The sequence below is a fragment of the Bufo gargarizans genome, chromosome 4 (assembly GCF_014858855.1).
Source record: "Bufo gargarizans isolate SCDJY-AF-19 chromosome 4, ASM1485885v1, whole genome shotgun sequence".
NCBI classification, from domain to species: Eukaryota; Metazoa; Chordata; class Amphibia; order Anura; family Bufonidae; genus Bufo; species Bufo gargarizans.
Genome location: NC_058083.1, coordinates 259,862,911 through 260,007,089, shown reverse-complemented (window position 1 = coordinate 260,007,089; position 144,179 = coordinate 259,862,911).

The window sequence follows — 144,179 nt, the reverse complement described above, 5'->3', positions numbered from 1 at the left end:
TGAATATACACGAATACAGACACACAGAAAGAGGCTGCAGCCTACATTATGGGACATGTGGGCCCTGGGCAGAAGATAGGTGAGTTATGGCGCGCTCATGCCCGCCCCAGAGAGCGGGATGGCAACAGGCACAGAGTGTCACCATGGCAAACATAAGTACTGTAGATAGAAACAAAGATTAATAGAAAGATAAATAGATAGATAGGTAGATGGATTTAGATAATTTTGTGGGGGTAGATCGTCCTCACAGCCGCTCAATCCAATCAATCCGAAAAAATATATAATTTGATGTGGGGGAAGAAGGCAACATAGAAAACAAGAAGACCAGGGGCAAGAAACAGCCACAGAAAAGAAAGAATGTACAGACATGAACATTGTGGTAAATATTTAATCACATATTTTATCGGACATACAGTTGAAATTGTTAGCCAAGGGTTTGAGCTTTGTCCGAACATGAGTATGGACTGGTTACAATTGGAGATCAATTTGTACCAGTTTTTCCGTAGATTAAAGCTCAAAACCTGGTTTACTTCACATTAATTTCAACAAAAAGAAATTATGATGACCACTGAATTAAGGTTATCTGATTTTGATATGTGGAATAAGAATGACTTTACTTCACCTGTATCGTCACCTGCAATTAATATATTTATGGATACTGTATTGAAAGAGGTTTATGATTTGAAATCCAAAACGGAGAGGTTGTTTCGCCACCCTAACATGAACCAGTTGGAATGGCGAGCATTGAATTAGTTAGTCCATGACCACAGTCTTACTATCAAGCGCGCTGATAAAGGGGGGTGTGATTGTGGTCATGGACACACAACAGTACATTAATGAGGCACATAGCCAACTCCAGGTTGGGATATTGAGAGAAAAATACAAGTCTTGTTACAGGAGGCTTTGCAGGCTGGGTTTATTGACATCAAATTAAAGGATTACCTTATAGTTGCACATCCTATGAAAGCTATTCTTTATTTATTACCCAAAATACACAAACAATAAAAAAAATCCACCAGGGAGACCCATTGTTTCAGGGAGAGAGTCAATACTGTCTAATGTCTCAATATTTCTAGATAAGATCTTGCGCCATTATGCTATTACATCAAATCTTATATTCAGGATACAACCAATTTTTTAAGCAAGTTGGCGGATACAGTACTTCCACCAAATATAATTTTGGCTTCCTTGGATATTACCAGTTTATACACATCTATCAGACATACATTTGGTATTGAGGTGGTAAAATAGGCCCTAACACATTCAGTGCTGTCTGTGGGATGCCAGGACTTCATCCTGAGCCTCCTACACACAGTGCTGGCTTGTAATAATTTTTTATTTGGGGATTATTTTTACATGCAGCAGTGGGGGACCGCAATAGGATATAATGTGACCCCAACTTACGCAAACATGGCTGTCGCCTTCTTGGAGGAGACGTTCATCTATGCATCGCACCACTTCGGACATGTTCTGAGGTGGTGGCGGTACATAGATAACGTCTTCTTAATCTGGATGGGTACTGAACCACAACTTTATTTTTTTCAGTTTCTTAATACTATTGATCCAGACATTAAATTTACATTGGAATATTCAAAGAAGGAAATTAATTTTATATATATATATATATATATATATATACACTGCCCAAAAAAATAAAGGGAACACTTAAACAACACAATGTAACTCCAAGTCAATCACACTTATGTGAAATCAAACTGTCCACTTAGGAAGCAACACTGAGTGACAATCAATTTCACATGCTGATGTGCAAATGGGATAGACAACAGGTGGAAATTATAGGCAATTAGCAAGACACCCCCAATAAAGGAGTGGTTCTGCAGGTGGTGACCACAGACCACTTCTCAGTTCCTATGCTTCCTGGCTGATGTTTTGGTCACTTTTGAATGCTGGCGGTGCTTTCACTCTAGTGGTAGCATGATACGGAGTCTAGAACCCACACAAGTGGCTCAGGTAGTGCAGCTTATCCAGGATGGCACATCAATGCGAGCTGTGGCAAGAAGGTTTGCTGTGTCTGTCAGTGTAGTGTCCAAAACATGGAGGCGCTACCAGGAGACAAGCCAGTACATCAGGAGACGTGGAGGAGGCCGTAGGAGGGCAACAACCCAGCATCAGGACCGCTACCTCCGCCTTTGTGCAAGGAGGAACAGGAGGAGCACTGCCAGAGCCCTGCAAAATGACCTCCAGCAGGCCACAAATGTGCATGTGTCTGCTCAAACGGTCAGAAACAGACTCCATGAGGGTGATATGAGGGCCTGACGTCCACAGGTGGGGGTTGTGCTTACAGTCCAACACCGTGCAGGACGTTTGGCATTTGCCACAGAACACCAAGATTGGCAAATTCGCCACTGGCGCCCTGTGCTCTTCACAGATGAAAGCAGGTTCACACTGAGCACATGACAGACGTGACAGAGTCTGGAGACGGCGTGGAGAACGTTCTGCTGCCTGCAACATTCTCCAGCATGACCGGTTTGGCATTGGGTCAGTAATGGTGTGGGGTGGCATTTCTTTGGAGGGCCGCACAGCCCTTCATGTGCTCGCCAGAGGTAGCCTGACTGCCATTAGGTACCGAGATGAGATCCTCAGACCCCTTGTGAAACCATATGCTGGTGCGGTTGGCCCTGGGTTCCTCCTAATGCAAGACAATGCTAGACCTCATGTGGCTGGAGTGTGTCAGCAGTTGCTGCAAGATGAAGGCATTGATGCTATGGACTGGCCCGCCCGTTCCCCAGACCTGAATCCAATTGAGCACATCTGGGACATCATGTCTCGCTCTATCCACCAACGTCACGTTGCACCACAGACTGTCCAGGAGTTGGCAGATGCTTTAGTCCAGGTCTGGGAGGAGATCCCTCAGGAGACCGTCCGCCACCTCATCAGGAGCATGCACAGGCGTAGCAGGGAGGTCATACAGGCACGTGGAGGCCACACACACTACTGAGCCTCATTTTGACTTGTTTTAAGGACATTACATTAAAGTTGGATCAGCCTGTAGTGTGTTTTTCCACTTTAATTTTGAGTGGGACTCCAAATCCAGACCTCCATGGGTTGAAAAATTTAATTTCCATATTTTTTTTTTGTGTGATTTTGTTGTCAGCACATTCAACTATGTAAAGAACAAAGTATTTCAGAAGAATATTTAATTAATTCAGATCTAGGATGTGTTATTTTTGTGTTCCCTTAATGTTTTGGAGCAGTGTATATACAGTACAGACCAAAAGTTTGGATACACCTTCTCATTCAAAGAGTTTTCTTTATTTTCATGACTATGAAAATTGTAGATTCACACTGAAGGCACCAAAACTATGAATTAACACATGTAGAATTATATATATAACAAAAAAGCGTGAAACAACTGAAAATATGTCATATTCTAGGTTCTTCAAAGTAGCCACCTTTTGCTTTGATTACTGCTTTGCACACTCTTGGCATTCTCTTGATGAGCTTCAAGAGGTAGTCACCTGAAATGGTCTTCCAACAGTCTTGAAGGAGTTCCCAGAGAGGCTTAGCACTTGTTGGCCCTTTTGCCTTCACTCTGCGGTCCAGCTCACCCCAAACCATCTCGATTGGGTTCAGGTCCAGTGACTGCACCCCATCACTCTCCTTCATGGTCAAAAAGCCCTTACACAGCCTGGAGGTGTGTTTGGGGTCATTGTCCTGTTGAAAAATAAATGATGGTACAAATAAACGCAAACCGGATGGAATAGCATGCTGCTGCAAGATGCTGTGGTAGCCATGCTGGTTCAATATGCCTTCAATTTTAAATAAATCCCCAACAGTGTCACCAGCAAAGCACCCCCACACCATCACACCTCCTCCTCCATGCTTCACGGTGGGAACCAGGCATGTAGAGTCTATCTGTTCACCTTTTCTGCGTCGCACAAAGACACGGTGGTTGGAACCAAAGATCTCAAATTTGGACTCATCAGACCAAAGCACAGATTTCCACTGGTCTAATGTCCATTCCCTGTGTTCTTTAGCCCAAACAAGTCTCTTCTGCTTGTTGCCTGTCCTTAGCAGTGGTTTCCTAGCAGATATTCTACCATGAAGGCCTAATTCACACAGTCTCCTCTTAACAGTTGTTCTAGAGATGTGTCTGCTGCTAGATTTCTGAGACTGGTGACTCGGATGAACTTATCCTCCGCAGCAGAGGTGACTCTTGGTCTTCCTTTCCTGGGGCGGCCCACATGTGAGCCAGTTTCTTTGTAGCGCTTGATGGTTTTTGTGACTGCACTTGGGGACACTTTCAAAGTTTTCCCAATTTTTCGGACTGACTGACCTTAATTTCTTAAAGTAATAAAATCCCACTTATTAAACCTGACAGGGCACACCTGTGCAGTGAAAACCATTTCAGATGACTACCTCATGAAGCTCATCAAGAGAATGCCAAGAGTGTGCAAAGCAGTAATCAAAGCAAAAGGTGGCTACTTTGAAGAACCTAGAATTAGAGTTGAGCGAATACCTGGATGTTCGGGTTCGAGAAGTTCGGCCGAACTTCCGGGAAATGTTCCACCAGAAGTCAATGGGGACCCAAACTTTTCGGCACTAAAAAGGCTGTAAAACAGCCCAGGAAAGAGCTAGAAGGCTGCAAAAGGCAGCAACAATGCAAACAAATGTGGATAGGGAAATGAATAAAAATAAAAATAAAATAAATAAAAATTAACCAATATCAATTGGAGAGAGGTCCCATAGCAGAGAATCTGGCTTCACGTCACCCACCACTGTAACAGTCCATTGTCATATATTTAAGGGGGGGGGGGGAGGAGAGAATCTGGCTTCATGTCAGCAGAGAATCAGTCTGCATGTCATAGCAGAGAATCAGGCTTCTCGTCACTCACCACTGTAACAGTCCATTGTCATATATTTAGGCCCAGGCACCCAGGCAGAGGAGAGAGGTCCCGTAACAGAGAATCTGGCTTCATGTCAGCAGAGAATCAGTCTGCATGTCATAGCAGAGAATCAGGCTTCTCGTCACCCACCACTGTAACAGTCCATTGTCATATATTTAGGCCCAGGCACCCAGGCAGAGAAGAGAGGTCCCGTAACAGAGAATCTGGCTTCATGTCAGCAGAGAATCAGTCTGCATGTCATAGCAGAGAATCAGGCTTCACGTCAGCCACCACTGTAACAGTCCATTGTCATATATTTAGGCCCACGCACCCAGGCAGAGGAGAGAGGTCCCGTAACAGAGAATCTGGCTTCATGTCAGCAGAGAATCAGTCTGCATGTCATAGCAGAGAATCAGGCTTCACGTCAGCCACCACTGTAACAGTCCATTGTCAGATATTTAGGCCCAGGCACCCAGGCAGAGGAGAGAGGTCCCGTAACAGAGAATCTGGCTTCATGTCAGCAGAGAATCAGTCTGCATGTCATAGCAGAGAATCAGGCTTCTCGTCACCCACCACTGTAACAGTCCATTGTCATATATTTAAGCCCAGGCACCCAGGCAGAGGAGAGAGGTCCCGTAACAGAGAATCTGGCTTCATGTCAGCAGAGAATCAGTCTGCATGTCATAGCAGAGAATCAGATTTCACGTCAGCCACCACTGTAACAGTCCATTGTCATATATTTAGGCCCAGTCACCCAGGCAGAGGAGAGAGGTCCCGTAACAGAGAATCTGGCTTCATGTCAGCAGAGAATCAGTCTGCATGTCATAGCAGAGAATCAGGCTTAACGTCAGCCACCACTGTAACAGTCCATTGTCATATATTTAGGCCCACGCACCCAGGCAGAGGAGAGAGGTCCCGTAACAGAGAATCTGGCTTCATGTCAGCAGAGAATCAGTCTGCATGTCATAGCAGAGAATCAGGCTTCACGTCAGCCACCACTGTAACAGTCCATTGTCATATATTTAGGCCCAGGCACCCAGGCAGAGGAGGGAGGTCTCGTAACAGAGAATCTGGCTTCATGTCAGCAGAGAATCAGTCTGCATGTCATAGCAGAGAATCAGGCTTCACGTCAGCCACCACTGTAACAGTCCATTGTCATATATTTAGTCCCAGGCACCCAGGCAGAGGAGAGATGTCCCGTAACAGAGAATCTGGCTTCATGTCAGCAGAGAATCAGTCTGCATGTCATAGCAGAGAATCAGGCTTCACGTCAGCCACCACTGTAACAGTCCATTGTCATATATTTAGGCCCAGGCACCCAGGCAGAGGAGGGAGGTCTCGTAACAGAGAATCTGGCTTCATGTCAGCAGAGAATCAGTCTGCATGTCATAGCAGAGAATCAGGCTTCTCGTCAGCCACCACTGTAACAGTCCATTGTCATATATTTAGGTCCAGGCACCCAGGCAGAGGAGAGAAGTCCCGTAACAGAGAATCTGGCTTCATGTCAGCAGAGAATCAGTCTGCATGTCATAGCAGAGAATCAGGCTTCACGTCACCCAACATTGGAACAGTCCATTGGCATATATTTAGGCCCCAGCACCCAGACAGATGAGAGGTTCATTCAACTTTGGGTTGCCTCACAATATAATGGTAAAATGAAAATAAAAATAGGATTGAATGAGGAAGTGCCCTGGAGTACAATAATATATGGTTAAGGGGAGGTAGTTAATGTCTAATTTGCACAAGGGATGGACAGGTCCTGTGGGATCCCTGCCTGGTTCATTTTTATGAACGTCAGCTTGTCCACATTGGCTGTAGACAGGCGGCTGCGTTTGTCTGTAATGGCGCCCCCTGCCGTGCTGAATACACGTTCAGACAAAACGCTGGCCGCCGGGCAGGCCAGCACCTCCAAGGCATAAAAGGCTAGCTCTGGCCACGTGGACAATTTAGAGACCTAGAAGATGAATGGGGCCGAACCATCAGTCAGTACGTGGAGGGGTGTGCACACGTACTGTTCCACCATGTTAGTGAAATGTTGCCTCCTACTAACACATTGCGTATCAGGTGGTGGTGCAGTTAGCTGTGGCGTGTTGACGAATCTTTTCCACATCTCTGCCTTGCTAACCCTGCCCTCAGAGGAGCTGGCCGTGACACAGCTGCCTTGGCGACCTCTTGCTCCTCCTCTGCCTTGGCCTTGGGCTTCCACTTGTTCCCCGGTGACATTTGGGAATGCTCTCAGTAGCGCGTCTACCAACGTGCGCTTGTACTCGCGCATCTTCCTATCACGCTCCAGTGCAGGAAGTAAGGTGGGCACATTGTCTTTGTACCGTGGATCCAGCAGGGTGGCAACCCAGTAGTCCGCACACGTTAAAATGTGGGCAACTCTGCTGTCGTTGCGCAGGCACTGCAGCATGTAGTCGCTCATGTGTGCCAGGCTGCCCAGGGGTAAGGACAAGCTGTCCTCTGTGGGAGGCGTATCGTCATCGTCCTGCGTTTCCCCCCAGCCACGCACCAGTGATGGGTCCGAGCTGCGTTGGATGCCACCCCGCTGTGACCATGCTTCATCCTCATCCTCCTCCACCTCCTCCTCATCCTCGTCCTCCTCGTCCTCCAGTAGTGGGCCCTGTCTGGCCACATTTGTACCTGGCCTCTGCTGTTGCAAAAAACCTCCCTCTGAGTCACTTCGAAGAGACTGGCCTGAAAGTGCTAAAAATTACCCCTCTTCCTCCTCCTCCTGGGCCACCTCCTCTTCCATCATCGCCCTAAGTGTTTTCTCAAGGAGACATAGAAGTGGTATTGTAACGCTGATAACGGCGTCATCGCCACTGGCCATGTTGGTGGAGTACTCGAAACAGCGCAACAGGGCACACAGGTCTCGCATGGAGGCCCAGTCATTGGTGTTGAAGTGGTGCTGTTCTGCAGTGCGACTGACCCGTGCGTGCTGCAGCTGAAACTCCACTATGGCCTGCTGCTGCTCGCACTGTCTGTCCAGCATGTGCAAGGTGGAGTTCCACCTGGCGGGCACGTCGCATATGAGGCGGTGAGCGGGAAGGCCGAAGTTACGCTGTAGCGCAGACAGGCGAGCAGCGGCAGGATGTGAACGCCGGAAGCGCGAACAGACGGCCCGCACTTTATGCAGCAGCTCTGACATGTCGGGGTAGTTGTGAATGAACTTCTGCACCACCAAATTCAGCACATGCGCCAAGCAAGGGATGTGCGTCAAACCGGCTAGTCCCAGAGCTGCAACGAAATTTTGCCCATTATCGCACACCACCAGGCCGGGCTTGAGGCTCACCGGCAGCAACCACTCGTCGGTCTGTTGTTCTATACCACGCCACAACTCCTGTGCGGTGTGGGGCCTCTCCCCCAAACATATGAGTTTCAGAATGGCCTGCTGATATTTACCCCGGGCTGTGCTGAAGTTGGTGGTGAAGGTGTGTGGCTGACTGGATGAGCAGGTGGGAGAAGAGGAGGAGGAAGCTGAGTAGGAGGAGGTGGCAACAGGAAGCAAAGAATGTTGCCCTGCGATCCTTGGCGGCGGAAGGACGTGCGCCAAACAGCTCTCCGCCTGGGGCCCAGCTGCCACTACATTTACCCAGTGTGCAGTTAGGGAGATATAGCGTCCCTGGCCGTGCTTACTGGTCCACGTATCTGTGGTTAGGTGGACCTTGCCACAGATGGCGTTGCGCAGTGCACACTTGATTTTATCGGATACTTGGTTGTGCAGGGAAGGCGCAGCTCTCTTGGAGAAGTAGTGCCGGCTGGGAACAACATACTGTGGGACAGCAAGCGACATGAGCTGTTTGAAGCTGTCTGTGTCCACCAGCCTAAATGACAGCATTTCATAGGCCAGTAGTTTAGAAATGCTGGCATTCAGAGCCAGGGATCGAGGGTGGCTAGGTGGGAATTTACGCTTTCTCTCAAATGTTTGTGAGATGGAGAGCTGAACGCTGCCGTGTGACATGGTTGAGATGCTTGGTGACGGAGGTGGTGGTGTTGGTGGTACATCCCCTGTTTGCTGGGCGGCAGGTGCCAACGTTCCTCCAGAGGCGGAGGAAGAGGCCGAGGCGGCAGCAGCAGAAGAGGCCAGGTGCCTGGTCATGCAGGTTGTGCTAAGGTTCAGAACGTTAATGCCTCGCTTCAGGCTCTGATGGCACAGCGTTCAAACCACTTGGGTCTTGTCGTCAGCACATTGTTTGAAGAAGTGCCATGCCAGGGAACTCCTTGAAGCTGCCTTTGGGGTGCTCGGTCCGAAATGGCGGCGGTCAGTAGCAGGCGGAGTCTCTTGGCGGCGGGTGTTCTGCTTTTGCCCACCGCTGCCTCTTTTGCTACGCTGTTGGCTCGGTCTCACCACTGCCTCTTCCTCCGAACTGTGAAAGTCAGTGGCACGACCTTCATTCCATGTGGGGTCTAGGACCTCATCGTCTCCTGCATCGTCTTCCACCCAGTCTTGATCCCTGACCGCCTGTTCAGTCTGCACACTGCAGAAAGACGCAGCAGTTGGCACCTGTGTTTCGTCATCATCAGAGACGTGCTGAGGTGGTATTCCCATGTCCTCATCATCAGGAAACATAAGTGGTTGTGCATCAGTGCATTCTATGTCTTCCACCGCTGGGAAGGGCTGGGTGGATGCCCTTGGGAAACCCTGCCAGCAGAGTCTTCAAACAGCATAAGAGACTGCTGCATAACTTGAGGCTCAGACAGTTTCCCTGGTATGCATGGGGGTGATGTGACAGACTGATGGGCTTAGTTTTCAGGCGCCATCTGTGCGCTTTCTGCAGAAGACTGGGTGGGAGATAATGTGAACGTGCTGGATCCACTGTCGGCCACCCAATTGACTAATGCCTGTACCTGCTCAGGCCTTACCATCCTTAGAACGGCATTGGGCCCCACCAAATATCGCTGTAAATTATGGCGGCTACTGGGACCTGAGGTAGTTGGTACACTAGGACGTGTGGCTGTGGCAGAACGGCCACGTCCTCTCCCAGCACCAGAGGGTCCACTAACACCTCCACGACCATGTCCGCGTCCGCGTCCCTTACTAGATGTTTTCCTCAGTGTTACTGTTCACCACAATAAGAAAAATATTATTTGGCCCAATGTATTGAATTCAAATTCAGGCCTTTTTTTACAGACACCTAACACTATCTGGCTATCTATTTAGGTACCGTATTACACTAATACAGGCACAGCAGTAACAACAGATTTAGCTGAATATAAATTTGATGCCTAGTATTTAGGCGATGGGTGACAGGTATAGGTTTACTGACAGAATTAGACTTGGAAATGCACAGTAGCGTGTGTGTGAAGTTATTCAGAATGTCCCTATGTGCACCTTGAATCTTATCTACCCTTTTAGGGATAGATTTAAAGTAGCTCTGATACAGCAGAAACCACTAAATTAGGAAATTGCTAAATTGGGAATTGTATTTCAACCCAGAACAAAAACTGTGCTTTGACGGACACTAAATAACTTGACCAGCCACAGCAATAACCACAGATTTAGCTGACTATAAATTTGCGGCCTATTATTTAGGCGCTGGGTGACAGGTATACGTTTACTGACAGAATTAGACTGGGAAATGGTCAAAAAATAACCACACTATTGATGGTTAAATGCACTTGGTGTGACAGCTTGACCAACCACACTATTGAGGGTTAAATGCACTTGGTGACAGGCTCAGCTTGCCCCTGATGTAGTATATGGCCAAAAAATAACCACACTATTGATGGTTAAATGCACTTGGTGTGACAGCTTGACCCTGATGTAGGATATAGCCAAAAAAACAACCACACCATTGAGGGTTAAATGCACTTGGTGACAGCTTGCCCCTGATGTAGTATATGGCCAAAAAATAACCACACTATTAATGGTTAAATGCACTTTGTGTGACAGGTTGACCCTGATGTAGGATTTAGCCAAAAAACAACCACACTATTGAGGGTTAAATGCACTTGGTGACAGCTTGCCCCTGATGTAGTATATGGCCATAAAATAACCACACTATTGATGGTTAAATGCACTTGGTGTGACAGCTTGACCCTGATGTAGGATTTAGCCAAAAAACAACCACACCATTGAGGGTTAAATGCACTTGGTGACAGCTTGCCCCTGATGTAGTATATGGCCAAAAAATAACCAGACTATTGATGGTTAAATGCACTTGGTGTAACAGCTTGACCCTGATGTAGCATTTAGCCAAAAAACAACCACACTATTGAGGGTTAAATGCACTTGGTGGCAGCTTGTGCTGGCGCACCACAAGACACAAAATGGCCGCCGATCACCCCAGAAAAAAGTGACTGAAAAACGCTCTGGGCAGCCTAAAAACAGTGAGCAATTCAATAGCAGCAGTTCAATCATCCACAGCTGCAGATCGATCTCTGAATGAAGTCTTTTGGAGGAGTTAATCACTGCCTAATCTTGCCCTAACGTCGCAGCTGCAACCTCTCCCTATACTGATCAGAGCAAAGTGACGGGCGGCGCTATGTGACTCCAGCTTAAATAGAGGTTGGGTAACATGCTGCATTGGCCAATCACAGCCATGCCAATAGTAGGCATGGCTGTGACGGCCTCTTGGGGCAAGTAGTATGACGCTTGTTGATTGGCTGCTTTGCAGCCTTTCAAAAAGCGCCAAGAAAGCGACGAACACCGAACCTGAAACCGGACTTTTACGAAAATGTCCGGGATCGGGTCCGTGTCACGGACACCCCAAAATTCGGTACGAACCCGAACTATACAGTTCAGGTTCGCTCATCCCTACCTAGAATATGACATATTTTAAGTTGTTTCATGCTTTTTTGTTATGTATATAATTCCACATGTGTTAATTCATAGTTTTGATGCCTTCAGTGTGAATCTACAATTTTCATAGTCATGCAAATAAAGAAAACTCTTTGAATGAGAAAGTGTGTCCAAACTTTTGGTCTGTACTGTATATATATAACTATTATAGACAATACTATAACTACAGACGTTTATGTAAAGCCAACAGATAGAAAAACGCTATTATGTTATAGTAGTGCACATCCGCGGGCCATGGTCAAATCATTACCATTAAGTCAATATTTGCATGCAAAATACATTGTAAGTAATGACCAACTATTGGAAGTAACAATTAATAAGATGACACAAGCTTTTCAGGACAAAGGTTTCCCTCCATCTTTGTTGAAGGAACATCTGAATACAGTAAATAAAAAATCTCGCAATTGACCTTTTAAATAACAAAAAATCTGACAAAAGAAAATTGAGGAGAATTCCTCTGGTAATAACATATACTGAAGACAGTCCACATATCAAGCAGATTATCACTAAATATTGGCCCATTATAAAAAGTGGTAATGCTGACATTGAACTTTAAGTCCCTCTCATTAATGTCATATAGGAGAGCTAAGAACTAAAGAGACAAATTGGTGTATGTGGATATAGGCCCACAGAGAACACGTGGCCAAAGTTTTTGCGTAACCCAAAAATATGATGTTTTCCTTGCTTAAATTGCTTGAATTGTCGCTATTTACAAAAAGGTGACTTTTTCTTGCATCCCAACACAAAGAAAAAATATTTTGTGAAACATTTTCTTACTTGTGAGTCGACCTTCGTTGTCTATGTTTTATGGTGTCCGTGTAATTTACTTTATGTAGAGGAGACTTCCCTCGTCTTTAAAACCCGTATCAATCAACACAGATACATTATAAGGAAAAAACACATGGACCTTCCAGTGTCAAAACACTTTACAGATTTTGAACACAAGGAAGGAGACTTAAGATGTATAATTATTGATCACATTCCTGTTCCCAGAAAAGGTGGCAACAGGAATCTCTTGTTAAAAAAACAAGAGATCCAGTGGATCTCTACGTTATATACGCTGAGACCTCATGGATTAAATGTGGACTTTAAACCTTGGCTAGTTACCTAAAGTGTGCATTCTTGAAGTCTTTCTGCTATTCCTCCTGTGTGTAAATTAGTGCTTCTTTTAAATTATGTAAATAATTGATACTGTCTTATCTCTTTCAGAAATGGGAAACAGATAAAACTACACATGGAATATCGGAATGGATTAGTGGTTCCCATTGGAATTTTTCAACAACAAAGATTTATTATTTTTTCCTCAGAATTTAAAAAAATTGTTTTGTTTATGTGCCGTGTCTCATGGGGAATGTTGGAACATATATTTATAGACTAGTGTAGTCTATTTTTTATTGCAGGTAGGGGTCTTTCGTGGATCCGACCATAAAAAAAAATATATGTAGACCTATGAGAATAATTTCTCAATTAGAACATCAAAGGGCTTTTTTCCAGATAATATCAGGATGACCTTATGGAGTTGAATGGGATGCCTAGGAATAGAGATCCAACAATGACAGCAGATTTCAAATATGCAGTCATGTGGTAAGACCATGTAATTAGAGTTGAGCGGACACCTGGATGTTCGGGTTCTACGGGTTTGGCCGAACTTTACAAAAAAGTTCAGGACCCAAACTTGACCTGAACTTGACCCCGAACCCCATTGAAGTCAATGGGGACCCGAACTTTTGAGCACTAAAATGGCTGTAAAAAAGTCATGGAAAGGGCTAGAGGGTTGCAAATAGCAGCGAAATGTGGTTAAGAGCATAACAAGTGCTCTTCAAACAAAAGTGGATAGGGAAATGACTTAAAATAACATAAAATACGTAAAAATTAAAAAATATAATATTGATCTAGGAGGATGAGATCCATATGGAGTAGGAGGTTGAGGAGGCAGTGGATATGGTGGTGTAGGGGAAAGCGGCGGTGGAGGATGAGGAGGTAGCCTACACTGCTTTTTGGTTTTATTTTTTATTTTTTTATTTTTTAAATTAGGGTACACCCCAAAACATTGGTAAATATAACCTGTGATAACCCCCTCCTGCCGTGCTAAACAAACATTCAGATAATACACTGGTAGCAGGGCAGGCCAGCATCTCCAAGGCGTTAAGGGCCAGCTCAGGCCATATGCCCAATTTGCTGACCAAGAAGTTGAAAGGGGCAGACCCATCAGTCAGTACGTGTAGGCATATGCACACATACTGCTCCACCATGTCACACGTCCCCGTGATGTCCAAGATCCAATTGGACATCTGCTCTATTAACTTCTGCTGTTATTTTCTGCTCCTACCAGGTGAATCAGGGTTACAGGGGAGGTCAATGGCTGCAATGTGATCAAGCGGAAATAAATGTGGGACAAGTTATTAAAGCAGAAGGATCGAATGAAAGGGCCAATTAAAGAATAATTTTCGAAATTTAAGCAGAGTAGGGGTTTTTGATTGTCAGAAATGGGTAAATATCACCCACCAATAGAACAGATGATTTTTTTAAATTTCGGTCCCTGTCACCTATGCAGAGCAGGGGTTTATTCACAGCAAATATTGTAAAATGTCACCCAACTATGTAACAGAAAAATTTGTGAAATGTATCAATCTATCTACTAGGTAGAGCAAGGGTATTTCACAGCCAAAAATTGGTGAATGTCACCCAACTAGGTAACAGAAAAATTTGTGAAATTTATTAACCTGTCTACAAGGTAGAGCAGGGGTATATCGCAGCCAAAAATTTGTGAATTTCACCCAACTATGTAAAAAAATAATTAGTGAAATGCATTAACCCATCAACTATGTAGAGCAGGGGTATATGACAGCCAAAAATTTATGAATGTCATCTAACTATGCAACATAAGAAATAGTGAATAATGTTGAGCGCGAATATTCAAATTGCGAATATTTTTCTCATATATCGCGATTCCGAGATTTCGCGAATATTTAGAATATAGTGCGAAACTATTCGCGAAATTGAATATTATTTATTTTTTAATTTTTTTAATGCTATAGTCAGTGCTCGTTGCCGCTTCTGCCGACTTCCGTGCTCATCGGAGCGCCCCCATCACCATGGGAACGTCTCCATATACTAGAATGTACTGTCGGATTTGAGAATTACGTTGAAATCGCAAATCGTTTTAGCTACCTGTTCATCAACTTCGCGAATTCTAGCAATCATATAGGAAAGTTGACTATAGAGACAGCTAAGTTTAATTCGCTATGCGATTATATTAGCTTTTTTTTTTTAATAAATAGAATAATTATAATACCTGATAATTATTATAATTATTCTATTTATAAAAAAAATGCTAAGTAATATAATCGCATAGCGAATTAAACTTAGCTGTCTCTATAGTAAACTTTCTTATATGATTGCTAGAATTCGCGAAGTTGATGAATAGGTAGCTAAAACGAAGATGGAGAATATCTTTATTTTGTGGAATAGACGAATACATTCGTTATCTTCGTTTTGTGGAATATGACGAATACATTCGTCATATTCGCAAATTCTACCAAGCCATTGAAGCCAACCATAGTAAACCAGGTCCAAGTTGAAATCGCAATGAGATTAATATAACTCAAAATAATCGCATGGCAATTTCAACTTAGCACTGCTATATTCCATATTAGGCTAGAATTAACGAATATGGAATATAGCAGTGTTAAGTTGAAATCGCAATTCGATTATTATAACTTGAATTAATCGAATTGCGATTTCAACTTGGACCTGGTTTAGTTAAGACCCACAGCAGCATCAAGTTGAAATCGCAATGCGAGTAATATAACTCAAAGTAATCGCATGGCGATTTCAACTTAGTACTGCTATATTCCATATTCGTTAATTCTAGCCTAATATGGAATATAGCAGTGCTAAGTTGAAATCGCAATTAGATTATTAAAACTTGAATTAATCGAATTGCGATTTCAACTTTTTACGTATATTCTTAATATTGCTCTAACTTCGTCTTTTAGAATATTCGTAATATTTTAAAAGACGAAGTTATAGCAATATAACGAATATTCTAAAAGATGAAGTTAGAGCAATATTACGAATAGTCTAAAAGACGAAGTTAGAGCAATATTACGAAATTTCGTAAAATACACATAGATTGTAATTTAGCTAATATACTGCTATAGTAATTTTTTTAATAGTGTACATCTTTAACAAAACTTAAGTTCAGAAGAGGCAAAAAAAAATTTGAGAAAAAAAAAAAGATTATAGCACTATATTAGCTAAATTACAATCTATATGTGTATTTTATGAAATTTCGTAATTTGCTCTAACTTCGTCTTTTAGAATATTCGTAATATTCTAAAAGACGAAGTTAGAGCAATATTACGAAATTTCGTAAAATACACATATTAGCCTAGCCACAGTCAATTAGTCATAGGGACGTTGCCTTATACTATTAAAAGAAAAATCGCAATACGCGATTAATTAAATCGCATATTATTCGCGATAATTGGAAAAATTACAAATATTTGATTTTGACGAATATATCAGGAATATTCAATCGAATATTCGCGAAATATCGCAAAATCGAATATGGCACCTCCCGCTCATCACTATTAGTGAAATGTATTAACCTGTCTAATATGTAGAGCAGGGGTATATCAAAGCCAAAAATTGGGGAATTTAATCCAACTATGTAACAGAAAAAGTTGTGAAATGTATTAACCTATCAACTAGGTAGAGCAGGGGTATATCATAGCCAAAAATTGGAAAATGTCACCCGACAATGTAACAGAAAACTTAGTGAAATTTGTTTACCTGTCTACTAGGTAGAGCAGGGGTATATTACAGCCAAAAATTGGTGAATGTAAGCCAGAAATGTAACAGATAAATTAGTGAAATGACATAAAATAAAATACATACAAATTAAAAAAGTAATCTTCATATACGAGGTGGAGGTCTATATGGAGTAGGAGGTTGAGGAGGCGGTGGATATAACGGTGTAAGTGGAAGCGGCAGTGGAGGAGGACGAGGTAGCCAACACATTTTTTTTTTTTAATCAGGGTACACCAAAAAAGAATGGGAAATATCAAAAATACAACAATGAGCAATTGCGCTGTAATATAACAATGGCTGGGTAAGCCCGGTATACATGTCTATTCTGCACAAGGTATGGACATGTCCTGATGGATACATGCCTGGTTCATTTTAATGAACGTGAGCTTGTCCACATTGGCTGTGGACAGGCGGATGCACAGGCCAGCACCTCCAAGGCACAATGGGCAAGCTCAGGTCATGTGCCCAATTTGGAGACCCAGAAGTTGAAGGGGGAAGACCCGTCATTCAGTGCGTGTAGGCGTGTGCACATACTGCTCTACCATGTTGCTGAAATGCTGCCTCCTGCTAAGACGTTCCATATCAGCTGGTGGTGCTGGTCACATTTTGGCCATGCTAACCCTGCCTTCTGAGATGCTGGTGGTGCCCCAGCTGCATTGGCGACCTCTTCCCCCTCTTCTGCCTTCGCCTTGTGCTTCCACTGTGCCCCCGCTGTCAGGTGGGAATGCCACCAGCAGCTGTCTACCAGCATCTGCTTGTATTCGCGCATTTTCCGACCACACTCCAGTGACAAAATTTAGGATGGTATGTTGTCCTTGTAACGGGCATCCATCAGTGTTGCCACCCAGTAATCAGCACAAGTTAGAATTTGGGCAATTAAGTGGTCATTGCGGAGACACTACAGCATGTAATCACTAATTTGTGCCTGGCTACCAAGAGGCAATGACAAGCTGTCCTCTGTGGGAGACATCATCTGTATCCCCCTAGCCACGAACCAGTGATGGCCATATGCTGGTCTGGGTGCCACCCTGCAGTGAACACGGTTCCTCCTCCTCCATCTACTCCTCCTCATCCTCCACCTCATCATCCTCCAGAACTGTGCCCTGGCTGGACAATAGTGTACCTGCCATTTGTGGGTGCAGGAACCCACCCTCTGTGCCACTTGTGAATGACTGGCTGGAAACCCTACAAAATGATCCCTCTTCCTCCCCCTCCTGTGAGACATCCTCTTCCATTATCGCCAGAAGCGTTTTTACAAGGAGGCATAGAAGTGGGATAGTAACACTGAGAACAGCATTATTGGCACTGGCCATGTTGGTGGAGTACTCGGAACAGCGCAACAAGAAACACAGGTCTCGCATGGAGGCCCACTCATTGGTGGTGAAGTGGTGCTGTTCTGGAGAGCGACTCACCAATGCATGTGCTGCAGCTGAAACTCCACTATCGTCTGCTGCTGCTCTCACAGTCTGGCCAGCATGTGCAAGGTGGAGTTCCACCTTGTGGGCACTTCGCATATGAGGCGGTGAGCTGGGAGGCCGAAGTTATGCTGCAGCGCTGACAGGCGAGCAGCCGAAAGCTCGCATAGACGGCCCGCACTTTCTGCAGCAGCTCTGACATATTGGGGTATTTTTTTATGAACCTCTGCACCATCAAATTCAGGACATGCGCCAGGTAAGGGATGTGCGTCAAACCGGCTAATACCAGAGCTGCTACGACATTTAGGCTCACTGGCACCAATCACTCATTGGTCTGTTGTTCCATGCCCTTCCACAGCTCCTGTGTGGTGCGTGGTTTGTCCCCCAAACAGATACGCTTTAAAACTGCCTGCTGTTGTTTACCCCTAGCTGTGCTGAAGTTAGTGGTGAAGGTGTTACGGTGACCGGAGGAGGAGTCGGTAGAGGAGGAGGAAGCAGAGTAGGAGGAGGAAGCAACTGGAGGCAAACTGAAGCGCCCTGCAATCCCTGGTGGTGGAAGGACATGCACCAAACTGCTATCCGCCTCAAGGCCCAGCCGCCACTGCATTTATTCAGTGTGCTGTTAGGGAGATATAATGTCCCTGACCGTGCTTATTGGTCCATGTATCCGTAGTTAGGTGGACCTTGCCACAGATGGCGTTGCACAGTGTACACCTGATTTTGTCCCCCAATTGGTTGTGCAGGGAAGGGATGGCTTGTATGGAAAAGTACTGGCGGCTGGGCACGATGTACTGTGGGACAGCCACTGCCATAAGGCTTTTAAAACTCTCCATCTCCACCAGACAGAATTACAAAATTTCAAAGGCCAGGCATTCAGGGTGCAGGGATCGTGGGTAGGTATGGGGGTACTTCCTCTTTCGCTCCAGTGTTTGGGAAATGGAGAGCTGAAAGCTTCCATGGGACATTGTGGAGATGCTTGGTGACCCAGGTGGTGCTGTTGCTGGCACATCCTCTTTTTGCGGGGTGGCAGGTGCCACTGTCACTCCAGAGGTGGATGAAGAGGCTGAGACTGCAGCAGAAGAGGAAGCAGGAGGAACCAGAGACCTTTCTTGTTTTTTGAGGTGTCTACTCCAGTGCAGCTCGTGCTTTGCACTTAGATGCCTGGTCATGCAGGTTGTGCTCAGGTTGAGAACGTTTATGCCTTCCTTTAGGCTCTGATTGCACAGCGTGCAAACCACTCGTGTCTTGTCATCATCACATTGTCTGAAGAACTGCCATGATAGGGAAATCCTTGGAGCTGGCTTTGGTGTGCTCGGTCCCTTGCTGCGTTGGGCAGTAGCCGGCGTACTGTCTAGGGGACGGCTGCTCCGCTTTTGCACTCTGCTCCGTCTTCTGCTGTGTTGGTGTCTCTGTGCGACCACCGCCTCTTCCTCCGAACTACACAGGTCACTCACAAGACCTTGATTCCATGCCTTCACCCCTGCCCTCCTTGTTGCTCTGCACACTGCAGAAAGTAACAGCAGTTGGCACCTGTGTTTCTTCATCATCCGAGACATGCTACGATGGTCCTCCCATGTACTCATCTTGAAAGATAAGTGGTTGGGCATCAGTGTACTTAATCTCTTCCACTTCTGGGGCAGGGCTATGTGGATGGCCCTTTGAAACCCTGCTAACAGAGTCATCAAAAAGCAGAAGTGACTGCTGCATGAATTGGGGCTCAGGCTGCTTGGCTGATTTGCAAGGGGGTGAGGTGAAAGACTGATGTACATCAGCTGCAGGTGCTAACTCTGATCTTTCAGCAGGAGACTGGGTTGGAGACAATGTGAAGGAACTGGAGGCACTGTCAGCAACCCAATCTACTATTGCCCGTACTTGTTCTGGCCTCACTATTTGTAGAGCCACATTAGACCTGACCAAATAACACTGAAGGTTCTGTCGCCTACTCGCACCTGAGGAAGGTATTTCACTTGTGCGTGTAGCTGGCACAGATCGAACACATCCTCTGCCTGCAACAGGAGCTCCACCAATAGCACCACGACCGGGGCCACGTCCCTTTTTCGACGCTCTCCTCATTCTCGGCAAATTTAGGATCTTGCCCAAAATGGGGCAACGCGTATCTAACGCGTGTATTTCACACTTACAGATGCAGCAAATGCTGCAAATTTAGTATTTTGCCCAAAATGGGTGCTTTTTTAATAACAGAAGATAACAGCAGTATTTAACGTGTGTATTTCACACTGACAGATGCACTAAAGGCTTCAAATTTAGTATTTTGCCTAAAATGTTTGTTTTTTTAATAACAGAATATAACAGCAGTATCTAACGCTTGTATTTCAAACTCACAGATACAGCAAGGGCTGTAAAATTTTATATTTTGCCCAAAAAGGGTATTTTTTAAAACCCAGAAAATTATTGCAGTATTTCAAGCTTAAGTTTCACACTGACAAATGCTGCATAGGCCCCAGATGTAGGGTATTGCCAAAAATGGGTTCTTTTTTAAACCCAGAAAATTATTGCAGTATTTCAAGCTTCTATTTGACTTTCACAAATGCACATGCTGTGCTGGTGCAATGAACTTGCATAAAATGGCTGCCACCGCCCACCTGACTGACAGATGGATAAAAGTTATTTTTCTGTGTCACTGGGCTCAGGGCAGGTTAAAAAAAATTGTGCAATGCACCCACAAAACAAAATCTATGTAGAACGCTGAGTTAACAAGCACTTCTGATTAAAGATTCTTTCCTATTCTCTCCCTCACAGCAGCAGCATCCTATCCCTACACTAATCAGAGCAGAGTGACGTGCAGCGCTACGTGACCCCAGCTATATAGAGTCTGGGTCACATGCTGCACTTGCCAACCACAGTCATGCCATTAGTAAGCATGGCTGTGATGGCTTCTAAGGGCACACAAGTTAAACGCTTGTTGATTGGCTGCTCTGCAGCCTTTCAAAAAGCGCCATTAAATCGACGAACACCAAACCCGAACCCAAACTTTTACTGAAAAGTTCAGGTTTGGGTCCAGGGTCCAAAAATCCTAAAGTTCAGTACGAACCCGAACTTTTCGGGTTCACTCATCACTGCATATAATGCATTTTTGGAGTCCTCAATAATAGAATGAATTATATAGTCTTGGATTACTACCTGTTGGAGATATATGGTGCATCCATAAAGGGATGCATGTCGTCACCAGCAGGTCCTAGACATATTGTCACACGGCGACATCCGTCTGACAGGTATAGGGTTACGAGGAATAAATAGTGGATTGGCTCTCTGATCTACTCTCAATAAACCAGAGTCCAGGTCCGTGCTTCAAAGGAGATGTAGTTTGGAAACACCTTGTAGAAGGAAAGCGCAGTTAAATCATATCCCACGTTGAAACTTCCCCACAGGCACACGCCACACTGCCGACCGAAATTTCACAGGACAGCGGTGACCCTTCAAAAGATCAGCAACATAGTGCAGTGCCCGTGAATATGTCAAAGATAAAGGCTTTATTATACTCACAACAGCACCACTAGAAATCAGCGTATAAAGTCATCTGAAATATCACTGCCCGACCCGGGTTTCGCCTGGAGGCTTCGTCAGGGGCTCTACAAAGGTAAGTGCTGGTGTCTATTTATTCACCTAAGCAGGTGCTTCTGTGTCAGGAATTAACTCTATCATGTCCAGCACACCACCTTTTCAGGTCATTAACATAGGCAATGATCCCATATTATATCACAGTATCCCACATAGCAATGAAAGTACATACATATATAAAACAGAAAAATTCTTAAATACATTCATACTAATGCATCACTTCTATAAAAAAAACATTCATAAAAATACAACACTTCTATAATAACCTTAAGCTATAAAATTCCATATCCAAAATAAAAGTAGTATAATAATCATACAAAGACATGCTCATGGTAATTGATAAAAATTGCAAACATAAAAAATCACAAGCACAAGATAAAAACCAGGATGTCTACTATATAAACAATCGGAAAAAAAAATAATAATTTTCTTTCCTTCCCCTTTCCCTTCTCCCCTTTCCCTTCTTTTTTCTTTCCTTCCTTCCTTCTTTCTCTTCTCTTTTCCATAATGAGGAGCCACATAAAATCCCTAAAATACTATCGTAGAAAAGGCTACATCGCTGCCCTAATGTCCCACTCTATATTGAGCCCCTTGGGCTGGAGGCAATCAATGTAAGAAATCCATTGTGCCTCTTCTGATATACTCCCCTGCTTTAATAGCAATTTTTTGTCTTCATTCTCCTTTTACACATATATATCTTACATTTCGTTAGAACAATTCAAATATACAATATTTAAGGTAAGCTATGGACAGAGCCGCGGTTACCATGGATGGCTTGCGGTGCAGACCTTGTTGTCGCTCCGATGCAGTCATGTGATTGGAATTGCGATCACATGACCAGACTTGTGATCATGTGACTGGTGTAACCGGAAGCGTGATGGGCAATTTGTTTTGGTTGAGACATGCGCATTGAGGAATGCCAAACGCCAATTCCATGTGGACCAGATCCTTTCCGACCATGTGGTTCTCTCCCCTAATGTTTTTATTAATGACACCTGCTCAAAGGTATAATTTTAGGTTTTGCAGATAAGTTTTAAATACAGAGTAAGGTACTATTTATGAATTTGGTAGGATTATATTATGTGTGGAATTAAATATCAACTTATGATATGTTGGTAAGGCTGATTAGTCAGCCTGCATTTGTGGGAGGGGCGGAGGCTCTTCATATACGAGCCACACCCTCACTCACAGGTGTGTGTTTTTAGGTGCCCCACCCTCCCTCCCTTATCTTCTCATTTCCACAGGGTATGCCCACTTATAGGCCTACCCACGATCATGGCTTAGGGCACACAACAAGCCATTTAGTCAGGTCAGCTAAAACACGCCTAGCTGGGTTAGGTTGTTCCTGTTGTTTTCTCCCTAGGGTTCTTCGGATACCTCTTGGCCGTAGCCATGACCACAAATGTATATATGTGTATGTTCCGCGATCACTCAAAAAAAAAATTGCATTGCATTCCCTCACTCATGGGAGGGCATAGACAGAATCTTGTATATTATGGCTTCATAGCTTCTTGCCCCACTAACCTCCGACTCCCTACAACCACGGTGAATCGGATTTTGGACAAGGTCCAGCATTTTCTCACGGTAGAAGATTCAGATAGTAGGTCGGTCTTCACGTCTCAAGCGTTAAAACAATTCTCAGGGGCGCACAGTAGAACAAAGCGCGGATAGCTGTTGTCTGGGTAACTATTCAAGGATTCTCTTCCTATCTACATGGTTCTTTTTGGCCCTCATTCCTGCATAGTCTAGGCAGTTAGGCTTTGGTCCCACGATCTCCTGACGCTAGGGCATTGCCAGTACTCGCACTAGAACCTAACTTTACAAGTTTCAGTTGGTTTTATGATCCATTTCACAACGTATTCTCGGTCCTCCATTCCGCTTCGGTGCAGTATCCGCAATATTGAGCATCATGTCTCTGGCCTTGTCATCCACAAGATGGGTTGTAGGTTTCCTACTGGTCTTGCCTCACATACCCTGAATGTTCGCTCTAGATCCCGGATGCCTTGCAGTTGGCTTGGGGATTAGTTTGTACATGCCATTCAAATTCCTTTTCTATCCTACTTGGCTTGGTTTTTGCCCACTTATAGGCCTACCCACGATCATGGCTTAGGGCACACAACAAGCCATTTAGTCAGGTCAGCTAAAACACGCCTAGCTGGGTTAGGTTGTTCCTGTTGTTTTCTCCCTAGGGTTCTTCGGATACCTCTTGGCCGTAGCCATGACCACAAGTTGGTAAGGCTGATTAGTCAGCCTGCATTTGTGGGAGGGGCGGAGGCTCTGCATATACGAGCCACACCCTCACTCACAGGTGTGTGTTTTCAGGTGCCCCACCCTCCCTCCCTTATCTTCTCATTTCCACAGGGTATGCCCACTTATAGGCCTACCCACGATCATGGCTTAGGGCACACAACAAGCCATTTAGTCAGGTCAGCTAAAACACGCCTAGCTGGGTTAGGTTGTTCCTGTTGTTTTCTCCCTAGGGTTCTTCGGATACCTCTTGGCCGTAGCCATGACCACAAATATATATATATATATATATAAAAATAAATAAATAAATAAATATATATATATATATATATATATATATATCTAGTGTCACTGAATTATGCACTAGCACTTTCATATAGAATTTTAGAGAAAAAGTTTTGTTATTGGAATAAAGATGTATTTGAGATGGTTAATTATACAATTGGATTGTTAATGATGTTAACCTGCATAAATAAGCACAATGCACTATTGCACTTTGTCACTGCTTGAGAAAGGTCCCAGCAAGTGGACCGAAACATTGCTGTCTGGTGAATAATGCATCTACTTGGATTTTACGCCTTGGATGTGCTGTGGAATCCTTTCTTTATTTGTATAATTTTTTGAAGTTGGATTGTCCTCACAGCTGCTGGCACTCTATATATACCTGTACAAGCGATACTGCGGTGCTGCCCAGTCTTTATTTTTTGCTAGATAGATAGGTACAGATAGATAAAGACAGATAAATACCACTTGTTACAATGAGAATGCTGGGTGCAATCCCTCCAAAATCCAAGAACCAGGATTCAGTAGACATACACAATAAATCCAGAGAAAGAGGCAGCACTCCAAGAAAAGGGTGGTGGACCCACATTAGTCAAACATGCAACGTTTCAGCCTTACATAAGGAGACCTATTTTTCTGTATTTATTGAAGTTAGAGAGATAGATAGATAGATAGATAGATAGATAGATAGATAGATAGATAGATAGTAAATAACAGTAATTCCAGTCCATTAGCTTCACTGAAATGTGAAACGAGTCTCCAAAGTGATGTGGGTTCAATTCACACAGAGTATATGTAGATTAGTGAGACCGCGCATATTTCAGTTCTCCCAATCACAGGTATGACCACTCCTACTGCGGCAAAGAAGAGTCAGGTCCCACAGACGTCCTCTATTTTAGAACATTCTGTGGAGCATCAAAATGCGGCAATAGTGAAGCACAGCTATTTAGATCTCAACTAAAACTGTGCTAATATACTCACAAGTGCACACAGGTAACAGGCACATCAAGTGAATTCAAGGTTACATTTTATCCAATGTTACATCCTCTCCCATCCCCCTCAAAGGTAAATGCATTAATAAAAACCTTTAAAATTAAACTATCATTAGTCCACCATATATAAAGTGTATTAATAAGACTAAATTACCGCTGTATTTTTTACAACCACGAACCTACGTCTAGTAGTTTGAACTGATCACCTGACCTCCACCCCTTTATTCTTAAAATTAGCTAGACCTACCTCCAAAGTTTTTTCACCCAACCCGTCATTTATTTTATTTAGGTCTTTAAACCTCCTATTCTTTCAGGCACGCTTTTAGGTCGAACTCAACATTCAGACCTCCTGGTTGCAAGGTGTTCATTTCATAAATTGACCTCACTTTACACTTATCGATTTTAGCAAGTGGATCTCCTCCTCTCCAGTTTCCTCTAACTTGCTTAACACGAGCAAACTTTAACACCTTGGGGTTCTTCTTATGGGCATTTTTGAAGTGCAACGAGACTCCATTGGTTTCAAGTCCCTTTTTTATATTCCTGATATGTTCTTGCAGCAGAAAATTTACCCAGCAAATTTTTATGTCAGCCTGGGAGAAGGAGTTCATCACCCCTAAGATAGGAGAAATGCAGGAACTGGGTAAAATACTTACCTATAAACGGTATATTGATGATTGTATCCTGATCTGGGAAGGAAAGAAGGAAGGTCTTGAAATGTTCATAGAAAGTTTAAATAAGAAGAAGTGGAATTTGAAGTTCACTAGCAGTGTCAGTAATGTTTCAGTGAATTTTCTCATCTGTCTATGTGGAAGACTGCCTGTTGAAAACTAAAACTTATTTTAAACCAACCAATGTCAATGGTTATATTGACACCAATAGTTGCCATTATGCCCCCAGGCTATCTAACATCACAAAGGGGCAGATCAGGAGAATTCACTGAAACTGTTCAGACGCTGCAGTATTTAAGGAGCAAACTAAAATAATAGAAAGTAGGTTTGTGGATAAGGGATATTCAAAAGAGAAGTTGGAAAAATATAGAAGGGATGTTGAAGAGACAGCGAAGACAGAGGAGGGCAGTAAGAGTAAAAACAAAAATAATATGGATTTTCGATTTGCCTTTATGACACAGTACACAGTGCATTCCGTATTGATAAAAAATGCAATTAGAAAAAACTGGACTACCCTTAAATATGATCCGGTACTTGGGAAGGAACTCCCAGATTTCCCTAAAATGATTTTCAAAAAGGCACCTAGTATCCACAACTATTTAGTACATAGTGCGATCCATGAAAAAATAGAGAAAAACAAAAGACATCAATTCACATGGTGCGGCTTCTGTGCGGCTTCTGTGCGGCATGTAAGAATAGAGATCAAAAAGACAGAAAACAAAAAATTACTTCCATGCATTCCAATAGGAGGGATAAAGAACTAAAGATAAAAGGGGAAATCTCCTGAGAAAGCGCTGGATCAGTATATATGCTGGAGTGCCCTTGTGGCCTCCAGTATATAGGTCGCACCATGAGGAAATTAAAAATTCTGCTGCAAGAACATATCAGGAATATAAAAAATGGACTTCAAACCAATGGAGTCTTGCTGCACTTCAAAAATCCCCATAAGAAGAACCCAAGGATGTTAAAGTTTGCTGGTGTTGAGCAAGTTAGAGGAAACTGGAGAGGAGGAGATCCGCTTGCTAAAATCGATAAGTGTGAAGTGAGGTGGATTTATGAAATGAACACCTTGCAACCATGAGGTCTAAATGTTAAGTTTGACCTGAAAGCGTGCCTGAAGCAATAGGTGGTTTAAAGAATAAGATAAGATAAATTTTGATGTATACAAATGTGCAGCACTCCACGTTTTTGTATCCTGCAGAGTCAAGTAAAAAATGCATACGTTAACGTATATGTTTTTTTACAATGGAACTGTATGGTGAACGGACACCATTGTACGGCATCTGTATCTTTTCTCGCTCGTGCCAGGTCTAAAAAAAGTGGTGTGAGCAGGGAAGGAGATACAGTTATGGCCATGCAGTTATTGGATACCACCGCCATATAGTGATAAAACCACCATACAGTGACCGGATAAAAGGGTATAAGAGGGCACAGTACAGGGAATGACTATGGGCACTGCACAGGGTGTGGTAAGAAGGCACAATGCTGGGTATAAAGGGGCACAGTATGGGTGGGGGGCACAGTACAGGGTGGGGGGCACAGTCACATGACCCTGTGACATTAGAAGGTCCTTATGGTGAATGCGGTTCAGATGCCACCATAATGAGAGGCAGAGGAGTGAGACGGCCTGGGGCCTTGGATGGACAGGAGGGGTGGACACAGCAAGTAGGTGGAAGGGGCTCTGAGGGGGATTCATACAAGTAGCGGGAGGAGGTCTGTGCAGGGCAGCAATAGGAGATAGGAGGGTGGGATAGGAGCTCTGGATACATGAGGGAGGAAAGGAGACAGCAGGGGCTCCATGAGGATGAGATAGGACAGGATATGGGGGGGGGCAGGTGTCATGGAGACAAACTGCTTAATCAAACAGTAAAACAACTAAATAGAATGAAGCAGCCGCAGATCAAAGAGTCCCCCCTCCCCTTCTGTCCCACAGAAAAGAAACAGTCACAGTGCAGACTTACTCACAGACTGTCTTCACACTTCTCTGCTCCAACCCTGCGGTCTCTCTCCTCAGGCAGCATGTCCTGTGTAGAAGGGGCATGTTCTGAGTTTCTGCAGCAGCCGGACCCATGTGACTCAGAGTGCCCACCAAAGGGGTACTGCGTAAGTGAAATGACAGCAGTGAGAGCTTCCATCTGTATTGATGGAAGTGCTCATAGTAGCTCAGTGCCCCCCCCCCCCTCCCCAGGAGCATTGGGCCCCGGCACATGCCCGGGGATGCCGGGTTATGACGCCGGCCCTGTATATGGTGGACTAATGATAGTTTTATTTTAAAGGTTTTTATTAATGCATTTTTTTAGGGGGATAGGAGAGGGTGTAACCTTGGATAAAAGGTTCAAGGGGAGGGTTTTGGAAGTAAGCCCCAGAAGAAGCTAATGGAGCGAAACCCGGGTCGGGCTGTATTAGGACGCGGGATTTGTGTTTTATACACTTTATTTTAAAGACGCTTGTGAGTACATTAAACCCTTTTGTATACGGTGATTGATGGTACTTCACTATGGAAGGAACTTTATTCCTAGGATCATAATACCATAGGAGATAATTATTAAAGAGAAAAGCAGACTTGAATTCACTTGATGTGACTGTTACCTGTGTGCACTTGTGAGTATATTAGCGCAGTTTTAGTTGAGAGCTAAATAGCTGTGCTTCACTATTGCCGCTTTTTGATGCTCCACAGGATGTTCTAAAGTAGAGGACGTCTGTGGGACCTGACTTCTCTTTGCCGCAGTAGGAGTAGTTATACCTGGGATAGATAGATAGACAAAGAGACACATAGGTTTGATGGAACAGACACATCTTATTTTGGAGAAAAACTTTTCTAGGTAATTGGGCAAATTTCGATTTGAGTTTAATTTATTTGGACCCAAATCAAATCATGTGGCCATTTCAGCTGAATCAGACCCAAATCGAATTTTAAAAAATTGGTCCACTCCTAGGCACCTACCTAACTGATTGGTTTATTACAGTCTGCATAAAGTATGCATTTAGACATGTATATATAAAGATGTATCATGACTGGTATATGCAAACTTTAGGCACCTTAAGAATGTTTTAGAAAGTGCCAGAATCCTGTATAGTCAAAGTGGACAACACCATTCAAATAGTTAATGATTTCAAAATGATGAAAAGTTTCCCAGTAATAATATATCAGTACATTTTAAATTTAAAAATTAATCTCAGATAACTCCCTTAGCACGTTAAATATACAGTGCAATTAACGCATTTAAGGAGTCTTCCAGTACAAAAGTACAAAAGATTTTTTCAGCATGGTCCTTCGCACTGCTTCCGCTCTCTCTGTCTTCAGGTCCCGGCACTGTTTACATCCAGCTGGCTATGGGCAAGGTCACATACACTACTCCAGCCAATAACTGGCTTCAATGGAGATGTGCTGCTTGTGGCCACATCAACGATGAAGCTTGTCATTGGCTAGAGAGGTGCATGTGAGGTTTATCTCTGGCTGTGACGTTCTCTGCTGTGATTGGATCATGGCAAAGCAAGGGAGAAGGAGATGCTTATTTAGAAACCCTGGTGTCTCCTCCTCCCTATACCGATGGTCAGTATGAACATACTGAGCAGGAAAAATACAGGGGGGCGCAGGAGCGATATAAAAAAAAAAAAAACAGGCAGGGTGGCAGCATCAGCCCCGCAAAGGTATTTATCTTGAATTAAAAAATAAAAATATGCGAAAGGTCCTATTGACACTATTGATTATGTGTTTCAATGTGTTATGATAATTCAGTCCCAGGAGTCTGCACAGTATGTGTATGTACAGATTGGTGCCTTACACTCAACACTTACAATCAGGCCACACTTTAACTCATGTATAGCTTTAAGATATGTGTCTGCAAAACAAAAAATCACCCTCTGCAATCTTGTCACAGAGCGCCGGCTTCACACTCTTTCCCTTCAGTGACGCCGGTGCCCTGCGGTTTGTACATTGACACTGCTTCTGCTTGTCCCCTAGTACCGCCTTGACCTCCTAGTTTTGACCTTACTAGTTTGACCTCTCTGTATTTGTCTGTTTTGTTTGTCTCTCCCGCACTTACTCAGGTTAGGGATCTGCACCAATGTGCGCTCCGTTGCCGAGAACAGGTAAGTGCAAGTAGGCAGGGACAGAGGTGTGGGTGGAGTCAGTTTGCACCTTCCCCACCCACTTATCATGACAAATCTTCTTGTCTCTCTTGGTGTCCTCATCCTATTCACAAAGCACAGTAACTTAATAATTAACATATAAATACTCATGATTCATGTATGAATATACACTGCTCAATGTTTTCAGCTGTGCCCTTTCTTACCTTTAGTTTTGGCTTGGGTAGACCAAGATGACCAACTTAAAAACTAAAAAAAAATGGGAAAAGGCTGCAATACCAGTCATAGCTGGTAAGAAAAGTATTACATGATTCAGTACAGACCAATATAACAAGTAAGGCAAGTTTCACACTAGCAGCAGCCTTCTCCGGCAGGCTGTTCCGGCAGGTGAACAGCCTGCCGGATTCGTGTTGCCACTAGTGCACGCGTGCCAGCAGGGGGCCAAGCTGATATCATCCCTAAGAAGACTTGTGACGGTAATTGCTATACAAAGGTATCTCAGTAATGTAAAGGAAGGTGTATGAGAGACAAATGTGTTTAGCATGCCTAGCGAGATACATACCCAATTTTGTGCTATTTTATCAAAACAAAAAAATGAATGTACATAACGTCATGTGTCCTATGCCACTTTAAATTATCCCCGTTGTTCAGACACCGGTCTTAATAAAGCCCCTGAATTAGCAGTAGATCAGCGAAGTTAGGAAGAGGCACTGGCCTCTACATAACTTTTGCGCATCCAACGCCAGTTCTAAATGTAAGACTGCTTCTAAGCTATCTTACATTTAGACCACTTTTTATGCCTAAACCAAGCATAGGAAATGATGAATGAGAAGGGCCTACCAGCGTGTCACATTCCCCGACAACTTTTTTAGACTTGGCGTGAGAGGGGAAAAGTTGCAGATTGCGATGCAACTGACAGTTGGGCCCCAATCTGAGCCTAAAATACACCTCATATAGGCATCTGTGAGTTTTGCTATGCTGTTCCACAAGTCACAAAGTACAGCCTGGATGCAGCTTTCAGCAGGCTGGGTGAGTCAGCTCAAGGTCCAGGGACACCCATTCTGGCAATAGGTGTGATTTACATACACATTTGGGACCGAAATCTATCAGACTTTTATGCTTATCTTGTGGTTATACTATAAATGGCCGAGGTGAGAATCACCTTTTAACTGTATATCCTTTTGGTTTAAATAAGTAATATAACTTTCTAAGCATTCCCGTGCATTAGAAAATACATGTTCTTTTTTTCTTTGCAAACAGCAATTAGAAACCAATTTGAAGAGTTCAGAACTTTTTCTTTTGTCTTTCAACAAATTATTTGGTGCAATTTTAGGTTGAAGTTTGGCTGTATGTGTTCCTTATGTTCTTTAAGAAATTGTTTCTATTTGCAGACTTATCTTACAAGTATTTTCAATGGGATTTCTTTTGCTCTATTTAAGTGAGATTTATTGCCCTTGTGAAATCTGCACCTCTTAAGGTCTAAAGAAAATGAGTTCTCTATTTTATCAAGTGCACGGTGACTTCAGAGCACACCTGCATAGGCAAAGACAGTGAAGATGAAACTGAAATATAATAAATACAACCAAGCTAGCATTTACAATATGTTTGCAAGCATTAGTAACATCACATTGCTACATTTGTGTGTTGCAAATTAATCCTTAATTTTTTTTCACCTCATGCTTTTATCAAATAGGTGATAAATGTTTGAAAAATTGGGATACAATGTTTGAAAGACAAAAAAAAATGGTCTACAAATTATTAATCAACTTGAATAACTTTAAAGGAGTTTTTCAATATTTAGATATTGATGACCTATCCTGAAGATATCCATATCAAAATAGTGGGGGTACAAAACTCGGGACCCCATTCAATCAGTTGTTTGAAGAAGCCACAGAGTTCCTGTTAGCACTGCACTTTTTTCACAGCTTAACAAGCACAGCGGCACCCATTGGATACCAGCTGTGCCTGGAAAACATTTATATGATATTCATGACCTATCCTGAGGATAGATAATCAATGTCTGAGTCTTGGAGAATCCCTTTAAGGCAGCTTGCATAGCTTAAGACCCCTTTGTATGGACTGACACAGCAAGCAAGTATCAGGAATAGGGTTCAGTGAACCCGAATTGTAAAGTTCAGTAAAATAATTTCAGTAAGGCTACTTTCACACTTGCGCTTGATCGGATCCGTTCTGAACGGATCCGATCATATTAATGCAGACGGAGGCTCCGTTCAGTACGGATCCGTCTGCATTAATAACTTAGAAAAATTTCTAAGTTCGCAAGTAGCCTGAGCGGATCCGTTCAGACTTTCAATGTAAAGTCAATGGGGGACGGATCCGCTTGAAGATTGAGCCATATGGGCTCATCTTCAAGCGGATCCGTTCCCATTGACTTACATTGTAAGTCTGAACGGATCCGCACGCCTCCGCACGGCCAGGCGGACAGCTGAACGCTGCAAGCAGAAAATGAGCGGAGCAGAGGCTGAACGCCGCCAGACTGATGCAGTCTGAGCGGATCCGCTCCATTCAGACTGCATCAGGGCTGGACGGAGGCGTCTGGATCCGCTCGTGAGCTCCTTCAAACGGAGCTCACGAACGGACCCATGAACGCTAGTGTGAAAGTAGCCTAAAAGTTCGGGTTCGGTGTTCGGCGCTTTCTTTACGCTTTTTCAAAGGCTGCAGAGAAGCCAATCAACAAGTGTTTAACCTTACTAATGGCATGGTTGTGATTGGCCAGTGCAGCATGTGACCCAGCCTTTATATAAGCTTGAGTCACGTAGCGCTGCACATCACTTTGCTGTTACTAGTGTAGGGAGAGGATGCTGCTGGTGATTTCAGGGAGAGAATAGTAGAGAATCTTTGTTCAGAACTGGAATCTAACTCAGCGATCTACATATCTTCAGTTGTGTGTGTGCAGGGCACAATCCTTTTACCCTGCCTTGAGCCCATTGACAGAAAGAAATAACTTTTATCCATCTGTTATATTATGCAAGCTCAGTGCACCAGCACTGCATCTGAGCTTTTGTGACATTGAAATCCAAGCTTGAAAAACTAAAACTAATAATCTGGTTTTGAAAAATAAACCTTTTTTTGGCAATATACAACATCTGTTGCATTTGCAGGATTAGTCAGTAGAAATACAGCCATAATTTTCAGGGTTTTTAAAAACACCCTTTTTTTGGCAAAATTCACTATTTTACAGATCTGCACATGTGAAATTCTAGTTTAATATATACAACTTTCATATTCTGTTAGTAAAAAAAAAACACACTTTTTTTTGTCAATATCCAACATCTGGATTAGTCAGTGTGCAATTTAAGCTAGAAATACAGCCATAATTTTCAGGGTTTTTAAAAACACCCTTTTTTGGCAAAATTCACTATTTTACAGATCTGCACATGTGAAATTCTAGTTTAATATATACAGCTTTCATATTCTGTTAGTAAAAAAAAAAAACACACTTTTTTTTGTCAATATCCAACATCTGGATTAGTCAGTGTGCAATTTACGCTAGAAATACAGCCATAATTTTCTGGGTTTTTAAAAACACCCTTTTTTTTGGCAAAATTCACTATTTTACAGATCTGCACATGTGAAGTTCTAGTTTAATATATACAGCTTTCATAGTCTGTTAGTAAAAAAAAAAACACACTTTTTTTTTGTCAATATCCAACATCTGGATTAGTCAGTGTGCAATTTAAGCTAGAAATAAAGCCATAATTTTCTGGGTTTTTAAAAACACCCTTTTTTGGCAAAATTCACTATTATACAGATCTGCACATGTGAAATTCTAGTTTAACCACCTCCCGACCGCCTAACGCGCCGATGCGTCCGGGAGGTGGTTGATTTGTTCCTCCTGGACGCATCGGCGCATCATCTCGCGATACCCGAGATTTCCTGTGAACGCGCGCACGCAGGCGCGCGCGCTCACAGGAACAGAAGGTAAGCGAGTGGATCTCCAGCCTGCCAGCGGCGATCGTTCGCTGGCAGGCTGGAAATGTGATTTTTTTTTTTGATAACAGCGTCTAATATACCTACTACCTGGTCCTCTGGTGGTCCCTTTTGTTAGGATCGACCACCAGAGGACACAGGTAGGTCAGTGAAGTCACACCAAACACTACACTCCACCCCCCACCCCCCCTGTCACTTATTAACCCCTTATAAACCCCTGATCACCCCATATAAACTCCCTGATCACCCCCCCTGTCATTGATCACCCCCCTGTCATTGATCACCCCCCTGTCAGGCTCCGTTCAGACGTCCGTATGATTTTTACGGATCCACAGATACATGGATCGGATCCGCAAAACACATACGGACGTCTGAATGGAGCCTTACAGGGGGGTGATCAATGACAGGCAGGTGATCACCCATATAGATTCTCTGATCACCCCCTGTCATTGATCACCCCCCTGTCATTGATCACCCCCCTGCAAGGCTCCATTCAGACGTCCGTATGATTTTTACGGATCCATGGATACATGGATCGGATCCGCAAAACACATGCGGACGTCTGAATGGAGCCTTACAGGGGGGTGATCAATGACAGGCGGGTGATCACCCATATAGATTCCCTGATCACCCCCTGTCATTGATCACCCCCCTGCAAGGCTCCATTCAGACGTCCGTATGATTTTTACGGATCCATGGATACATGGATCGGATCCGCAAAACACATGCGGACGTCTGAATGGAGCCTTACAGGGGGGTGATCAATGACAGGCGGGTGATCACCCATATAGATTCCCTGATCACCCCCTGTCATTGATCACCCCCCTGTCATTGATCACCCCCCTGCAAGGCTCCATTCAGACGTCCGTATGATTTTTACGGATCCATGGATACATGGATCGGATCCGCAAAACACATGCGGACGTCTGAATGGAGCCTTACAGGGGGGTGATCATCCCATATACACTCCCTGATCACCCCCTGTCATTGATCACCCCCCTGTAAGGCTCCATTCAGACGTCCGCATGTGTTTTGCGGATCCGATCCATGTATCCATGGATCCGTAAAAATCATGCGGACGTCTGAATGGAGCCTTACCAGGGGGGTGATCAATGACAGGGGGTGATCACCCATATACACTCCCTGATCACCCCCTGTCATTGATCACCCCCCTGTAAGGCTTAATTCAGACGTCCGCATGTGTTTTGCGGATCCGATCCATGGATCCGTAAAAATCATACGGACGTCTGAATGGAGCCTGACAGGGGGGGTGATCAGTGACAGGGGGGTGATCAATGATGGAGGTGATCAGGGAGTCTATATGGGTGATCACCCCCCTGTCATTGATCACCCCCCTGTCATTGATCACCCTCCCCTGTAAGGCTCCATTCAGACATTATTTTGGCTCAAGTTAGCGGAAATATATATTTTTTTTGTTTGTTTTTTCTTACTAAGTCTCATATTCCACTAACTTGTGTCAAAAAATAAAATCTCACATGAACTCACCATACCCCTCACCGAATCCAAATGCGTAAACATTTTTAGACATTTATATTCCAGACTTCTTCTCACGCTTCAGGGCCCCTAAAAAGCCAGGGCAGTATAAATACCCCACATGTGACCCCATTTCGGAAAGAAGACACCCCAAGGTATTCCGTGAGGGGCATATTGAGTCCATGAAAGATTGAAATTTTTGTCCTAAGTTAGCGGAAAGTGAGACTTTGTGAGAAAAAAAACAAAAAAAATTCAATTTCCGCTAACTTATGCTAAAAAGTAAAAATTCTATGAACTCGCCAGGCCCCTCATTGAATACCTTGGGGTGTCTTCTTTCCAAAGTGGGGTCACATGTGGGGTATTTATACTGCCCTGGCTTTTTAGAGGCCCTAAAGCGTGAGAAGAAGTCTGGGATCCAAATGTCTAAAAATGCCCTCCTAAAAGGCATAATTTTTTATTTTTTGGGCACCTTTGCGCATCTAGGCTGCAAAAAAGTGTCACACATCTGGTATCGCCGTACTCAGGAGAAGTTGGGCAATGTGTTTTGGGGTGTCATTTTACATATACCCATGCTGGGTGAGAGAAATATCTTGGTCAAATGCCAACTTTGTATAAAAAAATGGGAAAAGTTGTCTTTTGCCAAGATATTTCTCTTACGCAGCATGGGTATATGTAAAATGACACCCCAAAACACATTCCCCAACTTCTCCTGAGTACGGCGATACCAGATGTGTGACACTTTTTTGATGCCAAGGTGGGCAAAGGGGCACATATTCCAAAGTGCACCTTTCGGATTTCGCAGGCCATTTTTTACACATTTTGATTGCAAAGTAATTCTCACACATATGGGCCCCTAAATTGCCAGGGCAGTATAACTACGCCACAAGTGACCCCATTTTGGAAAGAAGACACCCCAAGGTATTCCGTGAGGGGCATGGCGAGTTCCTAGAATTTTTTATTTTTTGTCGTAAGTTAGTGGAATATGAGACTTTGTAAGGAAAAAAGAGAAAAAAAAAAAAATCATTATTTTCCGCTAACTTGTGACAAAAATAAATAAATTCTAGGAACTCGCCATGCCCCTCACGGAATACCTTGGGGTGTCTTCTTTCCAAAATGGGGTCACTTGTGGCGTGGTTATACTGCCCTGGCAATTAGGGGCCCAAATGTGTGAGAAGTACCTTGCAATAAAAATGTGTAAAAAATGACCGGCGAAACCCGAAAGGTGCACTTGGGAATATGTGCCCCTTTGCCCACCTTGGCAGCAAAAAAGTGTGACAAATCTGGTATCGCCGTACTCAGGAGAAGTTGTGGAATGTATTTTGGGGTGTCATTTTACATATACCCATGCTGGGTGAGAAAAATATCTTGGTCAAATGCCAACTTTGTATAAAAAAATGGGAAAAGTTGTCTTTTGCCAAGATATTTCTCTTACGCAGCATGGGTATATGTAAAATGACACCCCAAAACAAATTCCCCAACTTCTCCTGAGTACGGCGATACCAGATGTGTGACACTTTTTCTATGCCAAGGTGGGCAAAGGGGCACATATTCCAAAGTGCACCTTTCGGATTTCACCGGTCATTTTTTACAGATTTTGATTGCAAAGTACTTCTCACACATATGGGCCCCTAAATTGCCAGGGCAGTATAACTACCCCACAAGTGACCCCATTTTGGAAAGTAGACACCCCAAGGTATTCTGTGAGGGGCATGGTGAGTTCCTAGAATTTTTTATTTTTTGTCGCAAGTTAGTGGAATATGAGACTTTGTAAGATAAAATAAAAATAAAAAAATCATCATCATTTTCCGCTAACTTGTGACAAAAAATAAAAAGTTCTATGAACTCACTATGCCCATCAGCGAATACCTTAGGGTGTCTACTTTCCGAAATGGGGTCATTTGTGGGTTTTTTCTACTGTTTGGGCATTGTAGAACCTCAGGAATCATGACAGGTGCTCAGAAAATCAGAGCTGTTTCAAAAAGCGGAAATTCACATTTTTGTACCATAGTTTGTAAACGCCATAACTTTTATCCAAACCATTTCTTTTTTTGCCCAAACATTTTTTTTTCATCAAAGACATGTAGAACAATAAATTTGGTGAAAAATTTATATATGGATGTCGTTTTTTTTGCAAAATTTTACAGCTGAAAGTGAAAAATGACATTTTTTTGCAAAAAAATCGTTACATTTTGATTAATAACAAAAAAAGTTAAAATGTCAGCAGCAATAAAATACCACCAAATGAAAGCTCCATTAGTGAGAAGAAAAGGAGGTAAAATTCATTTGGGTGGTAAGTTGCATGACCGAGCGATAAACGGTGAAAAGAGTGTAGTGCCGAAAGTGTAAAAAGTGCTCTGGTCATGAAGGGGGTTTCAGCTAGCGGGGCTGAAGTGGTTAATATATACAGCTTTCATATTCTGTTAGTAAAAAAAAAAAAACGCACTTTTTTTTGTCAATATCCAACATCTGGATTAGTCAGTGTACGCTAGAAATACAGCCATAATTTTCTGGGTTTTTAAAAACACCCTTTTTTTTTGCCAAAATCCACTATTTTACAGATCTGCACGTGTGAAATTTAAGTTTAATATATACAGCTTTCATATTCTGCTAGTAAAAAAAAAAAAAAAAACTTTTTGGGCAATATCCAACATCTGGATTAGTCAGTGTGCAATTTAAGCTAGAAAGCCATAATTTTTATTTATTTTTTAAGTTGGTCATCTTGTGCTACCCAAGCCAAAATTAAAGGTAAGAAAGGACACAGCTGAAAACATTGAGCAGTGTATATTCATACATGAATCATGAGTATTTATATGTTAATTATTCAGTTACTGTGCTTTGTGAATAGGTTGAGGACACCAAGAGAGACAACAAGAAGATTTGTCATGATAAGTGGGTGGGGAAGGTGCAAACTGACTCCACCCACACCTCTGTCCCTGCCTACTTGCACTTACCCGTCCTCGGCAACGGAGCGCACATTGGTGCAGATCCCTAACCTGAGTAAGTGCGGGAGAGACAAACAAAACAGACAAATACAGAGAGGTCAAACTAGTAAGGTCAAAACTAGGAGGTCAAGGCGGTACCAGGGGACAAGCAGAAGAAGTGTCAATGTACAAACCAGGAGTAAATACCAGGAGAAGCAAGTAAGACATAGGGAGCAGGCGAGGACAAGTCAAAGTCCAGCAGAAGTCAAATACCAGGAGAAGCTACCGTACAAAAGAAGCAAGCAAGGGACGACATTGAAAAACGAGCCGAACTACAAATACCAAGTACCAATGTCAAAGGGAATATAAACAAGGTATAGGACCTTAATCACAGGCAACCTGTGGCCAGCAGGCTGCCTGTTAAATAGGGGAGAGAAGGAGTCATGTGATGTGGCCAGCATCACATGACTCATCCCCCTGCATACTGCTGGGGCCCAAGTGCCCAGTTCGGCACTCAGACTTCTCGCCATAATCACGGGAGCGGAGGACGCCGACCACACTGAGGAGGCGTGCGCGGCCAGGTTCACTCCGCCCCCCCTTACCCTGGAGATGAGGATGCAGCGCACCCTATCGCAGGGCACCGGCGGCAGTGAAGGGAAAGAGTGTGAAGCCGGCGCTCTGTGACAAGATTGCAGAGGGTGATGCTTTGTTTTGTAAGAGCAGACACATATCTTAAAACTATACATGAGTTAAAGTGTGGCCTGATTGTAAGTGTTGAGTGTAAGGCACCAATCTGTACATACACATACTGTGCAGACTCCTGGGACTGTATTATCAAAACACATTGAAACATAATCAATAGTGTCAATATCCAACATCTGGATTAGTCAGTGTGCAATTTAAGCTAGAAATACAGCCATAATTTTCTGGGTTTTTAAAAACACCCTTTTTAAAAAAACAAAAAATCCACTATTTTACAGATCTGCACGTGTGAAATTTAAGTTTAATATATACAGCTTTCATATTCAGTTAGTAAAAAAAACCAATTTTGGGGCAATATACAACATCTGGATTAGTCAGTGTGCAATTTAAGCTAGAAATACAGCCATAATTTTCTGGGTTTTTAAAAACACACTTTTTTGCCAAAATACCCAATTTTACAGCTCTTGCTGCATCTGTCAGTGTGAAATATATTGCTGTCATATTCTGTTATTAAACAAACACCCATTTTGGGCAAAAAAAACTTAAATTGCGGCCTAGTCTGGATCAGTACGTGTGAGATACAGCCTTTACATACTGTGGTTCTACTCAGTTATTTGAAATACAGCCATTTTTAGCACAAATCTTTAATTGCGGCCTAGTATGGATCAGGGAGTGTGAGATACACCCTTTATATACTGTTATTTCATTCTTCTATTAATAAAACACCCTTTTTGGGCAAATTTTTCTGGCCTTGCAGTATCTGCACATGTGAAATTCAAGGGTTATATAATGCTGTCATATTAAGTTATTAAACAAACACCCGTTTTGTGCAAAAAAGTTTATTTTGCAGCCTTTGCTGCATATGTCATTGTGAGATACAGCCTTTACATAGTGTGGTTCTATTCAGTTATTAAACAACACCCATTTTGGGCACAAATCTGTAATTGCGACCTATTCTGGATGAGGGCGTGTGAAATACAGCCTTTACATACTGTTGTTCTAATCAGTTATTTGAAATACAGCAATTTTGGGCACAAATCTTTAATTGCGGACTAGTGTGGATCAGTGCATGTGAGATACAGCTTTTACATTCTGTGGTTCTATTCAGTTATTTGAGATACAGCCATTTTGGGCACAAATCTTAAATTGCGGCCTAGTCTGGATCAGGGCATGTGAGATACACCCTTTACATACTGTGGTTCTATTCTGCTATTAATTAAACACCCATTTAGGGCAAGTTCCTAAATTTGAGAAATATGAGAAAGAGCGTCAAATAAGGAACGTGGCCCAGGTCGTGGTGCTGCTGGTGGAGCTCCTGTTGCAGGGAGAGGACGTGGTCGATCTGTGCCAGCTACACGCAGAAGTGAAACCCCTTCCTCAGGTGCGAGTAGGCAACAGAACCTGCAGCAGTATTTGGTCTGGCCTAATGCGGCTCTATGAATGGTGAGGCCTGAACAAGTACAGGCAATATTACATTGGGTTGCCGACAGTGCCTCCAGTTCCTTCACATTGTCTCCAACCCAGTCTCCCGCTGACAGATCAGAGTTGGCAACTGCAGCTGATGTCCATCAGTCTTACACCTCACCCCCTTGCAAATCAGCCAAGCAGTCTGAGCCCCAAGTCATGCAGCAGTCTCTTCTGCTTTTTGATGACTTTGATGTTAGCAGGGCTTCCCAGGGCCATCCGCCTATCCCTGCCCCAGAAGTGGAAGAGATTGAGTGCACCGATGCCCAACCACTTATCTTTCAGCTGCAGCGCAACTTGGGCCTTCCCACTCACGGAACTCCACCTTGCACATGCTGGCCAGACTATGCGAGCAGTAGCAGGCGATAGTGGAGTTTCAGCTGCAGCAAGCATGGGTGAGTCGCTCTGGCGAACAGCACCACTTCACCACCAATGACTGGGCTTCCATGCAAGACCTGTGTTCATTGTTGCACTGTTTCGAGTACTCCACCAACATGGCCAGTGCCGATAACGCCGTTCTCAGCGTAACTGTCCCACTTCCATGCCTCCTTGAAAAAACGCTGCTGGCGATGATGGAAGATGATGTGGCACAGGAGGAGGAGGAAGACGAGGGATCATTTTGTAGGGTTTCCGGCCAGTCATTCACAAGTGGTTCCGAGGGTGGGTAACTGCACCCACAAACGCCAGGTACACCATTGTCCAGCCAGGGCACAGTTCTGGATGATGACCAGGTGGAGGATGAGGAGGAAGAGATGGAGGAGGACGAAGCATGATCACAGCAGGGTGGCATCCAGACCAGCTCATGGCCATCACTGGTGTGAGGCTGGGGGGATACAGAGGACACAGAGGATACACCTCCCACAGAGAACAGCTTTTCGTTGCCTCTGGGCAGCCTGGCACACATGAGCGATTACATGCTGCAGTGTCTCCGCAACGACCGCCGAGTTGCCCACATTCTAACTTGTGCTGATTACTGGGTAGCCACACTGCTGGATCAACGTTACAAGGACAACGTACCAGTCCTTAATTTCGTCACTGGAGCGTGATTGTAAGATGTGCAAGTACAAGCGCACGCTGGTAGACTCGCTGCTGGTGGCATTCTCACCTGCCAGCAGTGGCACAGTGGAAGTACAAGGCGAAAGCAGAGGAAGAGGTCGCCAACGCAGCTGGGGCACCTCCAGCACCTCAGAAGGCAGGGTTAGCATGGCCGACAACAACCAGCACAACCAGCTGATATGGAACGTCTTAGCAGGAGGCAGCACTTCACCAACATGGTGGAGCAGTATGTGTGCACGCGCCTACACGTAATGAATGCCAGGTTTGCCCCCTTCAACTTTTGGGTCTCCAAATTGGGCACATGGCCTGAGATTGCCCCTTAAACCTTGGAGGTGCTGGCCTACCCTGCAGCCAGTGTATTTTCTGAACGTGTGTTTAGCACTGGCAGGGGTGTCATCACAGACAAGCGCAGCCGTCTGTCCACAGCCAATGTGGAAAAGCTCACGTTCAATAAAATGAACCAGGCATGGATCCCACAGGACTTGTCCGTACCTTGTGCAGAATAGACATGTATACCGGCCTTAACCAGCCATTGTTATACGGCAGCGCAATTGCTCATTCTTATACTTTGGATATTTCACACTCTTTTGGAGTGTACCCTAATAAAAAATTTAATTAAATGAAAACCAAAACCCAGTGTTGGCTACCTCGTCCTCTTCAAACTCCGACTCCATATGGAACGCCACCTCATAAATCTATTTTTTTTTTTTTTTATATGTACGTATTTTATTTTATTTTGTCATTTCACTACTTTGTCAGTTACATTTTTGCGTGAAATTCACCAATTTTTGAGTGCGATGTAACACTACTATTAGAGTTGAGCGAACACCTGGATGTTCGGGTTCGAGAAGTTCGGCCGAACTTCCCGGAAATGTTCGTGTTCGGGATCCGAACCCGATCCGAACTTCGTCCCGAACCCAAACCCCATTGAAGTCAATGGGGACCCGAACTTTTCGGCACTAAAAAGGCTGTAAAACAGCCCAGGAAAGGGCTAGAGGGACTGCAAAAGGCAGCAACATGTAGGTAAATCCCCTGCAAACAAATGTGGATAGGGAAATGAATTAAAATAAAAATTAAATAAATAAAAATTAACCAAAATCAATTGGAGAGAGGTCCCATAGCAGAGAATCTGGCTTCCCGTCACCCACCACTGGAACAGTCCATTCTCAGATATTTAGGCCCCGGAACCCAGGCAGAGGAGAGAGGTCCCGTAACAGAGAATCTGGCTTCATGTCAGCAGAGAATTAGTCTGCATGTCATAGCAGAGAATGAGGCTTCACGTCAGCCACCACTGCAACAGTCCATTGGCATATATTTAGGCCCAGCACACAGGCAGAGGAGAGAGGTCCCGTAACAGACAATCTGTCTTCATGTCAGCAGAGAATTAGTCTGCATGTCATAGCAGAGAATGAGGCTTCACGTCACCCACCACTGCAACAGTCCATTGGCATATATTTAGGCCCAGCACACAGGCAGAGGAGAGAGGTCCCGTAACAGAGCAATCTGGCTTCATGTCAGCAGAGAATTAGTCTGCATGTCATAGCAGAGAATGAGGCTTCACGTCAGCCACCACTGCAACAGTCCATTGGCATATATTTAGGCCCAGCACACAGGCAGAGGAGAGAGGTCCCGTAACAGACAATCTGGCTTCATGTCAGCAGAGAATTAGTCTGCATGTCATAGCAGAGAATGAGGCTTCACGTCAGCCACCACTGCAACAGTCCATTGGCATATATTTAGGCCCAGCACACAGGCAGAGGAGAGAGGTCCCGTAACAGACAATCTGGCTTCATGTCAGCAGAGAATTAGTCTGCATGTCATAGCAGAGAATGAGGCTTCACGTCAGCCACCACTGCAACAGTCCATTGGCATATATTTAGGCCCAGCACACAGGCAGAGGAGAGAGGTCCCGTAACAGACAATCTGGCTTCATGTCAGCAGAGAATTAGTCTGCATGTCATAGCAGAGAATGAGGCTTCACGTCAGCCACCACTGCAACAGTCCATTGGCATATATTTAGGCCCAGCACACAGGCAGAGGAGAGAGGTCCCGTAACAGACAATCTGGCTTCATGTCAGCAGAGAATTAGTCTGCATGTCATAGCAGAGAATGAGGCTTCACGTCAGCCACCACTGCAACAGTCCATTGGCATATATTTAGGCCCAGCACACAGGCAGAGGAGAGAGGTCCCGTAACAGACAATCTGGCTTCATGTCAGCAGAGAATTAGTCTGCATGTCATAGCAGAGAATGAGGCTTCACGTCAGCCACCACTGCAACAGTCCATTGGCATATATTTAGGCCCAGCACACAGGCAGAGGAGAGAGGTCCCGTAACAGACAATCTGGCTTCATGTCAGCAGAGAATTAGTCTGCATGTCATAGCAGAGAATGAGGCTTCACGTCAGCCACCACTGCAACAGTCCATTGGCATATATTTAGGCCCAGCACACAGGCAGAGGAGAGAGGTCCCGTAACAGACAATCTGGCTTCATGTCAGCAGAGAATTAGTCTGCATGTCATAGCAGAGAATGAGGCTTCACGTCAGCCACCACTGCAACAGTCCATTGGCATATATTTAGGCCCAGCACACAGGCAGAGGAGAGAGGTCCCGTAACAGACAATCTGGCTTCATGTCAGCAGAGAATTAGTCTGCATGTCATAGCAGAGAATGAGGCTTCACGTCAGCCACCACTGCAACAGTCCATTGGCATATATTTAGGCCCAGCACACAGGCAGAGGAGAGAGGTCCCGTAACAGACAATCTGGCTTCATGTCAGCAGAGAATTAGTCTGCATGTCATAGCAGAGAATGAGGCTTCACGTCAGCCACCACTGCAACAGTCCATTGGCATATATTTAGGCCCAGCACACAGGCAGAGGAGAGAGGTCCCTGTAACAGACAATCTGGCTTCATGTCAGCAGAGAATTAGTCTGCATGTCATAGCAGAGAATGAGGCTTCACGTCAGCCACCACTGCAACAGTCCATTGGCATATATTTAGGCCCAGCACACAGGCAGAGGAGAGAGGTCCCGTAACAGACAATCTGGCTTCATGTCAGCAGAGAATTAGTCTGCATGTCATAGCAGAGAATGAGGCTTCACGTCAGCCACCACTGCAACAGTCCATTGGCATATATTTAGGCCCAGCACACAGGCAGAGGAGAGAGGTCCCGTAACAGACAATCTGGCTTCATGTCAGCAGAGAATTAGTCTGCATGTCATAGCAGAGAATGAGGCTTCACGTCAGCCACCACTGCAACAGTCCATTGGCATATATTTAGGCCCAGCACACAGGCAGAGGAGAGAGGTCCCGTAACAGACAATCTGGCTTCATGTCAGCAGAGAATTAGTCTGCATGTCATAGCAGAGAATGAGGCTTCACGTCAGCCACCACTGCAACAGTCCATTGGCATATATTTAGGCCCAGCACACAGGCAGAGGAGAGAGGTCCCGTAACAGACAATCTGGCTTCATGTCAGCAGAGAATTAGTCTGCATGTCATAGCAGAGAATGAGGCTTCACGTCAGCCACCACTGCAACAGTCCATTGGCATATATTTAGGCCCAGCACACAGGCAGAGGAGAGAGGTCCCGTAACAGACAATCTGGCTTCATGTCAGCAGAGAATTAGTCTGCATGTCATAGCAGAGAATGAGGCTTCACGTCAGCCACCACTGCAACAGTCCATTGGCATATATTTAGGCCCAGCACACAGGCAGAGGAGAGAGGTCCCGTAACAGACAATCTGGCTTCATGTCAGCAGAGAATTAGTCTGCATGTCATAGCAGAGAATGAGGCTTCACGTCAGCCACCACTGCAACAGTCCATTGGCATATATTTAGGCCCAGCACACAGGCAGAGGAGAGAGGTCCCGTAACAGACAATCTGGCTTCATGTCAGCAGAGAATTAGTCTGCATGTCATAGCAGAGAATGAGGCTTCACGTCAGCCACCACTGCAACAGTCCATTGGCATATATTTAGGCCCAGCACACAGGCAGAGGAGAGAGGTCCCGTAACAGACAATCTGGCTTCATGTCAGCAGAGAATTAGTCTGCATGTCATAGCAGAGAATGAGGCTTCACGTCAGCCACCACTGCAACAGTCCATTGGCATATATTTAGGCCCAGCACACAGGCAGAGGAGAGAGGTCCCGTAACAGACAATCTGGCTTCATGTCAGCAGAGAATTAGTCTGCATGTCATAGCAGAGAATGAGGCTTCACGTCAGCCACCACTGCAACAGTCCATTGGCATATATTTAGGCCCAGCACACAGGCAGAGGAGAGAGGTCCCGTAACAGACAATCTGGCTTCATGTCAGCAGAGAATTAGTCTGCATGTCATAGCAGAGAATGAGGCTTCACGTCAGCCACCACTGCAACAGTCCATTGGCATATATTTAGGCCCAGCACACAGGCAGAGGAGAGAGGTCCCGTAACAGACAATCTGGCTTCATGTCAGCAGAGAATTAGTCTGCATGTCATAGCAGAGAATGAGGCTTCACGTCAGCCACCACTGCAACAGTCCATTGGCATATATTTAGGCCCAGCACACAGGCAGAGGAGAGAGGTCCCGTAACAGACAATCTGGCTTCATGTCAGCAGAGAATTAGTCTGCATGTCATAGCAGAGAATGAGGCTTCACGTCAGCCACCACTGCAACAGTCCATTGGCATATATTTAGGCCCAGCACACAGGCAGAGGAGAGAGGTCCCGTAACAGACAATCTGGCTTCATGTCAGCAGAGAATTAGTCTGCATGTCATAGCAGAGAATGAGGCTTCACGTCAGCCACCACTGCAACAGTCCATTGGCATATATTTAGGCCCAGCACACAGGCAGAGGAGAGAGGTCCCGTAACAGACAATCTGGCTTCATGTCAGCAGAGAATTAGTTTGCATGTCATAGCAGAGAATGAGGCTTCACGTCAGCCACCACTGCAACAGTCCATTGGCATATATTTAGGCCCAGCACACAGGCAGAGGAGAGAGGTCCCGTAACAGACAATCTGGCTTCATGTCAGCAGAGAATTAGTCTGCATGTCATAGCAGAGAATGAGGCTTCACGTCAGCCACCACTGCAACAGTCCATTGGCATATATTTAGGCCCAGCACACAGGCAGAGGAGAGAGGTCCCGTAACAGACAATCTGGCTTCATGTCAGCAGAGAATTAGTCTGCATGTCATAGCAGAGAATGAGGCTTCACGTCAGCCACCACTGCAACAGTCCATTGGCATATATTTAGGCCCAGCACACAGGCAGAGGAGAGAGGTCCCGTAACAGACAATCTGGCTTCATGTCAGCAGAGAATCAGTCTGCATGTCATAGCAGAGAATCTGGCTTCACGTCACCCACCACTGCAACAGTCCATTGTCATAAATTTAGGCCCAGCACCCAGGCAGAGGAAAGAGGTCCCGTAACAGACAATCTGGCTTCATGTCAGCAGAGAATCAGTCTGCATGTCATAGCAGAGAATCAGGCTTCACGTCACCCAACATTGGAACAGTCCATTGGCATATATTTAGGCCCCGGCACCCAGACAGAGGAGAGGTTCATTCAACTTTGGGTAGCCTCGCAATATAATGGTAAAATGAAAATAAAAATAGGATTGAATGAGGAAGTGCCCTGGAGTCCAATAATATATGGTAAGGGGAGGTAGTTAATGTCTAATCTGGACAAGGGACGGACAGATCCTGTGGGATCCATGCCTGGTTCATTTTTATGAACGTCAGCTTGTCCACATTGGCTGTAGACAGGCGGCTGCGTTTGTCTGTAATGACGCCCCCTGCCGTGCTGAATACACGTTCAGACAAAACGCTTGCCGCCGGGCAGGCCAGCACCTCCAAGGCATAAAAGGCTAGCTCTGGCCACGTGGACAATTTAGAGACCCAGAAGTTGAATGGGGCCGAACCATCAGTCAGTACGTGGAGGGGTGTGCACATGTACTGTTCCACCATGTTAGTGAAATGTTGCCTCCTGCTAACACGTTGCGTATCAGGTGGTGGTGCAGTTAGCTGTGGCGTGTTGACAAAAGTTTTCCACATCTCTGCCATGCTAACCCTGCCCTCAAAGGAGCTGGCATTGACAGAGCTGCCTTGGCGACCTCTTGCTCCTCCTCTGCCTTGGCCTTGGGCTTCCACTTGTTCCCCTGTGACATTTGGGAATGCTCTCAGTAGCGCGTCTACCAACGTGCGCTTGTACTCGCGCATCTTCCTATCACGCTCCAGTGCAGGAAGTAAGGTGGGCACATTGTCTTTGTAGCGTGGATCCAGCAGGGTGGCAACCCAGTAGTCCGCACAGGTTAAAATGTGGGCAACTCTGCTGTCGTTGCGCAGGCACTGCAGCATGTAGTCGCTCATGTGTGCCAGGCTGCCCAGGGGTAAGGACAAGCTGTCCTCTGTGGGAGGCGTATCGTCATCGTCCTGCCTTTCCCCCCAGCCACGCACCAGTGATTGACCCGAGCTGCGTTGGTTGCCACCCCGCTGTGACCATGCTTCATCCTCATCCTCCTCCACCTCCTCCTCATCCTCGTCCTCCTCGTCCTCCAGTAGTGGGCCCTGTCTGGCCACATTTGTACCTGGCCTCTGCTGTTGCCAAAAACCTCCCTCTGAGTCACTTCGAAGAGACTGGCCTGAAAGTGCTAAAAATGACCCCTCTTCCTCCTCCTCCTCCTCCTCCTGGGCCACCTCCTCTTGCATCATCGCCCTAAGTGTTTTCTCAAGGAGACATAGAAGTGGTATTGTAACGCTGATAACGGCGTCATCGCCACTGGCCATGTTGGTGGAGTACTCGAAACAGCGCAACAGGGCACACAGGTCTCGCATGGAGGCCCAGTCATTGGTGGTGAAGTGGTGCTGTTCTGTAGTGCGACTGACCCGTGCGTGCTGCAGCTGAAACTCCACTATGGCCTGCTGCTGCTCGCACAGTCTGTCCAGCATGTGCAAGGTGGAGTTCCACCTGGTGGGCACGTCGCATATGAGGCGGTGAGCGGGAAGGCCGAAGTTACGCTGTAGCGCAGACAGGCGAGCAGCAGCAGGATGTGAACGCCGGAAGTGCTAACAGACGGCCCGCACTTTATGCAGCAGCTCTGACATGTCGGGGTAGTTGTGTATGAACTTCTGCACCACCAAATTCAGCACATGCGCCAAGCAAGGGATGTGCGTCAAATTGGCTAGTCCCAGAGCTGCAACGAGATTTCGCCCATTATCACACACCACCAGGCCGGGCTTGAGGCTCACCGGCAGCAACCACTCGTCGGTCTGTTGTTCTATACCCCGCCACAACTCCTGTGCAGTGTGGGGCCTGTCCCCCAAACATATGAGTTTCAGAATGGCCTGCTGACGTTTACCCCGGGCTGTGCTGAAGTTGGTGGTGAAGGTGTGTGGCTGACTGGATGAGCAGGTGGAAGAAGAGGAGGAGGAAGCCGAGAAGGAGGAGGTGGCAACAGGAGGCAAAGAATGTTGCCCTGCGATCCTTGGCGGCGGAAGGACGTGCGCCAAACAGCTCTCCGCCTGGGGCCCAGCTGCCACTACATTTACCCAGTGTGCAGTTAGTGAGATATAGCGTCCCTGGCCGTGCTTACTGGTCCACGTATCTGTGGTTAGGTGGACCTTGCTACAGATGGCGTTGCACAGTGCACACTTGATTTTATCGGATACTTGGTTGTGCAGGGAAGGCACGGCTCTCTTGGAGAAGTAGTGGCGGCTGGGAACAACATACTGTGGGACAGCAAGCGACATGAGCTGTTTGAAGCTGTCTGTGTCCACCAGCCTAAATGACAGCATTTCATAGGCCAGTAGTTTAGAAATGCTGGCATTCAGGGCCAGGGATCGAGGGTGGCTAGGTGGGAATTTACGCTTTCTCTCAAATGTTTGTGAGATGGAGAGCTGAACGCTGGCGTGTGACATGGTTGAGACGCTTGGTGACGGAGGTGGTGTTGGTGGTGTTGGTGGTACATCCCCTGTTTGCTGGGCGGCAGGTGCCAACGTTCCTCCAGAGGCGGAGGAAGAGGCCGAGGCGGCAGCAGCAGAAGAGGCCGAGGTGGCAGCTGCAGAAGAGGTAGCAGGGGGAGCCTGAGTGACTTCCTTGGTTTTAAGGTGTTTACTCCACTGCAGTTCATGCTTTGCATGCAGGTGCCTGGTCATGCAGGTTGTGCTCAGGTTCAGAACGTTAATGCCTCGCTTCAGGCTCTGATGGCACAGCGTGCAAACCACTCGGGTCTTGTCGTCAGCACATTGTTTGAAGAAGTGCCATGCCAGGGAACTCCTTGAAGCTGCCTTTGGGGTGCTCGGTCCCAGATGGCGGCGGTCAGTAGCAGGCGGAGTCTCTTGGCGGCGGGTGTTCTGCTTTTGCCCACTGCTCCCTCTTTTGCTACGCTGTTGGCTCGGTCTCACCACTGCCTCTTCCTCCGAACTGTGAAAGTCAGTGGCACGACCTTCATTCCATGTGGGGTCTAGGACCTCATCGTCCCCTGCATCGTCTTCCACCCAGTCTTGATCCCTGACCTCCTGTTCAGTCTGCACACTGCAGAAAGACGCAGCAGTTGGCACCTGTGTTTCGTCATCATCAGAGACATGCTGAGGTGGTATTCCCATGTCCTCATCATCAGGAAACATAAGTGGTTGTGCGTCAGTGCATTCTATGTCTTTCACCGCTGGGGAAGGGCTAGGTGGATGCCCTTGGGAAACCCTGCCAGCGGAGTCTTCAAACAGCATAAGAGACTGCTGCATAACTTGAGGCTGAGACAGTTTCCCTGGTATGCATGGGGGTGATGTGACAGACTGATAGGGTTGGTTTTCAGGCGCCATCTGTGCGCTTTCTGCAGAAGACTGGGTGGGAGATAATGTGAACGTGCTGGATCCACTGTCGGCCACCCAATTGACTAATGCCTGTACCTGCTCAGGCCTTACCATCCTTAGAACGGCATTGGGCCCCACCATATATCGCTGTAAATTCTGGCGGCTACTGGGACCTGAGGTAGTTGGTACACTAGGACGTGTGGATGTGGCAGAACGGCCACGTACTCTCCCAGCACCAGAGGGTCCACTAACACCACCACGACCATGTCCACGTCCGTGTCCCTTACTAGATGTTTTCCTCATTGTTATGGTTCACCACAACAACAAAAATATTATTTGGCCCAATGTATTGTATTCAAATTCAGCGGGATATAAATTTGAGGCCTAGTATTTAGGCGCTGGGTGACCGGTATGGATTTACTGACAGAATTAGACTTGGAAATGCACAGTAGCGTGTGTGTGAAGTTATTCTGAATGACCCTATGTGCACCTTGAATATTATATACCCTTTTAGGGATAGATTTCAAATAGCTCTGATATAGCAGAAACCACTAAATTATGAAATTGCTAAATTGGGAATTGTATTTCAACCCAGAACAAAAAATGTGCTTTGACGGACACTAAATAACTTTCCCAGCCACAACAGGACAGCGGTAACAAGAGATTTAGCGGGATATAAATTTGAGGCCTAGTATTTAGGCGCTGGGTGACAGGTATGGGTTTAGTGACAGAATTAGACTTGGAAATGCACAGTAGCGGGTGTGTGAAGTTATTCTGAATGACCCTATGTGCACCTTCAATATGATCTACCCTTTTAGGGATAGATTTCAAATAGCTCTGATACAGCAGAAACCACTAAATTTTTAAATTGCTAAATTGGGAATTGTATTTCAACCCAGAACAAAAAATGTGCTTTGACGGACACTAAATAACTTTCCCAGCCACAACAGGACAGCGGTAACGAGAGATTTAGCGGGATATAAATTTGAGGCCTCGTATTTAGGCGCTGGGTGACCGGTATGGATTTAGTGACAGAATTAGACTGGGATATGCACAGTAGCGTGTGTGTGTGAAGTTATTCTGAATGACCCTATGTGCACCTTGAATATTATATACCCTTTTAGGGATAGATTTCAAATAGCTCTGATACAGCAGAAACCACTAAATTTTTAAATTGCTAAAATGGGAATTGTATTTCAACCCAGAACAAAAAATGTGCTTTGACGTACACTAAATAACTTTCCCAGCCACAACAGGACAGCGGTAACGAGAGATTTAGCGGGATATAAATTTGAGGCCTAGTATTTAGGCGCTGGGTAACCGGTATGGATTTAGTGACAGAATTAGACTGGGATATGCACAGTAGCGTGTGTGTGAAGTTATTCTGAATGACCCTATGTGCACCTTCAATATGATCTAACCTTTTAGGGATAGATTTCAAATAGCTCTGATACAGCAGAAACCACTAAATTTTTAATTGCTAAATTGGGAATTGTATTTCAACCCAGAACAAAAAATTTGCTTTGACGGACACTAAATAACTTTCCCAGCCACAACAGGACAGTGGTAACGAGAGATTTAGCGGGATATAAATTTGAGGCCTAGTATTTAGGCGCTGGGTGACAGGTATGGGTTTAGTGACAGAATTAGACTTGGAAATGCACAGTAGCGGGTGTGTGAAGTTATTCTGAATGACCCTATGTGCACCTTCAATATGATCTACCCTTTTAGGGATAGATTTCAAATAGCTCTGATACAGCAGAGACCACAAAATTTTTAAATTGCTAAATTGTGAATTGTATTTCAACCCAGAACAAAAAATGTGCTTTGACGGACACTAAATAACTTTCCCAGCCACAACAGGACAGCGGTAACGAGAGATTTAGCGGGATATAAATTTGAGGCCTCGTATTTAGGCGCTGGGTGACCGGTATGGATTTAGTGACAGAATTAGACTGGGATATGCACAGTAGCGTGTGTGTGTGAAGTTATTCTGAATGACCCTATGTGCACCTTGAATATTATATACCCTTTTAGGGATAGATTTCAAATAGCTCTGATACAGCAGAAACCACTAAATTTTTAAATTGCTAAATAAATTGGGAATTGTATTTCAACCCAGAACAAAAAATGTGCTTTGACGGACACTAAATAATTTTCCCAGCCACAACAGGACAGCGGTAACGAGAGATTTAGCGGGATATAAATTTGAGGCCTAGTATTTAGGCGCTGGGTGACCGGTATGGATTTAGTGACAGAATTAGACTGGGATATGCACAGTAGCGTGTGTGTGTGAAGTTATTCTGAATGACCCTATGTGCACCTTGAATATTATATACGCTTTTAGGGATAGATTTCAAATAGCTCTGATTAGCAGAAACCACTAAATCTTTAAAATTGCTAAATTGGGAATTGTATTTCAACCCAGAACAAAAAATGTGCTTTGACGGACACTAAATAACTTTCCCAGCCACAACAGGACAGCGGTAACGAGAGATTTAGCGGGATATAAATTTGAGGCCTAGTATTTAGGCGCTGGGTGACCGGTATGGATTTAGTGACAGAATTAGACTGGGATATGCACAGTAGCGTGTGTGTGTGAAGTTATTCTGAATGACCCTATGTGCACCTTGAATATTATATACCCTTTTAGGGATAGATTTCAAATAGCTCTGATTTAGCAGAAACCACTAAATCTTTAAAATTGCTAAATTGGGAATTGTATTTCAACCCAGAACAAAAAATGTGCTTTGACGGACACTAAATAACTTTCCCAGCCACAACAGGACAGCGGTAACGAGAGATTTAGCGGGATATAAATTTGAGGCCTAGTATTTAGGCGCTGGGTGACCGGTATGGATTTAGTGACAGAATTAGACTGGGATATGCACAGTAGCGTGTGTGTGTGAAGTTATTCTGAATGACCCTATGTGCACCTTGAATATTATATACCCTTTTAGGGATAGATTTCAAATAGCTCTGATATAGCAGAAACCACTAAATCTTTAAAATTTCTAATCTGGGAATTGTATTTCAACCCAGAACAAAAAATGTGCTTTGACGGACACTAAATTACTTTCCCAGCCACAACAGGACAGCGGTAACGAGAGATTTAGCGGGATATAAATTTGAGGCCTAGTATTTAGGCGCTGGGTGACAGGTATGGGTTTAGTGACAGAATTAGACTTGGAAATGCACAGTAGCGGGTGTGTGAAGTTATTCTGAATGACCCTATGTGCACCTTCAATATGATCTACCCTTTTAGGGATAGATTTCAAATAGCTCTGATACAGCAGAAACCACTAAATTTTTCAATTGCTAAATTGGGAATTGTATTTCAACCCAGAACAAAAAATGTGCTTTGACGGACACTAAATAACTTTCCTAGCCACAACAGGACAGCGGTAACGAGAGATTTAGCGGGATATAAATTTGAGGCCTCGTATTTAGGCGCTGGGTGACCGGTATGGATTTAGTGACAGAATTAGACTGGGATATGGCCAAAAAATAACCACACTATTGCTGGTTAAATGCACTTGGTGACGGGCGCAGCTTGCCCCTGATGTAGTATATGGCCAAAAAATGAACAGACTATTGCTGGTTAAATGCACTTGGTGTCACAGCTTGACCAACCACACTACTGAGGGTTAAATGCACGTGGTGACGGGCGCAGCTTGCCCCTGATGTAGTATATGGCCAAAAAATGAACAGACTATTGCTGGTTAAATGCACTTGGTGTGATAGCTTGACCAACCACACTACTGAGGGTTAAATGCACTTGGTGACGGGCGCAGCTTGCCCCTGATGTAGTATATGGCCAAAAAATGAACAGACTATTGCTGGTTAAATGCACTTGGTGTCACAGCTTGACCAACCACACTACTGAGGGTTAAATGCACTTGGTGACGGGCGCAGCTTGCCCCTGATGTAGTATATGGCCAAAAAATGAACAGACTATTGCTGGTTAAATGCACTTGGTGACGGGCGCAGCTTGCCCCTGATTTAGTATATGGCCAAAAAATGAACAGACTATTGCTGGTTAAATGCACTTGGTGTGATAGCTTGACCAACCACACTACTGAGGGTTAAATGCACTTGGTGACGGGCGCAGCTTGCCCCTGATGTAGTATATGGCCAAAAAATAAACAGACTATTGCTGGTTAAATGCACTTGGTGTGACAGCTTCACCCTGATGTAGGCTTTAGCCAAAAAACAAACGCACCATTGAGGGTTAAATGCACTTGGTGACAGGCGCAGCTTGCCCCTGATGTAGTATATGGCCAAAAAATAAACAGACTATTGCTGGTTAAATGCACTTGGTGTGACAGCTTCACCCTGATGTAGGCTTTAGCCAAAAAACAAACGCACCATTGAGGGTTAAATGCACTTGGTGACAGGCGCAGCTTGCCCCTGATGTAGTATATGGCCAAAAAATAAACAGACTATTGCTGGTTAAATGCACTTGGTGTGACAGCTTCACCCTGATGTAGGCTTTAGCCAAAAAACAACCACACCATTGAGGGTTAAATGCACTTGGTCGCAGCTTGTGCTGGCGCACCACAAGACACAAAATGGCCGCCGATCACCCCAGAAAAATGTGACTGACAAACGGTCTGGGCAGCCTAAAAACAGTGAGCAATTGAGTATCAGCAGCTCAATGATCCACAGCTGCAGATCGATCAGTTAATCAAGTCCTTTGGAGGAGTTAATCTGCCTAATCTCGCCCTACTGTCGCAGCCGCAACCTCTCCCTACGCTAATCAGAGCAGAGTGACGGGCGGCGCTATGTGACTCCAGCTTAAATAGAGGCTGGGTCACATGGTGCTCTGGCCAATCACAGCCATGCCAATAGTAGGCATGGCTGTGATGGCCTCTTGGGGCAAGTAGTATGACGCTTGTTGATTGGCTGCTTTGCAGCCTTTCAAAAAGCGCCAAGAAAGCATCACAAAAGCGCCAAGAAAGCGGCGAACACCGAACCCGAACCCGGACTTTTACAAAAATGTCCGGGTTCGGGTCCGTGTCACGGACACCCCAAAATTCGGTACGAACCCGAACTATACAGTTCGAGTTCGCTCATCCCTAACTACTATATCTAGTAGACAGGCCAATTTCTTTTTTTACAAAATTAAAAAAAATTGTCAGTTACATTTTCGGGTGAAATTCACCAATTTTTGGATGTGATGCACCAGTGCTATACCTAGTAGCAGGGGCATAGCTATAGGAGGTGCAGAGGTAGCAGTTGCTACTGGACCCAGGAGCCTGAGGGGGCCCAAAGACCTTTGTGCCACGTAAGAAGACACTAGTATTATAGAAAGACACCAGTATTATAGAAAGACACCAGTATTATAGAAAGTGCATGCTGAACAAGTTATAGCTATGGCTGAAGGGAAGGGGTTAGGTCAAGAATTTGGCATGGGAGGGTTGGGGGGGTCTACTTTTTATTTTTATTTTTGCCGCAGACAGCATAAAGGCTATGTGCTTCCCTAGCCAGAAATCACTGAGGGAAGGGGGGGGGGGGGGCCCAAGCTGAACCCTTGGACCCTGCCTAGTAGACAGGTAAAAAAAATATATAATTTGTCAGTTACATTTTCGGGTGAAATTCACCAATTTTTGGGTGTGATGTAGAACTGCTATACCTAATAGACAGCTTAATAAATTTCAATATTTTATCTTTTACATTTTCGGGTGACAATAAACTTTTTTTTGTCAGACCCCTGCTCTACCAAGTAGACAGGTTAATACATTTCTGTAATTTTTCTGTTACATTCTTGGGTTGACATTTTACAATTTTGGACGTGAAAAAACCTCTGCTCTGCATAGGTGAAGGGAATAAAATTTCTGAAATGCTTCTTTAATTGTTGCGCGCCACCTCCTTTCATTCAATGCTTCTACTTTATCAAGTTGTCCCACATTTGTGCTTCAATAATTTGTCCCACATTTCCGCTTTACAAATTTTTCCCACATTTCCGCTTCAGTAATTTGTCCCACATTTGCGCCTCAATAACTTTTCCCACATTTGCGCCTCAATAACTTTTCCCACATTTGCGCTTAAGTAATTTGTCCAACATTTGCTCCTCAATAACTTTTCCCATATTTCCGCTCAATCCCAAAATCAAAATGTTATACATTTGTCTCCTTTGGATGTGGTCTCTCTTTCTCACGCTCCCTCCTTCGTGGAACCCTGATTCGCCGATAACCGTGATCAACATGGTAGGCTCGGAAAAGAACATTGAAAGTTGATAGAGAAGATATCCAAATGGATGGTGGACCTCACAGGGACGTAGGATCAGGCAGAACTTAGCTAGAGTCAACAAAGCAGCAGCAGGGCCTCTCCTAGCTAATGTTTACAAATCAAAAATACCACAGTGGCATTCCCTATATTTTTTTATTAATCATTCCAATAACAGGCATCTTAAGAGTCCTGCATTGTTATTTATCGTCACTACTTCCCCGAGTCGGGAGTGGGTAATTGTTGCGCGCCCCATCCTTAACTTGGAAGCTTATGCTTCAATACTTTGTCCCACATTTCCGCTTGATTACATTTAATTTCGTCCATTGACCTCCCTTGCATGTGGTATCCTTTTCTCAGGCTCCTTCTCCGGCCTGGAACCCTAATTCCCTGCCACCCGTGATCACCATGGTAGGCACATAAAAGAACATCGAAAGTTGATAGAGTAGATATCAAATTGGATCGTGAACATCACAGGGATGTGTGACATGATGGTGCAGTAAGTGTGCACACTCCTACACAAACTGACTGACAGGGGTCAGCCCCTGCAACTTTTGAGTCTCCAAATTGGGCACATGGCCTGAGCTTGCCCTTTAACCCTTGGAGGTGCTGGATGCCCTGCAGCCAGTGTATTGTCTGAATGTGTGTTTAGGCACGACTGGAGGGGGTTATAACAGGTTCAGGGGCGTAACTAGAAGTGACTGGGCCCCACAGCAAATATTTGTAAGGGCCCCCCTCAGCACGCTTCGCACCTCCCTCCTCCTGTGTAAACCCCACTCCTTTGGCACAGTGTAGCGGTATACTGTATATTGTGTGGCACAGTGTAGCGGTATACTGTATATTGTGTGGCACAGTGTAGCGGTATACTGTATATTGTGTGGCACAGTGTAGAGGTATATTGTGAGGCACAGTGTAGCGGTATACTGTATATTGTGTGGCACAGTGTTGAGGTATATTGTGAGGCACAGTGTAGCGGTATACTGTATATTGTGTGGCACAGTGTAGCGGTATATTGTGAGGCACAGTGTAGAGGTATACTGTATATTGTGTGGCACAGTGTAGCGGTATACTGTATATTGTGGGGCACAGTGTAGAGGTATACTGTATATTGTGTGGCACAGTAGCAGTATACTGTATATTGTGGGGCACAGTGTAGAGGTATACTGTATATTGTGTGGCACAGTAGCAGTATACTGTATATTGTGAGGCACAGTGTAGAGGTATACTGTATATTGTGGGGCACAGTGTAGAGGTGTACTGTATATTGTGAGGCACAGTGTAGCGGTATACTGTATATTGTGTGGCACAGTAGCAGTATACTGTATATTGTGAGGCACAGTGTAGAGGTATACTGTATATTGTGGGGCACAGTGTAGCAGTATACTGTATATTGTGAGGCACAGTGTAGAGGTATAATGTATATTGTGGGGCACAGTATAGAGGTATACTGTACATTGTGGGGCACAGTATAGAGGTATACTGTACATTGTGGGGCACAGTATAGAGGTATACTGTACATTGTGAGGCACAGTATAGAGGTATACTGTATATTGTGTGGCACAGTGTAGCGGTATACTGTATATTGTGGGGCACAGTGTAGGCTTTATGTGCATAACATAAACATACTCCACATGAACACTTACAGTTACATGGCTTGGCCCTTGGGGATCTCGGACGCCACTTCCACACTTTGGCCGGTGGCTCGGCGGAGCTGATGTTGTGTTTTATCCTAATGAGAAAGATTTTATAATAAGGATTTGGAGAAGGGGCAGAGGGATAGCAGAGCAGGGAGAGGCTGGTGCTGCTACTAGGGGGTCATACCATGGGGCAGTAATAAAACCCACCATAATGCCCCCGCCCCCAGTAGTAATAATTCTCCTTATAATGTGACAGTGCAAAAAATACCCCCTTGTAATGCCCCCAGTTGAGCTAATGTCCCCATAGTGCCCCCATAATGTGCCAGTATAAAATACCCCTATATAGTGCCCCCAGTAAATTCCCCCATAGTGCTCCTCTCCCCCCTTCCTGCTAGTGCCCCCCAAAATGTACCAGTATAAAATGCCCCATATATAGTGCCCCAGTAGATGCCCCTCAGTGTCCGGCCTCTGATAGGCTGCCGGCCTAGTGTCCCCCATAATGCCCCCCAATAATGTGCCAGTAAGTGCCCCCCATCATGTGCCAGTATCAAGTGCCTCTCCCCCCCCCACATGTCCCAGTATCATAGTGCCATCTCCCCCCATGTGCCAGTATCAAGTGCCTCTCTCCTTCCCACCCCCCATGTGCCAGTATCAAGTGCCTCTCTCTTCCCCCCATGTGCCAGTATCATAGTGCCATCTCCCCCGCAAAAAAGTGCCAGTATTAAGTGCCTCTCCCCCCCATGTGCCAGTATCATAGTGCCAACCCCCCCCCCCACATGCCAGTATCAAGTGCCTCTCTCCTCCCCCCCATGTCCCAGTATCATAGTGCCATCTCCCCCCCCCCACTAAAAAGTGCCAATATCAAGTGCCTCTCTCCCTCCCCCCTCCTCATGTGCCAGTATCAGGTGCCTCCCCCCCCCATGTGCCAGTATCAAGTGCCAACCCCCCCTCTCCCCTCCAGGTGCCAGTATCAGGTGCCTCCCCCCCCCATGTCCCAGTATCATAGTGCCATCTTCCCCCCCCCACCACCACAAAAAAAGTGCCAGTATCAAGTGCCTCTCTCCCTCCCCCCCCCCAATGCCAGTATCAGGTGCCTCTCTCCTCCCCCCCCCAATGCCAGTATCAGGTGCCTCTCTCCCTCCCCCCCCATGCCAGTATCAGGTGCCAACCCCACTCCCCCCCATGTGCCAGTAGTATCAGGTGCCTCTTCCCCCCCCCATGTGCCAGTATCAGGTGCCAACCCCCCTCCCCCCCCCAGGTGCCAGTATCAGGTGCCAACCCCCCTCCCCCCATGTGCCAGTATCAGGTGGCTTCCGCTCCCCCATGGCAGTAACAGTCGGGTATTAAAAAAAAAAAAATAAACACTTCTACTTACCTCCATGTCAGCGATGCGATGCAGCCTCTTCCTGTGTCCCGCCCTGTATGTCCTTATATGGACTCAGTGCTTGTATTTCAGAAAAGAGTCTGCTGGGATTCGAACCCACGACCTTCTGCTTCAGAGGCAGAGCAGCTAACCACTAGACCATACGAGCTGCCTTGAGGCTGACTGAAAAAATATGAGACTTCTACTGTTATAGCTGGCTAAGTGTACATCTATACACATGGCAGCTGCTCATATAGAGATATAGCAGAGCTGAATGTGCTGAGACAGCTGTCATATACAGATATAGCAGTATCTCAGATATATCTCTATATGACAGCTGTTCCAGCACACTCAGCTCTGCTATATCTCTATATATGATAGCTGCCCCAGCAAACCCAGCTCTGCTACATCTATGCATATGACAGCTGCCCAAACACACCCAGCACTGCTATATCTCTATATGACAGCTGTCCCAGCACACTCAGCCCTGCTATATCTCTATATATGACAGCTGCCCCAGCAAACCCAGCTCTGCTACATCTATACACATGACAGCTGCCCAAACACACCCAGCACTGCTATATCTCTATATGACAGCTGCCCCAGCACACTCAGCCCTGCTATATCTCTATATATGATAGCTGCTCCAGCACAACTAGCCCTGCTACATCTATATATCTCTAAGTATTGCTATACAGTAGATAGATATATAGAGATATAGCAGAGCTGAGTGTGCTGGGGCAGCTGTCATGTGTATAGATGTAGCAGAGCTGGCTGTGTTTCAGCAGCTGTCATGTGTATAGATGTAGTAGAGCTGGGTTTGCTGGGGCAGTTGTCATATATAGAGATATAGTAGAGCTGAGTGTGCTGGTGCAGCTGTCATGTGTATAGATGTAGCAGAGCTGGGTGTGTTTGGGCATCTGTCATGTATAGATGTAGTAGAGCTGGGTTTGCTGGGGCAGCTGTCATATATAGAGATATAGCAGAGCTGAGTGTGCTGGTGCAGCTGTCATGTGTATAGATGTAGCAGAGCTGGGTGTGTTTAGGCTTCTGTCATGTGTATAGATGTAGTAGAGCTGGGTTTGCTGGGGCAGCTGTCATATATAGAGATATAGCAGAGCTGAGTGTGCTGGGACAGCTGTCATATAGATATATAGCAGTGCTGGTGTGTTGGGGGCAGCTGTCATGTGTAAGATGTAGCAGAGCTGGCTGTGTTTCGGCAGCTGTCATGTGTATAGATGAAGTAGAGCTGGGTTTGCTGGGGCAGCTGTCATATATAGAGATATAGCAGAGCTGAGTGTGCAGGGACAGCTGTCATATACAGATATAGCAGTGCTAGGTGTGTTTGGGCAGCTGTCATGTGTATAGATGTATTTTTTTTTTTTTTTTTTTTTTCCCAGTCAGTTGTAATGCAGCCTTTATGGCTGTGAGGGTAAATGCTTTGCCACTGATTCACTAATAGATTGGAGGTTGTGGGTTCGAATCCCAGACCAGGAGACTTTAGCAGACAGTAAAATTAGATCACACTAGCGGCTGTGAAGGGGCCCTGAACACATTATTTAACTAACTTGAAAATAAACTGTCACACACGCTGCTGGGGCGCCGAAGCAGCTGCTTCCCCTGCTTCCCCGGTAGTTACGCCACTGAACAGGTTATATTTCCCAATGTTTTGGGGTGTACCCTAATTTTTTTTTTAAATGAATAAATTTAAAACCAAAAAGCAGTGTAGGCTACCACCTCCTCCTCCTTCACCACCGCTTCCAGATACACCGCCACATCCACCGCCTCCTCAACCTCCTACCCCATATGGACCTCGTCCTCCTAGATCTAGATTATTTTTTATTTTTACATATTTTATGTTATTTAAAGTAATTTCCCTATCCACATTTGTTTGAAGAGCACTTACCATGCTCTTAACCACATTTTGATGCCAATCTAGCCCTTTTCATGACATTTTTACAGCCATTTTAGTGCTCAAAGTTCGGATCCCCATTGACTTCAAGGGGGTTCGGGTTTGGAGTCAAATTCGGGTCAAGTTCGGTTCCTGAACTCAAACTTGTTTGTGAAGTTCAGCCGAACCCGTTGAACCCGAACATCCAGGTGTCCGCTCAACTCTAATCAGGAACAAACCATTTGTTTCCGATAATTACCTGCTTGTCAGAGGTGGTGAGAGCTGCATTTACATGCAGAGCTCATCTCCTCTAAAGTGGTTGCTCGTCCATATACACATTAATTGTTTCTGGTTAGCAGATCGCATTTACACAGCACAATCTGCTAGCCAGAAATGATAATTGATCGAGAATTTGCTTGTTCATCTGGTGATTGGCAGCACCTTTACAAAGGGCAATTATTGGGAAATAGTGTTCCTTGGAGGGATCAATCCTAATAATAAGAGGTCTTTAGGAATGCAAATATATAGTTAAAATGAATAGATAGTAATACCATCCTGTGCTAAAATACTAAACTCAGAATGCAATTCAACTGATCTGTGAATGCTATTTTTACAGACAGTTAAATACAATAGAATTGCACTGACTTGTCAAAAAGAAGCATTTCTATCCTATGATTATAGCTTTATGCAGCTGAATGGAGACAATCTGAATCCACCACATCAGTAACTAATTAACAGCATGTTTATCTGCCAAAAATATAAACATACAATATCTTTTGTTCTGAAATCAGCATGGTTATATTAAAATATGCACAAAGAAAACAGTACTTATAAAAAGCATATTTATTAGTTAAAGGGACACTGACAGGCCCAATAACCATAATTAGCTGTACATATCCATGCACAGGTCTTCTAATGTGCATTTAAAACATATAAGTATCCCCCCTGTCCACATTATGAATACTGCAAACTCGTGTTTTATAACCTGAAGTAATCCCTGTTCTTTCTGCCCAAGGGGCGGGGTTTCAGCTTCTCTGGGCACAAGAGAAGCTGAAACCCCGCCCCTTGGGCAGAAAGAACAGGGATTAGTTCAAGTTATAAAACACGAGTTTGCAGTATTCATAATGTGGACAGGGGGGATACTTATATGTTTTAAATGCACATTAGAAGACCTGTGCATGGATATGTACAGCTAATTATGGTTATTGGGCCTGTCAGTGTCCCTTTAATGTCTGTTGTAGTTGAACTAGAAGACATGCAACAGATCTAAGTTTTCTTAGGTTATTTCCATTATGTAACTTTCTGCAAAAAAAAATTGATTACCCTTCAGATTTGGACCCCCACTATTCCCTGTGTTAATCGAGCAATAATGTATGTGTTACCATTTGTAATGATCAAGCAACAAAGTTCTCTGGCCAAACACATTGGGATGCTCGGGTGTAATGAAAGTCAAAGGCAGAACCCAAGCATTAAACCAGGCACCCCCTGCTCTGTATAGGGGAGGTTTACCTGGTTCATAGGAAAACATCATAAATTGATGGAAACACCACCAAAATGGTTCTGGAACAGCATGGACAGAATGTCTAGATGCATCTTGAACTCCCAGATCGCTGCTGGGAACCATGTTGTCAGAGTAGTAAGCCACTTTTTCAGACTGACAATAATACGCACAAAACCTACTTGTATATAAAGTGCAAGTGCTTCCAAAAATTACAAGAAAGAGGTACTCCAAAACACCCTTTGTTACACATAAAGGAGGGCATCATACACAGCCTTAAAAAATTATGATTGATGGCCTGCTGGTGACCCTCAAACACATCTATTTTATCTGCCGAGACATTCTATGTTTCTATATAACCTCTGGGTGATTGCATGTCCCCGTGATGGCAACGATCAATTTGGATGTCTGCCCTATCAACTTTCGATGTTCTTTTCTCCATGGTGATCATGGATAACGGGAATCAGGGTTCGATGCCGGAGAGGGAGCCTGAGAAATGGCTACCACATCCAAGGGAGGTCAATGGCTGAAATTTGATGTTGTCACATTGCCCCTTTTTTTCCTAATTGTGAAACACCCAGAGAGGGTGGGTAAAGTTATTAAAGCACAAGCATCCAAGGAAGACAGCAGGCGCGCGGCAATTATCCACTCCTGACTCGGGGGAGGTAGTGATGATAAATAACAATGCAGCACTCCTAAGAGGTCCTGTTATTGGAATTAGTACACTTTCCGTTAATGAGGCTCTATTGGAGAGCAGGTCTGGTGCCAGCAGCAGACTTGCTCACGGCCTCCAAAACGTTCACCCAGTTTGCCATCATGGTGAGGATTGTGTTGACCAGACTCTTGGCTACTGAGACTGGACAGGTGAGGGCCTGCTGCCGCTATGTTGACTATAGATAACTCCTAGCCGATCGCACGTCCCCGTGACAACGTCGATCCATTTGGATGTCTGCCCTATCAACTTTGGAGCAATTTTTCAACAAGGACCTTCTGTTATAGCACCGTTTTGCTTGTCCTCTCCACCAGAGTAATGAGAGATGAGAAGTTCTCTTTGTAGAGGGGTCAAGAAGAGTGAACAACCAGTAATCTGTGTTGTCTAAAATGCGTATAACGGTTGTGGGAAAGGCAGACTAACATGAAGGCAGCAATGTGTGCCAACAGGCAAGACTTCGCTGTCGTCATCAGGAGGGTCACTCTTAATCTCCTCATCCTCCTCTTCTGCCCACCCACGCTGAACAGATGGAATTAAACTTCCATAGGTACTCCCCTCTGTAGGGGAGCAACCGTCTCCTGGTGCTCCTTCTCCTCTTCATCGTCCAATTCGCGCTGAGAAGACGGACAGGTGGTGGTCTGGCTATCACCCTGTGTAATGTCCCATTTTCACATCTCCCACATGCAATGCGTTGTCCTTAATTGTGATCAGCGAACATTTGAGTAGAGTCAGAAGTGGGATAATACCGTTATTGACGCTCACCATCTGTGTTGATTCCTCAAAGTTTCTTAAAACATCACAGAGGTCAGACATCCATGCCCACTCCTCGCTTTTGATTAGCAGAAGCGGACTGGAAAGGCGACGACCATGTTGCAGCTGGTATTCCACTATTGCCCTCTGCTGCTCACAAAGCCTGGTCAATATGTGGAACGTGGAGTTCCAGCGCGTGCTCATGTCGCACAACAGCAGGTGAGTTGGCAAGTTAAAGCGCTGCTACAGCATTGACAGACCGGCTGAAGCTGTCGATGACTTGCGAAAATGTGCTCACACGCGGCGCACCTTCACCAGTAGCTCAGGCAAATTGGGGTAGCTTTTGAGAAACCGCTGAACCACTTAGTTTAAGATGTGGGCTAGGCATGGGATGTGTCTGAGCTTGCCGAGCTCCAAAGCTGCCACCAAGTTACAGGGATTATCACACACAACCATGCCTGGTTGTAGATTGAGTGGCGAGAGCCACAGCTAAGTCTGGTCTCTTATCCCCTGCAACAGCTCTGCGGCAGTGTGTTGTTTATCCCCTAAACATATCAGCTTCAGCACGACCTGTTCACGGTTCCCCACTGCAGGGCTATACTGCTTCCAGCTACCGGCTGATGGCTGACTGGTGCTGCATGCGGATAATTCGGAGGTGGAAGAGGAGGCAGGGGAGGAGAAGTGGGGGTTGGAGCCACTAACGTAGGTGCTGGCGGAAGCCCTGATGCAATTACGGCCCGCAATCTTTGGCGTCGGTAGCACCTGTGCCATCCCAGGGTAAGACTAGCTCCCAGCCTCCACAATGTTCACCCAGTGGGCCTTCAGGGAAATGTAGCGTCCCAAATGCACTTGTCCATGGTTAAGTGGACCTTCCCAGTAACTGCGTTAGTCGGGACACATGTTGGTGTAAGGTGGGCACGGCACACATTGAAAAATAGTGGCGGTTGGGGACAAAGTACCACGGGGCAGCCGTCGGCAGCCTAAATGGCAACATTTCCAGGGCTAGTAATTTTGAAAGGTGCGCATTTAGTGCTATTGCCTGTGGGTGGGTATTTGCGCTTGCTTTCAAATGCCTGGGGTAATGACATTTGGACGCTGCTCTGGGACAGGGAAGTGGATGTGGTCGCTGATGGTGCTTGCGAAGGTCCAGGTGCAGGTCAGGAGGTAGCCTCACCTGTGCCTTCAACAGGCGATTGGCCAGCATGTAGCACAGGGGAAGAGGAGGAAGTGGTGTGACCCGCAGACACATATTGTGGACCCAGGCGTTTGTCCCACTTATTAGGGTGCTTGGATGCCATGTGGCAGATTGTGCTAGTTGTGGTGAGTTTGCTAGTGTTCACGCTCCGGCTCATTTTGGTGTGGCACAGGTTGAAAACTGCTATTCTTTTGTTGTACGCACTTTCCTCAAAAAAGTGCCATACTGCAGAACACCTACCCCTTGACAAGGGAGATTTATGCAAGGGGGTTCTCCGTGGAACAGTTGCGGGCCTGTTTGGTGTGGCCCGCTTTCTCCCTTTTGCCACCCCACAGCCTGTTGCAGTGCTGCAGATCCTTCCCCCTCTATACTGCTGTCCTCGCTCGGCTTTCCACCTTCCCAAGTTGGGTCAGTGACCTCATCGTCCACCACCTCCTCTTCCACTTCCTCACTCTGATCATCCTCTTGATTTGTTGACCGAACCACAACCTCAGTGATTGACAACTGTGTCTTATCCTCTTCATTAACCTCTTGAGACAGTAATTGCGGTTGACTCATTGACAACCATGCCTCATCATCATCCACCTCATTAAACAATAATTGCCGTTCCCCACCCTCATGTTTTTGTGACTGTGGATGCTCAAGAGGTTGCTAATCAGGGCACAAGATATCATGTCCCTCTGCAAGCGTGCTTGGCAATAGGACCAAATCAAGTAATGGCGATGAAAAAAGCTCCTCGGAATTTCCGAATGTGGGATCTATTTTTTGGTCAGACTCTCCATGGTGGCAGGAAGGAGGATCAGGGAGAGGATTCTGTTGACCAGACTCTTGGCTACTGAGACTGGACTTGGTGGAAGACAGGGTGGTGCTTAACCGACTGGAAGCATTATCTGCTGCAATCCAACCGACCTCATGGTCGCACTAGTCTGACTTCAAGAGTTTTGACCTGTGACGCCCTGCAAACTGGGACATGAAACTAGGTATCGTGGATGAGCATTTTTCTTGTGCTCTGGCAGCAGGCACAGTTTCAACACACCCAGGGCAATGGACTCTGCGTGAACCATCAGCATCACAGCCACTTCCCCATCCCTTATTGCTCGCCTTCTTCATATTAAATGTTATATGCACGCTTGACATACAAGATGTGGCATGGATGTCACAGTTCACAGCAAGCACAGTATATTGGAAAAGTACTTAAAAGTATGAAAACAGGAAAATAGATTTAACTTATATTTCTCTAATCTCTGGCCTTGACACACAGAAGGTATTGGACAGATGTCACTAGTCACTGCAGACTCCCTCTACAGAAAAAGTATAGAAAATCTAGGGATCCCCATTAAGTCAATAGACATACTGTTACTGCAACCTGTGTCTGCCACTGCCCCGATATTCCAGTGAAACTTCTCCCTAGTACTGCAAAAGTTAACCTTCCCACTTGCTTTCTGTTCAGCTGTTGACTATGGTGCTGATCAACCTTCCTCAGCTGGCATTTGCTCTGGATCAGGCAGTAATATTTCCTAAACGAAGGTGTGAACATAACCCTAGAGGTACATTATTCTGTCGTCTGTACATTTAAACATTGATTTGAGAGTTAAAAAGTTTTTAAAAAAATATACTGGTAACCTTAGTATTTAGATTTTTGTATATTAATACACATTTATAAATATGAATTATATATTTATAGCAATGTGAAACATTGTTAAAGTGGCACATGTGGTCCTATCTGCATGTAACATGCTACAGATAAAGTAAAAAAGTACCCTTTTCCAGCAGTACCGCACCTCTTGGATCTCCCCAGTGCTCTAGAGGAACTCAGGCTTGGCTGTGTCAGTTCAGTCCACCCTTTAGGGCTCATGCACACAAACATATTTTCTTTCCATCTCCGTTCCTTTTATTAATTTCAATGGGTCCGCAAAAAAACTGAAGTTGCTCGGTGTACATTCCGTTTCCGTATGTCTGTATTTCCGTTCCACAAAAAAAATAGGACATGTCCTATTATTGTCCGTATTATGGACAAGAATAGTACTGTTCTATTAGGTGCCAGTTGTTCCGTTTTGCAAAAAAATGAATGCACACAGACGCCATCCCGTATTTTTTCTGGATCCGTTTTTTGCAGACTGCAAAATACATATGGTTGTGTGCATGAGCCCTTATGCTGTGAATCCTGGACAAATCCTGGAGTTTTTAACCACAAGTGCCAAAAGATTTTTCCAGGATTCACAGCATAAAACATGCTACAGAGCAGGAGGAGCTGAGAAAATAATAGCAAAAAAATGTATAACTTGCAATTGATTGTTGGGCTGACAAATCCATTGTGTAAGAAATCTGACGGTTACTCTTGAATTTTTGGCCTGGTTTGCAGTTTGAACCGAAATTTATGGCATTCTTATTTGTAATAGAAGTAAACGTTTCTTTTTCATTTGCATTCTACATTTTATTTTCATTTTCTATTTATTATCTTGGGTTGTTGCATATATGACATTAAAAAACATTTTGCCTGCTGATAACACAATTCTATTGTGGCAAAGTACATTTTAATGTGAATTAAATTTTTTACTGCAGCTCTCTATGGAAATATTAAACTCCGCTTCAGTTCCCTTTTACAGTTGGCAGTAATGGTCACATATTAGTGAAAGATTTGAATTGTACAATTTAAAGCCTCATTCACACATCCGTGTCCATGCTTAAAATAGTAAATAGGTGGTCAGTGATGCCTCCGTGAAGATTTCCGTGATGGATCCATGTTGGAATTGTGTGTCCGTTTTTTTGCTGTCCATGTGTCACCTATGTTTCACTGACTCTGCACAGCTAAAAGATAATTTTTAAAGCATCTCTTTCTAATGATCCATGAAACACGGCTGAAACACAGATGGCATCCATGGTTTTCACGGACCAATAGACTATAATGGGCCGTGAACAAGGACAAATAGAGCATACATCTGTGCTAAAAAAAACGTACCCTCAGACCGTAGTAAAAATATGATGTGTGAACACACACATTAAAATGAATGGGTATGTGTGCTGTCCGTGGAGAACACTTACATTACACGTACGTGGAACAGCTTAAAAGTTGTAGTACATTAAACAGAATCTATCACTTGTTTTATGCTGCCCTAACAGCTCCAGTGCATGCCCTAGCATGTCCCCATATTCATGAGCTCAGGGCTCTCCTCGCCCATTTGCCTTTTATGTTTTTTTTCCATCTGAATCAGCAGCAGGTGAGCCGGAAATTAGGGAGCACCCATAATGCCATGCAGACAGCCAATCAGCAGATAGCCAGCCTCTGTGATGTCACAACCCTATAAAAAGACTCATCCAGCCCTGTCTCCGCCATTTTACAGTGAACTTAAAGGGTTTCTACCACTTCGGTTTCACATATTTAGCTGTCAGACACTAGCGATCCGCTAGTGTCTGCTCTGCCCAACCATCCTAATATAATTGCTTTTGGGGCAGCCGTTTTGCTAAAAAAAGAACTTTTATTAATATGCTAATGAGCCTCTAGGTGCTATGGGGGCGTCATTAGCACCTAGAGGCTCCGTCTACCTTCAGAAACTGCCGCCGCCCAGCGCGTCCCTCCAGCCCGCCCATCTCCTCCTGAATGCGATCCTCCTTGTGAGCGCCTGTATTCGGCGCATGCGCAGTGAATGTCTGACAGCTTCCCTGCTCAGACATCTCCACTGCGCCTGTTCCTCGGAGCACTATGGCGTCATCGCGCAGGCGCAGTGGAGATGTCTGAGCAAGGAAGCGGTCAGACATTCACTGCGCATGCGCAGAATACATACGCTCACAAGGAGGATCGCATTCAGGAGGAGATGGGCGGGCTGGAGGGACGCGCTGGGCGGCGGCAGTTTCTGAAGGTAGACGGAGCCTCTAGGTGCTAATGACGCCCCCATAGCACCTAGAGGCTCATTAGCATATTAATAAAAGTTCTTTTTTTAGCAAAACGGCTGCCCCAAAAGCAATTATATTAGGATGGTTGGGCAGAGCAGACACTAGCGGATCGCTAGTGTCTGACAGCTAAATATGTGAAACCGAAGTGGTAGAAACCCTTTAATACAGGCACTAGGGACAGTGTTTGGGAAAGACTTCAGTCACCAAAAATTACCATTGAGCAGTTCAGGGACAGATTATTCATAGTATAGAGATATAATAGGGAGGCATTATTCACACTATAGGGAAGAGAGCAGGGACAATTGAACTGTGTAAAGCCTGCCTAATAGGGGGCTATTCTATTGCAACTTGCTGCACTAATTGGGGATGCAAAGTGCTCTAAGGCCTATTGCACACGACCGTATGGCTTTTTCAGTGTTTTGCGGCTCCGTTTTTCATGGATCCGTTGTTCCGTTTTTTGTTTCCGTTGTGTTTCCGTTTCTGTTCCGTTTTTCCGTTCCGTTTTTCCGTATGGCATATACAGTATACAGTAATTACATAGATAAAATTGGGCTGGGCATAACATTTTCAATAGATGGTTCAGGGAAAAACGGAACGGAAACGGAAGACATACGGATGCATTTCCGTATGTGTTCCGTTTTTTTTGCGGATCCATTGACTTGAATGGAGCCACGGACTGTGATTTGCGGGCAATAATAGGACATGTTCTATGTTAAAACGGAACGGAAAAACGGAAATACGGAAACGGAATGCATACGGAGTACATTCAGTTTTTTTTTGCGGAACCATTGAAATGAATGGTTCCGTATACGGACCGTATACGGAATGCAAAAAACGGCCAGTAAACGGGAAAAAAACCGGCCGTGTGCCTAATACTACTGATTTTAGGTTGTTTGCATTCTTTGATACATCGGTAATTCCAGTAATCCTAAATTCTGTCATTGGGATGAAACTGTGGTTTGATACTTCAGAATTTTGAGGGGTTCACCTTTTATATATCATTCAAACTGTTAATCCTTGATTGTCTAATTGGGGTGAAATTACGGCTTGATGCTACAGATTTTAGAGTACTCACACTCTTTTATATAATTCAATCTGTTAATTCTTTATTCTCTAATTGGGATGAAATTGCGGCTTGATACTACAGATTTTAGGGGACTAACGTTTTATTATACATAAGTACTGTATATGCATAGTTGTGGAATTGGCGTGAAATTGTTTTGGAGCATCCATAAGGCCTGTATCACAAGGTCCCTATTTTGCCAAAACCAGGAGTGGGTGCAAAACACAGAAGACATGCAAACTTTCCTATCACAAGTCATCTTGGTTTAGGATTCACTCCTGGTTTTCATTTGGCCTTAGCAATACTAATGGAATACCAAATGCTGACCATGTGAAGGCTGATGCTCAAAAGACAGGATCCATTTTTTGGGCTTCTTCTTAAGACGGATGAGAAAAAGGGCAAAATAGACAGTGACATCAACGCAAACTTACTGCTGACACCCTCTCCACCGGGGGCATGGGGGCACTACTTGTATCAGCATGTAACAGAACAGGTTCTGTAGAAATCTATGTGGAATAAGTTGACAATGGTGAAAAATGAGTGCACTCTAGTTATCAAGTACTTTGTCACAAATCACATTCCTTTGTATGTAGCAGGCGCAATGATGGGGAACGGCGATTGTGCCGTCCCCTGTCACTGAACCCCCCGAGATGCCACCTTCAATGTCACCACGTCAGCATGCTGGGCGGATGCAATGGCGTCATGACTAATAACGCCACGGCACCCGGCCAGTGTGATGATGTGCTGATGTCACACGTCAGCGCAGGCAAGATTTGGCGCATCTTCTTCAATCAAGATCAAATGGATGTGGTGAGTATGGGTTTTTTTTTGTTTTGTTTTTACTGACATTCAGGAAAAATTTATTTGTTAACACAAAGTGCAAGGAAGTTCGCTTTGGTGACTCAACACTACTAAATACATACAGAGTTGACTCATGGATAAGGCTAGGTCTACACGACGACATTTGTCGCGCAACAAAAAGTCGCGCGACAGATAGGGCGCAACAGTTGTCGCGCGACATTTTGTTGCACTAATGTCGCGCGACAATTTTTATAATGGCAGTCTATGGTGTCGCACTGCAACATGCGACATGTTGCGACTGCGACGCGACAGTCGCAGAAAAATCCATCTTGAATGGATTTTCTGCGACTGTCGCGTCGCAGTCGCAGCATGTCGCATGTTGCAGTGCGACACCATAGACTGCCATTATAAAAATTGTCGCGCGACATTGGTGCAACAAAATGTTGCGCGACAAATGTCGTCGTGTAGACCTAGCCTAAAGGCAGATCCCAAACCAGAAGGCCTAAATAAAAACCGACCCCTGAATAAATAAATAAAAACTTCTAACTGCCCTAAGTGTGCCTACTGCATCCAGCAGTTCTCCTTAAACCTAGGGTCATGTCCAAATAAAGGCAGTCTACCAGTACTATACTGCTCTAGACTTCCTTTCCTATACTTCTTAGCAAATCAACAGTGGACCCTATCCTGAGCACACATGGTGTGTAAGAGACAGTTTATACTGTCTAGGACTCATATAATAAACATTATTATGACAGTATAGAGAAGGGAAAATAATTACTAGTGTTGAGCGCGAATATTCGAATATCGAATTTTTTTCGCGAATATCGGCACTTCGCTAATTCGCGAATATTTCGAATATAGTGATATAAATTCGATATTTCGAATATTCGTTTTTTTTTTTTTTTTTTTATTGTTATATTTTTTTCTTTCCCACTTCCCTAAAGTTGTTCTTACCTGTCCTTTGGATTCCTGGCTTCCTGGCTGCTCCAGTCAGTGCCCGTTGCCGCTTCTGCCGACTTCCATGCTCATGGAGCGTCCCCATCACCATGGGAACATCTCCATATACTAGAATGTACTGTCGGATTTGAGAATTACGTTGAAATCGCAATTCGATTTTTTCAAGTTATAATAATCGAATTTCGATTTTAACTTAGCACTGCTATATGCCATATTAGGCTAACTAATATGGCATATAGCAGTGCTAAGTTAAAATCGAAATTCGATTATTATAACTTGAAAAAATCGAATTGCGATTTCAACGTAATTCTCAAATCCGACAGTACATTCTAGTATATGGAGTCGTTCCCATGGTGATGGGGACGCTCCATAAGCATGGAATATGGCTTCAATGGCTTGGTAGAATTAGCGAATTGACGAATATATTCGTTATATTCCACAAAACGAATATAACGAATGTATTCATCATATTCCACAAAACGAAGATAACGAAGTATTCGTCATATTCCACAAAACGAAGATAACGAAGTATTCTGCATCTTCGTTTTAGCTACCTATTCATCAATTTCGCTAATTCTAGCAATGATATAGGAAAGTTGACTATAGAGACAGCTAAGTGTAATTCGCTATGCGATTATATGACTGCTTTTTTTTAAATAAATAGAATAATTATAATACCTGATAATTATTATAATTATACTATTTATAAAAAAAAGCAGTCATATAATCGCATAGCGAATTATACTTAGCTGTCTCTATAGTCAACTTTCCTATATCATTGCTAGAATTAGCGAAATTGATGAATAGGTAGCTAAAATGAAGATGCAGAATACTTTGTTATCTTCGTTTTGTGGAATATGATGAATACATTCGTTATATTCCTTTTGTGGAATATGACGAATACATTCGTTATATTCGTTTTGTGGAATATAACGAATATATTCGTCAATTCGCTAATTCTACCAAGCCATTGAAGCCATATTCCATGCTTATGGAGCGTCCCCATCACCATGGGAACGACTCCATATACTAGAATGTACTGTCGGATTTGAGAATTACGTTGAAATCGCAATTCGATTTTTTCAAGTTAAAATAATCGAATTTCGATTTTAACTTAGCACTGCTATATGCCATATTAGTTAGCCTAATATGGCATATAGCAGTGCTAAGTTAAAATCGAAATTCGATTATTATAACTTGAAAAAATCGAATTGCGATTTCAATAGGAGAGTAGCCTTTAAGTTAAAATCGAAATTCGATTATTTAAATCGCATATTAATCGCGATAACAAGAATAATGATGAATATTCGATTTCGACGAATATAAAACGAATATTCTATCGAATATTCGCGAATTTCGTCGAAATCGAATATGGCACCTGCCGCTCATCACTAATAATTACATGTCACAGAAGATAGTTTATGGGGGAGAAGGAATTTTAATAAGGGGAAGGACCCAGAACACAAAAACGCATTGATTACAGTACAAACGGGGGAAGAACTATGTAAACTAAAGCAGAGTCAGTCTAGTAAAGGATGCTGACTAATAAACAAGCTAAAATCAACAAATGCAAAGAAACTCAAGCACTTAATAAATTAATTATATTATTATTTGAGTTATAAATGCACGTATTATGTATGATGGAAGATGTGGTTGTCATACACAGAAAATAGCAGTCTGAGATGCTAAGCAGTCTGCAGTGTTAAAGCTCTGGAGCCCTGCATGGTGAAAGGGGCCTCTGCACTGAGCTCAGAAGCACACAAGCTCTGGAGCCAACCAATAACCAATAAGCATAAATGGACCAATAAGCATAAATGGACTTCCCTCAGTCCATTTATGCTACTAAGGCCTCTTGCACATGACCGTATGGCTTTTTCAGTGTTTTGCAAAAAACGGATCCGCAAAAATACGGATGATGTCTGTGTGCATTCCGATTTGTGCGGAAGGGAACAGCTGGCCCCTGATAAACCAGTACTATCATTGTCCACTATGCGGACAATAATAGGACATGTTATTTCTTTGAACAGAACGGAAAAACAGTAATACGGAAACGGAAGGCATACGGAGTACCTTCAGTTTTTTTGTGGATCCATTGAAATGAATGGTTCCGTATACGGTCGGTATACAGAACGCAAAAAAACGGAACGTAAACTGAAAAAAAATGTTTGTGTGCAAGAGGCCTAAGGGCCGTTTTTCACGGATCCGTTATTCACTATCTGAGGTTTTTTTTCCTCTGATTTAAGTCCTCTTCTGCTCCGTTATTCCACAAAACATATACGTATGGTTTCCGTATGCGATCCATTTTTTGCAGATCGGAAAACAGAAACAGTAATTTATTAATCACCAAACACATGAGCAATACAGGCTTGGCTTAGCAATTCTACAGTATGGCTCTGCAAACTACATATGAAATACGGATGACATAGGCATGTGTTCTGTGTGAGTTCCGTATTTTCTGCAGACCCATTGACTTGAATGGGGCCTCGACCGTGATTTGCGGACAATAATAGAACATGCACTACTTTTTTGCGGAACGGAAATACGGAAACGAAATGCACACGGATTACCTTCCGTTGATTTTGCAGACCCATTGAAGTTAATGGTTTTGCATACCATCCACAAAAAAATGGAACTGGAAATGGAAAGAAAATACATTTGTGTGCATGAGCCCTAAGGATGAGATTCACATAGTTAGGCCTCTTTCAGATGAGCGTGTCCAGTGCGGAAAACACAGAGTTATGAACACTGTTCGTTTCACAAGATTGCACAGCATTATAATATATTTATTCTGCTGTTTGTCTCTGCCTGGCTTTGCTTCACAGAATTATACTGAAAACTGGGGCATTAGTGATGGACGAACATCTGCTGGGACGGTGCGCGAACGCGATCAAAAGGCAGGTCTAATTCACTTTAATGGCGGGCGAATCTGAAAAACCTCCAGGTCATATTTGCAGCCACAAAATACTTACTAGATGTGCACACATAGTCCCACAACATGGACACTTACATATCAGAAGTATTAAGCGAATCTGCGACCTACAAGCACTATTTTTTTATCGCGAAATTTCGGCAAAGTATTAATCGCAAGAGCACATGTGCTAGGAAGGCGTGGCCTACAGCAACTGGTTTGCACCGACTAGCAATTAAATGGATGCGATCGTTGGAACGAAGTTTAGTGACAAAGAGGAAGAACTCCTGGTGACTGTAAGCAATCTTACAGTCTTATTGTGGACGAGCGCACGGCATCATTGGTTGCTAACTCGCTATGACGCTGTGTGCTTCTTGCCGCCACCGCTGTACAGTCCACTCTGCAGGACTGCAAGAAGGGTTTGTATGGTCCGTAGTTGTGAAAAACACGCCCGTGTGCAGGCGGCCTAAATCTAATATTTCCATTTCAAAGCATTAAATACTTTTTGCAGTTTGCTTGAGTAAATTATTTTCAATACTATTATTGTTAAAAATTAGGATTATATGCTTGCATTTTTATCTTGCAGCGGATGTTGGGGTGGGGATATGAGCGCACCTGGTTCCACGCACAGAAGCAGCAGATTGAGTGGGAGCTGGCATTCGAGATCTGGCGCAAAACAGGTCTCAAACACCTCCATCTGGCTATCATTAAAAAATGGTCAGACATGAAGCGAAGACACCCCCGGTTTATAAAAAGAATACGGGACGAAAAATGCCCAGGTAGATGCGTAAATAACTTTTGTATGTTTTGCCAACACTCTGTAATGTATACAGTGCTAAGCAAAAGTATTCACCCCCCTTGACTCGTTCTTTTTTTTGTTGTCTCATATCCTGGAATTAACATGTATTGTTTGAGGATTTGCATCATTTAATATGTAGAACATGCCCACAACTTAGAACTTTTTTTTTTTATTATTGGTTAATTGTAAAGCATACAACTAATAGGACAAAATAGCAGAAAAGGTCAATGTGCATAACTATTCACCCCCTAAAGTCAATACTTTGTAGAGCCACCTTTTGTGGCAATCACAGCTCCAAGTCGCTTTGGATAAGTCTCTATGAGCCGTTGCCACATCTTACCACAGGGATTTTTCCCCATTCCTCCTTGCAAAACTGATTCAGCTTCTTCCAATTGGATGGTTTGTGCTTGTGAACAGCAATCTTTAAAGGGGTTGTCCGGGTTCAGAGCTGAACCCGGACATACCCTTATTTTAACCCAGACAGCCCCTCTGAGGCTAGCATCGGAGCATCTCATGCTCCGATGCTCTGCCTTGCCCTGCGCTAGATCGCGCAGGGCATGGGCTCTTTTGTTTTCAATACTTCCGCCCAGCAGTGTGTTTGGTGATGTCACCGACTCTGAGGGGCAGGCTTTAGCTCTGCCATAGCCGTTTTACTGGCTAGGGCAGAGCTAAATCCCGCCCATCAGTGCCGGTGACATCACCTGGGATCATGGCAGCCCCATGGAGAGCCCCGGTACGTCACTGCATCTCAACAAAATGCCTTTGCACTGCGCAATTTAGCGCGGGGCAAAGGAGAGCATCGGAGCATGATCTGCTCCGATGCTCATGTCAGGGGGGCTGCCGGGGGGAAAATGGAGGGATGTCCGGGTTCAGCTCTGAACCCGGACAACCCCTTTAAGTCTGACCACAAATTTTCTATTGGATTTAGATCTGGGCTTTGACTAGGCCATTCTAACACATTAATATGTTTACCCTTAAACCACTCAAGTGCTGATTTGGCCGTGTGTTTGGGGGCATTGTCCTAGCCTTAAATCACACACAGAGTGGGACAGGTTTTGCTCAAGAATATCCATGTCCATTTTTCCCTCAACTCTGATCAGTTTCCCAGTCCCGACTGCTGAAAAACATCCCCACAGCCTGATGCTGCCACCACCATGTTTCATTGTGGGGATGGTGTTCTTTGGGTGATGTGATGTGTTGGCTTTGTGCCAGAAAAGTGATGGACTGAACCATCACTGTGTCTGCAGTAGAAGCCTGAGGCAGGGGCGTAGCTAAAGGCTCATGGGCCCTGGTGCAAAAGTTTAGCTTGGGCCCCCCTTCCCTCAAAACTTCATGCTGCATGAGGCAAAAATTTTAACTGCACCCCCCCTCCTGCATACCAAATTCTTAACCTAACCCCTTCTGTCCAGCCAGAGGTGTAACTTGCATACACTTTCTATAATACCGGTGTCTTCTTATGTGGCACAAGGGTCTTTGGGCCCCTCAGGCTCCTGAGCCCGGTAGCGACTTCTACCTCTGCACCCCCTATAGCTACGCCCCTGGCCTGAGGGCTAGCCTCCTTCCTACGGGCTATGGACCCAGTACTATGGAGACCCCCACTCTGACCTATTTGGGTTAGAGGGAACTATAAACCATGATTTTTTGTTTGAGTTTATAGGCCACATCGTTCCTATTCCCCATTAAAGTTGCATGGTGTGAATCCATAAACGCAATAAGGGTTACTCTGCTCTGAGACTCCCAATGAATGTGTTAGTTTATTTGTCCCTTTGATCTATTGTGTTAGTGATGGGATTAAGAAGTAGCCGACTCTGGTGTAGAGAAGTAGATCATCCTATGATACACTCAGGAGATAATCCCATCCCACGGGTCTCCTCTTGCCCTATTGTTTAATCAAGACACTGTGGAGGGGATGTCTTTTTGCATGCTGTTCATTTTTTATTGAGTTATGCATCCTAAAGCTGGCAGCCACTGCAGATATATATCCCTCCATATTGGAATTTCTTTATAGCTAATGTTGTTAAGATTTCTGAGTTGTTTATCTAAAATCGGAACATTCTGTGATCACAGAAGTTCCTATTCCCTCTATTCAGAGAAGGCGATTGGCGGAGGCCATGGAGGTGGTGGAGGTTGAGGAGGAAGAGGAGGAAGATGAGGAGGAGGCAGGACCCTCCCAGCCTATTGAGGCACACCCACCCACAAGTGAAAGATGTGGAGGTGGAAAGTTCTGGACCCTCCAGCACAGTCCCATCTCAGGAAGAGGAGGAAGAGGAGGTAATCACCAGCTCTCCCCAGGAGGGTAAATATGTGCACATAGAAATATGATTATATATCCATAACATGTACATAAACATTAAAAGGGCCAACAATGAGGGGACAACATACACTATAGTAATACAGAAAAAAGAACACTGGACAATAACTCTTTAATCTACATTAAAACCATTAATTTAACAAATAAATAATATTAATCTCTATCAAACTATTACTAACTAACAAACAAAATAAAATTATACTGTACTGAAATATCACTAACTAATAAACTTTATCAGCATGGGAGCGTCTGATGTTTGACGCTAGGCTCCGCCCCCCTCCCTCTGCTCGCCGACTGTCCTGTCTGCCTGCTCGCTGCCATCCCAATGTGTTTGCTGGGGACGCCGACGCCGACACCTGGGTGCTGATTTCTGCCTGCCGCTGCCTGGATGGACTTGTTGGGGATGCCGTGGCCGTTGTTTGGGTGGTGAGTCGCCAGGGTGGAGGAACGGAGGATCAGAGGAGGTTAGTTGTCAGTTAGAGCCGCAGTGCCCGTTTAAGGCTTGTGGGGTTGTTTGGCCCCCCTGGGCGGCCTGAAGTGTGAGTGGGTTCAATGCCATTGAGGGCGCAGTTGGAGTCGAGTGGCCGTTCAGAGTGGAGCCTCACCGTTTTGATGTCCGTTTTGATGCACCCCACCCTATAATAGACAGAACCAGCGATTTTGTTAAAGGGGGTGAAGGAAGAAAGGGAGAAATGAAAAAAGGAAAAAAAAGAGGGGTTGGAAGCTGGTGTGTGGAGAGTGAAAATTGGAGGTTGTTTTGCAAAACTTTTCAGCATTTGTATGTGGGGGTTGAGCGTCCTTTGTGGAAGGAAGAAAGTAACAAGTGATAGAAGAGGGAAAGAAAGAAGGAAAAATAAAAAAAGGGGTTAAGATACCTAGACGGTTGTGGACTACAGCATACAGCGACCGTTGTATTTACATTTATACCCCTATTGTAATTTTGACCTTGACCTTGATTCTAACCCTCTGAAGAAGCTCTTTCATAGGACTAACCCCTTCTAAAACCTCCAAACTCTCCCGGACTAACCAGGGACTAATTCGCTCTAACGTAGGTTAACCCTCTCATTAAAGGTACAAGATTGGCACTTGTTCTGCCGAATTTGTGACTTTTCTATTTCCCCCTGTTTTATGTTATTTTATGTAATTTTTATTTTTTTGTAATATGGACTTTTGTATTGTTGCATTGTTGGGATTTTTGTATATGTTTTCACAAAATTGAAATAAAAAATAATAAAAAAAAACTAATAAACTTTATAATCATCATAAATATCACTAACGCATTGAGATTTAAATCGTCAATGTGTATAAAGACTTTAACAAACAAAAAAGGTCCAAAATAGACAAACAGACATATTTTGTACCCCCGTGTACATATCGACCCTCTCTTTCAAAATATCCTATGATCTAACCCCTTAGGTGAACACTGTAAAAATAAAAAAATAGAAACAATTAAAAAATATATACAAATTTTGTCACCTAACATCACTAAAAGTGCAACACCAAGCTATGAAAAAAGGCATATGCCCCCCAAAATAGCAACAATCGGTCATTTCATTCAGCCAAAAATGAGACCCTAACATTAGACAATTGCCAAATAAAAATAATAATATGGCTCTCAAACTATGGAGACACTAAAACATGAATTCTTTTTGGTTCAACGATGCTTTTATTGTGTAAAACAGAAATAACTAAAAAATAAGGAAAAATATTAGGTTTTGCCGCATCTGTAAAAACCATCTGTATAAAAATATGATACCAATTAACCCCTCAGGTGGACACCTTTCAAAACAAAAAATTTAAACTCTCAAAAAAGGCTTTTTTTTTTACAACTTTTATCACAAAAAGGTGTAATAGCAAGCAATCATAAAGTTAGATGCACCACAAAATAAAGGTTTAATAAGAATTGCAAATAATGTTCATATATAATTTTTTTCAAACATTAATGAAGACATTTAAGGCCAAATTGGCCAAAATGCATAAGGAGCACCCCCAGGATATGCGGGCCATTTCTGGAACGTATGAAAGCCATGGAGGAAAGGCAACGCCAGGCCATGAAGCGGGTGCAGGAGATGCTCCTGCTATTGGAAAAGTTGCTTTAACATTTTAGTATTTTTTTCTAATAAGTTATATAAATCGTTTATACAGTTATAACATGTATTTAGTTTTTTGTAATATAGCTCTGTTTTACTGTAATAGCTGTAATAGCCAGAACTGACAGCAGCTGGTAAATACATGTCAAATACATATAGGGTCCATTCACACGTCTGTAAAATGGGTCTGCATCCATTCCACAATTTAGCGGAACGTTTACAGACCCATTGATTTTTAATTCCAGTCATAAAAATAAGGCATTCACAGGATAAGTAAGTGTTGTACAGTACAGACCTAAAAAATTTGCCAACAGGTGTTCACCTGACAGCAAAGAACTTTGTATTCTGTGGCTGGGAGGTACATTAGGCATTCACAGGATAAAGAAGTAAGTGTCGGCCAGTAGAGGCCTAAAAAATTTGCCAACAGGCGTTCACGTGACAGCAAAGAACTTTGTATTCTGTGGCTGGAGGTAAATTAGGCAATCACAGGATAAAGAAGTAAGTGTCGGCCAGTACAGGCAACAAAAATTAAACAACAGGTGTTCACCTGACAGCTAAGAACTTTGTATTCTGTGGCTGGAAGGACATTAGGCATTCCCAGGATAAAGAAGTAAGTGTCAGCAAGTACAGGCCTCAAAAATTAGCCAACAGGCGTTCACCTGACAGCAAAGAACTTTGTATTCTGTGGCTGGAGGTACATTAGGCATTCACAGGAAAAGAAGTAAGTGTCAGCCAATACAGGCCCCAAAAATTAAGCATTCAACGGACATAAAAGGCCTTTTATGTCGCTGTATTTACCTAAGACAGGGACCATGAATTGTTATGGGTGGTGGCGGATATTTGTTGGCTGTCATAAAGAATTGGAATCAAACATGGTCTACTGGTCACATGTGTAAAATTCCTCTGAGATCCATGCCGCATTCATTTTTAGAAATGTGAGGTAGTCAACACTGTTTTGAGCTAGGCGAGTGTGCTTATCAGTCACTATCCCCCCTGCTGCATTGAACGTCCTTTCGGGCAGGACACTGGATGAGGGGCAAGCCAACAGTTCCATGGCAATTTGTGCCAGCTCTGGTCAGAGGTCAAGCCTGCACACCCAGTAGTCCAGGGGTTCATCACTTCTCAGAGCGTCCACATTGGCCATTAACCCGATGTAGTCGGACACCTGTCGGTCTAGGCCTTCCCTGCTTTTTATACGGGGGTCCCTCTTAAAACACTGGAGCATGAAGGCCCCCATTTGCACTAAACTGGAAGCGATGTAGTGGCCTGGCTCTGCTTATCATCCAGTATAATGACGTCCTCGTTCTTTCCCCATCCACGAACAACACCAGGGATCCCAGAAAGGGTTAAAGCATGCTCTTCTTGCTCCTCCTCATCCTCCCCAGCACCATGCTCCTCTGACTCCTCTTCAGACTCCTATTGTTGACTTGTCTCAGATGGACTAGCCCCCCTCCCGGGAATTCATCCAGCATTTCTACTTCCTCATCTTCCTGCTCCTGCTCCTGCTCCTCGACTGCTTGATCAATGACACAACGCAATCCACGCTCCAGAAAGAAGGCGTAAGGTACGATGTTACTGATGGCTCCCTGGCTGCGACTGACCAGTTTGGTGATCTCATCAAATGGCCGCAGAAGTCTGCATGCGTCGCGCATAAATAGCTGAGTAGCCACTGGCGCAGTGAAAAATAACCAAGCTCCCCAGAACCTGTCCTGCCACAGAGTTTGTACAGATAGTCGTTAACTGCACGTTTCTGCTGGAGCAAACTATGAAGCATATACAAGGTTGAGTTTCGTTGTGTCATGCAGTCCCAAATAAGACGTCTGACAGGCAGGTTGTGTCACCGCTGAAGGTCAACAAGGCGAGCCATGGCCGTTTAAGATCTTCTGAAATGGCCAGAGATTTTCCTGGCCTGCCGCAAGACGTCCTGGACCCCAGGGTATTTGACAACGAGTCGCTGCTTGACCAAGTTCAGGACGTGTGCCATGCACGGCACGTGTGTCATTTTGCCCTGTTTGAGCACGCTCAGCAGATTGGCACCGTTGTCACACACCACTTTACTAACTGTCAAATTGAGCGGGGTTAGCCACTGATCTGCCTGTGAACGCAGAGCTGAAAGGAGTGCAGGACCGGTGTGGCTCTTGGCTTCCAGGCGCAACAGACGCAGCACAGCATGGCAACATCTCACCGGGCATGTCGAATAGGTTCTGGGGATCTTGGCGGGCGCAGCGGAAGAGACGGTAGCAACGGAAAAGGAGGAGTCAGCCGAGGAGGAGAGGGAGAATGGAGTAGGAGGAGGAGAAGAAGAGGCAGACCCGCATGCAATCCGTGGCGGTAAAACCAAATCTACATGGGTGCCACAGGTTACATGCTTGACGGCCTTAAGAAGGTTCACCCAGTGGGCAGTAAAAGTTATGTACCTTCCCTGCCCGTGTTTGCTAGACTACGTGTCTGTGGTCAGATGTATCTTGGCACCGACACTGTGTGCCAGAGATACATTCACTTGCCGCTGAACGTGGCCATATAGCTCTGGGATGCCCTTCTGTGAGAAATATTTCCTTCCTGGGACCTTCCATTGTGGTGTTCCAATGGCCACAAATTTTCTAAAGGCCTCCGAGTCCACCAGTTTATATAGCAGTAGTTGGCAGGCTATCAGTTCCGACAAGCCAGTGGTCAACCGTTGGGCAAGAGAGTTATCTGGCGTCATTATTTCTTTACACTGGAACATTTGGGCCATGGAAGCCTGCCTTTTGCCAGATAAACGTGAGGATGGCATGATGGAAGGTGGAGTGGAGGACAATTGGGAGGAGAGAGGAGAAGAAGCTGGATGGTGAGCACCTAGAGTGTGGCTTTGTGGGTTTTGACAGCATTGCTCCCACTGGGCTCGGTGAATGGAGGCCAGGTGCCTTCTTAAGGCGTTCGTCCTTAGGTGAGTGTTGGGCTTATTGCGACTTATGCGTTGACTGCAAAGTCTGCAGATGGCAATACTGTTGTCAGCAGCGGACACGTTAATAAAAGCCCACACTGCGGAGCCATGTGCCGGCGTCCTGGGAGTGCCAGATGTGACCGTACATGGTTGATGGCTCGCTTCTGATACATTAGCAGTCTGGTTTTTCCATCCTGTGCAATGTAAGTTCTATTGGTATAGATTTATAGTGGCTCACCCCTCTAATAGCTAGGGTAGGTGCTCTAACTAAGATGTGGTTCACTCTAACCACAAGATAAAATTTAAAAATATAGGAATGTTATAGTGAGCACTCAATATCTGTTGCTATATATCAGGTCCAATTTGTAATAAAATATTTATTTATTTATTTATAATATCAATTTATCACAATATATCATACATAGTATGGAGTGAGGCAGTATAAAATATAAAATATAAAATACAAAATATAAAATATAAAATATCACAGTCTGATAGGAGTATTACGGTTTGTTAATATCAGATGTATACCTTAAAACATATCTAAAAAGTTCGGTTTATATCCTTATAAACATTGCACCTTTATTCAAGGTGTCTCAATCGTGTAATTGTGCTATTGGGGAAATATTCACAGTCCTATGCAGTATATCCGTGAGTATAGATTTCAATATTACTCACTATTTGGGGTCCAACTTGCACGTGTCAGCCCGTGGTGGCGTCCCACCACAGGTCAGTACACTCACCCGGTTTCTTTGTAATACTGTGAGAGGTCTTCCGATATTTAATATCCGCAGTAACGTTACGGAACTTGAAGATCTGCTCACCGCTGGCTTTTATGTGCCCCACGTGTAGCTGGCGTTCTATGTTTTGCCTGCGCTACACGCAGTCAGGGCGTCAGAGGAATCCTCACTTGGTATTCAGTTCGAGGCTCCTGTGGTTAGTCAGCGATGATATAATTTACCGGCTGTGCGGTTATGTCCGTGACTGTGCGTGCTGATCAGCTGATGTCTCCGGTATAGTGAGGTGTCTTGTTCAGTGTAAGGGTCCCATCCGCTATACGCGTTTCAAGGTCTCTGACCTCTTCCTCAGTAGCTACTTTCCTTTGGCAAAATGGGTCAAAAGAAGGACTTGACAGGCTCAGAAAAGTCAAAAATAGTGAGATATCTTGCAGAGGGATGCAGCACTCTTAAAATTGCAAAGCTTCTAAAGCGTGATCATCGAACAATCAAGCGTTTCATTACAAATAGGCAACAGGGTCGCAAGAAGCGTGTGGAAAAACCAAGGTGCAAAATAACTGCCCATGAACTGAGAAAAGTCAAGCGTGCAGCTGCCAAGATGCCACTTGCCACCAGTTTGGCCATATTTCAGAGCTGCAACATCACTGGAGTGCCCAAAAGCACAAGGTGTGCAATACTCAGAGACATGGCCAAGGTAAGAAAGGCTGAAAGACGATCACCACTGAACAAGACACACAAGCTAAAAAGTCAACTTGTACAAAAAAAGAGCAAGGATTTTTTCAAGGTAAAAAATCTCATTTTATTCAATATAATTTACATGATCATTACAGGTATTGCTCAAATCGAACAGGACATGGAGACTGAGCCACAAGGGGCTATACAATGTGGAGAATCACAATGGGGGATAATGTGACCATACCCAGCAGAGAACAACAATTTACCAGAGGCCGTGAGTAGGGATGAGCGAACTCGAACTGTATAGTTCGGGTTCGTACCGAATTTTGGGGTGTCCGTGACACGGACCCGAACCCGGACATTTTCGTAAAAGTCCGGGTTCGGGTTCGGTGTTCGTCGCTTTCTTCGCGCTTTTGTGACGCTTTCTTGGCGCTTTTTGAAAGGCTGCAAAGCAGCCAATCAACAAGCGTCATACTACTTGCCCCAAGAGGCCATCACAGCCATGCCTACTATTGGCATGGCTGTGATTGGCCAGAGCACCATGTGACCCAGCCTCTATTTAAGCTGGAGTCACATAGCGCCGCCCGTCACTCTGCTCTGATTAGCGTAGGGAGAGGTTGCGGCTGCGACAGTAGGGCGAGATTAGGCAGATTAACTCCTCCAAAGGACTTGATTAACTGATCGATCTGCAGCTGTGGATCATTGAGCTGCTGATCCTCAATTGCTCACTGTTTTTAGGCTGCACAGACCGTTTGTCAGTCACATTTTTCTGGGGTGATCGGCGGCCATTTTGTGTCTTGTGGTGCGCCAGCACAAGCTGCGACCAAGTGCATTTAACCCTCAATGGTGTGGTTGTTTTTTGGCTAAAGCCTACATCAGGGTGAAGCTGTCACACCAAGTGCATTTAACCAGCAATAGTCTGTTCATTTTTTGGCCATATACAAAATCAGGGGCAAGCTGCGCCTGTCACCAAGTGCATTTAACCCTCAATGGTGTGGTTGTTTTTTGGCTAAAGCCTACATCAGGGTGAAGCTGTCACACCAAGTGCATTTAACCAGCAATAGTCTGTTCATTTTTTGGCCATATACTAAATCAGGGGCAAGCTGCGCCTGTCACCAAGTGCATTTAACCCTCAATGGTGTGGTTGTTTTTTGGCTAAAGCCTACATCAGGGTGAAGCTGTCACACCAAGTGCATTTAACCAGCAATAGTCTGTTTATTTTTTGGCCATATCCCAGTCTAATTCTGTCACTAAATCCATACCGGTCACCCAGCGCCTAAATACTAGGCCTCAAATTTATATCCAGCTAAATCTGTCCCTAGTGCTGTAGCTGGGCGAGTTATTTAGTGTCCGTTCAAGCACATTTCTTGTTCTGGGTTGAAATACAATTCCCAATTTAGCAATTTCATAATTTAGTGGTTTCTGCTATATCAGAGCTATTTGAAATCTATCCCTAAAAGGGTATATAATATTCAAGGTGCACATTGGGTCATTCAGAATAACTTCACACACACCCGCTACTGTGTATTTCCAAGTCTAATTCTGTCACTAAACCCATACCTGTCACGCAGCGCCTAAATACTAGGCCTCAAATTTATATCCAGCTAAATCTGTCCCTAGTGCTGTAGCTGGGCGAGTTATTTAGTGTCCGTTCAAGCACATTTCTTGTTCTGGGTTGAAATACAATTCCCAATTTAGCAATTTCATAATTTAGTGGTTTCTGCTATATCAGAGCTATTTGAAATCTATCCCTAAAAGGGTATATAATATTCAAGGTGCACATTGGGTCATTCAGAATAACTTCACACACACCCGCTACTGTGTATTTCCAAGTCTAATTCTGGCACTAAACCCATACCTGTCACCCAGCGCCTAAATACTAGGCCTCAAATTTATATCCCGCTAAATCTGTCCTTAGTGCTGTAGCTGGGCGAGTTATTTAGTGTCCGTTCAAGCACATTTCTTGTTCTGGGTTGAAATACAATTCCCAATTTAGCAATTTCATAATTTAGTGGTTTCTGCTATATCAGAGCTATTTGAAATCTATCCCTAAAAGGGTATATAATATTCAAGGTGCACATTGGGTCATTCAAAATAACTTCACACACACCCGCTACTGTGTATTTCCAAGTCTAATTCTGGCACTAAACCCATACCTGTCACCCAGCGCCTAAATACTAGGCCTCAAATTTATATCCCGCTAAATCTGTCCTTAGTGCTGTAGCTGGGCGAGTTATTTAGTGTCCGTTCAAGCACATTTCTTGTTCTGGGTTGAAATACAATTCCCAATTTAGCAATTTCATAATTTAGTGGTTTCTGCTATATCAGAGCTATTTGAAATCTATCCCTAAAAGGGTATATAATATTCAAGGTGCACATTGGGTCATTCAGAATAACTTCACACACACCCGCTACTGTGTATTTCCAAGTCTAATTCTGGCACTAAACCCATACCTGTCACCCAGCGCCTAAATACTAGGCCTCAAATTTATATCCCGCTAAATCTGTCCTTAGTGCTGTAGCTGGGCGAGTTATTTAGTGTCCGTTCAAGCACATTTCTTGTTCTGGGTTGAAATACAATTCCCAATTTAGCAATTTCATAATTTAGTGGTTTCTGCTATATCAGAGCTATTTGAAATCTATCCCTAAAAGGGTATATAATATTCAAGGTGCACATTGGGTCATTCAGAATAACTTCACACACACCCGCTACTGTGTATTTCCAAGTCTAATTCTGGCACTAAACCCATACCTGTCACCCAGCGCCTAAATACTAGGCCTCAAATTTATATCCCGCTAAATCTGTCCTTAGTGCTGTAGCTGGGCGAGTTATTTAGTGTCCGTTCAAGCACATTTCTTGTTCTGGGTTGAAATACAATTCCCAATTTAGCAATTTCATAATTTAGTGGTTTCTGCTATATCAGAGCTATTTGAAATCTATCCCTAAAAGGGTATATAATATTCAAGGTGCACATTGGGTCATTCAGAATAACTTCACACACACCCGCTACTGTGTATTTCCAAGTCTAATTCTGGCACTAAACCCATACCTGTCACCCAGCGCCTAAATACTAGGCCTCAAATTTATATCCCGCTAAATCTGTCCTTAGTGCTGTAGCTGGGCGAGTTATTTAGTGTCCTTTCAAGCACATTTCTTGTTCTGGGTTGAAATACAATTCCCAATTTAGCAATTTCATAATTTAGTGGTTTCTGCTATATCAGAGCTATTTGAAATCTATCCCTAAAAGGGTATATAATATTCAAGGTGCACATTGGGTCATTCAGAATAACTTCACACACACCCGCTACTGTGTATTTCCAAGTCTAATTCTGTCACTAAACCCATACCTGTCACCCAGCGCCTAAATACTAGGCCTCAAATTTATATCCCGCTAAATCTGTCCCTAGTGCTGTAGCTGGGCGAGTTATTTAGTGTCCGTTCAAGCACATTTCTTGTTCTGGGTTGAAATACAATTCCCAATTTAGCAATTTCATAATTTAGTGGTTTCTGCTATATCAGAGCTATTTGAAATCTATCCCTAAAAGGGTATATAATATTCAAGGTGCACATTGGGTCATTCAGAATAACTTCACACACACCCGCTACTGTGTATTTCCAAGTCTAATTCTGGCACTAAACCCATACCTGTCACCCAGCGCCTAAATACTAGGCCTCAAATTTATATCCCGCTAAATCTGTCCCTAGTGCTGTAGCTGGGCGAGTTATTTAGTGTCCGTTCAAGCACATTTCTTGTTCTGGGTTGAAATACAATTCCCAATTTAGCAATTTCATAATTTAGTGGTTTCTGCTATATCAGAGCTATTTGAAATCTATCCCTAAAAGGGTATATAATATTCAAGGTGCACATAGGGTCATTCAGAATAACTTCACACACCCGCTACTGTGCATTTCCAAATCTAATTCTGTCACTAAACCCATACCTGTCACCCAGCGCCTAAATACTAGGCCTCAAATTTATATCCCGCTAAATCTCTCGTTACCGCTGTCCTGTTGTGGCTGGGAAAGTTATTTAGTGTCCGTCAAAGCACATTTTTTGTTCTGGGTTGAAATACAATTCCCAATTTAGCAATTTCATAATTTAGTCGTTTCTGCTATATCAGAGCTATTTGAAATCTATCCCTAAAAGGGTAGATCATATTGAAGGTGCACATAGGGTCATTCAGAATAACTTCACACACACGCTTCTGCGCATGTTCCAAGTCTAATTCTGTCACTAAATCCATACCGGTCACCCAGCGCCTAAATACTAGGCCTCAAATTTATATCCCGCTGAATTTGAATACAATACATTGGGCCAAATAATATATTTGTTGTTGTGGTGAACCATAACAATGAGAAAAACATCTAGTAAGGGACGCGGACGTGGACATGGTCGTGGTGGTGTTAGTGGACCCTCTGGTGCTGGGAGAGGACGTGGCCGTTCTGCCACATCCACACGTCCTAGTGTACCAACTACCTCAGGTCCCAGTAGCCGCCAGAATTTACAGCGATATATGGTGGGGCCCAATGCCGTTCTAAGGATGGTAAGGCCTGAGCAGGTACAGGCATTAGTCAATTGGGTGGCCGACAGTGGATCCAGCACGTTCACATTATCTCCCACCCAGTCTTCTGCAGAAAGCGCACAGATGGCGCCTGAAAACCAACCCCATCAGTCTGTCACATCACCCCCATGCATACCAGGGAAACTGTCTCAGCCTCAAGTTATGCAGCAGTCTCTTATGCTGTTTGAAGACTCCGCTGGCAGGGTTTCCCAAGGGCATCCACCTAGCCCTTCCCCAGCGGTGAAAGACATAGAATGCACTGACGCACAACCACTTATGTTTCCTGATGATGAGGACATGGGAATACCACCTCAGCATGTCTCTGATGATGACGAAACACAGGTGCCAACTGCTGCGTCTTTCTGCAGTGTGCAGACTGAACAGGAGGTCAGGGATCAAGACTGGGTGGAAGACGATGCAGGGGACGATGAGGTCCTAGACCCCACATGGAATGAAGGTCGTGCCACTGACTTTCACAGTTCGGAGGAAGAGGCAGTGGTGAGACCGAGCCAACAGCGTAGCAAAAGAGGGAGCAGTGGGCAAAAGCAGAACACCCGCCGCCAAGAGACTCCGCCTGCTACTGACCGCCGCCATCTGGGACCGAGCACCCCAAAGGCAGCTTCAAGGAGTTCCCTGGCATGGCACTTCTTCAAACAATGTGCTGACGACAAGACCCGAGTGGTTTGCACGCTGTGCCATCAGAGCCTGAAGCGAGGCATTAACGTTCTGAACCTGAGCACAACCTGCATGACCAGGCACCTGCATGCAAAGCATGAACTGCAGTGGAGTAAACACCTTAAAACCAAGGAAGTCACTCAGGCTCCCCCTGCTACCTCTTCTGCTGCTGCCGCCTCGGCCTATTCTGCTGCTGCCGCCTCGGCCTCTTCCTCCGCCTCTGGAGGAACGTTGGCACCTGCCGCCCAGCAAACAGGGGATGTACCACCAACACCACCACCACCACCTCCGTCACCAAGCGTCTCAACCATGTCACACGCCAGCGTTCAGCTCTCCATCTCACAAACATTTGATAGAAAGCGTAAATTCCCACCTAGCCACCCTCGATCCCTGGCCCTGAATGCCAGCATTTCTAAACTACTGGCCTATGAAATGCTGTCATTTAGGCTGGTGGACACAGACAGCTTCAAACAGCTCATGTCGCTTGCTGTCCCACAGTATGTTGTTCCCAGCCGGCACTACTTCTCCAAGAGAGCCGTGCCTTCCCTGCACAACCAAGTATCCGATAAAATCAAGTGTGCACTGCGCAACGCCATCTGTGGCAAGGTCCACCTAACCACAGATACGTGGACCAGTAAGCACGGCCAGGGACGCTATATCTCCCTAACTGCACACTGGGTAAATGTAGTGGCAGCTGGGCCCCAGGCGGAGAGCTGTTTGGCGCACGTCCTTCCGCCGCCAAGGATCGCAGGGCAACATTCTTTGCCTCCTGTTGCCACCTCCTCCTTCTCGGCTTCCTCCTCCTCTTCTTCCACCTGCTCATCCAGTCAGCCACACACCTTCACCACCAACTTCAGCACAGCCCGGGGTAAACGTCAGCAGGCCATTCTGAAACTCATATGTTTGGGGGACAGGCCCCACACCGCACAGGAGTTGTGGCGGGGTATAGAACAACAGACCGACGAGTGGTTGCTGCCGGTGAGCCTCAAGCCCGGCCTGGTGGTGTGTGATAATGGGCGAAATCTCGTTGCAGCTCTGGGACTAGCCAATTTGACGCACATCCCTTGCTTGGCGCATGTGCTGAATTTGGTGGTGCAGAAGTTCATTCACAACTACCCCGACATGTCAGAGCTGCTGCATAAAGTGCGGGCCGTCTGTTCGCGCTTCCGGCGTTCACATCCTGCTGCTGCTCGCCTGTCTGCGCTACAGCGTAACTTCGGCCTTCCCGCTCACCGCCTCATATGCGACGTGCCCACCAGGTGGAACTCCACCTTGCACATGCTGGACAGACTGTGCGAGCAGCAGCAGGCCATAGTGGAGTTTCAGCTGCAGCACGCACGGGTCAGTCGCACTACAGAACAGCACCACTTCACCACCAATGACTGGGCCTCCATGCGAGACCTGTGTGCCCTGTTGCGCTGTTTCGAGTACTCCACCAACATGGCCAGTGGCGATGACACCGTTATCAGCGTTACAATACCACTTCTATGTCTCCTTGAGAAAACACTTAGGGCGATGATGGAAGAGGAGGTGGCCCAGGAGGAGGAGGAGGAGGAGGAGGAAGAGGGGTCATTTTTAGCACTTTCAGGCCAGTCTCTTCGAAGTGACTCAGAGGGAGGTTTTTGGCAACAGCAGAGGCCAGGTACAAATGTGGCCAGCCAGGGCCCACTACTGGAGGACGAGGAGGACGAGGATGAGGAGGAGGTGGAGGAGGATGAGGATGAAGCATGGTCACAGCGGGGTGGCACCCAACGCAGCTCGGGTCCATCACTGGTGCGTGGCTGGGGGGAAAGGCAGGACGATGACGATACGCCTCCCACAGAGGACAGCTTGTCCTTATCCCTGGGCAGCCTGGCACACATGAGCGACTACATGCTGCAGTGCCTGCGCAACGACAGCAGAGTTGCCCACATTTTAACCTGTGCGGACTACTGGGTTGCCACCCTGCTGGATCCACGCTACAAAGACAATGTGCCCACCTTACTTCCTGCACTGGAGCGTGATAGGAAGATGCGCGAGTACAAGCGCACGTTGGTAGACGCGCTACTGAGAGCATTCCCAAATGTCACAGGGGAACAAGTGGAAGCCCAAGGCCAAGGCAGAGGAGGAGCAAGAGGTCGCCAAGGCAGCTGTGTCACGGCCAGCTCCTCTGAGGGCAGGGTTAGCATGGCAGAGATGTGGAAAACTTTTGTCAACACGCCACAGCTAACTGCACCACCACCTGATACGCAACGTGTTAGCAGGAGGCAACATTTCACTAACATGGTGGAACAGTACGTGTGCACACCCCTCCACGTACTGACTGATGGTTCGGCCCCATTCAACTTCTGGGTCTCTAAATTGTCCACGTGGCCAGAGCTAGCCTTTTATGCCTTGGAGGTGCTGGCCTGCCCGGCAGCCAGCGTTTTGTCTGAACGTGTATTCAGCACGGCAGGGGGCGTCATTACAGACAAACGCAGCCGCCTGTCTACAGCCAATGTGGACAAGCTGACGTTCATAAAAATGAACCAGGCATGGATCCCACAGGACCTGTCCGTCCCTTGTCCAGATTAGACATTAACTACCTCCCCATAACCATATATTATTGGACTCCAGGGCACTTCCTCATTCAATCCTATTTTTATTTTCATTTTACCATTATATTGCGATGCTACCCAAAGTTGAATGAACCTCTCCTCTGCCTGTGTGCTAGGCCTAAATATATGCCAATGGACTGTTGCAGTGGTGGCTGACATGAAGCCTGATTCTCTGCTATGACATGCAGACTAATTCTCTGCTGACATGAAGCCAGATTGTCTGTTACGGGACCTCTCTCCTCTGCCTGGGTGCTGGGCCTAAATTTATGACAATGGACTGTTGCAGTGGTGGCTGACGTGAAGCCTGATTCTCTGCTATGACATGCAGACTGATTCTCTGCTGTCATGAAGCCAGATTGTCTGTTACGGGACCTCTCTGCTCTGCCTGTGTGCTAGGCCTAAATATATGCCAATGGACTGTTGCAGTGGTGGGTGACGTGAAGCCTGATTCTCTGCTATGATATGAAGACTGATTCTCTGCTGACATGAAGCCAGATTGTCTGTTACGGGACCTTTCTCCTCTGCCTGGGTTCTGGGCCTAAATTTATGAAAATTGACTCTTACAGTGGTGGGTGACGTGAAGCCTGATTCTCTGCTATGATATGAAGACTGATTCTCTGCTGACATGAAGCCAGATTGTCTGTTACGGGACCTTTCTCCTCTGCCTGGGTTCTGGGCCTAAATTTATGAAAATTGACTCTTACAGTGGTGGGTGACGTGAAGCCTGATTCTCTGCTATGATATGAAGACTGATTCTCTGCTGACATGAAGCCAGATTGTCTGTTACGGGACCTTTCTCCTCTGCCTGGGTTCTGGGCCTAAATTTATGAAAATTGACTCTTACAGTGGTGGGTGACGTGAAGCCTGATTCTCTGCTATGATATGAAGACTGATTCTCTGCTGACATGAAGCCAGATTGTCTGTTACGGGACCTTTCTCCTCTGCCTGGGTTCTGGGCCTAAATTTATGAAAATTGACTCTTACAGTGGTGGGTGACGTGAAGCCTGATTCTCTGCTATGATATGAAGACTGATTCTCTGCTGACATGAAGCCAGATTCTCTGTTACGGGACCTCTCTCCTCTGCCTGGGTGCTGGGCCTAAATTTATGACAATGGACTGTTGCAGTGGTGGCTGACGTGAAGCCTGATTCTCTGCTATGACATGCAGACTGATTCTCTGCTGACATGAAGCCAGATCCTCTGTTACGGGACCTCTCTCCTCTGCCTGTGTGTGTGCTGGGCCTAAATATATGCCAATGGACTGTTGCAGTGGTGGCTGACGTGAAGCCTCATTCTCTGCTATGACATGCAGACTAATTCTCTGCTGACATGAAGACAGATTCTCTGTTACGGGACCTCCCTCCTCTGCCTGGGTGCTGGGCCTAAATATATGCCAATGGACTGTTGCAGTGGTGGGTGACGTGAAGCCTCATTCTCTGCTATGACATGCAGACTAATTCTCTGCTGACATGAAGCCAGATTGTCTGTTACGGGACCTCTCTCCTCTGCCTGTGTGTGTGCTGGGCCTAAATATATGCCAATGGACTGTTGCAGTGGTGGCTGACGTGAAGCCTCATTCTCTGCTATGACATGCAGACTAATTCTCTGCTGACATGAAGACAGATTCTCTGTTACGGGACCTCTCTCCTCTGCCTGTGTGTGTGCTGGGCCTAAATATATGCCAATGGACTGTTGCAGTGGTGGCTGACGTGAAGCCTCATTTTCTGCTATGACATGCAGACTAATTCTCTGCTGACATGAAGACAGATTCTCTGTTACGGGACCTCCCTCCTCTGCCTGGGTGCTGGGCCTAAATATATGCCAATGGACTGTTGCAGTGGTGGGTGACGTGAAGCCTGATTCTCTGCTATGACATGCAGACTAATTCTCTGCTGACATGAAGACAGATTCTCTGTTACGGGACCTCTCTCCTCTGCCTGTGTGTGTGCTGGGCCTAAATATATGCCAATGGACTGTTGCAGTGGTGGCTGACGTGAAGCCTCATTCTCTGCTATGACATGCAGACTAATTCTCTGCTGACATGAAGCCAGATTGTCTGTTACGGGACCTCTCTCCTCTGCCTGTGTGTGTGCTGGGCCTAAATATATGCCAATGGACTGTTGCAGTGGTGGCTGACGTGAAGCCTCATTCTCTGCTATGACATGCAGACTAATTCTCTGCTGACATGAAGACAGATTCTCTGTTACGGGACCTCCCTCCTCTGCCTGGGTGCTGGGCCTAAATATATGACAATGGACTGTTGCAGTGGTGGCTGACGTGAAGCCTCATTCTCTGCTATGACATGCAGACTGATTCTCTGCTGACATGAAGCCAGATCGTCTGTTACGGGACCTCTCTGCTCTGCCTGTGTGCTAGGCCTAAATATATGCCAATGGACTGTTGCAGTGGTGGGTGACGTGAAGCCTCATTCTCTGCTATGACATGCAGACTGATTCTCTGCTGTCATGAAGCCAGATTGTCTGTTACGGGACCTCTCTGCTCTGCCTGTGTGCTAGGCCTAAATATATGCCAATGGACTGTTGCAGTGGTGGGTGACGTGAAGCCTCATTCTCTGCTATGACATGCAGACTGATTCTCTGCTGACATGAAGCCAGATTGTCTGTTACGGGACCTCTCTCCTCTGCCTGTGTGCTAGGCCTAAATATATGCCAATGGACTGTTGCAGTGGTGGCTGACGTGAAGCCTGATTCTCTGCTATGACATGCAGACTAATTCTCTGCTGACATGAAGCCAGATTGTCTGTTACGGGACCTCTCTCCTCTGCCTGGGTGCTGGGCCTAAATTTATGACAATGGACTGTTGCAGTGGTGGCTGACGTGAAGCCTGATTCTCTGCTATGACATGCAGACTGATTCTCTGCTGACATGAAGCCAGATCCTCTGTTACGGGACCTCTCTCCTCTGCCTGTGTGTGTGCTGGGCCTAAATATATGCCAATGGACTGTTGCAGTGGTGGCTGACGTGAAGCCTCATTCTCTGCTATGACATGCAGACTGATTCTCTGCTGACATGAAGCCAGATTCTCTGTTACGGGACCTCTCTCCTCTGCCTGTGTGTGTGCTGGGCCTAAATATATGCCAATGGACTGTTGCAGTGGTGGCTGACGTGAAGCCTCATTCTCTGCTATGACATGCAGACTAATTCTCTGCTGACATGAAGACAGATTCTCTGTTACGGGACCTCCCTCCTCTGCCTGGGTGCTGGGCCTAAATATATGCCAATGGACTGTTGCAGTGGTGGCTGACGTGAAGCCTCATTCTCTGCTATGACATGCAGACTAATTCTCTGCTGACATGAAGACAGATTCTCTGTTACGGGACCTCTCTCCTCTGCCTGGGTGCCGGGGCCTAAATATCTGAGAATGGACTGTTCCAGTGGTGGGTGACGGGAAGCCAGATTCTCTGCTATGGAACCTCTCTCCAATTGATTTTGGTTAATTTTTATTTATTTAATTTTTATTTTAATTCATTTCCCTATCCACATTTGTTTGCAGGGGATTTACCTACATGTTGCTGCCTTTTGCAGCCCTCTAGCTCTTTCCTGGGCTGTTTTACAGCCTTTTTAGTGCCGAAAAGTTCGGGTCCCCATTGACTTCAATGGGGTTCGGGTTCGGGACGAAGTTCGGATCGGGTTCGGATCCCGAACCCGAACATTTCCGGGATGTTCGGCCGAACTTCTCGAACCCGAACATCCAGGTGTTCGCTCAACTCTAGCCGTGAGCAAAAGTATACCTCCTGACGAAGCCTACGTGGCGAAACACGTGTCGAGGTTGAAGCAGTGGGGGAGTCGTGTTACCATTCTACAGCAGCAACATGGGTAGGTAACTTGGTAGCTGGATCAGGGTGGGACGAGAGGTTTGCAGTCCATTGTTATATGCCATCTTTATTAGTAGTACTGCACCGTCCATTGACACCTCACAGCATCCCCGGACAGAGGTTGTGAGCAATAGTCAGTAGTTGTTTTATACTAGGGGATCAGCATTCGCACCCGCAACTACACTTTTGCTCACGGCCTCTGGTAAATTGTTGTTCTCTGCTGGGTATGGTCACATTATCCCCCATTGTGATTCTCCACATTGTATAGCCCCTTGTGGCTCAGTCTCCATGTTCTGTCCCATTTGAGCAATACCTGTAATGATCATGTGATTTATATTGAATAAAATGAGATTTTTTACCTTGAAAAAATCCTTGCTCTTTTTTTTGTACAAGTTGCAGTAGGTTGGGGAGTGAGGTACTGTTTTTGGGTTATTGTAGGCTCTAAAAGCTAAAAAGTCAATACTGGGCCAAGAAATATCTCAAGACTGATTTTTCTAAGGTTTTATGGACTGATGAAATGAGAGTGAGTCTTGATGGGCCAGATGGCTGGATTGGTAAAGGGCAGAGAGCTCCAGTCCGACTCAGACGCCAGCAAGGTGGAGGTGGAGTACTGGTTTGGGCTGGTATCATCAAAGATGAGCTTGTGGGGCCTTTTTGGGTTGAGGATGGAGTCAAGCTCAACTCCCAGTCCTACTGCCAGTTTCTGGAAGACACCTTCTTCAAGCAGTGGTACAGGAAGAAGTCTGCAAGGTAAGAAAAACATGATTTTCATGCAGGACAATGCTCCATCACACGCGTCCAAGTACTCCACAACGTGGCTGGCAAGAAAGGGTATAAAAGAAGAAAATCTAATGACATGGCCTCCTTGTTCACCTGATCTGAACCCCATTGAGAACCTGTGGTCCATCATCAAATGTGAGATTTACAAGGAGGGAAAACAGTACACCTCTCTGAACAGTGTCTGGGAGGCTGTGGTTGCTGCTGCACGCAATGTTGATGGTGAACAGATCGAAACACTGACAGAATCCATGGATGGCAGGCTTTTGAGTGTCCTTGCAAAGAAAGGTGGCTATATTGGTCACTGATTTGTTTTTGTTTTGTTTTTGAATGTCAGAAATGTATATTTGTGAATGTTGAGATGTTATATTGGTTTCACTGGTAAAAATAAATAATTGAAATGGGTATATATTTGTTTTTTGTTAAGTTGCCTAATAATTATGTACAGTAATAGTCACCTGCACACACAGATATCCCCCTAAAATAGCTAAAACTAAAAACAAACTAAAAACTACTTCCAAAAATATTCAGCTTTGATATTAATGAGTTTTTTGGGTTCATTGAGAACATGGTTGTTGTTCAATAATAAAATTAATCCTCAAAAATACAACTTGCCTAATAATTCTGCACTCCCTGTAATATGCTTTCTTTGTTACAAAGTATATTATAAGTGTATTATACCCCTATATACTGCACACCAATCAATAGCACACCTATACCAGTCCTTAAAAGGACTTTTGTGGAATTATTAACTAGCGATTTGTGTCACTAACAGTCTGTCCCTGCTCCACACAGCAACCTCTCCCTACACTGACAAAAAACTGAATGTAAAATGGCACCAAGATCAGGTTGATTTATAAGGTAGGGGGTATGTCCATGTGCTGAAACTTTTCTATTGTCTGTCTTGTACCACCTGATGGATGTGTCATGGGTCAAAGTTTTTGACAATGTAAAAGGATATGGCAGGCCTGAATATCGCCATATGTTCGCATGTTCGGCGATTCGCGAACGAGCAAAGTTCGCCACAAATCGACTACTGGGCGAACCACAAGGCCATCACTAGTCAGCAGTCAAAGCTGTGCTAAAATATGCATTCTGGACTGCTGTGCCATGTTAACATAATTAAGAGAACTCATGTGTGCATGCATGGCAATCCTGACAATGTATTTCAGCGCAGCATTAGGCACTGAAAATGGAGAATGGGGGAAGGGTATAGCATTAGTGATGATCGAGCACCAAATTATTCGCGTGTTCAGTTGTTTGGCCCGAACACATTGCTATATTCGTGTGCTTGACCGAGCACCCGAGTACAATGGAAGTCAATCGGAAACAACCAGGCACCCCCTGCTCTGAAGAGGGGAGGGTGCCTGGTCCATTGGAAAAAGTCAGAAAGTGACAGAAACACCACTGAAATGGATCGGGAACAGCATGGGGACAATGTCTGGATGCATCTTTGACCCCCAGGTCGCTGCTGGAAACATTGTTGTCCAAACAAAGTTCCATGGGTACTACCCTCTGTAGCAGAGGCAACTGTCTCCAGCTACTCCTTCTCCTTCTCTTCATGGTCCAATTTGCGCTGAGAAAATGAACTGTGGGTGCTCTGGCTATCACCCTGTATAATGTCCTCCCCCATTTCCTTGTCTGCCAAATTCAGAGCGTCGTCCTTAATTGTAAGCAGTGATCATTTGAGTAGAAACAGCAGTGGGATGGTTACGCTGATATTAGTGTTATCGCCACTAACCATCTGACAGAGGTCTGACATCAATGCCCACTCATCGCTTGTAAATAGTGTCAGTTGACTGACTGGCGGGCGACGACGATGTTGCAGCTGGTATTCCACAACTGCCCTCTGCTGCTCACAAAGCCTGGCCAACATGTAGAATGTAGCACAACAATCAGTGAGCTGGAAGCCACAAGCGCTGCTACAGCTTTGACAGACCGGCTGAAGCTGTGGACGACTTACGGAAATGGGCACACACGCGACTTTACTAGTAGCTCTGGCAAATTGGGGTAGGTTTTGATAAACCGCTGAACCACTAAGTTTAAGACATGCGCTAGGCATGCTATGTGTGTTAGGTTGCCAAGCCACAAAGCCGCCACCAAGTTATTGCCATTGTCAGACACAACTATGCATGGTTGTAGGTTGAGTGGCGAGAGCCACAGCGCGGTCTTGTCCCTTATACCCTGCCATAGCTCTGCGGTGATGTGCTGTTTGTCCCCTAAGCAGATCAGCTTCAGCTAGCGACTGATGGCTGAATGCTGATGGAGGTGGAAGTGGAGTAGGAGACTGGCGGAGGAGGAGAAGTGGGGGGTTGGATCCAGTAACATAGCTGCTGGCGGAGACCCTGATGGACTTAGGGCCCGCAATCCTGGGTGTGGGCAGCACCTGTACCATCTCAGGGTACGACTCACTTCCAGCCTCCACAACATTCATTCAGTGTGCAGTCAGGGAAATGTAGGATCCCTTGCCACCAGCACTTGTCCATGTGTCCGTGGTTAAGTGGACCTTCCCAGTAACTGCGTTGGTCAGGGCAGGGGTGATGTTCTGGGACACATGCTGGTGTAAGATGGGAATGGCACACAGTAAAAAATAATGGTGGCTGGGGACTGTGTACCGAGGGATGGCCGCCGACATCAGGCTGCGTAAGTACTCAGTGTCCACAAGCCTAAATGGCAGCATTTCAAAAGCCAGTAATTTCGAAAGTTGCGCATTTAGTGCTATGGCCTGTGGGTGGGTTGGTATTTGCGCTTGCGTTCAAATGACTTTGTTATGGACATTTGGACGCTGCGCTGGGACAGGGAAGTGGATGTTGTTGCTGATGGTTCATGTGAAGGTCCAGGTGCAGGGCGAGGGGCATCCGGGCCTGTGCCTTCGACATGGGATTGGACAGCAGTGCGTAACACAGGGGAAGAGGAGGCAGTGGTGTGACCCGCAGACCCAGATTGTGGACCCAGGTGCTCAGCCCACTTATTAGGGTGCTTGGATGCCATGTGGTGGATCATGCTGGTGGTGGTGAGGTTGCTAATGTTGACACCCCGGCTCATTTTGGTACGGCAAACTACCACTCTTTTGTCAGTCTGCACTGCGGAACACCTACCCCTTGGCAAGGTAGATTTACTCATGAGGGTGCTCGGTGTAACGGTTGCAGGCCTTTTTTTGTTGGCCGACTTCTCCCTTTTGCAACCCCACTGCCTCTTCCAGCCTGTTGCGGTGCTGCGGATCCCCCCCCCCCCCCTCTGTACTGCTGTTCTCACTCGGCTTTTCACCTTCCCATGTTGTGTCAGTGACCTCATCGTCAACCACCTCCTTCCTCACTCTGCTCATCCTCCTGACTTGACTTGAGTAAGGATGATCAGAGTGAGGATTCGGTTGACCAGACTCTTGGCTACAGAGACTGGACTTGGTGGAAGAGAGGGTGGTGCTTAACCGACTGGAAGCATTATCTTCAGTGATCCAACCGACTAACTGTTAACACTCGTCTGACTTGGACAGTGTTGTCCTGCGCCGCCCAGCTAAATTGGACATGAAGCTGGGTACGGTGGATGTTTTCCTTTTTTCTGGTGCACTCTCAGCAGGCACAGTTTCATTGCGCCCAGGGCCACCATCAGCATCATGCCCACTTCCCCGTCCCTTAGTGCTCGCCTTCTTCATATTAATGGTTTTGTCACTAGATGTGGCGCAGATTGTTTTACAGTCCGCTAAAGACACCATTTTCGGATGCAGGACAGTATATGTCAGAGAAACCCACAGAATATGGACACTATATTAGGCCCAGATTATTGGAATTTGCAATACAGACACTGTTTTCTGATGTAGTACAGTATTGGTTACAGAACACTACAGAATACAGACACTATATTAGGCCAGATTATTGGACTTTGCAATACAGACACTGTTTTCTGATGTAATACAGTATAGGTTACAGAACACCACAGATTATGGACACTATATTAGACCCAGATTATTGGAATCTGCAATACAGACACTGTTTTTTGATGTAGTACAGTATTGGTTACAGAACACCACAGATTTTGGACACTATATTAGGCCCAGATTATTGAAATCTGCAATACAGACACTGTTTATGATGTAGTACAGTATTGGTTACAGAACACCATAGATTATGGACACTATATTAGGCCCAGGTTATTGGAATTTGCTATACAGACACTGTTTTATGATGTAGTACAGCATTGGTTACAGAACACCACAGATTATGGACACTATGTTAGGCCCAGATTATGGAATCTGCAATACAGACACTGTTTACTGATGTAGTACAGTTTTGGTTACAGAACACCACAGACTATGGACACTATATTAGGCCCAGATTATTGAAATTTGCAATACAGAAAGTTTTCGGATGGCGTACTGTATATGTCACAGAAAACAACAAACTATGGACACTAGATTAGGCCCAGATTATTTACAGTTACGCTAAAGAAAAAGTTTTCGGATGGAGTACTGTATATGTCACTGATGTGTATTAAACGCACATTATAGACAATAAATGTGGCGCTGATTATTTGAATTTACGCAAAAAGACACAGTCTGTTGATAATGTACAGTATATGTCACTAATAGGTATTAAAGAAAAATATCTTACTGCTGTCAAACACACATACAGTAGTCCTTAAAAGGACTTTCGGGTCTTTGAAAAGCTTTTGGTAGTAAAAACAGCAAATTTCTCTCTCTGCACTATCTGTCCCTTTCTCAGCACAGATTTCCCTGAGACTGATCAATTTAGCGCAGGTAAAAATATATTGTTGCTCTAAAACACACACACACAGACTTAAAGGGCTTCTGTCACCCAAACTTTTTTGAAATGCTGACAGGGTCGGCCGGAGGAGGAGATCGCGGCTGGCCCTGTCAATCAACAAAAGGAGGGGGCGGTTTTCTGCGGCTGCTACCAGCAAGTAGACACCCTACTTGCTTTTAGAAAGCTAATTAGCATATCATAAAAGTAAGTTTTTTGCAAAATCTACTGACCGAAAATTACTAATAACATAAGGTATAGCAATATCGCAGGATAGGGATTATAAGTACACACACAAAAAACTAAGTTTAGTGGGGTGACAGAAGCCCTTTAAAAGGACTTTTGGGTCTTTGAAAAGCTTTCTTAGAATAATTACTGTGAATTTTGCTCCCTACATTGCCTTTCCCTTCCTACGCTCTGCTCTCCCTGACTATGACTGATCCGAGCATGTGTCATTGGGTGGTATATAGCACCCAATGACGCGTTCCGGCCAGCCAATCATTGTAATGCCAGCAGACAACATGGCCAAGCATGCTCGCTCATCACTATATAGGATAATAAAAAAGTAAAAATAGCAATTTGATCTTCTTAACTTCAGTTTTACTCATGTATTACAGCAGATAATAGTCCAAGATTGTGGTAACAGATTTCCTTTAAGCACAATTTAAGGCCTCAAGCACTCGGCCGTTTTGCGGCCGTTCCGTGCATTGAGGACCGCAATTTGCAGCCCCAATGTATGGGCGATATTTGGGTGGCGGCCAGGAAGGATTGAGATCTATTCAACTTGAATGGGTCAGTGATCCGTCCGCAGTGCAAAAAAATATAACATGTTCTATTTTTTTGCGGTGTGGAGGCATGGACAGAAACACTACGGAAGCACTCTGTAGTGCTTCCGTGGGGTTCCGTGCCTCAGTTCCGCAGCTCTGGAATGTGGACCCATTCAAGTGAATGGGTCCACATCTGTAATGCAGGGAACACAAAGCCGGTGCCTGCATATTGTGGACCCGCTGTATGCAGTCTGCAATGCTGCCACGGCCTGGTAACAGCCAGGTGCATGAGGCCTTATAGTAATAGTAAGAAAGAAAAGGAAAAATGAATAGTACAATTGTCTAGGGTTAAACTGTGTGCCCTAGAAGACTTGTAGTGATCACTGATCGGAACTGCAATGCAGTTCTGCGCAAATGGCAAACTTCTGCTGTTGTTGAAAAAATATGATATGAGATAATATTCACCCAGTGCTTTTCATATAGCTGTGTTTTACTTCAGGGTACACTGCTTTAAATAATTGCATGGCATTATCTTGCTCACTAAAGGAATCCTAAAGGTTTGCAAATTTGAAATTCTTGGATATTATTGCTGCATTTCAGTTACCGACTGTGTACTTTTGTAACAAGAGGGTGCAAGTTTCAAATGCTGCTTGTCTCCTGAAAAGACATATTGAGGTTAGGATAGTATATTTTTAGACTTTTTGCAAAAAAAAACAAACAAACATAAATTCTTGTCTTAATTGGTCTACAAGAATCTCTGATGAGATGCTCTTGACATTTAACATCCATCACCTCCGAAGTGATACAGAGTACTGCACTTTGATGGGTGCCTCTGTGTTGCTGAGCACACTGCACTCTGGGAATTCTTGCTTGTTGCATGATTTATTTCCTAGGTGCATTTTATATTTTGCACATCTTTTATTATTTCAACCATTTAGCTCTTAAGATTTTCCATAGAGAAGGGGAAGCTTATATACTAAGAATTCCCCCCCATGTATTAGATGAGTGAATTGTTTCTAAACAAATTAGATTTGCTATGAATTTCATAAAAAAATATCTGAAAAAGGAATCTGAAGTTTTGGCAATTCATTTCAGATCATGCAAAAACGCTAAGTGCCATTTCAAAATTGACTGAGGAAATGACAGGAAGTTTGACATTTGTTAAACTGCTAAGCAACAGACCCTAGCAAGTATTTTGGTATTTGCATTGAAAACTTTTTACTATACTCTATCATTACTAACTACCACTTTTTACATTTGGCATATTAGTGTTTGTTAAATTTTTACTTTTATTTACTTCAATAAAACCAACTGGGAAATAACTTAAAATGACTCAGTTTTGCGGACAAGAATAGGCATTTCTACAATGGGCCGCCCATTCCGTTCTGCAAATTGCGGAAGGCACACGGGCGTCTTCCGTCAGTAATAGTAGGGAAATTGTGGAATTGTAACACCACTTCAGTCCATATGACAAGTATATCAGATAGTCAGACAGAAGAATTACATCATTGAATGGGTCCACAATCCGGGAGATGCGGTGCGGTGTGGAACGGAAGCAAGGATCAGGACCCCACGCAAGCATTATGGAGTGCTTCTATTTTTTTATGATGCAGACAGATCATGGACCCATTGCCGTGTGCATGAGCCCTTAAGTTTTAACCCAAAGTTTTAAACTAAGCAACTTCAGATGTAGCATCTGAAGCTTGTTTCTTTCATCACTAATCATGGGTCTTAATATGGTGTCTGTCATTTTGACAAGAAAATTAGCACTGTATAGTAGAGCTGTGTGTATAGCAAAGCTGTATCTGTGTGTAGCAGAGCTATATGTGAGCTATATGTGAGTATAGAAAGGCTGTATCTGTGTGTAGCAGACTTTATGTGGGCTATGGCACACATGTATGGCAGTGCTGTGTGTGTATAGTAGAGCTATGTGTGTACCAGAACTGTGTGTCACATACTTGGTCGGACAAAACAGAGCAAAGGAGACACGTTTATTGGGATAGGTACATTTAATGAGGTGACCACATGCACCATTGCTGGTTGTTACAATGGTCAGCAGACACACAGTAAGGGTTACGGGAGCTGCCCAAAATCCCCTCGTCCCCGCTACACCCTATAGTTACTGACCTTGACCCACCCACTTCTACACCAATAAAACACATTACCTTCAAAGAGGATCTAGAAAGTAGAAAGCAGTGCTTCTTATAAAATTAATACTACTGAGCTCACTAGTCTGTAGGCGGCGGGGGAGTCGCTGGTCTCCTCTGGGCCGCACTGCACTGTCCTCGCTGCGAACAGTGTCAGGACGTACAGAATGCACAATGACCTGACTTACGCAGTCAGGTGACAGTGCAGCACAGGCCAGAGGAAACCAGCGAGTGGGGACTGCAGGAGAAAACACTGGACATGGAGAGCAGTGGTGGGGCAGGAGAGGTATGTTTATTTTGAGTCTGATCTGAGGGAGGGGTCTGATCATTGATAATGGGGCCTGAGCATCTGATATGGCGGTCTGGGCATTTGATATGGGGATCTGAGGATCTGATGTGGAGGACTGAGTATCTGATAAGGGGGTCTGAGGATCTGATATGGGGGTTTGAGGATAAGATATGAGGGTCTAATCTGATATGGGAGTCTGAGAATCCTATATGGCTGTTTGATTTGAGGTATCTGAAATGGTGGTTTGGTTTGAGGATCTGATTTGAGGTCTGATATGGTGGTCTGATCTGAAAGGAAGGGGGTATTTTTTGTATTGTTACATATTATAGGGATTATTTTATTACTCCACTGAGGAAGGGGCTATTCAGAGAACCCCGAAACGTGTATGGTCTAATACCTCGTACCGGCATGCTGGGACAGTAGCTCCCCTGGACTCCAAGTTCAAATAGCTGTGACCAAGAGGAACGAGCACCGGAAGAAATAGCCACAAATATTGTTCTGTGAGCGGTTACTCGGATGACTCGGCACCCACAGCATATCTTCTTTAGGCCCGAACACAGGACAAGGTAACACCGGCCAGGTAAAGCAATAAAGTTGCTTGAATAGGTGGGACGCCACCTTTGTGCACAGTCACATTCTGCCATAACCGAGTAGGATCGGTGAATGTTCACAAGACCCCTTATAACATTTGGAATTGCGGTTTTCCCCAAAGACTGATATAAAGGCTGCGGCTGTTTGAATTCAAACCACCCAGACTGTTTCAAGCTACATTCCTTAATTGAACTAAGGGTGCGGTTTTTTTAACTCAAACCGCCTGGAACTCTATATAGACCTCTGTTCGGATTGCGGTCTTTCAAATTTAAGCTGCTATAATTATCGGCCATATATTGCTGCTATTGATTAATGGTTATCCTTATGTGAATTTTTATGTCATTTTATATTATATTTTATGGTATATCGATATATTTTATTATTCATTAAATTTTGATCTATAATCCATATTTGAGTGCCTGGTTTAATCCCTATATTATTTTATTACTGCTGAACATTATAAGGGAACATTTTTGTACTGACACTCATTGTAAGGAGAATTATTGCTACTGGAGGATAGGAATAAGCAAACCCGAATCAGGATGTTCTGGTTCTGGGCGTGCAAACCCTTTGCCGTGGAAGTCCGTTTTGGGTTTGGTGTTTGGATGATGAATAAAGCTTGTTGAAAGGCTGCAGCACAGCCAATCAACAAGCTTTTAAGCTGTAGGCACTTTGAAGCCATAACAGTCACGTCTAGGGAGGAGCAAAACTGAACCGTATGTTCGGGTTTATACCAGACATTACAGAGCCCAGGCACCCAAACACAGACTTTGCCGCCCTGCATGAAGTGGCAGACAAAATCAGGTGTGCACTGAGCAATGCCATCAGTGGCAAGGTCCACATAACCACCGATATGTGGACCAGTAAGCACGGGCAGGGACTTTTTATCTCCTTAACTGCCCACTGGGTAAATGTAGTGGCAGCTGGGCCTGAGGCGAAAAGCGATTTGGCGCATGTAATACCGCCACCGAGTATTGCTGGATGTTTCTCGTTGCCTCCTACTCTGGTTCCTCCTGGACCACCTCCTCATCCTCCTCTACCACCTTCTCATCCGGTCAGCGTAACACCTGCACCACCAACTTCAGCACAGCCAGGGGGAAACGACAGCAGGCTGTTCTGAAACTCCTCTGAAACCCCACACCATCAGATGGGCATCAAAGAACAGACCAATGAGTGGTTGGAGCTGCTGAGCAAGCCTCAAGCCTGGCCTGGTGGACAAAATTTCATAGCAGCTCAGGGCTTATCCGGTGTGATGCACATCCTTTGCGTGATGAATTTGCTGAAGTTGGTGGTGCAGACGTTCCTGAAGAATTACCCCAAGATGTCAGAGCTGCTGCAGAAAATGTGGGCCATCTATGCATGCTTTCAATGTTCTCACTGCTGCTGCTCACCTGTCTGCGCTAAATAGTAACTTCGACCTTCAGTCTCACAGGTAAGTCGCTCTGCGGAACAGCACCACTTCACCAATGAGTGGGCCTCCATGCGGAACATGTGTTCCGTGCTGTTTGGAGTACTCTACCAACATGGTCAGCGCTGATGATGCCATCAACAGCTTACTATCCTATTTCTATGCCTCCTTGAAAAAACGCTTCAGGTGATGATGGATGAGGATGTGGAACAGGAGGAAGAGGAGGAGGAACATGGATCATTCTGACAGTTATCAGGCCAGTCGTCCACACGTGGCTCAGTGGGTGAGTTCCTACACCAACATCGGTCAGGAACACAAATGTCCAGCCAGGGCACAGTTTTGGAGGATAAGGAGGATAATAATGATGATGATGAGAAGGAGCCGTGTTTACAACAGGGTGCACCTAAATCTGTTCACAGGCATCATGGAACATGGCTGGGGGGATACAGAGGACACAAACAATACACCTCCCACCAAGGACAGATTGTCGTTGCCTCTAGGCAGCCTGGCACACATGAACGAGTACATGCTGCAGTGCCTGGGCAATGACTGCCGAGTTGCCCTGATTGTTACCAGTGCTGATTGCTGGGTGCCCACCCTGCTGGATCCGCCTACAAGGACAACGTGCCGTTCTTACTTACATCACTTAAGCGTGATTGGAAGATGAATGAATACAAGCGCACGCTGGTAGACGCACTCTAATGGCGTTCCTACCTGACAGCGGGGGCTCAGTAGAAGTACAAGGAGGAGCGGGAAGTCGCCAATGCAGCTGGGGAACTGGCACCACCTCAGAAGGGAGGGTTAGCATGGCCGAAATGTGGAAAACAAAAATTACTGTTACCGATAATAGTTTTTCTTGAAACCCATGACAGCACCCATGCAACTAGGTCCTCCCATCCAGGACAGGAAACCTGATGGGATAAAAAGGTTCACACCCCCACCACACCTCAGTGATTCTAATAACCAGACCTCTGGTGGAATGCCATCCACTAAAGAAAAGGCTTGAAGCCAGAAAAAAGACAATGCAGTAGAGAAGAGAACCAATTTGGTAAATTATATCCCTTCTATTACATCTTATGTATATAACACTACCTTTTTTATTTAAAGGGTGGAAAAATTTGGGGTGCTGTCATAGGTTTCAAGAAAAACAATTACCAGTAAGAGTAATTTTTGTCCCATGACCCATGACAGCATCCATGTGAGTAAACTATAAGCCCAACTATGAGCAGTCTGTAGTGTCTAAAAAAGGTATGGGAAAAACTCCCGGTGGCTACAAATCTGAGCCAAAGAAGCATCCACCTTCATTGCCCAAGAGGCTCCAACTGCTCTAGTTCAATGTGCTTCAACTCCTGTGAGGGGGGGGGGGGGGGTTTGAAAAGAATAGGAAAGGAAATTTTTTACCCATCTAGCAATGACACTAGTAGATGTCTTGTGACCCCTGAATCTAACCTGAAACTGGATCAAGAGATTCTCATCTATTCTCCTAGATGCTGTGGAACGTAAGCAAAGCAACAAGCATATTCTAACATCCAGACAATGACATTTCTCTTCCAAAATATTTACTAGATTTAGACAAAAAGATGGTAGGATCACATCCTGATTGCTGTGGAAATCAGAGACCACTTTAGACTGGAAAGATGGGATAGGCCTAATAATCACTTTAGCATGAGGAGGGAAGGCTGAGAATGCCTGAATCTCTGACAGCCGTCTAGCGGAAGTAATCGCCAGCAAGAAGGGCAACTTGAAGGTAAGCAACTTAATAGAGATATTATTTAGTGGTTCGAACGGCTCCTGAGATAGGGCCGAAAGGGCCATGTTTAAATCCCAGGTGGGAGACAAGGGTCTTAATGAGGGATTCAATCTAGATGCTGCAGACAAGAATCTTTCAATTCATGGATGAACTGCTAACTTGGAATCAAAGAAATAACTCAGAGCAGCCACCTATACTCTTAAGGTGGATGCTTTAAGATTTTTATCTAGACCTGCTTGCAAAAAGTCTAGAATTTTTTGCACATCTTGAACTTTAAAAGGATCTGGACCGTGACCTAGAAAGGTAGAAAAAATATTCCACACTTTAATGTACTTTTTAGAGGTGACCAGCTTCCTACTTTTCAACATAGTGGCTATTACTTTATCAGATAACGCTCTCCTAGACCAAACCTCCCTTTCAAATATCATACTGAGAGATGGAGTATTTCTGGACTGGGATGCACTAGTGGACCCTGGTAAAGAAGATTTTTTCTCAATGTAAACGTCAACGGAGGCTCTACCACCAATTTCAGAACTATCAAGATAACTGAGGCTCCCTATTTTTCAAAATATCTGGGGAATAAGGTAAAATGGAGGGAAGGCATAACCTAACTCTTGGCTCCAGTCCTGTGCTTACTCGTCCACTGCTAAGGGGGCTGTCCAAATGATTGAGGGAGTGTCACGTGCCAGGGGTCTAAGGCAGACCTCCGGGATGTCAGGGAACCAGTATACAGGTAAAACAGACGTAGAAGGATACAGACGTACGCACAGGTGCACTACACAAAACAGCAGGAGCGAGCCCACTGTGCCACTGACTGGCAATACTCTGCAGGAGCAGCAATGGAGAGCCACTGTGCCCCGAATTTTGCTAACCTCTACCTGGGCTGGTGAGAGAGAGAAGTGGTTTTTGGCGAGCAATGTGATGAGTGGTCATCATGTATACAGCTTTGGCTGAGATACATCGATGACATGCTAATTCTATGGAATGGGGACACTAAACAATTTAGCTCCTTTGTAGCACTTCTCAATATTAATCACTGGCGGCTATTTTTACCTCCACAATTGACCATGATTCCATGACCTTCCTCGACTTAACAATAACTAGGGGGAGGACAATCGCCTATCCACGAGGATTTACAGAAAGCCCACTGCTACGAATAACCTTTTGCAGTGGGACAGTTGGCATCCTTGGGGCATTACGGAAAGGTATCCCCAAGGGCCAATATCTGAGAGAGAGGCATAACTGTTCGAACACCTCTGAGTTAAAATGTGAGGCTGATGATTTAAGGCACAGATTTAGATCAAGAGGATATCCGGACGCAGTCCTCAACGAGGCATACCATCATGCTCACTGTGTCGCGAGAAAAGATCTCCTCGTCCCCAAACGTAGGAATGATAGCGACAATGGATTAAGAATTATTGGGACCTATGATGCAGGACATCACATGGTGAGGGAGTTCTCAATCGGCACTGGGGCATTTTGGGAACAGACCCCGACATAAGCGACTTGATTGGGGATTCCCCCTCCATCACATTTCGGAGAGGTCGGAATCTCAAAGACTGACTGGTACACAGTTTCACTAAACCGTCACAGTACCAGACCTGGCTGTCACCCAGCATCAAGGGCAGTTTCAGATGCAGTGGATGTATAGCCTGCAACTCTATGAAAGTGGACGAGATGTTCATGAGTACTGTCACCTCCCAAAATTATGAAATCAGAACGTTCATTAATTGCAGAACCATGGGAGTTATAAACCTTGTCACCTGCTCCTGTGGCTTGCAATATGTGGGCAAGACAATCCTTGAGTTCAGATGATGTGTCAGTGAACATTTTGGTGATATCAGGAATAAAAGGGATACCACCCTTGCCAGACATGTTGTGGACAGACACGGAGGTGACGTAGGGATGATCAGCTTTCAGGGAATGGAGAGAGTCACTCATTCATCCAGGGGAGGTGATACGGATAAGCGATTGCTATGCAAGGAATTTGAATGGATTTTCCGGCTCTGTACCGAACAACCGAGGGGTCTAAATGATTGAACGGAGCAGCTATACCTGTTTCATCTAGCCTTATATATCCACCAGCTGTCCCCCGGAGTCTCCCTACAAACATTAATGACGTGATCTGATATATAATATTGTAGCTAGGTCGCTATCTCTCTGCAGTTCGTCCCTGCAACCTTTTTTTGGATATTGATGCACATACTAGCTTTGCCATCTATGTGATCAACATTATCACATGATGTGAGGGCGGGCATCCCCTATTAGGTATGTTTTGATGGCTCACAGTCCCTGTATGTGGGCACACTTCTCTCCAATAAGCCTATTTGTTCCGCCTTTACCCCTTTCCTCACCTAGCTATTGTATAAAAAGGCAGCTTGGAGATCCCTCCTTTCTTTCTATGTAGGCTGGGAAGCATTTTTGCACACGATGATGTGGATTCCCAAGATCTGGGGCAGCTCACTGTGCTGTGACACGCCCCTCTCTGGCGATTGGCCACTTAAGTAAAGTGTCCATCCTAAGCACACCCTAGTCCCTACTTTAACAGTGGAGGTGGGCGGGCGCGCACGGCCATACTAGCGCCGGTGCTGCTGCACAACTCCCAGTACAGCATCAATCGTTAGCTCTCTCTGTCTGCTAGGCTATTTACATTACCTTTATTATTTATTCCTCCTGATGAACGGACAGTCACAGAACTATGAGAAATGCATCGAGCAGGGGGTATGATTATTAGTCAGCCTTAGAGCATAGAGGTAGCTACATCACGGAATCTAATACAGTACATGGGTCTCATCTGATGCTTTAGGGACGCTAGCTATCTAACAGCACTGGGACTGGACACAATTAGAGTCCCAGCTTGATCACTGTTACCGCATTGTCGGTGAGGTTTTGTAAGAGCCCAGCATTGTGTATACAATGAAGGGAACACATGATGGCATGATTCAGTTTATTCTATAGATGTGTATAATAAAGTTATTAATTTATTACCCTGCAACAGTTTGATTGGAGAAGTCATTGGCGAATGACGTCCTGTCCAACGGACAATCCAGGTACCTATAAAATAAGGAGACAACGGTTAGTGCGCAATCACGGCACAGGACAACAAACAACTACTACCTACGTCATACTTACCCATGGAAGAACTTCTCAAGCAACTCATCTTTGAAGCAGAATCATAAGGAGGAGTTACCTTGCTACAAAAAAGCTTATCCGATTAACTTACCTTTTCGGAAGAAGCACCAGGATCTTCTTCTCAGGTCTTCTGCGCAGCCCCATGCATGAGCCCAGAGAGGATCGATAACACCAACTGCACTGGCGCATGCATGCGCAGTGACAGCCCAAAGGAAAACCTACCTTCTAAACGGAGTAGCCGGGAACCAAGGACCTTCTCTCCTCCTCTGGGCAAAAGGAAAAAACAAGAGAAGAAAATAAGACACTCACCTAGATCTTTTGTTATCTTCCCTCAAGCCGCCGACAGTTGGACCTAATAACAAGGGTGAGATTAAAGGTAAAAACAGTCAGGTTGGCACCCAGATGCTGCACACTTTTTCTAATCAAATACACCAGTTTACTGATGATAAACTATATTTATTTAATGAGTTTTTAAAGTTTTTATCCAGCACAAATAAGGAGAATTCTCACTCCTTAACTCAGGTCTGGGTGGAAAAGATATCTCTCAATCCTCAATTAGGCAATGACAGATTTATGGGCATAAATAAAGATTCTGTCTCTGTTTTATACCATCAAACAAATAATTTTGAGGGCATAAAACAATCCTGCCTTAAAGAGGCTTTGGTTTGTCATATTTTACCTCTTGGATATCACCTGTTAGTAACTGTAAAAGAAAAAAATATAGAACAGGGAATTTATTTTATATTCCCTAATACCATCTTCCAGTAATGAAACTGAATTAAAGGACACTAAGGATATAGACTCAAAAAAACACAAAGAACAAATCTATTTTTAATTGGTTGCAGGCTTTCTCTATTTATGTGGCAGTGATGGGTGAATGTAAATCCGAGCTCTGCTGTGGATTATTTTATCATATGGATTCAATTTTGGAAGCCTATCGCAGTTTTGGTGGAATGGCTTGGAATTCCACCAAGTAGATACTCTAGAGAGAGTTCAGAGAAGAGCTACTAAACTGGTCCATGGATTGCAGGATAAAACTTACCAGGAAAGGTTAAAAGACCTTAATATGTATAGCTTGGAAGAAAGAAGAGACCGAGGGGATATGATAGAAACTTTTAAATACATAAAGGGAATCAACTCGGTAAAGGAGGAGAGCATATTTAAAAGAAGAAAAACTACCACAAGAGGACACAGTTTTAAATTAGAGGGGCAAAGGTTTAAAAGTAATATAAGGAAGTATTGCTTTACTGAGAGAGTAGTGGATGCATGGAATAGCCTTCCTGCAGAAGTGGTAGCGGCAAATACAGTGAAGGAGTTTAAGCATGCATGGGATAGGCATAAGGCTATCCTTCATATAACATAGGGCCAGGGACTATTCATAGGATTCAGATATATTGGGCAGACTAGATGGGCCAAATGGTTCTTATATGCCGACACATTCTATGTTTCTATGTTTCTATAATGAATCTTTTAGGCAGAGATTGTCAGTTTATCCTAATATGCTATGGGGATCCAAGGATGTTGGCCTATGGCTAAATCTTATGTTTCCACGAAAGAATACTAATTTTCATCAACAAAATAACAACAAGAGAGGCCTATGTTTTGCATTCAATCAAAACATATGCAGATGGGCCTTAAATTGCAAATATAGGCACACATGTTCCTTTGATGGCGGAGGCCATCCAGTCTTCAAGTGTTTCAAAAAGCTTGGTTCAGCTTGTGCCTCAACTGCAAAAGATGCTCAAGGAAAAAGCAACAACTCCAGTGAAACTAACAAAGTTAACCCCCTGGTTAAATTGCTATCCAAACAAAGCGATGGCTAGGTTGTTATTATCTAGCTTTACTTCTGGCTTCTATGTCCCTGAATTTACAGGGATTGGTTGTTCCTGGGTGGAGAACCTCAAATCTGTTAAATTAAGGAAATTATTTTTAAAGAAATTGAATTGGACCGTGTTGCAGGATCGTTCTCTTCCTCTCCTTTTCAACATTTTTGTTTGTCCCCTTTAGCACTAGTCCCTAAAAATGAAACTAATTATTTCCGTTGAATTCACAACCTTTCCTTCCCCAAACACCATTCATTAAATGATGAAATAAATAAAAGTCTTGCTTCTGTTTCTTAATAATCATTTAATATGGCCATTGTCAAGCTAAGGGAATTGGGCAGGAATGCCCTCCTAGCCAAAAATAGATATTAAATTTGCATTCAGACTTCTTCCTAGTCACCCTAAGGGATTTAATTCTCTTGGATCTCAATTTGAGGGGCAATATTTCTTTGACAAGACTCTACCAATGGGTTTTACCCTCTCATGTTTTTACTTGAAGCCTTTTTATCTTTTCTGCAATGAGTTATTGAACAATTTCACATAGACGGATCATGCATTACTTAGATTATTTCCTTTTCATGGGAAGAGGAGATTCCAACAACTATCAATTATTACTTGAATTATTTTTTTTTCTAAAAACTACTGACTTCAATATCCCTTTAGCAGAAAAAAAAACTGTATTTCCAACGAACAATTTAACTTTTGTAGGTATAACTATTGATACTTCCAAAATTTAATTTAGTATTCCTATGAAAAAAATAGACAATATCAAAATCTCTAGTAATATATTATTGTCTAGAAGTAAATGCACTTTAAAAGAACTACAATCATTATTAGATTCTTTAAACTTAATTTCTCGGGTTATACCCATGGGTAGAGTTTTCTCAAAAAGGTTATATAATTCTACGAAAAGGTATTCCCTCACCTTTCTCACATATTAGATTAACAAAAGAGTTAAGAGAAGATTTACATATATGGCTATTATTTCTATCTAATTTCAATAGCAAGACAATCTGGCAGCAGGAATTCATAGATTCTGATGCATTACAATTGTACACAGACTCAGCAAGCTCCATAGGTTATGGTGCTTTTTTTTATCCTTTTTGGTCTGTCGAAATCTGGACAAAAAAATTGAAGGATACAGGTTTATTAAAAAAATACAGTCTTTATTGAACTGTTTCCTGTCTTAGTTGCATTGCATATTTGGAGGCCAAATTTTGCTAACAAAAGAATTCTGTTATTATCAGACAACATGGGTGCAGTTTTCTCTATTATTTGTCTTGGTCAACATCTATCCCGGTTACTATCTTCGTGAGCTAGTTTTGTTCTGTCTGATTAATAAAATTTGGCTAACGGCAAAATTTGTTCCAGGAACGTCTAATTTAATAGCAAATGCTTTATCTCGTCACAATCTCACACTCTTCAAAGAACTAGTTCCAGAAGCAGCAACCTGCAACTCTCCTTGCTCAGCTCATCTTTGGGGGCTAATTTAGGAATTCTGCGGGACTTAATATGGAAATCTCTTTCTTCTATTACATGGTCTTTTTATGCATCTGTATAGAAACTATGTACTTAATTTATGACTACAAAAAAATTAGATAATTTTTCCAATGATTTGTTACCTGTAATTGAATTTTTCAATAGTTTAATGGTTAATAAAAACTCTTTTCATACTATAAACAAAAAGTTTTATCAGCATCTCCTTCTTTTTCAAAATTTTAGGTCTTCGACCAGTTTAAAATAATTTCATTTTGAATCAGGCCTTAAAAGGTCTGAATAGATGTACAGTCAAGAAAGAAAAGAAAAAAACAGACCAATATCTAAGAAAATTTTCTTACAATTATATGACATTTTACCCTCAATATGTTCTTCAGATCTAGAAACTCAGCTTTTCTGATCTTTTTTCTTTTGGCCTTCTTTGCTGCTCTCTAGATCAGCAAATTCATGGCTGCGAATAAACACAGTACATCATCAATTAATATTTCCAATTTGGTTTGCAATAATATAGTTTAAAAATGTTACATACGAAAGTCTAAAACTGATCAACTACAAAAAGGTAACTTTACACCCCCTCCATAGCTCCCGATTATGCCTTATTAAGGTTATGCAAAATTGGTTAAACAGTAGGCCAAAGTAAATGGTCCTTTATTCCTACACCGGGACCATTCTCCTCTTACAAGATTTCAATTTAACACAATTTAAAAGAAAAGTCTCTATATGTTAGGCTATCAAGACTGTAATATTTCTGCCCATTCATTCAAAATAGGACTTCATCCTTAAAAAAAAATTGATACACGGAAATTTGATTCCATCTTAATTGGTTGAAGACCTACATCAGACCAGAATTGCTATTAGCATAGTTTAATTTGTCTTACAGGTAATCACAAGATTTGGATTGTAGGAAACCACATCGTTAATGCAGCATTAAATCGAGCTACTTAAAGAAAGTATTTACATGACCTTGGTTTAAATTTGAATATATATTCATTGGTCTGCACAATTTGATTAAAAATTTAGAGATGTCGTTGTGTAACTCCCTAGCATTCTACTTACCTTTACCTGATCTCATTATTCTACATTTTGGTGAAAATTGATTAATAAATATAAATATACTTTTAGGAATATTCGTTCTCTATTACCTAATTCTGTCCTTACCTTCTCGGAAATGATTTTGAAGCCCAACTGGTCTCACGGTGAACTTCTATTCCTGGATAAAATCAGGAAAAAAGTAAATCGTCAAATGGAAAATTTTTACCTAATTTAAATGGTTATTCATACAGACACATGGAATTAGAAGGTTTTACTAGAAGCCTTTATACACCTGACTATTGGTGATTGTCCGATATAGGCAATGATATTCTTAATATGGGTTTTCAAAATATGATCGAAGAAGGTCTGCGATGTTTGGAGGGTGCCATGTGATGCATGGCTTGTGGGTGAAGTCGCTCATTATTTGAATGGACATGCTTGGTTATTATTATTTAAAATTAAATGGTTTATTTGTTTAAAGAATTAACATTGCGGCCTTTACATCCACACATATTTCTATAATTTCATTAATAAAAGTTATTTAGTATTTTAGCTGGATTTGGTCTTATTTGCCCGGAACCTTTGCCCATCATGTTATTGTGGATCAGCTCTGGCTCACTGGACATAGTACAAACAGCCAGCTGACTTTCCACTTAAACTGTGGGGGGTTGGAGAATTTTCCGCTTCCCCCATTCCATTTGATACACACTCACCAGAGCCTTTTAGGTGACAGCACTAGGACTGGATACAATTAGAGTCCCAGTTTGATCACTGTTACCGCATTAGCGGTGAGGTTTTGTTACTGTGGATCAGCTCTGGCTCACTGGACATAGTACAAACAGCCAGCTGACTTTCCACTTTAACTGTGGTGTTTGGAGAATTTTATGCTCCCCCCCCCCATTTGAAACACACTCACAAGAGCCTTTATATTCATTTTAATCAAGGGACTAATATATTTTAACCAGCAATATAAATACAGTTTTGTTGTTTTTGCTTTTTAAACCATTGATCTCTTTCCGTGAGTTAGTCTATATCTGAGACAGTAAATATATGTTTCTTCTGTGACCATCCTTAAAATGGAGGGAAGGCATAACCTAACTCTTGGCTCAAGTCCTGTGCTAACACGTCCACTGCTAAGGGTCTGTCTAAATGATTGAGGGAGTGTCACGTTCCGGCGGTCCAAGGTAGACCTCCGGGACGTCAGAGAACCAGCATACAGGTAAAATAGACCAAGGGTACAGAGATATACACTGGCACACTACACAGAACAGTATGAGTGAACCCACTGTACCACTGACTGGCAATACTCTGGAGGGGCATGACTAAGCAACACCTGGTATTCACTAGAGCCTCTGATGGTGAGGATAGGCTTGAGCCAAAGGTAGCTGCCACGGGCTACTCCAAAGCGTAAACCGAGTCAGTGCCAGCTGGTCCAGACAGACCAGGAGGTACCTGAATTAGGTAGATCAGAGCTACAATTCACAGAACAGGCTAGAGCAGGGACAGAAGCATGTACCTGCACAGCAGGCAGTAGAAGCTAAGCAGCCCCAGGCAGAGCTGCACAGAACAGAGAATGGGCATTACCTCTCAGGGGACCACAGGAACCTTCTTCCAAAGGAAGAACAGAACAACACGCAGACATAAACAGAGCATGGACAGAAGCCAAAGGCACTACAGGACAGACATAGGACAGAATACATCAGAAGCAGTTAAGCACTGCCAGGCTCTCAGATGCAGTTACGCACTGCTAGACGATAAGATGCAGTTACACACTGCTAGGTAATACACGGAACAAAACAGTATAACGGACCATAACATGATACATCAGACAGGGCAGGAACAGATCAGTAGTGATGGACAAACATCAGCTAACTGCAAATTCGCAGCTGGCCCCATTCACTTTAATGGCAGGCAAAGCTGAAAAACCTTCAGGTCATATTTGCAGCCACCAAATACTTAGTAGAAGTGTACAAAGAGTCCCACAACATGGACAATGACATACTAGAGGGGGATCAATGACAAAAATTCCAACAAAAAATATGTATCTTAATCAAGGGACATTTTTATGCATCTCAAAGGGAAATTCTCTGAAATGTGTCTTGTTGGAGCCCAAAAAATATATATTTTAGGCCACGGGAATACGGGCCTTAAAAATTAGGCATTTATATGACATAAAAGACATTCTGATTATGTGGCTTACGGTACATTATGCAGTCAATGGATAAAAATTTTACTGCAGGCGACTACAGGACCCAAACATTAGGCATTTACCAGACAGAAAAGATACTGTAGTGATTTTGTGGCCGGAGGTATATTACACTGTCAATGGATATCAGGCCAGTAAAAATACAGGTCAAATACATATGTTTAAAAGAACCAAAAATATAAAATTGGATTAAAAACATGGCTAACGAAATCCCCCCTCTTGGAAAAAAAACTAATGATAATAGTTGAAATTTGATAACACGCGGTCGTCAATGGTGTATAATTTTTCCAAGGCTGCACCAATTATTCATTCACCGTAGATAAAAGAACAAGTACAGTGGGATGCGAAAGTTCGGGCAACCTTGTTAATCGTCATGATTTTCCTGTATAAATCGTTGGTTGTTACGACAAAAAATGTCAGTTAAATGTATCATATAGGAGACACACACAGTGATATTTGAGAAGTGAAATTAAGTTTATTGGATTTACAGAAAGTGTGCTATAATTGTTTAAACAAAATTAGGCAGGTGCATACATTTGGGCACCACAAAAAAGAAATGAAATCAATATTTAGTAGATCCTACTTTTGCAGAAATTACAGCCTCTAAACGCTTCCTCTAGGTTCCAATGAGAGTCTGTATTCTAGTTGAAGGTATTTTGGACCATTCCTCTTTACAAAACAACTTTTGTTTAGCATGGACAGCTCTCTTTAAGTCACACCACAGATTTTCAATTTTATTCAGGTCTGTTTATTCAGGTCTGGGGACTGAGATGGCCATTCCAGAACGTTGTACTTGTTCCTCTGCATAAATGCCTTAGTGGATTTTGAGCAGTGTTTAGGGTCATTGTCTTGTTGAAAGATCCAGCCCTGGCGCAGCTTCAGCTTTGTCACTGATTCCTGGACATTGGTCTCCAGAATCTGCTGATACTGAGTGGAATCCATGCGTCCCTCAACTTTGATAAGATTCCTAGCCCCTGCACTGGCCACACAGCCCCACAGCATGATGGACCCACCACCATATTTTACTGTAGGTAGCAGGTGTTTTTCTTGGAATACTGTGTTCTTTTTCCTCCATGTATAACGCCCCTTGTTATGGCCAAATAACTCAATTTTAGTTTCATCAGTCCACAGCACCTAGTTTTTTATCGGGGGTCTAAGTACGTTGCCACCCAGTACTGGTCCTTGGCCTTTATGCTTTTTATACGGGGGTCCGTCTTCAAACACTGGAGCATGAAGGCCCCCATTTGCACTAAACTGGAAGCGGTGGAGTGGCCTGGATCCTGATCATCGTCCAGGATAATGTTGTGCTCGGTCTCCTCCCCCCAGCCACGAACAATATCAGGTATCCGAGAAACATTTAAAGGATGCTCTTCTTGCTCCTACTCCGCCCTGGCACAATCCTCCTCTGACTCCTCTTCAGACTTCTGTTGACTTTTCTTAGATGTAGTAGCCGCCCCTGGGAATTCATCCAGCATTGCGACTTCCTGATTATCTGTGTAGCTGAGGTAAAACAGCTAAACCGCAAACAAATGCACTATATAGAAAGTATATTATTAAAATATGACCCCCCCCCCCCCACTTCAATCAGTTTTTTTCGGGGGCAACTGGTATTTCACACCAGTAGAAATTATTTGTTCCAATAGCGTTTGTCACTCTGTGAGCTGAGGTAACGCAGCAAAGCCGCAAACAAATGCTGCACTACCCAAATGCACTATATAGAAAGTATATAATTGGTATATAACTCCCCTGCTTCAATCAGTTTTTTTGGGGGGCAACTGGTATATCACACCAGTAGAAGTTATTTGTTCCAATATCATTTGGCACTCTTTGTAGTTACAGTATCGCAGCAGAACCGCACACAACTGCTGCACAATACAAATGCACTAAAATATACTTTCTATGTTAGAAAGTATATTATAAGTATATTACACCCCTCAGTAAGTCTGACCTATCGATAGCACACCTATACCAGTCCTTGAAAGTACTTTTGTGGCCTTATTAGCTATTGTTTGGTGTCCCAAACAGTCTGTCCCTGCTCCACACAACAACCTCTCCTTACACTGGCAAAAGACTGAATGTAAAATGGCACCCAGATCTGGTTTATTTATAAGGTAGGGGTATGTCCATGTGCTGAAACATCTCAATTTGCTGTCCTGTACCACCTGATGGATGTGTCATGGGTAGAGTTGAGCGAACACCTGGATGTTCGGGTTCGAGAAGTTCGGCCGAACATCCCGGAAATGTTCGGGTTCGGGATCCGAACCCGATCCGAACTTCGTCCCGAACCCGAACCCCATTGAAGTCAATGGGGACCCGAACTTTTCGGCACTAAAAAGGCTGTAAAACAGCCCAGGAAAGAGCTAGAGGGCTGCAAAAGGCAGCAACATGTAGGTAAATCCCCTGCAAACAAATGTGGATAGGGAAATGAATTAAAATAAAAATTAAATAAATAAAAATTAACCAAAATCAATTGGAGAGAGGTTCCATAGCAGAGAATCTGGCTTCCCGTCACCCACCACTGGAACAGTCCATTCTCAGATATTTAGGCCCCGGCACCCAGGCAGAGGAGAGAGGTCCCGTAACAGAGAATCTGTCTTCATGTCAGCAGAGAATTAGTCTGCATGTCATAGCAGAGAATGAGGCTTCACGTCAGCCACCACTGCAACAGTCCATTGGCATATATTTAGGCCCAGCACCCAGGCAGAGGAGGGAGGTCCCGTAACAGAGAATCTGTCTTCATGTCAGCAGAGAATTAGTCTGCATGTCATAGCAGAGAATGAGGCTTCACGTCAGCCACCACTGCAACAGTCCATTGGCATATATTTAGGCCCAGCACACACACAGGCAGAGGAGAGAGGTCCCGTAACAGAGAATCTGGCTTCATGTCAGCAGAGAATCAGTCTGCATGTCATAGCAGAGAATGAGGCTTCACGTCAGCCACCACTGCAACAGTCCATTGGCATATATTTAGGCCCAGCACACACACAGGCAGAGGAGAGAGGTCCCGTAACAGAGAATCTGGCTTCATGTCAGCAGAGAATCAGTCTGCATGTCATAGCAGAGAATGAGGCTTCACGTCAGCCACCACTGCAACAGTCCATTGGCATATATTTAGGCCCAGCACCCAGGCAGAGGAGGGAGGTCCCGTAACAGAGAATCTGTCTTCATGTCAGCAGAGAATTAGTCTGCATGTCATAGCAGAGAATGAGGCTTCACGTCAGCCACCACTGCAACAGTCCATTGGCATATATTTAGGCCCAGCACACACACAGGCAGAGGAGAGAGGTCCCGTAACAGAGAATCTGGCTTCATGTCAGCAGAGAATCAGTCTGCATGTCATAGCAGAGAATGAGGCTTCACGTCAGCCACCACTGCAACAGTCCATTGGCATATATTTAGGCCCAGCACACACACAGGCAGAGGAGAGAGGTCCCGTAACAGAGAATCTGGCTTCATGTCAGCAGAGAATCAGTCTGCATGTCATAGCAGAGAATGAGGCTTCACGTCAGCCACCACTGCAACAGTCCATTGGCATATATTTAGGCCCAGCACCCAGGCAGAGGAGGGAGGTCCCGTAACAGAGAATCTGTCTTCATGTCAGCAGAGAATTAGTCTGCATGTCATAGCAGAGAATGAGGCTTCACGTCAGCCACCACTGCAACAGTCCATTGGCATATATTTAGGCCCAGCACCCAGGCAGAGGAGGGAGGTCCCGTAACAGAGAATCTGTCTTCATGTCAGCAGAGAATTAGTCTGCATGTCATAGCAGAGAATGAGGCTTCACGTCAGCCACCACTGGAACAGTCCATTCTCAGATATTTAGGCCCCGGCACCCAGGCAGAGGAGAGAGGTCCCGTAACAGAGAATCTGTCTTCATGTCAGCAGAGAATTAGTCTGCATGTCATAGCAGAGAATGAGGCTTCACGTCAGCCACCACTGCAACAGTCCATTGGCATATATTTAGGCCCAGCACCCAGGCAGAGGAGAGAGGTCCCGTAACAGACAATCTGGCTTCATGTCAGCAGAGAATCAGTCTTCATATCATAGCAGAGAATCAGGCTTCACGTCACCCACCACTGTAAGAGTCAATTTTCATAAATTTAGGCCCAGAACCCAGGCAGAGGAGAAAGGTCCCGTAACAGACAATCTGGCTTCATGTCAGCAGAGAATCAGTCTTCATATCATAGCAGAGAATCAGGCTTCACGTCACCCACCACTGTAAGAGTCAATTTTCATAAATTTAGGCCCAGAACCCAGGCAGAGGAGAAAGGTCCCGTAACAGACAATCTGGCTTCATGTCAGCAGAGAATCAGTCTTCATATCATAGCAGAGAATCAGGCTTCACGTCACCCACCACTGTAAGAGTCAATTTTCATAAATTTAGGCCCAGAACCCAGGCAGAGGAGAAAGGTCCCGTAACAGACAATCTGGCTTCATGTCAGCAGAGAATCAGTCTTCATATCATAGCAGAGAATCAGGCTTCACGTCACCCACCACTGTAAGAGTCAATTTTCATAAATTTAGGCCCAGAACCCAGGCAGAGGAGAAAGGTCCCGTAACAGACAATCTGGCTTCATGTCAGCAGAGAATCAGTCTTCATATCATAGCAGAGAATCAGGCTTCACGTCACCCACCACTGTAAGAGTCAATTTTCATAAATTTAGGCCCAGAACCCAGGCAGAGGAGAAAGGTCCCGTAACAGACAATCTGGCTTCATGTCAGCAGAGAATCAGTCTTCATATCATAGCAGAGAATCAGGCTTCACGTCACCCACCACTGTAAGAGTCAATTTTCATAAATTTAGGCCCAGAACCCAGGCAGAGGAGAAAGGTCCCGTAACAGACAATCTGGCTTCATGTCAGCAGAGAATCAGTCTTCATATCATAGCAGAGAATCAGGCTTCACGTCACCCACCACTGTAAGAGTCAATTTTCATAAATTTAGGCCCAGAACCCAGGCAGAGGAGAAAGGTCCCGTAACAGACAATCTGGCTTCATGTCAGCAGAGAATCAGTCTTCATATCATAGCAGAGAATCAGGCTTCACGTCACCCACCACTGTAAGAGTCAATTTTCATAAATTTAGGCCCAGAACCCAGGTAGAGGAGAAAGGTCCCGTAACAGACAATCTGGCTTCATGACAGCAGAGAATCAGTCTGCATGTCATAGCAGAGAATCAGGCTTCACGTCAGCCACCACTGCAACAGTCCATTGTCATAAATTTAGGCCCAGCACCCAGGCAGAGGAGAGAGGTCCCGTAACAGACAATCTGGCTTCATGTCAGCAGAGAATTAGTCTGCATGTCATAGCAGAGAATCAGGCTTCATGTCAGCCACCACTGCAACAGTCCATTGGCATATATTTAGGCCTAGCACACAGGCAGAGGAGAGGTTCATTCAACTTTGGGTAGCATCGCAATATAATGGTAAAATGAAAATAAAAATAGGATTGAATGAGGAAGTGCCCTGGAGTCCAATAATATATGGTTATGGGGAGGTAGTTAATGTCTAATCTGGACAAGGGACGGACAGGTCCTGTGGGATCCATGCCTGGTTCATTTTTATGAACGTCAGCTTGTCCACATTGGCTGTAGACAGGCGGCTGCGTTTGTCTGTAATGACGCCCCCTGCCGTGCTGAATACACGTTCAGACAAAACGCTGGCTGCCGGGCAGGCCAGCACCTCCAAGGCATAAAAGGCTAGCTCTGGCCACGTGGACAATTTAGAGACCCAGAAGTTGAATGGGGCCGAACCATCAGTCAGTACGTGGAGGGGTGTGCACACGTACTGTTCCACCATGTTAGTAAAATGTTGCCTCCTGCTAACACGTTGCGTATCAGGTGGTGGTGCAGTTAGCTGTGGCGTGTTGACAAAAGTTTTCCACATCTCTGCCATGCTAACCCTGCCCTCAGAGGAGCTGGCCGTGACACAGCTGCCTTGGCGACCTCTTGCTCCTCCTCTGCCTTGGCCTTGGGCTTCCACTTGTTCCCCTGTGACATTTGGGAATGCTCTCAGTAGCGCGTCTACCAACGTGCGCTTGTACTCGCGCATCTTCCTATCACGCTCCAGTGCAGGAAGTAAGGTGGGCACATTGTCTTTGTAGCGTGGATCCAGCAGGGTGGCAACCCAGTAGTCCGCACAGGTTAAAATGTGGGCAACTCTGCTGTCGTTGCGCAGGCACTGCAGCATGTAGTCGCTCATGTGTGCCAGGCTGCCCAGGGGTAAGGACAAGCTGTCCTCTGTGGGAGGCGTATCGTCATCGTCCTGCCTTTCCCCCCAGCCACGCACCAGTGATGGACCCGAGCTGCGTTGGGTGCCACCCCGCTGTGACCATGCTTCATCCTCATCCTCCTCCACCTCCTCCTCATCCTCGTCCTCCTCGTCCTCCAGTAGTGGGCCCTGGCTGGCCACATTTGTACCTGGCCTCTGCTGTTGCAAAAAACCTCCCTCTGAGTCACTTCGAAGAGACTGGCCTGAAAGTGCTAAAAATGACCCCTCTTCCTCATCCTCCTCCTCCTCCTCCTGGGCCACCTCCTGTTCCATCATCGCCCTAAGTGTTTTCTCAAGGAGACATAGAAGTGGTATTGTAACGCTGATAACGGTGTCATCGCCACTGGCCATGTTGGTGGAGTACTCGAAACAGCGCAACAGGGCACACAGGTCTCGCATGGAGGCCCAGTCATTGGTGGTGAAGTGGTGCTGTTCTGTAGTGCGACTGACCCGTGCGTGCTGCAGCTGAAACTCCACTATGGCCTGCTGCTGCTCGCACAGTCTGTCCAGCATGTGCAAGGTGGAGTTCCACCTGGTGGGCACGTCGCATATGAGGCGGTGAGCGGGAAGGCCGAAGTTACGCTGTAGCGCAGACAGGCGAGCAGCAGCAGGATGTGAACGCCGGAAGCGCGAACAGACGGCCCGCACTTTATGCAGCAGCTCTGACATGTCGGGGTAGTTGTGAATGAACTTCTGCACCACCAAATTCAGCACATGCGCCAAGCAAGGGATGTGCGTCAAATTGGCTAGTCCCAGAGCTGCAACGAGATTTCGCCCATTATCACACACCACCAGGCCGGGCTTGAGGCTCACCGGCAGCAACCACTCGTCGGTCTGTTGTTCTATACCCCGCCACAACTCCTGTGCGGTGTGGGGCCTGTCCCCCAAACATATGAGTTTCAGAATGGCCTGCTGACGTTTACCCCGGGCTGTGCTGAAGTTGGTGGTGAAGGTGTGTGGCTGACTGGATGAGCAGGTGGAAGAAGAGGAGGAGGAAGCCGAGAAGGAGGAGGTGGCAACAGGAGGCAAAGAATGTTGCCCTGCGATCCTTGGCGGCGGAAGGACGTGCGCCAAACAGCTCTCCGCCTGGGGCCCAGCTGCCACTACATTTACCCAGTGTGCAGTTAGGGAGATATAGCGTCCCTGGCCGTGCTTACTGGTCCACGTATCTGTGGTTAGGTGGACCTTGCTACAGATGGCGTTGCGCAGTGCACACTTGATTTTATCGGATACTTGGTTGTGCAGGGAAGGCACGGCTCTCTTGGAGAAGTAGTGCCGGCTGGGAACAACATACTGTGGGACAGCAAGCGACATGAGCTGTTTGAAGCTGTCTGTGTCCACCAGCCTAAATGACAGCATTTCATAGGCCAGTAGTTTAGAAATGCTGGCATTCAGGGCCAGGGATCGAGGGTGGCTAGGTGGGAATTTACGCTTTCTATCAAATGTTTGTGAGATGGAGAGCTGAACGCTGGCGTGTGACATGGTTGAGACGCTTGGTGACGGAGGTGGTGGTGGTGGTGTTGGTGGTACATCCCCTGTTTGCTGGGCGGCAGGTGCCAACGTTCCTCCAGAGGCGGAGGAAGAGGCCGAGGCGGCAGCAGCAGAATAGGCCGAGGCGGCAGCAGCAGAAGAGGTAGCAGGGGGAGCCTGAGTGACTTCCTTGGTTTTAAGGTGTTTACTCCACTGCAGTTCATGCTTTGCATGCAGGTGCCTGGTCATGCAGGTTGTGCTCAGGTTCAGAACGTTAATGCCTCGCTTCAGGCTCTGATGCACAGCGTGCAAACCACTCGGGTCTTGTCGTCAGCACATTGTTTGAAGAAGTGCCATGCCAGGGAACTCCTTGAAGCTGCCTTTGGGGTGCTCGGTCCCAGATGGCGGCGGTCAGTAGCAGGCGGAGTCTCTTGGCGGCGGGTGTTCTGCTTTTGCCCACTGCTCCCTCTTTTGCTACGCTGTTGGCTCGGTCTCACCACTGCCTCTTCCTCCGAACTGTGAAAGTCAGTGGCACGACCTTCATTCCATGTGGGGTCTAGGACCTCATCGTCCCCTGCATCGTCTTCCACCCAGTCTTGATCCCTGACCTCCTGTTCAGTCTGCACACTGCAGAAAGACGCAGCAGTTGGCACCTGTGTTTCGTCATCATCAGAGACATGCTGAGGTGGTATTCCCATGTCCTCATCATCAGGAAACATAAGTGGTTGTGCGTCAGTGCATTCTATGTCTTTCACCGCTGGGGAAGGGCTAGGTGGATGCCCTTGGGAAACCCTGCCAGCGGAGTCTTCAAACAGCATAAGAGACTGCTGCATAACTTGAGGCTGAGACAGTTTCCCTGGTATGCATGGGGGTGATGTGACAGACTGATGGGGTTGGTTTTCAGGCGCCATCTGTGCGCTTTCTGCAGAAGACTGGGTGGGAGATAATGTGAACGTGCTGGATCCACTGTCGGCCACCCAATTGACTAATGCCTGTACCTGCTCAGGCCTTACCATCCTTAGAACGGCATTGGGCCCCACCATATATCGCTGTAAATTCTGGCGGCTACTGGGACCTGAAGTAGTTGGTACACTAGGACGTGTGGATGTGGCAGAACGGCCACGTCCTCTCCCAGCACCAGAGGGTCCACTAACACCACCACGACCATGTCCACGTCCGCGTCCCTTACTAGATGTTTTTCTCATTGTTATGGTTCACCACAACAACAAATATATTATTTGGCCCAATGTATTGTATTCAAATTCAGCGGGATATAAATTTGAGGCCTAGTATTTAGGCGCTGGGTGACCGGTATGGATTTAGTGACAGAATTAGACTTGGAAATGCACAGAAGCGTGTGTGTGTGAAGTTATTCTGAATGACCCAATGTGCACCTTGAATATTATATACCCTTTTAGGGATAGATTTCAAATAGCTCTGATATAGCAGAAACCACTAAATTATGAAATTGCTAAATTGGGAATTGTACTTCAACCCAGAACAAAAAATGTGCTTTGACGGACACTAAATATCTTGCCCAGCAACAACAGTACAACGGTGGGTAACGAGAGATTTAGAGGGAATTAAATTTGAGGCCTAGTATTTAGGCGCTGGGTCACCGGTATGGATTTAGTGACAGAATTAGACTTGGAAATACACAGTAGCGGGTGTGTGTGAAGTTATTCTGAATGACCCTATGTGCACCTTCAATATTATATACCCTTTTAGGGATAGATTTCAAATAGCTCTGATATAGCAGAAACCACTAAATTATGAAATTGCTAAATTGGGAATTGTACTTCAACCCAGAACAAAAAATGTGCTTTGACGGACACTAAATATCTTGCCCAGCAACAACAGTACAGCGGTGGGTAACGAGAGATTTAGAGGGAATTAAATTTGAGGCCTAGTATTTAGGCGCTGGGTCACCGGTATGGATTTAGTGACAGAATTAGACTTGGAAATGCACAGAAGCGTGTGTGTGAAGTTATTCTGAATGACCCAATGTGCACCTTCAATATTATATACCCTTTTTGGGATAGATTTCAAATAGCTCTGATATAGCAGGAACCACTAAATTATGAAATTGCTAAATTGGGAATTGTACTTCAACCCAGAACAAAAAATGTGCTTTGACGGGCACTAAATAACTTTCCCAGCTACAACAGGACAACGGTAACGAGAGATTTAGAGGGATTTAAATTTGAGGCCTAGTATTTAGGCGCTGGGTGACAGGTATGGGTTTAGTGACAGAATTAGACTTGGAAATACACAGTAGCGGGTGTGTGTGAAGTTATTCTGAATGACCCTATGTGCACCTTCAATATTATATACCCTTTTAGGGATAGATTTCAAATAGCTCTGATATAGCAGAAACCACTAAATTATGAAATTGCTAAATTGGGAATTGTACTTCAACCCAGAACAAAAAATGTGCTTTGACGGACACTAAATATCTTGCCCAGCAACAACAGTACAGCGGTGGGTAACGAGAGATTTAGAGGGAATTAAATTTGAGGCCTAGTATTTAGGCGCTGGGTCACCGGTATGGATTTAGTGACAGAATTAGACTTGGAAATACACAGTAGCGGGTGTGTGTGAAGTTATTCTGAATGACCCTATGTGCACCTTCAATATTATATACCCTTTTTGGGATAGATTTCAAATAGCTCTGATATAGCAGGAACCACTAAATTATGAAATTGCTAAATTGGGAATTGTACTTCAACCCAGAACAAAAAATGTGCTTTGACGGGCACTAAATAACTTTCCCAGCTACAACAGGACAACGGTAACGAGAGATTTAGAGGGATTTAAATTTGAGGCCTAGTATTTAGGCGCTGGGTGACAGGTATGGGTTTAGTGACAGAATTAGACTTGGAAATACACAGTAGCGGGTGTGTGTGAAGTTATTCTGAATGACCCTATGTGCACCTTCAATATTATATACCCTTTTAGGGATAGATTTCAAATAGCTCTGATATAGCAGAAACCACTAAATTATGAAATTGCTAAATTGGGAATTGTACTTCAACCCAGAACAAAAAATGTGCTTTGACGGACACTAAATATCTTGCCCAGCAACAACAGTACACCGGTGGGTAACGAGAGATTTAGAGGGAATTAAATTTGAGGCCTAGTATTTAGGCGCTGGGTCACCGGTATGGATTTAGTGACAGAATTAGACTTAGAAATACACAGTAGCGGGTGTGTGTGAAGTTATTCTGAATGACCCAATGTGCACCTTGAATATTATATACCCTTTTTGGGATAGATTTCAAATAGCTCTGATATAGCAGGAACCACTAAATTATGAAATTGCTAAATTGGGAATTGTACTTCAACCCAGAACAAAAAATGTGCTTTGACGGGCACTAAATAACTTTCCCAGCTACAACAGGACAACGGTAACGAGAGATTTAGAGGGATTTAAATTTGAGGCCTAGTATTTAGGCGCTGGGTGACAGGTATGGGTTTAGTGACAGAATTAGACTTGGAAATACACAGTAGCGGGTGTGTGTGAAGTTATTCTGAATGACCCTATGTGCACCTTCAATATTATATACCCTTTTTGGGATAGATTTCAAATAGCTCTGATATAGCAGAAACCACTAAATTATGAAATTGCTAAATTGGGAATTGTACTTCAACCCAGAACAAAAAATGTGCTTTGACGGACACTAAATATCTTGCCCAGCAACAACAGTACAGCGGTGGGTAACGAGAGATTTAGAGGGAATTAAATTTGAGGCCTAGTATTTAGGCGCTGGGTCACCGGTATGGATTTAGTGACAGAATTAGACTTGGAAATACACAGTAGCGGGTGTGTGTGAAGTTACTCTGAATGACCCTATGTGCACCTTCAATATTATATACCCTTTTTGGGATAGATTTCAAAGAGCTCTGATATAGCAGGAACCACTAAATTATGAAATTGCTAAATTGGGAATTGTATTTCAACCCAGAACAAGAAATGTGCTTGAACGGACACTAAATAACTCGCCCAGCTACAGCACTAGGGACAGATTTAGCTGGATATAAATTTGAGGCCTAGTATTTAGGCGCTGGGTGACCGGTATGGATTTAGTGACAGAATTAGACTGGGATATGGCCAAAAAATGAACAGACTATTGCTGGTTAAATGCACTTGGTGTGACAGCTTCACCCTGATGTCGGCTTTAGCCAAAAAACAACCACACCATTGAGGGTTAAATGCACTTGGTGACAGGCGCAGCTTGCCCCTGATTTTGTATATGGCCAAAAAATGAACAGACTATTGCTGGTTAAATGCACTTGGTGTGACAGCTTCACCCTGATGTAGGCTTTAGCCAAAAAACAACCACACCATTGAGGGTTAAATGCACTTGGTGACAGGCGCAGCTTGCCCCTGATTTTGTATATGGCCAAAAAATGAACAGACTATTGCTGGTTAAATGCACTTGGTGTGACAGCTTCACCCTGATGTAGGCTTTAGCCAAAAAACAACCACACCATTGAGGGTTAAATGCACTTGGTGACAGGCGCATCTTGCCCCTGATTTTGTATATGGCCAAAAAATGAACAGACTATTGCTGGTTAAATGCACTTGGTGTGACAGCTTCACCCTGATGTAGGCTTTAGCCAAAAAACAACCACACCATTGAGGGTTAAATGCACTTGGTCGCAGCTTGTGCTGGCGCACCACAAGACACAAAATGGCCGCCGATCACCCCAGAAAAATGAGACTGACAAACGGTCTGTGCAGCCTAAAAACAGTGAGCAATTGAGGATCAGCAGCTCAATGATCCACAGCTGCAGATCGATCAGTTAATCAAGTCCTTTGGAGGAGTTAATCTGCCTAATCTCGCCCTACTGTCGCAGCCGCAACCTCTCCCTACGCTAATCAGAGCAGAGTGACGGGCGGCGCTATGTGACTCCAGCTTAAATAGAGGCTGGGTCACATGGTGCTCTGGCCAATCACAGCCATGCCAATAGTAGGCATGGCTGTGATGGCCTCTTGGGGCAAGTAGTATGACGCTTGTTGATTGGCTGCTTTGCAGCCTTTCAAAAAGCGCCAAGAAAGCGTCACAAAAGCGCGAAGAAAGCGACGAACACCGAACCCGAACCCGGACTTTTACGAAAATGTCCGGGTTCGGGTCCGTGTCACGGACACCCCAAAATTCGGTACGAACCCGAACTATACAGTTCGAGTTCGCTCATCCCTAGTCATGGGTCAAAGTTCTTCACAATGCAAAAGAATATGACAAGGCGGACATCTCCATATGTTCGCATGTTCAGGGAATCACGAACAAGCAAAGTTGTCCGCAAAACTACCGCTGGGAGACCCGCAAGTCCATCTCTAACATAACGATATACACCATACCAGAACAGGAATCGGAGAACAGACACTTGATGCAAAACCAGGCGACACCACGCAGAAGGGTAGATGGAAAGCCCCCAGGAACAGAAGCTTGACCCCAAGAACCACAGCTCACAGGTATATAGCTGGGTAAGGAGGCACCTGGAAAGCCACACACAAGCACAGCAGACAGAGGGAGTTAGCCCAATCAGCACTGGAGCTTAGAACAATAGGATACACAGGTACAGAACCCGGCATTGCCCCTGATAACTGGCATACATGGAGATACCCGCAGCCATTACGCCAGAGCACAACCAACCTGACAATGAGAAGCATCACGGGGAACAACCTCCCGTGACACAGCAGAGACGGGGATAGAGCAAACATACACAGGCAGTTCACAACAGACCCCGCAGCCAGCACGCTAGCAACCAGCTTGCACAGGATTTCGGCCTGCAGCTAGTACACAAGGGCGCATGCAGCCAGCCTACACAGTAGAAGAACCTTTTCACTTCCCTGTTGGCTCTTGAGGCGAACAGATCCACTGTAGGCAGGCTATATCTTTCGATTATCTCCATAAAATTGCTCTGTTTAGACACCATTCTCCCTGTTTTATGGAAGTGCAACTGAGAAAGTTATGTATCAAATTCTCCTTTCCCTTCAAATGGACTGCTGAAAGAAAAAGCATTCTTTCTTCCGCTATGTGAAACATCTGCTGACACAAACGTAAAAGAGTCGGAACTCTTGTTCACCCCTGATGATTTATATAGGCCACTGTCGTCGAATTGTCTGAATACAAGGCTATATTTTTGCTCCTTATGTCTGAAATAGCTAGTTCCAGAGCCATCTTTACTGCCGCTAATTCCTTGAAGTTGGAGAATGCCTTCCTTGAATTCGGATCCCACTTCCCCTGCCAGTACCTTTGCTAAGAGTGAGCACCCCAACCCCAGGGGCAGGCATCTGTAGTGATTACAGTCTGATCCCTGAATGACCATGGAACCACTGCGGACAGATTTTTTGAAATTTCCCACCATAAAATGGATTGCCTGGCTCTCAATTTTTGGTACAAGGAATATGGGGAGCCATCCCAGGATCTCAGAATATCTGCTTGTAGCTCTCTGGAGTGGATCTGTGCATATGCCACTGCTGAAATAGAGGATGCCATCTGACCCAGCACCGCCATCGCCTCTCTGAAAGTACACTGGTAAGAGTGAAATACTGACAAAATCTGCTCTCTGATTGATTCCCTCCTTTGAAGGGGAAGAAAATTCATTTGCTGATGGGAGTCCAACTGAATTCCCAAAAATACACAAACTTGAGAGGGAACCAGGTTTGATTTTTTTCTAATTTACTTTCCAACCTAAGGCCCCCTTCACACGGGCATCCCGGGTGATGGCCCGATGCGTTCAGGGTGCATTGCGGGAAACCCGCACGAGTAGGCACACAATTGCAGTCAGTTTTGTCTGCGATTGTGTATCAATGTTCAGTTTTTTCTGCGCAAGTGCAATGCATTTTGCCCACACGTGAGAAAAAAATTGAATGTGGTACTGTCACGGCTGAGGATGGGAAAAACCCTCAGCCGTGCGATACCAGAAGATGTAAGGCTGCTCAGCCAGGACGACAGGATTAGGGAGCAGGTCACCTCCTAAAGCGTCCCTAACCTGACCCTAACTCCTAGCTGCATGGGCCCACCTTGAAGGTAGGAGGGCCCATACTCAGGAACCTCGGATCCCTAACTCACCCTCCGACCGGTCCCTGAACTAGGAGTCAAGGTAAGACAGCCTGTTCCTTCTGGACAGGGAGGAACAGGGGTCTCACTGGCCAAGCTACAAGGAATGGGGAAACACATACAACATACAGATACGGCAGGCGAACTACCAGTTCCACACGTACCTGTCACAGCCACGCTGACTGGAACCCATGCATGCACTACTAATGTCCGCAGAACAACTAGAGGACACAGCACACATAACACACAGGTAACCAGGACATCCGTAGTTGCAAATAAACAGAGACAAAGGAAAACATCAACTGAACATCAAGACAAACTTCACAGATAAACCTATGACCACAAGGGTGGCCCCCACTGGCAGATGATATACACAGGAGGCTGCTCCAGCTAAGCATGGCTGAAGCAACCCACTGACACATGCCAAACACAGAGGCTTTATAGGCCTAAGAGGCCACACCCACACAGACACACCCAGTGTCTCACACACACAGAAAGGGAGTTAACCCTTCCAACACCAGGGAAGGTAGTGAAGCCACACAAAGGGAAAAGCACACAAACACACTCACCTGTTACTGCCGGCAACGGCATGCGTGGCAACCGTGTCCTGAAGAACAGCCAGCAGGCCGAGACACTGCCACCACATGCACACAACACCATACGTTGCCGCGGACAACCGCAAGTGAAGGGAGGTGTCTAAGTGCATACAAACATGACCTCGTGCACAACAAACAGACAAAGGAAGTGCACACAAACACACGTTGCCAAGGGCAACCGCACGCATGCCTGTTGTCCGCGGCAACCGCACCTGAGGCAAACCACCAAGCGCCCCAGCTGCGGTTGACACAACACCAAACCGCGGGCAACTGCATGCGGCTCCCAAGGAGTCACGACCATGACCAAGGGTCGTGACAGGTACCCAGACCTGAACCCAGAATTCTTCACTAAAGTTTGGTGTTCTGTATATTTTATTATTTTCCATTATAACATGGTTATAATGAATAATAATAGCATTCTTTAATACAGAATGCTAAGTATAATGTCAATTGAGGGTTAAAAAATAATAAAAAACATAACTCACCTCATCCACTTGATCACGCAGCCGGCATAATCTTTTCTCTTCTTCTTTCCGGACCTGCAAAAGGACTTTTGATGACGTAATCACACTCACCACATAGTAAGCATGGTGACGTCAGCACAGGTCATGCTGAATGAAGATAGAAAGATCTTCTATCTTCATTCAGAAGGACCTGAGCTGACGTCACTGCGCTCACCACATAAAAAAAAAGGTTTCACATGTAAAAAAAAATAATAGTCCGCAATTAAGTAATAAAAAAAAATAAAAATAAAATAAATTGCATATTTGGAATTGTTGTGTCCTTAACGACTGGCTCTATAAAAATATCACATGACTACCCCGTCCAATAAACAGCAATAAAAAAATAAGTAAAAACTGTATCAAAAAAAGCCATTTTTGTCACCTTACATCACAAAAAGTGCAACTCCAAGTGATCAAAAAGGTGTATGTCATACAAAATGGTACCAATATAACCGTCACCTCATCCCGAAAAAAATTAGCCCCTACATAAGATAATTGCTTAAAAAAAATATATATATATAGCTCTCAGAACATGGAGATATTAAAGCATCCTTTTTTTGTTTTCAAAATGCTATCATTGTTTCAAAGTGAAATAAAATAAAAAAGTATACATATTAGGTATAGCCGCGTCTGTAACAACCAGCTCTATAAAAATGGAGAACAAAAATGTATTATGTAAAACTGAAACAAACAAAGAAAGTAGACATATTTGATATCATTGCGTACGTAACTACTTAGTCTATAAAAATAGCACATGATCTACCCTGTCAGATGAATGTTGTAAAAAATTATAAATACAAAAACAGTGCCAAAAAATTTAATATAGAGCAATAAAAATTATATGCACACAAAAATAGTACCAATAAAAATTGGCACCTTTTCCCCTAGTTTCCAAAATGGGGTCACTTTTTTGGGAGTTTCTACTGTAAGGGTGCATCAGGGGGGCTTCAAATGGGACATGGCATCTAAAAACCAGTTCAAGTAAATCTGCCTTCCAAAAAACATACGACGCTCTTTTTGTTTTGCGCCCTGTCGTGTTCTCTTACATAAGTTTACAACAAATGTTAGGTGTTTATGTAAACTGCAAAATCAGTGCAATAAATATTGAATTTTAAAATGGATTAAAATTGAAAATCTGCCCAAAAAGTGAAATTTAGAAATGTAATCTCCATTTTCCTTTAATTCTTGTGGAACACCTAAAGGGTTAACAAAGTTTGTAAAATCAGTTTTTAGTCCACTGCTTCTCAACCTCATACTCCACTTGGACCTACTGATTCAAGATTATTATTATTATTATTTTTATATATATTCTATGTTATTTTAAATGATTTTCCTATCCACATTTGTGTGTAGAGCAATTGTCCTGCTCTTACCCTCATTTTGCTTCCTTTTGCAGCCCTCCAGCCATTTCTATGAATATTTTACAGCACCAAAGTTCAGCTGAACCCATCAAACCCGAACATCCAGGGGTTCGCTCATCCCTAGTTGTCACTGTGATTGCTAACCCTGCTGAATCTGTTCCTCTTATGCAAGTCCATGCAAATATAGCAAAGTTAAAGGGAGTATGTCAACTACAGGTACATGGCATGATTTAAACTGATAATATAGCTCTGTGGAAAGCAAATACATAACACTGATTGTACCTTGGTTTAGTTTTTCACAATCTCCAAAGCACCAAAAACAAAGTTTTAAAGGTATGCAAATAAGCGTGTCCAGGGACAGCGAGTGTGCTGCAAGTGCCCAGTGCTCCCCGCCTTACTTGGTCATGACTCCTCCTCTCTGTACCGTCCAGTGAGCCCTTGTGGCGTCTTTCTCATCTCCATGCGTAATCCAGTGCCTGTGTGCTTCGCCGACAGGCCCAGGCATTCGCAGTACATTTCCCACTGTGGACAGAGGCATAAGGGATATGCAGTGCGCATGCACCAGTCACTGGTTAGCTGGATCCGGCAATATTTTACATAGTGACTTGCGATAGCTAATTTGCATATATGTTGATAACTTCATTTTTGGTGCTTTGTAGACTCTTAAAAACTAAACCAAGGTACCACCAATGTTATGTATTTGTGTCCCACAGAGCTATATTATCAGTTTAAATTATGTCATGTAGGTGACAGACTCCATTTAACAGTCACAGTTAGTGCGCTATCTAATCTAGTTAATGTGTTATGACTGACTATTAACTTTGCTACATCTGTATAGGGCAGGTATAGTGCTGCATCACTTTGAAAAGTGTCACAGTAAATTGGTCTAGATGCAGTTTCCTGCACAGCCAGTTGGCTAAAAATGAAGGAGATGCAATGCTGCACTAGCACGGTGCCCCTTAAATTTCCAGGATCAAGCCCCACTGATTATAAAGATGTGGCATATCCTAGTAATATACAGTATCTTACAAAAGTGAGTCCACCCCTCACATTTTTGTAAATATTTTATTATATCTTTTCATGGGACAATACTGAAGATATGACACTTTGATGAAATGTAAAGTAGTCAGTGTACAGCTTGTATAACAGGGTACATTTGGTGTGCTCTCAAAATAACTCAACACACAGCCATTAAAGTCTAAACCATTGGCTTCAAAAGTGAGTACACCCCTAAGTGAAAATGCCAAAGTGTGAATATTTTTTGTGGCCACCATTATTTTCCAGCACTGCCTTAACTCTTTTGGGCATGAAGTTCACTAGAGCTTTACAGGTTGCCACTGGAATCCTCTTCCACTCCTCCATGATGACTGCACAGAGCTGGTGGATGTTAGAGATCTTGCACTCCTCCACCTTCCATTTAAGGATGCCCCACAGATGCGCAATAGGGTTTAGGTATGGAGGCATGATTCCACACAAAAAGAACCACAGGTGGCACTGACGGTCAGTATCAACACTGAACCGTACTTAACAAAAAGCCTCTCGATACCTCCAAGTTACCTGTGATTCTTTTTGTGTGGACTTTATGAATTTAACCTTTTTGGGTAGAGCACACTGTGTTGTAAGCTGTGTGCTTGCGAGTTTATGGAAGTATGGCCACTGAAGAATCGATACCTACCTTAAGTGACGGCAGAGAAGGTGCTGATGCCTTTTTCACTCAGTGCAACAGTAAGGATGCTGTACAGAATTACAGTACAAGAGCTTTGGAAGCAAAAATTATGCAATTAGCTGACGTGAAGTTTGTTTATTCTGGACAGTAAACTCGTTCAGATCATACAAGGAGAGCAATAGAGTCCTGAGAGGACTAAGAGTGTATAAGGATCCTATGCAATATGCCAATGATGAGGAATTTATGAAGGAGTGGCAAAGTCTACATGCACAGTTCTCTTTCCAGATTATGGAATTGGTTTTAAAGAGAGATATAATTGAATATGAAAAAGTAAAAGAGGATCTGAATAAAGCAAAATCGGAATTACAAACACAATTAACGGTATCTCAGCTACAGAGTTTTGATAAAAGACTGAATAAGAAATTAATTGTGACACAAGCAGAGGTAAAAGAACGAAAAAAGGATAAATTCCTACATGATAAGCAAGATTATGACTTGGGGAGAATTTTTGATTGGAACATGCAACGAAGAAAACCAAATAGGAGAAGATTGAGCCGCCAACAAAAAAGTGGGGGTTGGACTACCGATTCAGACTCTAGAGTATCAGAAGATATGGGTCAGATGGGTGGTATGAGTGAAAAGTCAGCTGAACACCCTTTAGGCGAGGTACCCGTACGGGCCGCAGGAAAAAACGGAACCAGAAAATCTTCACGTCAGAAGAGACATGTGTCATGGAGACATTAGTGTCTCCATTGGGAGCTGGCCCCCTGACAAGCGAGGATAATGTAATTATCAATCTGACAGGGTACGAGCTGTCCCTAGACTGTATCTCAGTCCTCAATAGGGGGCTGGGATACAGTCTCGTTGAACAGTTCGACCCCATGATGTTCGAGGTGGATTTATATAAAGCTGTCCGAAAATTGTATTTGCAAAAAATGTTCCATGACAAAAATCAGAGGTTACCAAAAAAGAAGGTGAAATACTGCTACAGTCTAATCCACTAGTCTTTAATATTGACACCCAGCTCAATGAGAGTGAGATATGTTTAGAGTTTTTGACTGGAATTGATTTTGATAACCTGACTGTAACAGATTTGAGTTATTTTAAAGGAGGTGTGTCTATGTTCTGTCCCCCCATGCCGGCCAGCAGTATTATTGATATTTTTCATCAACATGTTTTACAAGAAGTAAGGGCCATTATATATCCCCAGGTACAGGAGAATATCACAAACGGGGAAAAAGAAAGCACTAGAGTGGACTAAATCGCATGATGATGTCACTGTGAAGCCGGCTGACAAGGGAGTCAACATGGTCCTTATGACCAGAGATTATTATGTGTCAGAGGCTCTCAGACAGCTGGGTGATCAGGAAACTTACAAAATGCTAAAACAGGACCCAATAGAGTGTATTCAGAAGGAATTAAAACATTTATTATTTAAATATGTCACCATGGGTTTTCTCCCAAATAAGCTGTTGAAGAAGTTAGTGCCCACTCATCCTATGAAACCGTCATGGCATTTTATTCCTAAAGTCATAAATCACTGAGTCATCCCCCAGGCCGCCCCATTGTGGCTGGAATTGGCTCCGTGACAGAACCACTATCCCAGTATGTTGACTGTTTTTTAAGATCAATATTAAATAGTGCTCCAGCCTACATCAGGGAAACTAATGATTTCCTCCTGTCTTTGAGACAATTTAATTGACAGGAGGGTTATCAATTGGTGTCCCTAGATGTGGAAAGTTTATATACAGGTATACCACATGCTGAAGAAGTAACAGCAGTCATTGATGTTTTAAAACAGGCAGGAAAAAGTTCCCTTTATTGTGATTTCGTGCAGGAGGCATTGTTGTTTATTCTAGATAATAATGTCTTCAAGATTGCAATGAACTGGTATAGACAAAAAGTCGGTACAGCAATGTGGACTCCGGTCTCATGTACTTTTGCAAATATGTACCCAGCTAGATTAGAAGACATGTGTATTTTTAATACCAGCAATCCATACTTGCAGTACATTAGATTGTTCCTTCGGTTTGTGGACGATATTTTTATAGTTTGGTCTGGAACAGAAAGTTTGTGAAGGGAATTTGTACAGCACTTCAATGATAAGAATCGCATGGCTATGAAGTTCATGATGAATTTCTGGACGTTTCTGTCGTGGCCTGTGATGGAGAGTTGATCACGGAGGGGCATCGCAAGCACACGGCGACCAACTCTCTACTACACCACGACAGCTTTCACCTATATGCCGTGAAAAAATCTGTACCATATGGGCAATTTGTTAGATTGAGGCGCAGTAAAGATGAAGGATACAAAAAGCAAGCACTGCAGTTAAAAGAACGGTTATTACAACGGGGTTATCCTGAGAAGTTATTGGATGAGAAGATGGAAGAGGCAGGGAAATTTTCCCAAGATGAGCTACTAAAGGGTAAAAAAGAATAATATGAGAGGACAACAGAAGAGTAAAAAAAAAGATGTGTGCTTTCATTCAAATTTAGCCCGATGGCTAATATAATACGAACAGCAATATTCAAACACTGGGATATTTTGACAAAGGATGTGGGTTTAAAGGGCATAGTGGATGAGAAGCCGTTAATAATATATAGAAAGAGCCACACAATTAAAGATAGGATTGTGAGAAGCAGATTCCTGGGGGGGAAAAAGACCAACTGGTTGCAGGAGAGGTTGCCAAAAGGCAACTACAAGTGCGGCAGTTGCTCGTTATGTAAATACAATTCCCAAAAGAAAATTGTAAAGATAGGTCCCATAACTAAAAAGGTAACTGGTTTCATAAACTGTACGAGCACATATGTAGTGTATGTCTTGATGTGCGATTGCGGCCACTTTTATATAGGTAAAACCATCAGGTGTCTATTTGAGAGGATCAGGGAGCATTTTAACTCTATAAGGACAGGAAAAGGCTGCCGCAGACTAATTGATCATGTGAGAGAAGCTCGTGGAGGGAATGTAAAAGCACTCCAGTTTGCTGAAATAGAGGTTGTCCTGCACCTAGCCCAGGGTGGAGACAGGCATTGTACCCTTCTACAAGAAGAAGCAAAATGGATCATATGTACAGGAGCAGTAGGTCAGTTACATCTTAATGACCGTAATGATTTGAATGTATTTTTGAAACAGCATTCTTCTGTTGTATTTTATTAGTGGACCCTTATATATGTGACGTCTGGTTTGTTAGGGGTTTCCATGACAACTAGACGCCAGGTATAAGAGGTAGCACGTAGATACGTGCATATGAAACCTGCTTATACTATATAAAAGAAGCAAAGAACCATTGGTGAGTGCTGCCTATTTTTCTTCGTCTTATATTTGAAAAAAATGGAGACATGATTATCCAGTCCACCACTTTTAGGCCTCTTTCACACGACAGATGTGACGGATTCGCTCCGGATGCGTTCAGGGTGCGTTCAGTGAAACTCGCACCATTTTGTAAGCAAGTTCAGTCAGTTTTGTCTGCAATTGCATTCAGTTGTTCAGTTTTTTCAGCACAGGTGCAACGCGTTTTGATGGATTTTTCACACGTATAATAAAAACTGAAGGTTTATAAACAACATCTCTTAGCAACCATCAGTGAAAAAAGCATTGCATCCACACTTGCTTGCGGATGCGGTGCATTTTTCACGAAAGCCCCATTCACTTCTATGGGGCCAGAGCTGCATGAAAAACGCAGAATATAGAATATACTGCGATTCTTACGCAACGCAGAACTGATGAGTGAAAAACAAACGCTCATGAAATGAAAACTCTCTCGTGTGAAAGGCGCCTTACTCTCAGATTATGGAGGTTTGTTTGGGGTCGTTATGTTGGAATACTGCCCTGCGGCCTAGTTTCCAAAGGGAGGTGATCATGTGCTGCTTCAGTATGTCACAGTACACGTTGGCTTGCATGGTTCCCTCAATGAACGCTAGCTCCACACAGCCGGTAGCACTCATGCAGCCCCAAACCATAACACTCCCACCACCATGCTTGACTGTAGGCAAGACAGACTCGTCTTTGTACTCCTCACTTCTTGTCACAACACACGCTTGACACTATCTGAACCAAATAAGTTTATCTTGGTCTCATCAGACCATAGGACATGTTTGCAGTAATCCAGATCATTAATCTGCTTCTCTTCAGCAAAACGTTTGCGGACTTTCTTGTGCATCATCTTTAGAAGAGGCTTCCTTCTGGGATGATAGCCATGCAAACCAATTTGATGCAGTGTGCGGTGTATGGTCTGAGCACTGACAAGTTAACCCCCACCCCTTTAACCTCTGCAGCAATGCTGGCAGCGCTCATATGTCTATTTTGAAAAGACAACCTCTGGATATTCCGCTGAGCACGTGTACTCAACTTCTTCGGTAGACCATGCCGAGGCCTGTTCTGAGTGAATCCTGTCTTGTTAAATCTCTGTATGGCCACCATGCTGTAGCTCAGTTTCAGGCTGTTGGCAATATTCTTATAGTCATTTTTATGTAGAGTAACAATTCTTTTTTTCAGATCCTCATAGAGTTCTTTGCAACGAGGTGCCACGTTGAACTTCCAGTGACCAGTAATGTGATCTGTGAATAAGGAAAAGGGTTGTCCATACAAATAGGGCTGCAGCTTTTTAAGGGCCCACACCACGGCCAGGCATTCTTTTTCTATGGCGGCGTAGCTTACTTCCCGGGGTAAAAGTTTTCTGCTTAAGTAAGCCACTGGATGCTCGCCGCCATCTTCTCCGACTTGGCTCAGTACTGCCCCCAATCCAAACATAGAAGCGTCTGTGTGGACAAGAAAGCGTTTAGTTGGATCAGGGGCGGCAAGTACAGGTGCATTCACAAGAGCCGTTTTTAGTTGCTGGAATGCCTGCTCACACTCTGGGGTCCAGACTACTATCTTAGGAAGATTCTTGCGGGTCAAATCGGTGAGGGGTTTGGCCAGGGTACTGTAGTTGGGTACAAATTTACGGTAGTATCCTGCGGTACCTAGGAATGCCAGTACTTGAGTTTTGGTCCGAGGGGTTGGCCATTTGGCTACAGCCTCTACCTTAGCCGGTTCAGGTTTTTGTTGGCCACTCCCTACCCGGTGTCCTAGGTATTGGACTTCTGCCATCCCTATATGGCACTTACTGGGTTTCAGAGTTAATCCTGCCTCCCTAATACGGTCTAGTACGGCTCCTATGTGGGTCAGGTGTTCAGTCCAGGACTGGCTGAAGATCGCTATATCATCTAGATAGGCGCAAGCGTACTCCTGGAACCCATCCAATAGCCGATCCACCATCCTCTGAAAAGTAGCCGGAGCGTTTTTCATCCCGAATGGCACGACCTTAAACTGGTACAGGCCAAACGGGGTGACAAACGCCGACTTAGGGATGGCGTCTTCGGCTAGGGGAATCTGCCAATACCCCTTACAAAGATCTATTGTGGTGAGGTATTGGCCACTGGCCATTTTGTCCAGGAGCTCGTCTATCCGGGGCATAGGGTAGGCATCGGATATGGTCTTATCATTAAGCCTCCGGTAGTCTACGCAGAAGCGGGTAGTCCCATCCCGCTTCGGCACCAGAACTACTGGGGAGGCCCAAGGGCTTTCAGAGTGCTCTATAACTCCTAGTTTTAGCATTTCTTCAATTTCCTTGTGCATATTATCCTTTACAGATTCAGGTATGCGGTAAGGAGGTTGGCGGAGAGGGGTCTGCCCTGGTGTTTCTACTCTGTGGGTGGCTAACGGGGTGTACCCGGGGATATTAGAAAAAGTGGTTCCTTTTTCCCTTATTAGACTATGAACCTGCGCCCTTTCCTGGGGACTCAGCCGTTCACCTAACTGAACCTCTTCCAGGTCCTCTTTCTGGCCCTCTTTCTCTAGGAGGTCTGGGAGAGGTAAATTGTCAAAGTCCTCTGCGGCAGAGGCGCAAATAGCAGTCACCTCTTCTATGCGCTCGTAGTAGGGCTTCAGCATGTTCACATGGAGCATGCGTCTGCCCCCTGCTCCAGCGCACGGGCCGATCACATAGGTGGTATCACAGATTTGCTCCACCACCTTGTATGGGCCCTGCCAGGAGGCCTGCAGCTTGTCATTAGGGACTGGCCGTAGGATTAACACCTTCTGCCCGACCTGAAACCTGCGGTCCCTGGCCCCCTTATCATACCATCTGCGCTGTCGTTGTTGGGCCGCTTGGAGGTTAGTACGTACCGCCTGGGTCAGAGCCTCCAAGCGTTCCCTAAACTCCAGCACGTATGGAACAATAGGGGTACCATTCGTAGTTACCCCTCCCTCCCAGTGTTCTCTGATAAGGTCTAAGGGACCCCTCACTCTCCTCCCGAACAATAATTCAAAAGGGGAGAATCCCGTGGATTCTTGGGGTACTTCCCTATAGGCAAAGAGCAAGTGAAGCAAAAACCGTTCCCAGTCTTTTTGAGTGTCTATGAACGTGCGGATCATCTGTTTAAGTGTTCCGTTAAACCGTCCACAGAGCCCGTTGGACTGGGGGTGGTAGGCGGAGTTTAAGATCGGTTTCACCCCACACACTTTCCAGAGTTGGTGGGTGACCTCTGCGGTGAACTGGGTGCCCCTATCCGATATAATCTCCCGGGGAAATCCCATACGGGAGAATATTTGCATAAGGGCATCGGCTATAGTCTCTGCATGTACATTGGTCAACGCCACTGCCTCTGGGTATCTAGTGGCGTAGTCCACCACGGTCAAGATGTATTTCTTACCGGAGGGACTGGGTTTCGCTAGGGGTCCTATTATGTCTACGGCTACTCGACTGAAGGGTTCTTCAATTATGGGCAGGGATCTGAGTTTGGCTTTATAGCGATCCCCTCTCTTCCCTACCCTCTGGCAGGTATCGCACGTTTGACAGTATTGTCTAATATCCTTTGAGATACCTGGCCAGAAG